Source organism: Ursus arctos, unplaced genomic scaffold (assembly GCF_023065955.2).
Source record: "Ursus arctos isolate Adak ecotype North America unplaced genomic scaffold, UrsArc2.0 scaffold_11, whole genome shotgun sequence".
Lineage (NCBI taxonomy): Eukaryota > Metazoa > Chordata > Mammalia > Carnivora > Ursidae > Ursus > Ursus arctos.
Genome location: NW_026622775.1, coordinates 19,045,146 through 19,189,324, shown reverse-complemented (window position 1 = coordinate 19,189,324; position 144,179 = coordinate 19,045,146).

The following is a 144,179-nucleotide window of genomic DNA, read 5'->3' as shown; positions in this document are numbered from 1 at the left end:
CTTGAGGAACTGAAAATTCTAGATACCATGTTAAAAAATGACACTGAGTAAATTTGAAAGGGTGGACAGGAGCAAATCATTTGGGAATTTGACACATATTTGGAAATACATAGGTCTTTTGTAAGAGTCACTGCAGGATATTAAGCTGTTGAAATGTCCTAACAAGCATGCATCTTTGATATATTGTTTTAATAAAATATGGCAAATATCGATGGTATTTTGATAGGAATTGCATTGAATGTGTAGATTGCTCTGGGAAGCACAGACATTTTAACAATGTTTATTCTTCCAATCCATGAGCATGGAATGCTTTTCCATCTCTTTGTGTCTTCCTTAATTTTTTTCATAAGTGTTCTGTAGTTTATAGCAGTTTATTCCTAGGCATCTTATGGTTTTTGGTGCAGTTGTAAATGGGATCAATTCCTTAATTTCTCTTTCTTCAGACACATTGTTAGTGTATAGAAATGCAACTGATTTCTGTGTGTTGATTCTGTATCCTGCCACATTGTGAATCACTATATGAGTTCTAGCAATTTTGGGGTGGAGTCTTTTGGGTTTTCCACATAGAGTATCATGTCATCTGCAAAGAGAGAGAGTTTGACTTCTTTGCTAATTTGAATGCCTTTTATTTCTTTTTGTTGTCTGATTGCTGAGGCTAGGACTTCCAGTACTATGTTGAACAATAGTGCAAATAAAATGAGAGGAGAGTCTATTTAGAGAGATTAATTAGAAATTTATTAGTGAAGAATTATAGTGGCCTAGACTTGACAGTATGGATGGAAGTGATTTCCTAACTGAGATATTTATAAAATCTATGAGAAGTATTTAGGCCTCGTAATAGATTAAATATGGAGAGTGATAAAGTAGAAGAATGTGGGATACACTGAAGTATTTGGGCTTAGTGTGAATACTGAAAGATGCTAGTACACTGCTTATCATAAGTAATGGCACATAAGAGGTACTCAAACTAAGTTAACACTCCTTTGCTTCTTCTGTTTCCTTTCTACATTTTACCTGAACGTGCTTTATTTCCCCAAGATGAGGGTGAATTAAAGATTAAAAAATATAGTGAGTACAGAATACAGTATTGTAAACTATAGGCACTATGCTGTACGGTTGGTATGTAGGACTTACTTATCTGGTATAACTTCACCTTTATACTCTTTAATAACTCCCTGATTTGCTAATGGCGTAAAATCTTAAGTGTTTTTATCGTACATACATACATATACACACATAAAATAATAATAGGTATAATAAAGAGGGCAGGAGAAAACTTTCAGAGGGGATTGGTATGTTTATGGCATAGGTTGCAGTGATGGTTTCTCAGGTGTATACTTACCTTCAAACTCATTAAGTTATATAAATTAAATATGTACAGCGTTTCGTGTGTCAACTATTCCCCAGTGAAGTGGTTAATAAAGAAAATAGAATGAGAAAGAAACAAAAAGACAGTAAGAAATAAAAAGCAGTCAAGGAAGAACCATTTGGTAAGAGGCTGAAAAGAAATTCACTTTGTGATAACCACATAATAGACCATTAGGAAGGGAGAGGATGAACACAATAATTGCTTGTGTAAATTTTTCCACTGTTTCTAACCTGTACTTTCTATTTGTTTTTTACATGTTGCCATTTGGGGTTTCAACATCTCTAACTTTTTTCCTTTACAGGAGACCAGAGAATCCATAAAGCTAATACATATTAATTTTTCTGTAGTACAAATATGAGTTTTATATGCCTAAGTGTAAAGGAATAGTTGAACATAGCTGATTACCCAGTTATGTTGATATTTAAATAAGGTACATATATAGTAAAAACTTTGTACAAAATTATGTACTTTACTTGTTCTAAATTCTCAGATTTATTTAGATGATTCAAATAGTATTTGGTAGAAATTAAAAATACGAAACATTCACAGGCTTGTCTTTTCACCATACTTTATCAAATTTAATAAGGAAAGTTAAGATTAGGGTGATATTAGTAAATTTGGAGATTATATAAATTATGAGAAAACATGAATATTGGGGGTTTAATACATTGATACAGTTCCTGAGAAAATACTATCCTTCACAGTATAAATTCAGATTTGACATTCTCTTGAAAATATATAGGGACATTGGGTTTCCCAAGTTTCTTTCTGAAAATTTTATGTTGAACAAAGTACAGCTGGAAGGAATTGCTCAGAATGCTTCAGTGTATGTTAAGGCAAAAATATATTTCATAGGATATATTTTAAGGTAATTTAAGTGTAATTATTTTTCAATGAAATGTTTAAAAAATTTTAGCTGTCTGTTGGACTTAGATCACAGTAGTCATGATTGGAAAAATACCTGTTAGATTATCGTGTTCATCCTTCTGCTTGGGCAGAATATGCCTCAATCCCAGGAGAGAGGAGTTAGCACTTCATTTTTGCCAAGAAAGTATAATACCTTGTAGGGTGCATAAGAGAAGACTTACTAGAGCCAAGTCAATATAGGGTTGACTTCTATCCAATAAACCCCTCAAAAAAAAAATGTGCTTCTGTCATTCCAACTACACGGATCCTGGCAACCACATTCTTTTCTAGTTGGAGCATTTGTAAAATCTTATCAAGAAACTATCCAATAAGAATATATTGCTGTGCTATTTAAGGAAAGAAAAATAGAAGAAAATATCTTGAAGTCAAAAGAATTAGAATGAATGCATTCCTGAAATAATATTTGGAAGTACAAGAAATGTTAAACCGCAATTACAGATATTTCTGAAAAAGATGAACTATTTATTCCACTTACCAGTAGGACAACTGGCAGTACAATTCATGCACATGGGAGCGCAGTCAGTCCTATGTGATGAAGATGAACAGTAGGAAATGGAAGACTTTAAGGCAAAGTTATGAATAATATCAAAACAAGCTGTTTAATATTTGAAGTCCTTTCCAAGCACGAGGATCTAGTATCCCACAGCTTATCACCACTTGATTGTGGATAAGGAAATCTATTAACTCTTTAAGATCACTGCATTTTTACTCCTCTGTTCATACATTCTCAGTCTTCTCTGTTGGTTCTCTTTTTTTTCCATCTCATTCCTTAAACAGGTTGGGATGGTCCTATGTAGAATCTGGTCTATACACCGTTATGTTTTGTTTGTACTCACAATGTTTTTGCTTTTTAAAAAATAAAAATAGTTGTCAATATTTAATAATCATACTAATACCAGAGTTTGAGTTTTCTTTGGTAAATTTTATTTATTTTTATTTATTTATTTGAGAGAGAGAGAGAGCACACACAGGGGGAAGGGGCAGAGGAAGAGGTAGGGAGAGTCTCAAGCAAACTCGGTGCTGAGCATGGAGTCTGATGCAGGGCTGGATCTCATGACCCTGAGATCACAACCTGAGCCAAAAGCCTAGGTAAATTTTATCATAAGAAAAATTGATTGAAACTAACAGCACTCTCTTGAAGGCATTTGTTTCAGAGCCCACCACTGACTCCACCACTTTCTTTGAACCTTGACTCAGAGTCACAATGTCAGTGGCCACTTATCATCAGTTTATGCCATTATTTTATTTTATTTTTTTTACATTGACTGTTTTATTAATTTATACCACCTGGCCCCAGAATAAAACTAGAGTTTGAAATTTTTCATCTCCAAGATTAAATTCCTTCATGATTCTATTAAAAAATCTTTTGTCTTTTTATTTTATGGCACCTCTCTGGATGAGATGAATGACTTCTAGGTCCCCAGTTACCAGCTATATGCTGAAAGCCCACAATATCCTATACCTAGAGTTCACTGTTGAGTTCCAGATATTTTATCTATTTGCCTTTATTTTATAACATATAGGAAGGTCAGGTTCAATGTGTATAAGCTTAATCTCATCATTTTTCTTCTCAATGTTCTGGTTCGTTTTTTCATGATCAAGTAACACAGGTGGCACAATGAAACATGGGGAGTTGTGCTTAGAATGTTTAGAGATGTCCATGGATTTTCTTACTTCTCCAATCTGTCCATACATAACCCACCACAAAGGCCTCAAAATTATTTATCCAAAATCTCTTTCAAATCCATTTACTTATTTCTGTTTTTACTCTCTTCCCTATGAACCAAGCTGTTATTATGTCATCAGTCTATGCTAATATTTGGTATTCTTTGAATACAAAATAGGCTTCAAATTTGTATTCTCAGGTTGCATTTTTCTTTAATGCATGCTTAATGTTTGCTAGAGTGTTTTTCCAAATAAACATATCTGTTCACATGTCCTATGTAAAACATTATAACGTTTTCCCAATTCTCTTGAAATAAATTCAAAACTCCTAAACGTGTCTTAGCCAGGTCCAGATGACCCAGGCATGGCTAACCTTCTCTTGCATTCTTCTTCCCTGAACACCCCTTACTCAAGGATTACATCCACATTTAAGTTCCTACAATGTACTGAACTTTATCACCTCTAGGCATTAATCCCTAATATTCCCAGTTTGAAATCCTGTCCTCTTAAGACATAGATAATTCCTACTTCTCACTAGGTCTTAAATATTATTTTTTGGTGAAGTCTTCATTGATCATTGTAGGCTATTTTATAAGCTCTTGTCACTTCCAGATACTTCATTGCTTGGGTGCAGCACTCTGTTTGTATTCAAATATCCGTGATTCCTAGTAGACTACATGTATTGAAAAAGCAAGTGCGATGTCTGTTTTATTGACCATTTATATTCAGCGTCTACCAAAATGCCTGACATGTATTAGTCATTCAGTAAATATTTGTTGTATAAATGAGGTTATGAATAAGAAGATATTCATGTATTGCAGCAGTAAGGTCTCTACTTGAAACCATATGCATTCATTCTTTTTGAGGTTTGTTGTTTGCAAAACTAAGCTTTAATTATTTTCATCCTATAACCCTAGTTTTTATTATAGAGAAAAACAATTGCTTTATTGAGTGACCACAGTCAAAATTACTGTATATTTTAAATTTAAAGCAAGATGTTGGAATTAATTTTAGTAAGAATAATAAAAATAATAAATTGATGCTAGAGAATCATAACCCTGAAAGTTTCTTGTTTATTATCTTTATTGAACTTCAGCAATTTACTGCTTATATTCTATTTACATCTTTTACTTCTTTCTCACAGATCTGCTAGATTGGTGAACTTGCCTGCTGGTAACTCCTAAAAACAATTTTCTGCCAAAATATGTGTGAAAAACTCTTTGGCTAACTGAGAAAAGTTAAACCATGATGTAGAATAGTCTGTGACCATTAGCCGTTATGAGCATGTGCCTCTCCCCCAGGATTGTCATGAAATCACAGAACCTAGATTACAGAACAGACAAAACAATCTAGGACACAAAAGAGATAAAGATTGTAATCATTACTAAAATGTATTACAATTACAGCCCTAGTGGTTGCTAAGGACACTTGAGAAGTATGAAATCAACAGTAGACTCCCAACAGGTGGGATCATAAGTGCACAAACATGAAGAAACATTCAGAGGCTTATTTGGAGTGCTGCTGGTCACTGGAGTTGTAGAAAAGCTGCGGGTTATGAGAGTCAGTCCATGTGGTACGGAAGATGGGAAAATGGACAATTGTCTGAGAGACTACAGAGTTAAAGCATTACATTGCAAATGTCCTAATAAAAAATTAAGATACCTTTGAAGTTGATAAAGATTAAATGGTATGACAATATATTCAGTGTTAAGAAAATGATATTTGCATTTATACCTTTGCATAAATCTGCATGGTTATCTAGGAATCTTTTAGGGATACAATGGAACTTAGTAAATGTTAAAATCTTTCTGACCTCTCAGTAACTACAGTAATAGTTTTTAGTCAATTATATTTTGAATTAATTGACAATATGGCTTCACACATGATACTGATATACTCCAGGATGGTATAGAATATTTTATCAATCAGGTTGTCAGTTGAGAGCAAGAAAAAATTTTGTATCTTTAAATGGAAAAGGAATTTACTGGAGAATATTTGAGTAGTTTACAAAATTGTCAAACTTACAGAGAACAGATTTAAAACTAAACTCTCAGGTGTTTAGTGCCATGAACACTGCTGCAGATCTAGCCTGATGAAAATACTATCCTGCTGCTGCTATTCATCTGTCCAGCTGTAGAGGAAATTGCAGCCATGGCCTCCCCATGAATACCAGCTCTCGTGAAAGACATGAGACTTCGCAAACTCCAGGAGCAGTTACTGCTGTATGCTTCTGCTGTCACCGTAACTAGGCAGAGGGATTAAGTGCAGTGCTTAATTCCCTCAGTTACTCATTTAAGAATTTAAAGCCCTAACAGGTAAATCTATTGTGTGTAAACATACCTACCTGTATAGTAGCTGTAAAGGAGGCTGATAAATTTTTGTTTACCTAGAGCAAGTGGGATCATGAATTTTTCAAACAAGGTTAAGGTTTTCTAGCATGTTGGGCAGCCAAAAAGCATGATAACTTACTTTCTAAAATATTAATATTTTCAACTAGTATTTATTTTGGTAAGATGGATTTTAAGCAGGTATCTGATTAGTTGAGGTGCACCTTACAGTAGCAGTTTTCATTTTTGTTATTAAAGTTTATCAATTCAGAGTGTTTTGATGACTGATGTATCAAGAAGGCCAATAAATACATATTTTATCACTTGAAATTGAACATACAGCTGATGGTATATCAAGAATTAAAATAATAAGGTGAATAAATCAAGAATTAAATATTATTCATTAGAACCACTGGATAAATATTAACAGTATATTTATTAAGTTTGAATTCCAGTATAATTAACATATAGTGTTATATTCATTTTATGCATACAATATAGTGATCCAGCAATTCTGTACAGTATTCTCAGTGCTCATTATAATGCGTGTACTCTTAATCCCCTTTACCCATTTCACCCATCTTCCCACCACCTCCCCTCTGGTAATCAGCAGTTGGTTCTCTATCATTAAGAGGGTTTTTTTTGTTTGTTTGTTTGTCTTCAACAGTGCATTTACTTAAGATTAAAATAATAAGGTCTAGTTGAAAAGTTACTACTTGAGATTGTAAAACAAAGTAAAGGATATACAATTGACTTTCCACAAGTATGCCAAGACAATTCAATGGAGAAAGAATAATAGATCTTTTCATGAATGATTCTAGGACAACTGGATATTCAGACACAGTAGAATGAAGTGAGATCTCTCTCTTATGCCATACATAAAAATTAACTCCAAATTGATCATAGACCAAAATGTGAGAGCTACAGTTATAAAACAGTTAAAAGAAAAAATGAGTAAATCTTTGTGAACTTCAGTTAGGTGCAGTTTTGTTCGATATAACAGCTAAAGTATAAGCAAAAAAACAAAAATAGGGAAATCAGAATTCAATAAAATTTAAAACTTTCATGCTTTAAATAAAGGACACTAGCAAGAAAGTGAAAAAAACAAACCTCGGATTGGAAGAGAATACTCTAAAAATGTTTATAATATTTAAAGGTCTCTTAAAATACAATAAGAAGAAAAGTAACCCAATTTTCAAAAGTACAAAGGAAAGGAATAGACATTTCTTCAAAGAATATGTACAAATGCCTAATAAGGACATGAAAGGAATCACAAATTCTTTACTCGACTTGAGAAATGCAGCTCATACCCACTATGAGACATTATTTTATACTCACTATGTTGGCTATACCAAAATGACATATAATAGCAAGTGTTGGTGAGAATTGTAGAAATTGGAGCTGTCATACTTTGCAGCTGTGAAGGTGGAATGGTGCAGCCACTCTAGAGCAGTTCAGCAGTTTCTCAGAAAGTTAAACATAGAGTTATCTTGTGATGCAGCAATTCCACATCTAGGTGTGTACACCCAAAGAAATGAAAAGATGAGTTCCCACAAAAACTTGTACACCAGTATTCTCAGCAGCATTATTCCTAAAAATAGCCTAGTGGTGACCACCCAAATGTTGATCAACTGAAGAGTAGATGAATAAAATGTGATATATACATATAATGAAATACTATTCACTAATTAAAGTAAATGCAGTGCTTACATACCCTGCAACATGAATGAAGCTTGAAAACATCGTGTTAAGTCAAATAAACCAGTTACTTATGACTACATATTATATGATTACATTTACATGAAATACCTAGAATAGGAGACAAAGTAGAAGAGTGATTTACGAGGGTTGGGCTCTTATGGGGGAAATGAGGAATGATTGTTAATAGGCATGGAGTTTATGTTTGGAGTTATGAAATGTTCTAAAATCATGGTGATAAAATTCTGTGAAAATAATAAAAACCATTGAATCGTACGTTTTAGGGAGTGAATTAAAAATAAGTGGTATACTTATTTTTTTGTAAAAGTGTAAAAAGTTGGATTTCAGTCTGGGTATGTTTCTTAAATATTCTATTAGTCAAAATATTTAAGGAAAAATGCCAGAGAAAATCATGTTATTTATTCAGACATTCCTCATTTCAAGTACATAAAATGTCAGCACGTACAAATACACAGCAACAGCATTATACCTGAAGCTAAGTTTTAATTTCCAAGGAGTAGCAAACACCAAGGGGATTACTGTAGTCAATTGCTGTCAACAAATTAAAGTACTCTTAGCAAAGACTTTACTAGAAAATAACCAAAATAATAAAAGCTAAAAAAGTTCTACAAATGGTGCTGTTCCCATAAAAAACAAAACAAAACAAAACAAGAACAACAACAATAACAACAACCTATGGCATTTAAACAAAAAGAAAAATTTTATTGTTAATTTATGCTAGAGGCTTTAGTGTTAATTTATGCTAGAACCTTGGCTTTCACACATCATTAAAGAAGTAACACTGAAATGGTTCCTCAGTATTTTAATCATTTGTGTTATAAGAGAAAGAAAATCATTGACTCTATAAAAATGTATCTACAATTAGAACCAATCTTCCCAAGGATTTTTTACAATTAAATTTTTACAATTAAAACAGGGCATTTTATATACCTACTATTTTTATGACACAGTGGTAAGGACAGGATTAATGCTCCCAGAGATAGAAGAATATTAGTACTCCATGAGTTGGGTTAAGAAAACATAACTAATTCATGTTATATATAGTGACTCACATATAGTACAATGTTTTACATTCTATTCAGTCAGGGGAATTCTATCGGAAGATAGATTTATATCACTCATACACAAAGATACTCAATGTATTTATTAAAAGGACAAATCTATACTGTGAGAACATAATCTACAACTAACAACTGAAAGATAGCACACATGGAACATTCTTTAGTTTAGACCACAAACTAACCTTTAAAATGAGTCTCAGTAAGTTTGAAAAACAAGCAAATCATGCAAACAATATATGTTTTCCTACTGTAAATCAAATTAGGAATCAGCAACAGAAAGAAATCTGGGAAATCCCCAATATTTGAAAATTAAATAGCTTACTACTAAGCAACTCATGAGTTATCTGCAGAGAAATTCAATATTTTAAATAAGTGAAAATGGAAACACCACATTTTAAAAAAGCATGGGATACAGCTAGAGCAACATTTACAGGAAAAATGTATCTTTAAATGCCTATATTATAAGAGAAGTATTTCAGATAAATAATCTAAACATCATGGTAAATTACAAAAGAGTAAACTAAACCTAAAAGCAGAAAAAAGGTTGTAAAGGTTAGAGCAGTAATTACTGCAAGAGAAAATACCAAAAAAAAAGAAAAAGAAAATCAATGAAACCAAAGTGAGCTTTTTGAGAAAATGAACAAAACTGACAAATCTTTAGTCTGACCAAGAAAAAAGGATATGTGACATGAATTACAAAAATCAGGAATGAGAGAGCGGTCACTACTGACCCTACAGAAATGCAAAGGTTTACATGGATGACTTTATGCCAACAAATTAGCCAATTTAATAAAATGGAAAAATTCCTAGAAAGACATAAACTACAAACCTGACTCAAGAAGAACATGAGAATTCGAATAGGCCATTAATGAGTAAAGAAGCTGAATTTATAATTAAATCTATATCCATAAGGAAAATCCAAATGGCTTTAGTAGTGAATTCTCCCAAATATTTAAAGAAAAAATATCAATACTTCAGAAAATCTTTCAGAAGATAGAGCACTTTTAAACTTATTATATGAGGTCATGATTATCCATATATCAAAGCAAGATAAAGACATTGCAAGGAAACTAAAGGCTAATCTCATTCATGAACATGAAAATATTTTGTTAATTTTTTTTGAGGGTTTCAAAAACATTTTACAAGGGTTATACATGATGATCCAGTGGATTTAACATATTAAAACCAACTACTGTAAGTGCCATAATAACAAAGGAAAAAAAAAACCAAAACACCACAGAGGCATCTCAATGGTTGCAGAAAAATCACTTGACAAAACCCAAAACTGTGTAAAAACCCTCAATAAACTATGAATAAAATGGAACTTCCTCAATCTGATAAAGGGCATCTATGAAAAAAAATATCTAAAACCATATTTTTTGGTGAAAAAGAAAAGACTGTTAATCACTTAGGAATAAAACAAGGATGTCCATCTAGTCAGTTCTGTTGAATACAGTGCTGGAAGTTGTAGATGCTGTAATAAGATGATAAGCCTATCTAAGAGGTAGGAAAGGAGAGAGAGAGTTTAAAGGGATCTGGATTAAACAGAAGATGATCTTTTTTCTTTTTTTTTTTTTTAAACAGATGTGACAAACCACATTCAGCCTACCTGTGCTTTAGTTTCCTCATTATACAATTGTGAATAGCAATATTTTTTCTACTCCCTTTAAAAAAAAGAGACAATATGAAAGCACTCAGTAGATTGCAAATTTCTTAGAAACTGAAGTTGTATTTAATTTTATTTAACTTGAAAATAAATAAATGTATTCTTCCTAGAAAATACATAATAACTTCTAAATATATATTTCAATATTTCTAGAAAAACCTTTAAATATGTACTATAGAAATCCTGCTTTAAAAAAAAGTATTTTGCTATAGAATGAGAAAAAAAAAAAAAAAAACCTTCCTGAGAATCCCACTGAGTGTGGAGGTATGTCTATAAGCTGCCTGTTAAACAGATTTCTTAAAGTTTTTATTTTAAAAATACTGATAAAATATTTTTATTCAAAGTTTCTTTAATCAAAAGGTATTTTAATCAAAAATATTAAAGATATTAGAGTTCCCATATACCACACACCCAGTCTTCCCTCTTATTAACATTTTATATTGGTATGATACATTTGCCACAATCGATGAATCAATATTAGTTCAGCATTATCAATTAATGTTCATACTTTAGTCACATCTCCATAGCTTTTACTTAATATTCCTTTTCTGTTCCATGATCCTATCCAGGGATCTTTTCTGATCCCATCCATGTTACCGTATTACATTTAGTTATCCTGTCGTCTTATTTTTGATACTTTGGCAGTTTTTTTTTTTTTTTTAAGATTTTATTTATTTATTTGAGAGAGTGAGTGAGAGAATGAGCGCAAGCAGGGTGGAGGGGCATGGGGAGAGAGAGAAGCAGGCTTCCCGCTAAGCAGGGAGCCCAATAACCTGAGACTAGACCCCAGGGCCCTGGGATCATGACCTGAGCCTAAGGCCAAAGTTTAACTGACTGAACCACCCAGATGCCTGATACCTTGGCAGTGTTAAGGAACACTGATAAGGTATTTTGTAGAATGTCTGTGAATTGTGATTTGTCTCTTGTTTTTCTCATGATTACACTGGGATTCTGAGTTTGGGGAAGGAAGGAAACGAATTAACATGCCATCTCATCACATCATATCAAGTGTACATACTATCAACATGGCTTATCACTATTGATAGCAATCTTGATAATTTGGTTGAGGTAGAGTTCGTCAGCTTTCTCCATTTTATAGCTATGCTTCTACACTTCTTTCTATGCCATAATCTTTGGAAATAAGTCACTGTGCAACTCATGCTTAAGGAATGGGAATTACGGGTGCCTTGGTGGCTCAGTTGCTTAAGGATCTGCCTTCAGCTCAAGTCATGATCCAACGGTCCTGGGAAGGAGCCCCATGTTGGGCTCTCTGCTCAGCGGGGAGTTTGCCTCTCCCTCTACCCTTCCCCTCTGCTCCTGATCTCCCTTTCTCTCTTTAAAATAAATAAATAAAACCTTAAAAAAAAGAAAAAAAGGAATGGGAATTATGCTTCACTTCCTTGAGGGTGAAATAACTCTAAATTATTTGGAATTCTTTGGCATGAGAGATTGGTCTCTTATCCTCCATACATTTATTTAGTTAGCCATTTATATCAGTATTGAATATAAATGTTGATTTTATACTTTGAGCTATAATCCAACTATTACTTTACTTACTTTCTCAGATTATTACAGCTTTGACCATTTGGAAGCTGTTTAAGTGGCTCTGTGTCCCTTTGACATACCTCCACCATTGTATGGTTTGCTAGTTTGTTTTGAATGTTTCCTTACTTTCTGATAGTACCACATGCTTCAGGCTCATCTTGTGTTTTTCCTGCTCTAGTCTTAGAATAATCACCTCTCCAAGAAGTGCTCATTGTTTTTATTGGAGAATGGTGTTAAAAGCCAAGATCAGGTGCTAGGTGTGCTCTTTGCTGCTGTTCTTGCTTTAGGCCTTCTCAGTTGACAAAAGAAGGAAATGTATGTGTGTATACTCACCCATGTATGTGTACATCTCTACAAATGTTCTATATTTAACCAACTGTGTGTGTGTGTGTGTGTGTGTGTGTGTGTGTGTATTCAGCTGAACATTGAGTTCCTACTGGTAACTACACTGCTAATCCCACTCCAATGATAAGAAATATGAATCCAATCATTTCTATACATTTACTTGATTGTTCAGTCCCACTGTAGAAATACGTCTATCCTAGGATCCCCTAACCTCCTAAGTGACTTTAAAAAAAAAAAACTACATTAAGAAGTTTCACTGTTTGTTGTTAGCTCTATGGGTCTTGAAAGATTGTGTTTTAAAAAAAAACTTCTGATCACTATCAAAAACAAAAACAAAACAAAACAACAACAAACAAAGAGAAAAACAAACAAACCCTAGAGGTGATTTGGAATTGTGAGAATCTTCTCTGATCTGACATATTTCTATTGGTCAGTACTTTGTTCTCCATGATGTTCCTTATTCCAGCTGTACATGACTAATACCCTTGGTAAAGAACATAGCAAGTGCTATGACCAAGAAATATAATGACCAGGAGATTTCACCTTTCCTCTTTGACTAGGGCATTGATCTAAGCCTTGTAAAATTAATTTAATAAAAGAATTAGGCAGCTAGAGAATAACAGAATTAAGGAGACATCTGGGGAAGGAGAAGGGGCACTGAGAATCAGCACACAGAGAGGAGGTGGGAACACAGATATAAATGTCAATTTTTGTATGGGACACACTTCAACATTTAACTAAAGTTGAAGCTTATTAAGACAAGGTAGAAAAAGCCCAAAGCAAAAGTAATTTACCAAGTGGAGTTTTAATTTGTTTTGAATTTTTTAATGTTGATCCTGGAATTTTTGTATTTTTAACTTTTTAATTTTTAAGTATCTATTTTAATAACATGGAGTATTATATTAGTTTAGGTGTATGATATAGTGTTTTAAAAATTCCATATATCACCTGGTGCTCATCACAAGTGAACTTTTTAATCCTCATAACCCATACCCCCACCACCTCCCCTCTGGCAACTATCAGTTTGTTCCCTATAAGTCTGTTTTTGCTTTCTCTCTCTCTCTCTCTTTCCTTTTTGCTCACTTTTGTTGTTTCTTAAATTCCACATATGAGTGTTTGTCTTTGTCAGACTGTTATTTTACTTAACATTATGCTCTAGCTTCATCCATGTCATTGCAAATGGCAAGGCTTCATTCTTTTTTATGGCTGAGTAATAATCCATTGTGTATATATTATATATTATATATATATACACACCACATCTTCTTTATCCATTCATCAATCGATGGGCACTTGGGCTGCTTTCATATCTTGGCTATTGTAAATAATGCTGCTATACACGTGGGTGTCCATTTATCCCTTCCCGTCAGTATTTTTGTATTCTTTGGGTAAATACCCAATAGTGTGATTGCTGTATAGTAGTGTAGTTCTATTTTTAGCTTTTTGAGGAACTTCCATACTGTTTTCCAGAGCAGCTGCTCTAGTTTGCATTCCCATAACAATGCAAGAGGGTTCCTTTTTCTCCACATCCTCACTAGTACCTTTTGTTTCTTGTGTTGCTGATTTTAGCCATTCTGATAGGTGCAAGGTGATAGCCCATTGTAGCTCTGATTTGCGTTTCCTTGACCATCAGTGATATTGAGCATCTTTTCATGTTTCCGTTAGCCATCTATATGTCTTCTTTGGAGAAATGTTTGTTCATGTGTTCTGCCCATTTTTATTTGGATAATTTATTCTTTGGGTGTTGAATTTTATAAGTTCTTTATATATTTTGTATACTAACCCTTTATCAGATATATTTTCAACATCTTCTCCCATTGTGAAGGTTATTTTTTTTATCATTTCCTTTGCTATGCAGAAGCTTTTTATTTCAATACAGTCCCAATAGTTAATTTTTGCTTTTGTTTCTCTTGCTTCAAGAGTCATATCTAGAAAAAAGTTGCTATGATCAGTATCAAAGATGTTACTAGGATTTTTATGGTTTTATGTCTCATATCCATTTTGAATTTATTTTTGTGTATGGTGTAAGAAAGTAGTCCAGTTTCATTTTCTGTGTGTTGCTGTCCAGTTTTCCCAACACCATTTGTTGAAGAGACTGTCATTTTCCCATTGGATATTCTTTCCTGCTTTGTCAAAGATTAATTGACCATATAATTGTTGGTTTATTTCTGGGTTTTCTAGTCTGTTCCATTGATCTATTAAATATGAGTAGGACTAAGCTTCTACTATCCCCCAGATCAACATTAGACAGGAAACTACGGATATATAAATTATAAATCCAATTCTGCTTACAATGTCCTGGGTAATTTTTTTTTATCATCTATATGGGAGTACTATGGCATGCATGCATTTTATGTACTTCTATATAAAGTAAATAAATTCATCTTTAGACTGTAATTGTTGAGTTAATCTAAAAAACATGAGAATCTTGAATTAGAGGCTTATAGAAATCATTAAACTATTAATTGAAATCTGTTCATCATAAATCCTTGCTATGTATCCAGTCAACACATGACATTATAAAAGGTTAAATTTCATGGAGAGGTAAATTATAAATTGTGCACTCAATTAGAGCAGCCAAAACAAGCAAACCATACTTATAGCTGAGTAACATGTTTTTATATGAAGAAACACTGAGTAAACTCTAAGCTAAGAAACTCTGAGTAAACTCAGAGCTGGTTGCCTAAAATACTAACAGAACTAATTTGTTGGCAAAACTAAATGAATTATGATAAAGCTAAAGACAAATCTCAAGTTTGAGTAACAGTGAAATGAGAAAGAGAAGGAAAAAAGAGATGACGGGAAAAAGAATATGAGTCAGTTTGAAAATATGTTTTTACTAATGCAGCATTAAAAAACCAGTCTCTGCTCAGAAATGTTATTCTCCTTAGATGTAAAGTTTTGTTAATATTTGTTTTCTTATTTATAATTTATAATGATAATACTACTAATAGTTTATCAATCACTTACTATGAGTCAGGCATGGTGTTAATCTCTTTCTAGACATTACTTCATTAAGTCCTCCCAAGGATCTTGTGAGGCTGGTATAATTATCTTAAGACATTTCCAGACACAGGCATCAAGGCTTAAAAAGTTTCTATGTTGATGATTCATGAGAACACAGCTTGAAAATTCAGATTCAGTATTTAAACCAAAGTTTTAGTACAAAACCCATTTCTAAATACTGTTTTCATGGCAGCTGATTTTGAATATGAGAAAAACGATTTCACAGTCTCCTAGGTTTCATAGATTTGTTTACCTACCCCACAAAGAACACACAATTTAAAAAAGATCAGGAAGCATAGGTATTACGGGCTTACCCTTGGAAGTTTCCAAGTAATCTGAACAGTATTTGCCATGTAAAGAAAGAATGTTGAGCACATGCATATGGTAGACATTGATCCATATGGGTAGTGTGCATATACATGTGTGTGTGTGGGGGGGTGGTGGTGTGTGCTTGGTGATGTTGGCAAGGGTTTCCCCTCATTATCAGTGTTTTGACTCTGGGGATCAATATCTTTCAGGCAGATTTCCTGAAACATAAGTCTTGGAAAACACTTCGCAATCATGTTGTATCTTACAGTATATTAGTAATGATGCACAGGTACCGTATGAGTGAAGAGGTGGATATAGTTTGAGCGAACTTTCTTCCACATGGAAAACTTTTGGACAGCCATAAATAATACAGAATAAATGGTATGACACTATATACATGTGTGATAATTTTTATGGTATATAATATGAAGTTATCTGCATTCCGAACAATCATCACCTGTAACATGTTTTAAAAAATGTTTCAGGGGTGCCTGGGTGGCTCAGCCGTTGGATGTCTGCCTTCAGCTCAGGTCATGATCCCGGGGTCCTGGGATCGAGCCCCACATCAGGCTCCCTACTGCTCAGTGGGAAGCCTGCTTCTTCCTCTCCCACTCCCCCTGCTTGTGTTCCCTCTCTCGATGGCTGTCTCTCTCTGTCAAATAAATAAATAAAATCTTTAAAAAAAAAAAAGTTTCACCATGTTAAGACCTATGGTACACAAAATTTTCATTCTGTTAGTTTCAAGGAATTTAGTAAGAAAGAAAAAATACATTTGTCTTATATTTCCTATGACAAAATAACTATACTTCAATTTATATTCTATTAAACATAGTAAATTAATAACAGCTGTTTGCAATGACCTTTTATAATCCATAGAGAGACAGAATTTCAGTGGAACTTGGAATCACAGAATTGGAATATTTCTTTGGCTTTGACTCCATTTGATACTATGAGACCTCCCAGCACTCTAATATTCCGCACACGTCTGAATTTGCTGACATAGTTTCACACATGGCTGCATGTGGAGTTAGCCATTCTTTTTTTCTTTCTTTTCACACTCCCTGATGTCTGTTGTTGCAAAGAAAAATGGGAATGATGATTTCTAAGCACTGCAAATAAATTGTAGCTATTGACTCTACAGTGGTTCCAGACTAATACGCCGTATTTAGGCACTGATACTGATATTCCAGTTCTAAGCTGCTGTAGCCATTTTCATATAATTCTGTATTTCAAAAGTGCCTTTACACTTCACTACCAGCCCCTGCAACATTTGTGTCTTGTGCTTCTAATGCTTTGTAAATATTTTAATGAAAGTTTGTTTCAGCTACCCACTCTGCTCTATCCTCACACACGAGTCTGTGGTTCAGCAGCTGAGGTCAATCTGAATCACCAGCAGTGAACTTAGAATCACCCACATGTGGCCAGAGCCTGTTTTCTTGGAGAGATCTATTTCAATTGAGGCTTCTCTGTTCCTCTTGCTCATTGACACTTGACAGTCTTGTTGGCAGACTTTCCATGCAAACACAACCCTTCTTCTCATCATCATCCTAAACATATCAGAGGAATACCAATGGCACCGTGGATGAAATATTCCCATAGTACTGAAGCAGCTAATCCTTCTGTGAGTAAGAATGAATTTCTCCTGATTGACTGCCTTTGGGCTTTGACATAGTTTTTCCCTGCCTTTGGACTGGAACCATACCATCAACTCTCCTTCATCCCCACATTGCTAATTTTAAATCTTAAAATGTAGTCTCTATAATCATCTTGTGAACCAGTTACTTATAGTAAATTAATTAGTATTTACATTCTTTATGTATTCTCTCTCTAGAGAGAGAGGGAGATAAAACTAAAAGAACCCTTTGTCTTTATTTGTAGATACCCAAAATAAAAGCATATATTTGAGTTATATAACCTATATAAAATATCATTTCAAAATGTATTTCAAATAAGATATTTGAACTGATACAAGAACTCTAACGTTCTAATCTCATTAACTCTTTGAATTGTATTCTCTATGTTATACCAAGAAAACCTTGGAATCTCATTTTTATTTAATGTAGGTCACAGTTTTCTTCCTGTTTTGGAAAATCAAGGTAGCAAATAGAGCCATTTCCAACTATTTACTCTAACACACTAAATTCAAAAATTATAGTCTGATAGATGCACCCAGAGTGATAAATTTGTTCCACTCTCCTACTTTGTTTTTTCCCAATGTGGCTTAACAGATTTGTAATTCATTCTAAAACGTACTCTGCCAATCTCTGTCAATGTAAACAAAACAAAACAAAACAACCTCTCATCCTTTTGATATGTAATTCACCTCATAGTTGGTCAGACTTTATACTTGTTTCCGGAGTCTGCTGCAAGCCCATTATAGGTCCAAAGGAAATGAGGGTTGGTAAGAGTAGACGCTGAGTTAAAATTTTCATCTCCCTAAAAGATAAATGATCAAAGCTGGCGTTCTATGATCTTCATACAAAGCAGGATTAGACTCATTAGATGGGGTAAGAAGTTGCCTCTACTCAAGAGAAGATCAGCAGCAATAAGGGATTCGTCCAAATCCACGATAGCTTCCTATGTCAATCTGCAGATTCCCACTCTTTTCCGATCAATTTGCCAAATTGAGTATCAGAAATCTGCTGAGACTGTGATGTTAACTTCCTTCTTAATACTCTAAGCCATTGAATCAAATTCAGTGTTTTGTTTTCTACTTCATTGATCCAGCATGACAATTTTACAGATGTCATAGAAGATTTATGATGCTCTCACTGTGCCTTGAATGAATAATTTAAAATCATCAGCTTGTTATTTTCTGTGTTGAAGCTCCCCATTGCAGTCAAAAGGCCAGTCTAGAGCTGGTTAAAAGTATGAATCAGAATAAAATGCACATTTTAGAATATAGGAAATAATATTCGTATGAGTATGTATGAAATATATTCTAAACATACAGCCATTTTGAATCACTGGGGGAAGATGAACAATTTAATAAACAAATGATTTTAGGATAATCTGCATTTTCAACAAGATAGTGATAAAACTAAATTTATGTTATATACCACAAAAATGAAATCTGGACAGATTAAAGAGCTAAGTGCAAAAAATGCATGTAGAAAATTCAGAATAGTTTAACTTTATAATTCTGGAATGAGGGAACTCTTTCAAAAGAAGAGGAAAAATTCAAAAGTTTTTGATAAACTGACATTGATTACATGAATGTAAATTTCTGTATGACAAAATGTACAATAGAAAATATTAAGACAAGTTTCAAGCTGATATTAAAGCAAAATATGTATTACAAAAGATTTGTACTTATATAATATGAGCTTATAGAAGTCATTTAGAAAAAGATAACCAATTTAATGGGAAAATGGGCAAAAAGTGTAAATAGCAGAGAAAACTAATGCAAATGGACAAATAACTCATGGAAGGAAACCCAGTTTCATTAGTAATTAGCAAAATTCAAATTAAATAAAAATGGAATACTGTTTTTGTTTTACTGAGCATATTGGTAAACATTTAAGAATTTGATAATAATCATGTATTCTTGCCAGAAGTATAAATTGGTACAATTTAGGGGAAAGCAAAGTGTATATGTAATCTCAGCAAATCTGTTTTCCATATGTTTCTTACAGAAAATTTTGCTCACACGCACATGGGTAGGTATGTGTGTCTGGTAAGGAATATTTTGAGAAAAAGAAAAATATAAAAAAAAAATCCATGCCCACACATATAATACATCATTTGTGTGTGTGTGTGTGTGTGTGTGTGTGTGTGTGTGTGTGTGTGTACGTGGGGGGAGAGAGAGGATGAAAAAAGAATCCTTCAAATGAAAGTATTTTGCCCTGTGTTAGCCTATAATGCAGTTGGGAAGTTTGGAGCTCCAGTACCTGTCTTTGACCAGGAATTGATCTTGAGAATGGAATCTAATAGTACGATACTTGAGTTGAAATGCAGAGACAGTCTATGCCCAGTGATAGAGGAGCTATTTTAACTATTTTGAAATCACCAAGTCTTTTGTATTTACGCTGAAACGTCACAAAGGGGGTCCTTGGATTGTAGCTTTTGTGTAGCATCTGCTCTCCACAAAGAGGGTGAACACATCCTGCTTTGCTCAGGATAGTACCAGTTCACAGCTTGTGTTCTGTGTTCTCTCATATAAAGTTATTATTTTTCTAATATCTGGGGACACCATAGGTTGACAGCTGACTTCCATCAACTTCCATAGTTTGGGAAGCTTGAAAGTAGGCCAGCCCTCCTCCCCCCTGCCCCGGACCCCCATGCTCCAACACACACACTTAAGAGTTCCAAGTTGCTACTCATGGAAGAAGCGCATCACCCAGCCATAGAAGAAACTCAAGCCAACTAATTAATACTGTTAATTATTCTCAAATATGAATAGACAACCAAATATTGACAGACATACTCAGAAAGCCATCAATTACAGAGAAAAGGACCCAAAAGACAAAAAGAAAGTCTATCCCTATAGGAAACAATACTTAATGAAAAGAATTTAAAAATCAAAAAGAAAACTCTCTGAGTCTACTCAGAGAAATCAGAGTTGTTACATTTGCCAAATTGTATCTATTAAGATTTGAGAACTTTAAGGAAAGTCCAGGGAGAAGCTTAAATTGATGAGACTTCTTTACACAAGCAGATTTTCAAGTTATCTTTTCACTCTTTCCAGTATGAACTGAGAGCTAAGGGTCATCAGGCATTTGACCTGTGACCATCAGGGATGTTAGTGCCAGATTGCTGTACCGAATGTGGAATCTTAGATTCAATGGGCAGACTTGCACTTAACTCCTCACACCTCCCTTCCACAAGTGGATGCAAATCATTTTCTTCAGACTACTTGCTGGTAAATATGGACACTTTAACTTGGATTTGCAGATCTCTTGTAAAGCACTTCATATCCAGGCCTCCTTTTCCACCCTAACATATTAAAATAAGTAGAAAATGAATAGAATCTAGTTAATGTTTTTCTTATATTCTGCATGCAAATTTTGTATTTAGTCTTTTTTTCTCTCTCCTCAAGGTTCACTTTAATGCCCTTGTCAGGAAATATCATAGTGAAGTATAGAGTAGTATCTAAGAATGATTGATTTTTTTGGTTTCTAATTAAACCCACATTGGATTGATACTGTTGGTTGCGTAGTATAGACTGGAAAAAGAACACATTTCAAAGGAAAGGCAGTTCTTAAAAATGTTGGCTTGCGTCCTTTGATTTTAAACTTATAACACTGTCAGTATCTTTATTCTCCCGTTAGTACTTACCAAGATATTTTTAAATGTTTTAATATCTATCATTTCAATCTAAAATAGTGTCATATTTTGAGTTACATATACTTAAAGTCTATTTTATGTCATTCCAAAAATATATACTTTGCACATGTACTTTAAGTGATTTAGAAAAGGCTGACTTTTTCCATGTCATTTTGTGCTTTTAATTCTATTTTATGAATGTTTACTTTTAATATTCTCTCTTTTTCCCCCTTAGGCCCATGTTGCTGAGTTTATTGCTGAATATGATTTCCTCTATTTATATAAATTCCCAATTCACATATCTACATTTTTATTATTCTTCCTCCCTCTTCTGTCCTGCATGCACCCACCCTTTCCCTACCTTCCCTGCTTTCATTTCTTCACCAAAATTTCAAGCCAATATATGACACAGCAGTGAAACTGTACCCATTTACTATTTTTATAATTAATAATAAATTTGAGAACAAAAATGTATTTGGATGAAACACGCTTCATACAGAGCTCACGCAAGCATGATGTGCAATGTCAAGCTGCAGATAATTGCAAACAAGGCTTGAGAAATCACCTTGAACATAGGTTAGTTTCCTGTAGAGTTTTCTCTCCTTCAGCAAACATAGTAAATAAAATCCCCAATGGGAAAATAGGTGGCTATTATTTTTAGTTAAAAAATAAAATAAAAGGTTTACATAATGGTCTGGTTTTATAAGAACAGGAAAGAACATTTTTGAAATGAAAATCACCCTAGGGAAATTTCTACTCCTATTTTTAGAGAGTGTAATTTTTATTTTTATTTTTATTTATTTATTTATTTATTTATTTATTTATTTATTTATTTTTTGCTGTTGAGTGAAAAGACTACTGGAATGACATCTAAAGTAGGATATAAAAAACAAGTATGATATATAAAACAGGATTTCAGTCGTTAGTTAATTGCTTGGTTCTCACCAACAATTTGTTCGTATGTTAGAAATTTCCACATGTATTTTTTTAGATTTAACCCTAACTTTGATTTTGTTTTCCTTGACCATCATAATCCATAGTTCTGTGGTACCTACAGGCTGGTAAGATTTCTTTTGCTGAGAATCAATGACCTCTGGTTCTATGCTTATTTCCTGTCCGTACTTACTTTTCAGTTCTTCTTGACACACTGTTTACCAAGCATGCCTTTGATAATGTCATTTGTCACATTTATTTTCCATCTGACAGTTTACATAATCTCCTTTAGTCAAACTTCAGCCATACTTATCTCCATGACAGAGCTTCCCTTATCATGCTGCATTTATTATTCTCCTTTGAAGTATGATTATTTATTCACTAATTTATAGATAACTGGCATTTTCGATGTTCCAGAATAATATGGTACATTTCAATGCATATTGTAAATGTTTCTTAACATTTATTTCTTAATTGCTTAAATAATTTTCAGTAAATATTCTTGAATGAGAGTCAATGGATCTATTACATTCACCTAAAAATTGAATGCATATACCGGCACACAAGGTCAATTCTCTATGGTCATCTAGTTCTAGATAAACATAACACAACCATAATTGTCTTTGTATTTACTATGCTAAGGAAACACAGAAGATTTAGTAGAATCATATTTCTATTAGTTCCACAATCTTACCAAATATGCATCGTAAGTCAGTATGAAGGTTATAGTTCTTTGTTTTGATTCTAATAACAGGAAAACTCTTTGTGAACTGATTCTATAAAACTCCTGAGATTTTTTCAGATATAAGATAAAATTTTTTTAAATGAGAAGTCATATTAAATGTGAAGACGTCGAGCCCCACATCAGGCTCCTCCGCTATGAGCCTGCTTCTTCCTCTCCCACTCCCCCTGCTTGTGTTCCCTCTCTCGCTGGCTGTCTCTATCTCTGTTGAATAAATAAATGTGAAGATGGCAATAGAGCTTAATATTAGAACATGCTTGGATAACTTTGTTGATTAGGTAGATTTTTATGGGAAACATTGTAAGTTTATAGTATGTATGACTAGAATGTTGCAAGAGTAACTATAGAGGGCCCCATTCACATAGATTGTGATGAGTGTGGATCACTTAATGTTGTGTAGTATCTAGCCACGACACCTATACACAAAATTCCTGTATATATAACACCTCAGTACATTACATATCAACGTTCTTTTTTTTTTTAAGTTGATGCAAGTTGGCCTATTTCATACACTAAAATCTGATACAATATCAAATATTTTCTTTCTACATATATGAACAGCTTATGCATATCAAACCAAATAACATGAAAAATTTGGGAGCAAAATGTTATTTATCTAAAAGATATATGCACAAATATTTATAGAAGTCATATAATAAATTTAGAACATTCTTAATCTTTTTATTTTTTCTTCCAACACTTTATTTTTTTATAATAATATTTTTTTTATTATATTATGTTAGTCACCATACAGTACATCCCTACTTTTTGATGTAAAGTTCCATGATTCATTACTTGCGTATAACACCCAGTGCACCATGCAATACGTGCCCTCCTTAATACCCATCACCAGCCTATCCCATTCCCCCACCCCCCTCCCCTCTGAAGCCCTCAGTTTGTTTCCCCGTGTTCATAGTCTCTCATGCTTCATTCGCCCTTCTGTTTACTCCCCCTTTCTTCTCCTACCGATCTTCCTACTTTTTATGTTCCATAAATGAGTGAAACCATATGATAATTGTCTTTCTTAATCTTTTTAAAAATTGGTTTTGGATAGTTAGCCACTTTTTAAAAATCTTATTAGGAAAATGTTTTAATGTATTCCCTCTCCACTGAATTTAAAATGAATTAATCCAATATGGTTAATATTTAGTATGTGGCAAGTACTTTTAAAATATTTTTTTATTGAGGATAACATAAAATAAGATACATTAGTCTTAAAAGTACCGTGTGATCAGAAATAAAACATTTCTGATCCTCAAGGAGTATCCATCAGTCCTATCCCAGTTACTGTTTACCTGAGCCCTGACTCCTCCCAACACACCCCAGCAGAGATAACTATGCTGACTTGATCACCATCAAGTTGTTTTTTCTCTTTTTTAAGTATCAAGTATGTATAATGATCATAATAATGTATAATTAGTAATAAGTATCTTAAAATACTTATTAAATAGTATTTAACTTTAAGTAAATAATTTAACTTTAAGTAAATAAACTTAAAATACTTAAAAATAAGTATCAAGTATGTATAATGATCATTATAATGTATAATTATCAAGTATGTATAATGAATATGCTTTTGTGCCTGAGTTTTTCACAAAACATAACTGCTGTGAGATTCATCCTTGTGTTCACTTGCGTGATTCATTCCTCGTTACTTCTGTGTAATATCCCATTTTGAGTATACATAATTTATTCTTTTTTTCCTTTTTAAAGTGAATATGAAAATTAGAACTAGTAGAAAAAAGTATAAGCATCAAAATGATACACTCTTTCAGTTGCACTAAGAATAAATATGATTTATTATTTATAATGTAATACAAGATTCAGTATAATTATCTTCATTCTTCAGTTTGATGACTAAAATTTTACATGTCTTTAAAACTCTAGACCTGAGAAATTATTCTGTTCTATAGTGCCTTTCAGTAAAGCCTAATGATGACAAAATTAATCCATTCCATGTATACGAAGTATAGAAGAGTGTGTGTGTGTGTGTGTGTGTGTGTGTGTGTGTGTGTGTGGATGACCTCTGAAGTAAAAACCTAATAAAAATGAAATCAGGTATATATTTCATAGTTTGTAGGTATTAAGCATATGGAACATATTAAGCTAAGGTTTGGTAATCTTCACTGGCTCTTTTCTACTCATGGGTGAAATTATTGCTATGACTTTTAATCTAAACTCTACAGCATGTCTATACTAACACTTGACTAACACACCATTTTTCTTATGTTATTCTAATCATTTTTATTTTATTTGAACACATTGTTCATGTGAAATTAACATAGCAAGATCACCAATGTTGTAAGAAGGAACTATGAACCCACCATCCTCTTGCTTACAATCTAAAAGCCTTGGATTATCTTTAAGTTTTATCAACAAAGCCTAAGAAATCACATTATTTTCTTAAAAATTATTATCAAACAGATGGCCCCAACTTTGTGGACAGAAGGCAAACTTGTTTTTCACTACAGCACTCACTTCATTGTGAATGCATATTCTCTTAATTTGCATTCCCTATCTCTAGTTAACATTTCATTTCACTAATCTGCTACAGACCCAATGACTTTTTTTTAATATGTCAGAAACATGTTTCTGAATAAACTTTAAAAATTGGAATGCTTCCTTTTTCAGCAATTAATTTTTATTTAATGAAGTGACTATTTATTGAGGGCTGACTGTGGCAGAAATTAGGCAATACAAACCTGAATATATTACGGTCCCTACCATTAAGGGGCTCATTAGCTCACACATTGGTATGATTTCAGCATACAGACTGTTGTTGAAAAAGTTCATATGCAAATTTCAAGTGATGGCCTCTATTTTTGTTGAAAAAAAAGATGATATAATTACACTTGTATGTAAATTTACCTTGTCAGTGCATGCTACTTGTCAAAGTATCAAACTAAGAAAATAAAACAAACAACTATGTAGTAACAATATGAAATAATATTTTCTCTTTTTAAAAAATTTTGGTCTGTTCCACTTTCTGTAGTTTTAAAGGATTAATTACCTTACTATTAAAATTGTAGGAAAACAGGTAATGCATATTAACAAAGTTTATTTAATTGATATTATTCTCTTATTCTCTATTCATTTTTATTTAATGGTATGAAGAGTATGGAATATTGGAGGAATGAGGAGAATATTGGTCAGAATAGAGGTGCTTACAAGAGATGAAGAGAAAAAGATAAACTTTCCATTGTGAATCAGATGACTCCTTTATTTTCTCTTTTCTGTGTTCATCAGTCATGCAAAGTTGTATATTAAAACTTATAAGCACACTAAGTTATTAATGTTGACTAGGTGTATACAATAATTAATTTCTTTACTGAACCTATTTTTAATCCCACTGAATATACAGGAGTGAATACTTTATAACTCACCGATTCTTATAAATCCTTATAAACTCGGTGATGCTTCATAAGTGAATCAAAGCAAATATGCATGATGCTATATTATTTATCATTCTATGTATGTACAGTTGATCTTCATTATTCATGGATTCTATATTTACAGATTTGCTTACTCAGTGACATTTATTTGTAACCCCCAAATCAGTATTTCTGGATCATTCACAGATATGCACAGAGCAGTGAAAAATTTGAGTCATCCAATGTGCACATTCCCAGAGGTCAAACAAAGTGACACCCTGCCTTATTATTTTAGCTCTTCTACTTAGACAAATGTTCTTCTCATGGCCTATTTAGCACACTTTTTTTTTTTTATTTACTTATTGAGAGAGCACGTGAGCAGGGGGAGGGACAGAGGGAGAGAAAGAGAGGACCCTGGACCAGATTCCCCTATGGGATTTAGGATTGATTTGTTTTACAAAAATGTTGACAGACAAATCTATGTAACACACAAGGTCTCTAAAACATCTTGACTTTAAATCATTCCAATACTATGCAAATAATGATATATAAGAAATATGTATTAAATAAGATGCTCTTAAACAGAAACATACATAAAACCAGCTTATCTATTGATCAATTGACAAAAATGTTATGGCTAAAAGGAACCTAAACCTGTTATTTCCCTAGGATCAATGATTGTGTATTTGCTAACTCAGAATCGATTTATAGAACGTAACCCCTGTGAATAATAAGAATCAAGTATATTCTTTTTCATGGCCACCTAATAGTCCACTTTGTAAGTGTAGTATAAACACTACTGTAGACTGAATGTTTGTGTCTCCTTAAAATTCATATGGTGAAACCTAATCCTCAATGTGATAATATTTGGAAATAGAGCATTTAGGAGGTAATTAGGTCATGAGGGTGGCGCCCTCATGGATGGGATTAGTGCCCATATGAAAGAGACTCCAGAGAGCTCCCCTGCACCTCCCTCCATGTGAAAAAAATAGAAGACAGCCATCTGTGAAACAGGAAGCTGGTTCTCATTAGACATTTAATCTTCCAGCACCTTGATCTTGGACTTCACAGCCTCCAGCACTGTTAGAAATGTCTTTTCTTTGTAAGTCTCCCAGATATTGTTTATATATTTTGTCATAGCAGCCTCAGCAGACTAAGACAAAAATTGGTACCAAGAAGTGCGGTCCAACTATACATACCTAAAAATGTTGAAGTGTCTTTGTAACTGGGTAGCAGGTAGAAGCTGGAAGAGTTTTAGGTGCATGCTAGAAATGTAGACATTAAGGATGATTCTGGTGGGAGATCAGAAAGAAAGCTAGAGAGAAAGCCTCAAACTTCTCAAAGGATAAATAGATAATTATGAACAGAATGTTGGTAGAAATATTGATGGTAAGAGTCATTCTTATGAGGTCTCAGATGGAAAGGAAGAACAAGTTATTGGAAACTGGAGAAAAGACAGTCCTTGCTATAAAGTAGTAAAGAACTTGGCTGATTTGTGTTCATGTTCTAGTGTTTTAGGGAAGGTAGGCCTTGTAAGCAGTGAAATTGGGTATTTAGCAGAGGAGAATTCTCAGTGAAGTGTTATATGAATGTCCTGAGTCCTCCTAACTGCTTGTTATAATAGAAAGAAGAGAGAAAGAATTTGAAGATAGAATTGTTAAGCAAAAAGGAACCAGAATTTACAGCTTTGAAAAATTCTTAGCGTATCCATATTGCAAAAAATGAGAAAGCATGTTTGGAAGAGAATACTAACAGTGTGGCCAAATGACCTATGATAAGGAGATTAATGTGGGTGTAAACCACGGACTTAAACAGCCATCTTAACAGAAAACAGGAGTTATTCCTCAGGACAAGGGAAGAAAGACCCCCTGAACATGATTCAGAGGTCATAAGGGCTACCACACCCACCATAAGCTCAGAGACAGAGCTATTTCAGTGGATGAGGCCATCTCTCTGGTATAGGTGAGTCAGGAAGTTCTTGCCTAGTATCTCAAAGAGTGGGGTGGGGACCCCCTAAGAGAACTACAACATAGGTTACAGTCAGCAGAGCCAAGAACTGAATGAGGCTCTGGCAGAGAGTCACAGTGTGGGTAGCACCCCATCAAGCTATGGGGATATATTGATATCCCAGTGGGTCCAGAATACAGAGCATTGAGCCAAACAGGATTATTACTGAGTATTCAGGTCTAATGGAATTTGCCCAGTTAGGTTTGGGACTTTACTGAGACCTGTCACTCCTTTCTTCTTTTCTATTTTTTTCCTTTTGGGAATGGAAATATCTATCCTATGCCTGTCCCACAATTGCATTTTGGAAGCACATAACTCATTTGGTTTCACAGTTCACAGCTGGGGAGGATTTTGCCTCAGGATAAATCATAACTCATATCATCTATATATGGTTTAGATGATGTTTAGATGAGACTTGGGAATTTAGACTTTTAAAACTGATGCTGTAAACAGTTAAGATTTGGGGGACTGTTGGGATAAAATTAATATATTTTGCATGAGAGCAGGGCATGGAATGTTATAGAATGAATATTTGAGTCTCCCCAAAACTCACATGTTGAAACTTAATTCCCAGTGAGGTGTAATTAGGAAGTGGGATCTTTGGGAGTTAATTAGGTCCTGAGGGTGGAACCCTCATGAATGGAATTAGTGCCCTTATGGAAGAGTACCACGGGGAGCACCTGGGTGGCTCAATTGGTTAAGCATATGCCTTCAGCTCATGTTATGATCTTGGGGTCCTGCGATCAAGCCCTACGTTGGGCTCCTTGCTCAATGGGGAGTCTGTTTCTCCCTCTGCCTCCCACTACCACTTGTGCGCTCTCTCTCTCAAATAAATAAATATAAATTAAAAAAAAAAAAAAGAGGACCTAGAGAACTTTTTTGCCTCTTATTCAGAGAGAAGAAGGCTGTCTAGGAAGAAGGTCCTCACCAGACACTAAATCTGCTAGCACCTTGATTTTGGCCTTCCCTGCCCCCAGAGCTGTGAGCAATAAATTCATTGTTTATAAATCACCCTGCCTATGGTATTCCATTATGTAGCCCATATGGACTAAGACAACAGCTGATATAATCTTCCTTCTGCATTTCTGGCACTTTGTCCATACTTGCTGCTTCAAGATAATCTTCTCTGGGATCTTCCTTTTCAGACCTATTCTGTTCTGTTCTCATCCACCTTTAAAAATGTCATTTCTGGTCTTGTCTTTTTATGATCAGGGAGTATAATTGAATCCTGTTTGCTAATTTTGGTACTGAATACACACCATTTCTGAACAGTATTGCATAAGATTGGGAGTGGCAATAATATATGCTAAAGTAACTTACATACTAAAAGGAGAGGTGTATTTTATTTCTTTTATAGCAAATGCTATACGTGTGACAAGGGGTCAGGCAACTATGGCTCATAGACCAAATGTAGTCTACCACCTGTTTTTTTAATAAAGTTTTATTAGAACAAAGCTATACCATTTATTTATGTATTATTTATGTCTGCTTTTGTAATACTAATGTGTAGTTATAACAGCCTTAAAACCTAAAATATTTACAGCCTGACACTTTATAGAAAAAGTTTGCTGATCTCTGACAAGACTAAATCAAATAATAAGACATTTCACATCCCCCCTTTAATCTAGTATGTGTGTGTATTTATATATATATATTATATATAAATACATATTTATTAAAAATTATATAAAAATATATTTATAAAAATATATAAATATATATAATATAATATAATATAATATAATATAATATAATATAATATATATCATTAATTTCTTATTCTAATCTGTTCATTTAGGTATTTTTACCTAAAAATTTTAGTAGTTGTAGCAGTAGTGCCATCTTGAATCTAGGATATTTATAAAATTGTGTTAAAAGGAATTTCAAGTATCACTATATCTAATCAGTATTCCTGTAGGTAGACAGAATAAATATAAAATAGTATTAAAGTATTAGTACCAAATCTCTACTTCCCCTTAATTTAATCAGTTTTATAGCCTTAAATTAAGCTTAGCATTCTTCACTTTCTCCACCTGAGTAGCATGGTGGCTTTGAACAAGGAACATAACCTATCTAAGCCTGAGTGAAATAAAATGTTATCTACTGATTGGTACTATTGTAAGTGCAAGAAGAGTTTTTAGTACATGGCAGAGTATAATAAATGATTGCCATTATTACCACCATTCTATATTCTGAGCCTGAGCTCTGAAGTCAAAATTCGTGGGTTTAATTCTTAAGTGCTCCTCTTAGACAAATCAATTAACATATGTATTTATTGCTGTGTAGGGTTTCTCACAAGGTTGCAGTTAAGGTATCAGTTAAGATTGTGCTTATCTGAAGGCTTCACTGGGGCCAGAGGATTCAATTCCATTAATGTTCCACTCATGGATGTCCGAAGGAGGACTCAATTCTTGGTTCTCTGTTAGCTAGAGGCCTCAGTTACTCACCAGTGGCCTCTTCTCAGGACTGCTTGAGAGTTTACACAACACGGTAGCTGTCTTCCTTCAGAGCAAGTGATCTGACAGCTCAAAGGGGAAGAGACATGTTTTATATGAAGGAATCTCATAACTGAACACTGCAAGTTAATCACATTCTCTTTATATTGAGAGTCTGGCCCACACTCTGGGCTCTCCCTCTTGAAGGAAGGAGTACCAAAGAGCGTGTGGACATATACTAAAATTGCCATGCTCAATTTGCCTTAGTTTCTCCATCTGTAAAAATGAAGATAAATAATAGCAAAATGATTAAGTATTGTTTTGATATTAAATACATGGAAGTCACTTTAAAAAGGGCCTCACACATGGTAAGCAGTCTATAAATACTAGCTAATGTTTGCTTTATATGTAACTATACTCTTTTACGGAATTTTGAGAATCACTGATATCTATCATTTTCAGTTTATTCTTATTTCATTGTATAACTTATCTGAAGTCTAGATTTTATTTTCTTCCTTTGGGAGAAAATTTGCCTCTTAACGTTCAATTATTGATATTGTGAAGACAAAGTTCTCTTGCTTTTGTTTCGTCATGTAAGACCTGATGCGCCTTCCCCTTACCAAAATGCTGCTCAGTTTGGTTCTTTGTTAGTGACTAGATACGCATCCTGTGTTGCGCGTGGTATAAGTAGATTGCTTATCAAGAAGCAATCATAGCCATATTTCTGTATTTATAACTAAGATAAACAGAAACTGTTATGCAGGAATACAGAATTGCCTGTTTCTTTCTTTCTTTCTTTGAAACTAGAAGGTGACTTTTAAAATTTTTTTTTCAATTTTTGAGGTACAGTTGACACATAACATTAATACTAGATTCAGGTGTACAACATAATGGTTAGGTGCATCCATCTTTTATGTTATATAATTCATATTTCTCTGTTTTGTAATTATTTTTGATTTTCTGAAGTTTTATTGTATCTCCTGAGGTTCAGAGTATCACAAACTACAGTATTTGTAGTGTAGTCTCATTCTATGAAATATTAAACAAGAAGCCATAGGTTATGTCATCAGATGTAAAGCTTCTTTGGGCTGATTGTGAAATTATGCACACACTCATACACAAGGCAGGCAAGTCACATTGTCTAGTTCCATCCTCTGTGAGGCATAAGAACAGTTGAAGATTATCCATTTACAATGCAGTTTTGGGGAGATGCCACATCCGCTCTTTCCATAACTTATTTAATCGCTTAACACTATTTGTTGCATTTGGTTTGGGCCCAAAAGTCCAAATACAAGAATATAATCAATGTCTATAAAATTTATATCAAGTATGATTTGGTGAGTAGAAAGGCTTTTTATTATGATTGAGAAAAATTGAAACCAGAGATCACAGTTCATAATTTGTAATAGTTCTCAGCTTTAACCTCATTTTCTCTGGGGAAATTCTCTGACTCTCTCAGAATGGGCAAGGTTTCCTTGCGTTTGATCTCATGGCACTCTATTCTTTTCTTATCAGTGCACTTACCACACACTATTGTACTTGAAACTTACATTGTCTGAATTTTAGTAAAGGCTCTCCGTGATACACTGGGAGGCACAGGAGATCCTTTGCGTACTACTGTATCTTCAGTGTTTTGCACAATATTTGTGACAAAGTCAAGAAAAGTTAGGATGATATTTATAATATGGCTAGGAAGAATTTGATCTCCTAGGATCTCCCATCCTTCCACCCACACCCTGACCACCCAAAAATGTTTAGTAGGCTCTGGCTAGGATTCTGGAAGAATTTAAACGCATTAATAGATCATGAAAACATAATTAACAAATAATGGGATTTAAGATTATTACCATAAGTAAATTCCGGTCTGTTGAGGTTGGCAGTAAGAAACTGAGTACTAAACTCTACGGCAACTCTTGTCACTATCAAAAACAGGGTATTGGAATATGTGCAACAGAGGTGCAGCTAATTATACTCTTTCTCTTTGTATGTTACAGTCATAAGTGTCTTCCTGTAGGATTATAATCAGCCTATAAGTTGGAGTTGAAGCAGACATTAGATAGGCAATGTCATTTAATGCTAAACTGCTCGGAACCTTCCAAAGAGTAAGCACTAATTGTTAATAAAGCTAAAAAACTATAGCTAGTATTCAATATCTACTATATGTCAAGCACTATATTTGGTATTTTACAAATGTTTCCACAGGTAATCTGCACAGCTGTGCCGTAATGCAGTGGAGATACTACTATGAAATTAGGTTTGGATCCAAATCTTTAGTTTGCTACTTACACATACCTGTGTGGTCATGAGCTAGTTATATACTGTTTGTCCATCTGCTAAAACAGAGTAAATACTGTTTTCCTGTATCTGTTCATCATGTACTAATAATTGGTGGTAGGTTTATTATATTTGTACATATATACAGCTAGCAAGCAGTAGAGATTGTGCTGTATTTTTCCGTAGCTTGTGTATGTACTAGTGTTTCCTCTCTTATGGATGTCTGTATATATGTATTTACCGAGGTATCATTGACATACCTTTATTAACTCAGGTGTACAACATAATGATTCCTTATTTGTATATATTGCCAAGTGATCACCATAGTAGGTCTACTTAACGTTGTCGCCATATGTAGTTACAGCATGTGCCAGTTTTAAACATATTTTATTTTCTCCCTTTCGTTTTAAATCATCCATGGTATAACACACATTCTTTGTTTCATTTCAGTTTCAGTGGCATATCTCTGCTTCCCAATCTTGGGGAAACATACCAACTTTGTATGCCTCTGTGTTTGCCTTTATGGGTGTATGTACTCTTTGTGTTGGAAAGCACCTTTTGTTTTTTAAAGAAAAATCCAGTAGAAGACTATAAATAGTTTGTAAGCACTTGCCCCTGCCTAGGTTATCCAATGAATAATAAATACTCTAAAGACTTTAATGTAGATACATGTGGTCCCCTGAAGTAGTTTAGTCTCTACCCTTCAGGTCAGACTTTTTTAAAGAATCGCTTATATGACCTGTCATAAATAAAATCCAGATCTTTATGGTTCTCACAGAAATCAGTTTTAAGTTTTTTTCATTGAAGCCAAGTATCAATTTTTTTTCTCTTTTCATTTCTGACATATGCTTATGTTTGGTACTAAATACATCTTCCGAGGAGCGCCTGGGTGGCTCAGCCGTTAAGCGTCTGCCTTCAGCTCAGGTCATGATCCCAGGGTCCTGGAATTGAGCCCCGCATCAGGCTCCCTGCTCGGGCCGGAAGCCTGCTTCTCCTCCTCACACTCCCCTTGCTTGTGTTCCCTCTCTCGCTGTCTCTCTCTGTCAAATAGATAAATAAAATCTTTAAAAATCAATCAATCAGTCAGTCTTCTGAGAGAGTTACTTATCAATAGCACCTAGAATTTAAATCATTTAAGCACAAAAATGCAGAGTCTGGACTTGTCAGGTTAGATACTACTTTCGAAGAAACTCAGTGCACATCATGATTTCTAAGCATTTAAATAAAAAAAAAACAATATTACCTCATAACTTAGAATTTTGAAACTCTACAAGAATTTTAAGGATTGCAATTCATATTCTCAAAGAACTAGCCTATATTTAGTACATCTATGCATAATAAATAATAAACTTACTCTGTTAATACATTTTAGAGTTGATGAAGCATCTCTTACGGATGAAATCACATGTCGTACGTCTTTAATGTACTTCATATATTTCTCTAAATACCTTCTATAAATTACATTCTCAGATTAAACTGGACGTAACAGAATATTCCAAATAATCTACTTAAACTGATCAGAAATTAATATGAAGATCAGAAGTGTTGTAAATCTTTGAACATACTTTCTTTATAATATATAACTCACCTATTTTAAACTATTTAGTAACTTCATTTTAAGATTCTCCCATTATCTCTAATTTACCTACAAAATTTCATCATGAAAAACTATTAACTAAAATTGATTCAAGAAACAATGTAAGCTGGTTTTCCAATAAAGTTAAGTTATGCAACTCAGTAGATTTCTGTGAAGAGAATGAGCTCCAACATCTTATTAGACTTATAAATGTAAATTTTAAATGGAAACATTCTTTTGAATATGAGAGCAGTTTATAGCCTTATCCTGGCACAAAGTAACATAATAAACTGCTAGAATTTTAATTTAAAGCAAAGTTTAAAGGTTATTGTGGTTTGCCAAGATTATCCTTCATAAAAATTTCTTGAATGTTTATTTGTCAACAACTTATGTGATTATCCCAAATTAATATGAAACCAAAAGTGAACCCAAATACTTTGGAAAGCAAAAAACTTTTTTTTTTTGGTCATGCTTTAATGGCTATGCCAATAAAATAAAGGAATCTGAATTAAATAAGGAGATTGGGGGAGGGTAATGAGGAGAAAGCAAGTCAGCTTTTGCGGTAAGAACTATTAGAAATTTAAAGACATTATTTTCTCTCTAGGTTTTCAAAAAAACTTTGAGAGTCAAACAAGTGGTGCTTTTTTGCTTTCAAGATTTTATCACTGATAATAATTTTGCTTTGGAGAAAATGTTACACATTTTGATATTTATCATTTAGGAAGAAGACTTGTGTTAGAGACCACATTTTTCAAGTGCACTTTTATTATGTATCAGCCAGGGTTTGAGTCAAGTGAGAGAGGATAACTCAAATATCCCCTTTTCTAAGCACAACCTAAAGTCAGTAGCATGTGTCTTCTTTCTAAAACTCAGATTTTCAGAAGTCAGCATCGCTCATTTGTGTGCGTGTTGATGTGCGTGTACGTGGTAGACAGACAGACAGATGGCCTACGGTGTTCTGAAAACTGTACTAAGTTTTGTGAGGCCTTCAGAGACATCAGATATAATATTCTGTGTGCTGTACGATCAAGAATTGCAGAATATTACGTGTGACTAGCTATAACATCAGCCAAAATGTGAAACGTATCCTGTTGCTGCTTCAGCCTGATGGAAGAAGCATCAGCGTGTACCACCTGTACTTCAGGCCCAGACCTAAGGGGACACAGGGAACACAGTAACAGAAAACAAAACAACTGTGTATGACTCTCTTTCTGTGAATAGGGAAGAGGGAATTAAGCAATCATCCAATGGTCGTCATGCTTTTATATATAGTAATACAGTCAAAATCTGACTCCAAAGGCAACTTGGATTACTTGGAGAAGTAATAAGACTGGAGACAAAAGATTTGAGTTTATACTTTGGAAGGCAGTTGTCAAGCTGAATCACCCTCTCTCTCCCTCCCACCCCCGGTCTGTGAAAATTAGGAAAGAAACATTGTTCTGTCTAACATAGGATTATTATTTATGTGGCTAAATTGCTTCAACATTAAAGAGATCCACCTGAGATAATTAACAATAACTACAGTCATTGTCTAATTTTAAATAGATTTTTATGAGGAATTGGTTTAATAACAGCTTTTCAGGGAAAAGCATGCAGCCAGACTTCAGAGTATTTCAATTTTGCAAAAGTCACATTGTATTATCATGATGTGTAGGGTGTTGTGCACACTTTGGGGGTCAATACAGATTGAATGGGAAAAACAAAATGAAAACAAATTCTGAAGCTGAAACTCTGAAAACTAATGAATGTGTTTCTGATTATTAAGGAACTACTGTTATGTTTATATGAGTTTTGCATTGAGTGATAAGGGTGACTTAAAATTAATACAATGGAGTACAAAAGCCTTTATGGATTATAATTTTTTTTTTAACCTTGCAGTCTGTGTTGAGAATGCATACAAAGGCCATGACAGCAAATTCCTTATATGAGCTCTAATATTCTATCAGTAAAAATAATTAGGACACATACAATTTATTCTTCTGTTCACATATGTACATTTGAGGTCTGGATCTTTTAATTTACACCGGAATACCCTTTGAGGTGAAGAAGTGGTTAAGTGGGAGAAATTGCCAGTATGTAAAGCAGGTAAAGCAAACCTGCTCTGCTTAAAGTCTATTTTGAACACTCAGGACATTACTTACTTGACTCTCCAGAAACCCCCCCTTACCACTATAACCAGGGTTCTGTATCTCTTGAACCCTTTTAATTTACGACCTAGAGGGATTCTTGGGTGACTCATTCGGTACAGCGTCCGACTCTTGATCTCAGGTCTTGATCCTAAGATTGTGAGTTCGACCCCCCTGTTGGGCATGGAGCCTGCTTAAAAAAAAATTCTACCTAGAAAAATAACATGCATTTCTTTCTCTTTTCACCGATCCAAGTGATCTGGCATGGCAGAAGAATCTGTTGGAACACATGAACAAAATCTTTCAGTAATGTCAATGGCATTTGATACGTATATAAGAAACCTGCAGCTGCTAGACCTTTGTGCCTGTTTGGCATAGGCTTCAAATTCTGGAATACTTAAAATTTTATGAAGTGCAGGGGGAAAAAATGGAATTAACTATGGGATAGCATCTAGGTCTTTTCCTAGATTATCATTCTTAGAGAGTTTTGCATAGATGTCTTTAAGCCACTTTGTGAATTTTGCCCTCCAGAAGGATAATATACTGTAAATTTTTCATCCAACTTCAGCTTTCGTTAACTCTTTAAATATGAGAGCACGCTTTGGTAAAGGTGTGTTTGGGGGCTATGACTTAAAATGTGGATACTCACTGGTAAAAGTACCTTCTCGTTGTTCTACACATGGTCATAATCATGACATTCAAACGTTGCCCACCTGAACGTCACTCGTGAAGAATTTAAAGAAAGTCTGTATTCTATAAATGCTATGTAGATGATGTTATGATCTGCTCTGGCTCCCCTAGTGGATTGTTTACTATATTCCCTCTTGTTGTATCAAACACATTGGAGACTGTTTGAAACAGTCAAGTCTTGGCAAAATCCAGGGTCATTACAAATTGTCCTCGTTAATGGTATGCAGGCCTCTGTCTTCTCCTACTCACTCCACCCCCCACTTCATTGTACAACTTCCAGGATTCATGAGCTCACACATATTTCCCTGAATTAGTGATGAACTACAGATTACTCCTTGAAATCAGTGACTAAACGGGAGGAGGCAAATTAGAATTAACAAATCCTGAAGGGAAGAAAACTGGAGTCTTTAAAAGTCAGAAAACAGAGGGAAAGCCAGGGGCACTCTTGAATATGAAGTTAAATGTGTCTGAGTTAGGAAAGCAGGGCAGGGAAAGTAAAGCCAGTTCTTTGGCTAAAGTGAAATTAGTCAAGAACTCAGACACTCAATAAATCCTTTTGTTGTATTACTTAGAGCTTTTTCTCTTGTCGTGGATGATTTGCTGCCAGAAGCATTTCTATTATATAATTTGTACTTTCACAGATTCCCCTCCACTCTAGTCTCTCTAAGTGTCCCTTACAGATTAATGCTGAAACCTAACAGGATCTGTTGCAAATTCCTTTTACACTTTGCCCTGAGAATATGGAATGTGCTTTCCCTTCACTTCTCTGCCATGGGAATTAATTACCTGCAGTTTTCAGCACAGTGTGAAAGTCTTATCTGCTTTCTTTGGCAGTAAAATATTACTGCAAAGCTTTAAACTAGTTTTGAAGTTTTATTGTCTTTTTTCCCCCTAGGTTTTAATTATGGATGTTTAAAATATTTTATGACAGTAGGTAATCTCATAGTTATTATGGTAAAAAACAATGAAAATAATCAGACTGAATTAAACTATGAAAATAAAACTTTATATACACGGCTGGGCAAGCTTTTAAAGACCATTGTTTTACTGGGTGTTACAGAATTCTAGTGATTTGTGTAAAGAAGAATCAATATTATTTACTAATAGGCAAAAAAGTGGGTTATTTTCCAAAAATGCGTATCCATTACATTTAATCGGATCCAGATGATAATACTAATATTTATGATGGATCCCAACCTCAAAACATAACATGAGAAGGGGAAGAAATGATGATTCAAACCTTACAGTTCCATGGAATAGTATGTGTTCCTGGTTTCAGGGGGAAATTAAACTTATAATGTTGGAAAGAGTGAGAAAACAAACGGCTATTTTATGTTCTGAGAGTATACTTTGCTTCTTTATTCATGGTGGTTTAACTAATGTAATGATTTTCTTTTTCTGAATTTAAAGCAAATAAACAAATCAAAATGAATAAATTAAAATAATTAATATGCTTCCAAATAAACTAGATATTCAAATGCATCAAACTTTATGACAACTTATTTTCAGTTTATGAAAAAGGCAATGGTAAAAGCTAAAATGTGTCAGTCTTATATTTGACCTGCAGAATTTTAAATATTTTTATTAACTCTTTATACATTTTACCTCTCTTTTTTTTGTGGTCTACTGACCTCATATTCAATTGTGCATGTACTGTTTGACTGGATATTTCAAACAAAATATATTCTAATTTTTTTTCTGTAGTCAATCTATACAGTACATAAATTCAATCCAACCTAGAAAGTGAGATACAGTATTATGTATGGTAGCAATAAAATATGCCCAAACATATATCTGTTTAATGAATTATATAACAAATGAAAATCCAATTTGGAGAGAAAATTGTAAGATTGCCATACCTTGTTAGTGTATGGAAACTGTATGTAATTATTGCTTTCTTTGAAAATGACTTAAGTCTTGCTTAGTATGCATGGTTGATGTTTGCCTTATTCATTCCCAAATATTTCTATTCATAAAGAACATCAATATATGAGAACAAATTTTGCCAGTTCCCATATTTTAAAATAATATACCTTTGAAAAAGTGTCTACTTATTTGATTTTTATTACTCAACACATATAATTTAAAAAATCAATGAAGATAAGTAAATATATCTGGTAGGTAATAGCAACAGAACATGCCTGAAATTAACAGTTTTCTCATTTTTGTCTTATTATTTAAAAACTCAGACCTTTTCTTGTCTTTCCAATTCTATTATTAGCAATACAGACAGGATTAATTTCTTTTTTTTTTTTTTTAAAGATTTTATTTATTTATTTGGCAGAGATAGAGACAGCCAGCGAGAGAGGGAATACAGGCAGGGGGAGTGGGAGAGGAAGAAGCAGGCTCCCAGCAGAGGAGCCCGATGTGGGACTCGATCCCGGAACGCCAGGATCACGCCCTGAGCCGAAGCAGACGCTTCAACGACTGCGCCACCCAGGCGCCCCAGACAGGATTAATTTCTGTTCCATTCCCTATCTTTTTTTTTTCTCCATTCACTTTCATATTTAAGTTTATCATGTTTTATTTTCATCCTTAGAAAATATATATTATTAAATATTTTATTTTAAGATGCTTTAGTAATCATGCTATTATACACGCCTGGGGGGCTCGGTGAGTCGTGCAGCAGATTCTTGGTTTCAGCTCACGTCATGATCTCAGGGTCATGAGATGGAGCCTCATGTTGGGTTCCGCACTCAGCAGGGAATCTGCTTCCCTCCTCTCTATCTCCCTCTGCCCCTCCCCCCACTCACGCTTGCTCTCCTTCTCTCTCCCTAATAAATAAATAAATCTTTAAAAAAATTTGGCCTGAAACATATCAAGATATACAGATACACTTAAGAACAGATAGTGATAAATGATTATATAAATATTTGGAATTCCATTAGAAAAATATTGGCATAAAAAGGATTATAGATCTAAACTGAGAGATAAGGATTCATAGATCTTCACTTGTCTGTGGAATTGTGTCAGATAATCTTGTTGATTTGCATTTTACAACTGTTCTCATAACAGTTATGCTACATCATCTGGGGGAATTGATTTAAATACTAATTTCATGTGTATTTGGAATATATTATTTTAATATACAATATTTGAAGGATTACAATGAGAAAATTTTCAAACAAATTGGAAATCTGTGTTCCACAGAAGTCAAAGCAAGATGGTTAAAGCCAATCTGTGTCTAGACACATCATAGTGAAAGTGCAGAAAATCAAATACAAAAAGAATGTTCTAAAGGAAGCCAGGGAAAATTGACAGATTATCTAGCCCCTACCTCCCTACAGTTAATAATAATAATAATAATAATAATAATAATAATAATAACAACAATAACAGCAGCAGTAGGAGCAGCAATTATAATAATAATAAAAGAAAAAATCTCAACTGCAAAACTATGGAATAATTTCTTCAAAGTACTGATAGACAGTAACTTCAAATGTAGAATTTTGATCTCAAAAATGTATCTTTCAAGGACAGGAAGGAGGAAGAGAAATTATTAAAAATAAGCACAAACTGAAGGTTTATTCCCTAGAAATGTATACTAAAGGAATTTTTAGAGAATATACTTCAGGACAGATGGAAAGGGTCTTGGGAGATTATGTGAAATGCTTAAGGAATATTGAGCAAATAAAATTCTAAACCTATGTATGCAGCATAGATTAATAGCCATGATGATTATGATGAAGATGATGAGGATAGTGGTGGTGATGCCATACAAATCAAGCAGAGTCCAGTTAGTAATCCTGTACTGGTCAGGAGAGTAAAATATTTCTTTGGTAATTTAAATATTTATAATAAAGTTTCAAAGGTAATTAAATAATGGAAATAGAGTGTGTAACTTTCAAAGCAAATACAGAGAAATAAATGGAAAAAAGTTTAAACAGTTAAAACATATATGTGTGTGTATATATATATATTTGTATATGTATTTTGTATTATATATATGTGTGTGTATATATACCATCTGTCTTTTTTGAAGAAATATCTGCTCATATGTTCTGTTCATTTTTATTTGGACTATTTGGGTTTCTTGGGGTAATAAGTTATATAAGTTCTTACACATTTTGGACACTAACCTTTTATCAGGTATATCACTTGCAAATAGTTTCTCATTCTGTAGGTTGTCTTTTAGTTTTGTTGATTGTTACCTTTGCTGTGCAGAAGCTTTTTAGTTTGATACAGTCTCATAGTTTATTTTTGCATTTGTTTTCCTTCCCTCAGGAAATAAATCTAGAAAAATGTTACTGTGGCCAATGTCAGAGAAATTACTGCCTGTACTCTCAATCAGATGTTTTTATGGTTTCAGATCTCATGATTAAGTCTTTAATCCATTTCGAGTTTATTTTTGTGTGTGGTGTAAGAAAGTGGTCCAGTTTCATTCTTTTGCCTGTAGCTATCCACTTTCCCCAGCCCCATTTGTTGAAGAAACTGTCTTTTTGCTATTTTATATTCTTGCTACCTTTGTTGATGATTAAAGAACATATAATTGTGGATTTATTACTAGACTCTGTTCTGTTCCATTGATCTATGAATATGTTTTCCGTGCCAGTACCATACTGTTATGATTACTGCAGCTTCGTAGTATATCTTGACTCCGGGATTGTGACACCTCCAGTTTTGTTGTTCTTTTTCTAGATTGCTTTGGCTATTTGGAGTCTTTTGTGGTTCCATATAAATTTTAGGATTCTTTGTCACAGTCCTGTGAAAAGCACTCTTGGTGTTTTGATAGGTATTACATTTAATCTGTAGACTGTTTTGGCTAGCATGGGCATTTTAACATTATTTGTTCTCCCAATCCATGAGCATGGAGTATATTTCCATTTATTTGTGCCATCTTCACTTTCTTTCATCAATGTTTTCAGAGTACAGGTTTTTCACCTCCTTGGTCAAGTTTATCCCTAGGTATATTTTATTGTTTTTGGTTTAATTATAAATGCGATTGTTTTCTTAATTTCTTTTTCTGCTTCTTCATTATAGTGTATAGACATGCAGTGGATTTCTGTATATTGATTTTGTATCCTGTGAACTTATTGAATTCTTTATCAGTTCTAGTAGTTTTTTGGTGAAGTCTTCAGGGTTTTCTATGTATAGTGTCATGTCATCAGCACGCAGTGAAAGTTTTACTTCTTCCTTACCAATCTGGATGTGTTTTATTTCTTTTTCTTTTTTGATTGCTGTGGCTACGACTTCCACTACTATGTTGAATAAAAGTGGTGAGAGTGGACATCCTTGTCTTTTTCCTGATCTTAGGTAAAAAGCTCTCAGTTTTTCACCATTGAGTGTGATGTTAGCTGTGGATTTTTCATATATGATCTGTATTATGTTGAGATATGTTCCCTCTAACCCTACTTTGTTGAAGATTTTTATAATTAATAGATGTTGTACTTTGTCAGATGCTTTTTTCTGAATCTATTGAGATGATCATGGTTTTTTTATCCTTTCTCTTTTTTTATCCTTTCTCTTATTGATGTGATGTATCACATTAATTGACTTATGAATATTGAACTGCATTTGCACTCCAGGAATAAATCCCACTTGATTGTGGCAAATTATTTTTTTAAAGGTATTATTGGATTTGGTTTGCTAATATGTTGCTGAGGATTTTGCATCTGTGTTCATCAGAGATATTGGTTGTAGTGCTTTTTTTTTTTTTTTTTTTTTTTGTCCTGTCTTTATCTGGTTTTGGTATCATGGTAATGTTGGCCTCATAAAATGAATTTGTAAGCTTTCCCTCCTCTTCTGTTTTTTTTTTTAAATTGTTTGAGAACAATAGGTATTAACTCTTCTTTAAATGTTTGGTAGAATTCATCTGTGAAGCCAGCTAGTCCTGGACTTTTGTTTGTTGGGAGTTTTTGATTACTGATTCAATGTCATTGCTGGCCGCTGGTCTGTCAAATTTTCTATTTCTTCCTGATTCAGTTTTGGGAGGTTATCAGTTTCTAGAAATTTATTCATTTCTTCTAGGTTGTCCCATTTATTGGCATATAACTTTACATAATAATCTCTTGTAATTCTCAATATTTCTGTGTGTTGTTATTTCTCCTCTTTCATTTCTGATCTTGTTTATTCAAGGTCCCCCCCACTTTTTTAAATGTGTCTGGCTAAGGGTTTATCAGTTTTATTGATCTTTTCAAAGAAATAGCTCCTGGTTTTTATTTTATTGTTTTTATTTAGTTTGTTCATTTTTTTAGTTTTTCGTCTATTTCTGGTCTAATCTTTATTATTTCCTTCCTTCTACTGGTTTGGGGTTTTGTTATTCTTTTTTTAGCTCCTTTAGGTGTAAGTTGGGTTATTTTAGATTTTTCTTGCTTCCTGACTTAGGCCTGAATTGCTATAAACTTCCTTCTTGGAAAGCTTCGCTGCATCCCAAAGATTTGGGACCATTGTATTTTCATTTTCATTTGTCTCCCTGTATTTTTTTATTTCATTTTTGATTTCTTAGTTGACCCATTCATTGTTTAATACCATGTAATTTAACCTCCATGTGTTCTTTCTAGATTTTGTCCTTGTGATTGATTTCTAGTTTCATAACATTGTGATCTGAAAAGATGCGTGATAGGACTACAATCTTTTTGAATTTGTTGAAAGTTGTTTTTTGAACTAACGCAGTCTATTCTTCACAATGTTCTATGTGCACTTGAAAAGAAGGTATATTCTGTTGTTTTTGGGTAGAATCTTCTGAATATGTCTTGTTAGATCTACCTGGTCCAATGTATGATTCAAGGCCACTCTTTGGTTTTCTGTTTGGATGATATTTCCACTGATGTAAGTGGGGTCTTAAAGTCCCCTCCTGGGGACAGTCCCGTGGGCCAGTTTGGCTCCTGACTGCATTTCTGCCATTCCTACTGTCTTTGGTGTGGTCTCTTCTCTCTTCTCTACATTTAGCTGTGGAGAATCTGTTCTGCCAGTCTTTGGGTCATTTTCTAGGGCATTTACGCTAACAGGGGTATTATCTCAGTGTATCCCTGGGATGAGGTGAGTTTAGGATCCTCCTACTCTGCCATCTTCCCTGAAAGTCCCTACACTTCCTAAGTTTTAACAAACATGTGGAAGTTTCTATTATAATCAAATTAATGTGGATAAAATTTATATGGAATGACTATTTCTTAAAGATATTACTGTTCCTGCTTGGTGTTCAATTTAAGGACAATATGTTTAAGAAAAAATTTAATAGAATATCATAACACTAACCTTTAAAATGTTAAATATGCTACGCTTCATTCAGTTATGCTACATCAGAGAAAAGTCAGTTAAAAGGTAGAAATTTAAATGAGTGAGAATACAGCCTAAGTGATACATAAAAATGGAAAAAAAAATGTAATGTTTTTCTTAATAGTTTAGTATCCGGCATACAGAGTTTTGTTTTGTTTGCTCAAAAAATGCTTAAGGATGTGAGAAAACTAGTTGTAGACATTATATGGCTGATATTTATTATATAACAGAGATTACAGAGAATGACATAATGTTACACAACATGGAAAAAATATGATATTTGTTGGGGAAACATAATTAGACAGAATTATTAAGAGAAGGCATGGAAGTCCCAAATTCTCATCATCACCGAAAAACACACAGGTGATTTCATAAAAAGTCAGCAGGTTTAAGTTCTAGGGAAGAGGACCCACCACCAAAAACAACCTTGATCACCCCCTAATATAGTGAAACTTAAAATAGCCTTATTTATGGATGATCAGTGAGATGCCAGGCAGATTCGAGATTTTGACAGGCATGGTATGAAAAGTCAATTTGCCATTATTTGGGGACTTAGGTGCCCCATAAAGAAGAAGGGTCCAGTACAATTCCACCAGCTGAGAAAGGACACCAAAAATTTAAGTAAAGATAATTTCAAATGCAAATCCTTCCATTAAGAGAAGGGAGGGAGACTCTTGTTCTAGATAGCACATTGTGTAGGTTACCTAAAATAAAGCCCCTGGATCAATTTCAGAGAATTGTTCTTGTTGCCTCACAAGAAGAAAATTTAGGAAGTCAACACTACTATATAACTTCTTTATTTTTATTCTTTTTCCTTTTTTATTTATTTACTTTTTTATTTATCTATAACTTCTTTAAAACTGTAATTTTTGTTACATGCTTCATTCCTTTTTATTATCCCATAATGATTACAGTGAAAAAAGAACATGTGTGCTTGACTTAGTGCATAGGAAGAAAAGGAGTGGCAAATGAGGATGAGTTCCATTCTGCAGACATTTTTGTTTGAAGAATTCTGTAGATGATAATAGATGGTAACATGATTAAAAAAAGGAGGTTATCAGATTGAAATTTTCAGCAATGTAGAAAAGAGGTTGAAAGATTGAAATGAGAATCTTGAGATTTAGAAATCTCTTATAATATGAATGAGTTATAAAATAGCATTGAACATATATTACATGTCATATTCTATTATTATCCATAGTTAATGAAATATAATGAAAAATGTTATGAGAGAAAACTGAGAAAATTTGTGGAGTTTCTTTCATTATTTAGGACTCAGAGATACAAAGTGAACTGGATCTAATTAATAGCTATATTTTGATAAATATATGCTTGATTTTTCTGTTGAACAACAAAAGAAATGCAAAATAAATATGACAGAGTCATTTCTTTAGAGGAGAAAGATGAGACATGTACCCATTTGGGAATTATTTTTACAAAAATGCATTTCTTCAAATTTAGTATATTCATGTCATGAAAAGTACCAAAACTCAGAACTGCAGGAAAGAGAAATATGGTACATATGTTTTTGTGTATAAAAAAAAATTAATCCTGCTCTCAGAATAGAAAATAAACATAAAGGAAAGCAAGACCATAGATTTATTATTTATATAGAAGCTTTCATGTTAGTGTCTTAAGGTTTCTAAAATGTTAACTTGAACCTTTGAAAAGAAGGATTTTATTAATACCACCCTTTTTTCATAAATGAGGAAATTTTATTGTAGACAGTTTGATATAAGGCTTTAGAACAGAAACTCTGGCTTAAAATAGTTCAGAATTTTCACAGCTCAGTAATTGGAGAGATATTTCAATCTACCACATAATACTAATGGCAGTGGTTGAACAAAAGGCACAAGGAAAGACTAGTTCTGCAATCAATATTACCATCTGGAGTTATTCATTTCAAAATTACCTATTGGCTATCTATTATTTCTGTCAGGAAGACATGTATAAGCACAAATATCTCATATAAAATATCATATCAAAACTTCGAACAAAAAATTATGAAATTATAGATATGATAGTAGCTAAATTTATTAGACGATTGAAATCTTTTGAGAGTAATTGGTCCTTGAAGGATAACAACTTGATTTTCAAAAGCCAATGACTGAGTCTACCTCAGATCTGCTGGCCACAGTGGGGCAATCTGGTTGTGCCCTTGCCACCAACAGATCCCAATTAGGAAACCCATCTCTCACCACACGCCAACCAACAGTGTGGCCCGATTTATCTACAGCAGTGGCAACAATAAACCTAGAGTGGCTGATTCATGCCCCACTTCATACCTGCTGGTAGTGCTGGATCTGATCAGTTCCTAGAGGTTATATCAGTAAAGCCAGAGAGGGTGCCAGGAGGGACATGCTAAATCTAAACATGGCAACTGCCAGCTAAAATGAAAACTTTAAATAGGACCAAACATCTTGTAACATAATCTTTGAGTTGTACATGATACAATTAAAAATATCTTGCCATACCAAGAACCAAGAAAATCACAAAATGACAAAAGACAAGTGACACCAATACCTCATTGAATCAAATATTGAACTATCTGACAAAGATTTTAAAGCTGCGATCTTAAATAGATTCAGTAAGTAATTATGAATTTATTACCAGTAGAAAAATAGAATTTACAAAAATAAACCAAATGAAAATATTGAACCAAAAAACACAATAACTAAATTAAAAACTCATTGGAAGAGATCAGTAGTACAGTGAAATCCGTAAAGGTGAGGAGTGATCAATAAAATGTATTCAATTCAAAAATAGAGAAGACACAAAAAACAGACTTAGGGACCAGTGGGAAAATAAAGAAAGATGTAGTATTTGTGTCTTTGGAGTTCCAAAAGGTAGAGAACAAGAATGTAGGGTTGAAAGCTATTCAAAGTAATAATGGCTGAAGATTTCCCAAATTTGGTAAAAGATAGAAACATATATTCCAGAAGTGAACTTCAAGTAGAATAAATACAAACAACTTCACACCAAAGCATATTATAATTAGATTTCTGAAAACTAAAGACAAAATCTCAAAAGTAGTTAAGGAGAAACAATGTATTACTACAAAAAGAGCACAGCAAATGAAAATGAATTTCTCATTAAAAATCATGGAGGTCAGAAGGAAGTGGAAAAATATTTTTTCAAGTCCTGAAAAGTAATTTTCCACTGTGAATTCTATATTCAATGAAAAGTCGTTTACGACTGAAGGTAAAATGAGGATATCTCAAATTAAGGAATTAAGAAATTCACCACTTACAGACCTACTATTAAATAATAGTTAACTGAAGCTCACCAAAAAAATAAGAGTATAACGGAAGAAATACCAGAACTTTAGAAAAGAATGAAGAGAAAGAGAATGGGTGAAAATATGGGTAATATAATAGCACATACCTCTTGTGAGTCTCTTGTTTTTGGTGATTATAGCAAAAATTACAACTTCCATTCTGTCATTCATTATATGTAGAGGAAATTGAGACAATTATATTTAAAGTGGGAAGAGTAAATGGACCCTATAATAAGCAGTCTGACTCATAACATCTCTCAACAGCCCTCACAGCCTATACAACTACCTCCCTTGTGAGGCAGGCAGGAGCCCTGCCTTTACAAACTGTCTTTGCAGTCAGTTCCTTAACCACATCCAACTGTATCCAGAACACACGTATGATATTTCATTGAATATATCCTCCTCCAAGGAGCTTTATTTGATCTACTCATTCAGTATATACAAACACTAGCAAGAAGCTCACAAAAAGGGATGGGCCATTACCCCACACATAATAGAAGCCTCACCAGCTTTGTTTGTATCTGAATTTCTTGGTATGCCAAGGGCTGCTGTATCTCTGACACTGTCAAGAAATGGCTATTTACCCTTTCAGCATCCACAATGTTCAGACAAACTCTATATTTTTAATGTCTTTTTGGATTCTGGTAGCAACATATTTTTCATTTAACAAATGTACTTAAGAAATGCGTGAGTGGCTCAGTCGGTTAAACGTCTGCCTTAGGCTTAGGTCATGATCCCGCGGTCCTGAGATCGAGTTCCGCATCAGGCTTCTTGCTCAGCAGGCAGCCTGCTGCTGCTTCTGCTTGCAGCTCACCCTTCCTGTGATTGCTCACTCTCTCTCTGACAAGTAAAGAAGTAAAAAAAATCTTTTAAAAAAATGTACTTTAGCTCATTTAGGCCTTTACAGATCAGACCACATTGAATAAGATTTCCTACAACAAAAATCTCTAGAATCTGTCCAAATTATAATAAAAATGGCAATCCCATTAGTGTCCACTGGAGAGTCCTTTACTATAGAGGCTTTTGCAACTTCCTCTCATGCCTCCTAGAGTTTCAGTACCCATGATGGCCATGAGTTGCTCAGGGAATTCTGGTGCAAGACACTGCTCTCTTTAGTCCCATTTATCATAGCATTTATGAGACAAATGCTGCGTGCATACTGACTGGACTCACCCGGAAACATAGGCTCTGGCATACTCTAAACCCATTACACTATGTATCAAATGGTTCATTCTGTCCTATGCAATGAATGATGCACTCTGCAAGCTTTGCATAGCCATCAATGCCTACTTGCTAAAATAAAAATAGTATCTACAGAATAGACTTAAATATGAGCCCTCTCGTGTACCTTACCTTAGGAGTGGGTGGTCTCCATTGTCTTCAGTGCCTTATCAGATGCTACTCTACTAGAATAGGTCATCCCTGTCCCAGAGCTCTTGGATACCTTAAGAACTGTTTGGGATCAAGTGGGTGAATAGAAAAAGGAGTTAGTAGACCATAGATGATATCCATAACATATGATGGAGCTTGCTGGAGAGCTCCTAGTTTTCATCCCTTAATCAGGATGTCCCTAATCAAGGACAAGACCCAATAGTAAGGACAGTTGGTCTAAATTTAGGAAGCATTCTTAATACTGGATGCCCTGGCAAACAATTAGCCCCGCTGGCACATTCTTAAAGGCTTTTAGGAGATTTCCACTGATCTTACCATCTGGTCCAGTCAGTGACATCAAAAACAATTTCGTATCCAAGATTGTTTCCTTTGGGATAGAGAACTATGGACACTTGTCTCACAGAAACCCAAAATATAAGTCTAGGTCGTGCATCTCTCTGCACATACTAAAGTCAAAATACAGGGCTCCACCAAGACACTACATGCTCCCTTCAGAGTTCCAGACATTATTGATACTGACCAAGCACATATTTTACTTCACAAAATACATAAACCTGGGCTCTTGAGCAAGACATTCTACAGAAAATTCATCTTCCATATTTCCTTCCTTCTTTCACATTCCTCACCAGCCTTGGGATACAAATATGTGCTAAAATGGCTTAATGAAGTAACTTCAAAAAAAGTGGTACATTTCAGTCATCAAATGTTAGGGGTGAATGTAATAAAGAATCTGAATCTATTTTTGATGTTTGTTAGCTAACAATGTTTAAACCCCAGCCCTCTCCTTCTGCACATCTGGGGAAGCTAATCAAAGCACAGGTGCTACATTCTTTGGGAATTTCAAACTAGAAGCCTGAACCACAGATAGAAACCTTCATCCCAAAGCCAGTCCTTAATCACAATAAAAGCCAGTCAGTATCTTTCCCTGTTTTCTCAAGCTACCAAGTAATCACTTAAAAACTATACAAAGTGGTACACTCAAAAAGTCTAAGAATAAAGCAATATAGAATTTAAAAAAAAAGAATATTGAAGTAATCCATATGAAGACAAGAAAAGAGAAGCAGTGGGATGAGAAACAGGAAACACACAGACAATAAATAATAAAATGGCGGAGATATAAGCTTTAACATATCAGTGAGTACTTTAAATTATCTAAATACATCACCTATAAAACAGAAATGTACACAATGCATTTTTTTAAAAAAACTCAACTATATGCTAATTACAAGAAACTCAATTTAAACACAATGACACAACTAATGTAAAAAGATAGAAAAATGTATAACATGCTAACATCAATCAAAAAATAAGCAGGAATGGTTTTAAATATCACTTAAAGTAGACTACAGATCAAAGATAATTACTAGGGACAGAGGAATATTAAATAATGATAATAGGCTCAGTTCACCAAAATACCACAGTGATTCCATATGTGTATGTACAAAAAAGAGCTTCAAAATGCATGAATAATAATTTTAAAATGTGATAGAATTAAAAGGGGAAATAGATAAATCAACAATAATACTGGGGATCTCAGTACCCCATATTTAATTATCCTATTAGAAAGAAAACTAGCAAAGATATTGAATAACTGAGTAAAACATCAACTGAAAGAATTGAATTAACATTTATAGAACTCTTCACCCCCCCAATGCAAAATACATAATGGTTCATAATACATATTTCAACACATTTGGAAAAATCGAAATGTTGACTGTGTTCTCTGACTAAAATGGAACCAAACTAGAAATCAATAATAGAAAGAAAACAAGAAAATATAACAGTAAAAATAAATAACATAAAAATTCTAAACACCTGAGATTTAAACAACATGCTTCTAAATAACCTATAAATCAAAGAATAAGTCCCACTAGGATATATAGATATCGATATCTGTATCTGTATATCTATATATATGAAATGAAATAAAAATATTGTCTATCAAAATTTGTGGATGCAACTAAAGCAGTACTAAGAGGAAAATTTATGGCACTGAGTGTTTATATTAGAAAAGAAGAAAACTTTCTAATTGATCATCTAAATTCCTGTGACACAAAATTAGAAAAACAAAACCAAAATGAACCCAAAGTAAGCAGAAGGAAGGATAATAATAATATAAATAAGAACAGAAATCAATAAAATTGAAAACAGGAAAACAATAAATAAAAATATGTAGAACCAGAAATTAGTTCTTTGAAAAAAAAAATCAGTAAAATTTGTATACGTCTATCCAAACTGTTAAGATAAAAAGAAAGATGACACAAATCACCAGTATGAGGAATGAAATGGATTTCACAACATTAAAAGAACTATAAGGTAACAGTATGAATAATTACATGCTTACAAATTTGTCAACTACCTAAAACAACACAAACTACTAAGGCTCAGCCAAGAGCCAAGATGATATAAATAATGCAATTCACCATATCAACAAGATGAAGAAAATAATATAATCATATCAATTGATACCGAAGTGGCATTTAACAAAATTTAACATTTCATTTCATAAGAAAATAAAAAACTCTCAGCAAGTTAAAGAACAGAGGAACTACTTCAATTTGACTTAAATCATCTATAACAACCCTACAGTTAACATCGGATTAATGGTGAAAAACTAATTTCCCAAAGATCAGCAACAAGGCACTGAAGTCTGTTCTCACCATTCTATTTAATATGATACTGGAAGTTGTAGTAATGCCGTTAAGGCAAGAAAAAGAAAGGAAAACTCCTATGGATTAAAAAGAAAGAAACAAAATTTTCCCTATTTGCAGATGATATGATATATACATAGAAAATCTTAGGGATTTAGGACAAAACCACAAAAAACAATAAATGAATTCAACAAGTTGACAAATAGAAGATCAATGCAAAAAAACCAACCAACCAAACAAACAAACAAAAAACCCACCAAAATTGCATATGCTAACAACGAACCTGTGGAAATAAAAACACAGCATCACTTAAAATTGCTACTAAGAAAAAGACATAAAGTTAACAAAACATGTACAGATCTATATGTTGATAAGTATGAAATACTAATGATGGAAATCAAGATCTAAATACATAGATATACTGTGTTCATGTATTGGAAGACTAAATATACTAAAGATATCAATTCTGTTCAAATTGATATAATGGGTGAATGTAATTTCTGTTAACATCTGAGCAAATATTCTTGTAGACAAAGACAAGCTTCTTCCAGTATGTACATAGAAATGCATAAGTACTAGGATAGGTAAAACAATCTTGAAGAAGAAGAATAAGGTAGGAATCACTCTGACACTAAATCTGAACTATATAACTAGGTTAATCAAGTTTGTTTGTTACTGGTAGGACAGACACAGAGATTAACAGTAGAGAACATATAACCTAGAAACAGGTCCACACAAATATTTTCAACTGAATCTCACAGAGATTCAAAAGAAATTCAATGGAAGAAAGGGAGCCTTTTTAGCATATGGTGCTGTTGCAATTAGATATCCATAGACCAAAAACAAAACAAAACCAAAAACAAAAAATGACCTTGAACTAAATCTCACATATTACATAAAAATTAACTCAAAATGGACTAGAGACTTAAAAATACAACACAAAACTATAAATGTTTTAGAAAAAAATGTGAGAAAAATTTCAAGATATAAAGTTGGGTGAAGAGTTCTTACACATTATACAAAAAGCATAATGCATAAAAGGAAATTTTGATAAATTGGGCTTGGTCAGAATTAAACATTTTTGCTTTGCAAGAGACCCTTTTAAAAGCATCATAAGACAAGTTACTGGGAGAAAATATTTTCAAACCTCACAAACTTTTCGTTTCACTAAGGAGCATATAGAGATGACAAATAATACAAAAAATTATATTCAACTTCATTATCCATTTGTCAAATGCAAATTAAAGCCACAGTGAGATATATCTCTACACACCTACCACAAAGAGTAAAATAAGAAGTAGTGACAACACCAAATGTTGGTGACATTGCAGAGAAACTGGATCATTCATACATTGCTGGCAGAAAGTATATATATATATATACTGAACATGCAATTACCGTATTATCATGCAATTACTGTATTATCTGGCAATTTCACTGTTCACATTTATCCCAAAGTATTGAAAACTTATGTTTACACAAACACCTGGACATGAATGTCATAGAGCTTTATTTGTAATAGTCAAAAAGTGAAAACAATCCAGATGGCATATAATAGGAGCAGAAATGACCACTCCTTTCAACTGGGAGATTCCAAACTTGAAATTTTCAGTGAGAATAAAACACATAGTTACAAAAGGCATAAAAATAAAGGAATGGTGAAAGATTGCCGTTTTCAAGGGACTTAGGGTTTGGAATCACTGAGCAATGTAATTTTTTCTTATAAATAATGAAAAGAGATTAAACCATCTCTTTAATTGTCAATAACTTCATTGGGATCTGCACATTAAGGGAAAAAATTCACTTTATTTTTAAGATTATGTCAGTAAGGTTAACTAAACTTTGATTTCTCTGCTAGAAAATTCTCAATGAGATTACAGCAGACAAGAATGCCCAGAGTGTAAATTCCCTTCTAAGATTAAAGGGAGTATCACGATGGGCCAGTGTTGATGGGTAAAAATTTTGTGCCTTTCCACAATGGAATTTGTTGATTGAAGCATTCTTACCCCCCAATTTGCCCCATCAGTGTTCACTCACATTCATTTTTTTAACCCATTTATTTATGATAAATTGTTAGGAAAAAGCCCTGCATTCATGGAGCTTATGCCCCAGTGTAGGAGACAGACAATATGTAAAATAAGTATAGTAGATAGTATGATAGAAGGTTGTAATGTTATAGAGAAAAAAAATAAAGCAAGGAAAAGGAATAGTGCGTGTGATGTTTAAACAGATGTTGAGGGAAGACCTCACCTTCTCTAGAAAGTGCCATTTGAAAATAGGACTGCACTGCACTGAAGATAGGCTCTGTGGGTCCGCAGGAAGTTTTATATTTGACTTACCAGAAGCTGTGACAGGAAAGGGAGGCCTTCTCTCAGTCTGCTAAGTATTGGAAACTGTCCCAGAGCCAGCTGGGGCAACCAATGAAAGTCAAGATCAGGAGTCCAACTGGAAGGACCTCGAAGACAGTGAATGTCTGGCAGGCACAGACCCAAACCCAGGAGGTTAGAAAGCACAGATATTGTAACTCCAGAGAGAGATGACGTGCTTTAAGTCTAATGACTTCGTGGCAACAGGAAAGGAGCAAACAGGGCGTAAAATCCAAGTTCACTGTCTGAGGTCATCTGCAAGATTTCCAAATAGAGTGGGAAGAAATACAAAACAAAGACCAAACAGAGCAATTTAAGTGCCAAGGATTCAAACCAAGTTGAAAGTGAGTGGCAAGAGGTCAAGTCAAAAAAAAAGTAGGCATATGTGAGCCCACAGTTATGGAGAGAAAGCGAGTGTCTATAAAATCAGGCAGGTCCACCAGAGAAGCGCAATAGGGTTCTGACAAAGGTCTGAGATAGAGATCAGCTGCCCCACCCCTCGTACTCAGTATGGTAATTGTAGTCTGTGTGTGTGTGCCTGTGTGTTGGGCTGGATTAGAGAAAAGCACAAATCAAATGTCTATCTCCATGGGAGAACTGTAGATGCTTCTTTTTATAATAAAATTGACTTGCCACTGTGAGTCAGGAAATAGTGCATTAACTTTTGATTTATTGCTGTTACTTTAGGTATGTCAATTTCTTATTTTTTATGTTTAAAAAGTGTTTTATATCCACTGTCTAATCACAAAAAAACATGACATTTAAGATATATATGGGGAGCAAAATACTATGTAGAGGATTTCCATATATTTGCTACTATTATATTCAAATCCAATATTTCATAGTAAACATTATATTGGCGCCCTAGTCCCAATGAATATTAAAGAAAAGTTATATAAAAATGAGTCTAGCAGTAAAATACACTTGGGAAATATTGAGTTAAGTAATTTGTTGGGTTTTAACAGTAGGACTATAAGATAAATATGCATGATTTAAATGTGTATTTTAATGAATATAATTTCGTTAACAATAGAGTTCCTGTTTAGAACAGTTTTAGGTTTACAACAAAAGTAAGTGTACAGAATAGAGAATTCTCCATGTAGAAACAATCTCCTGTTTGGTCAACAGAACACACTAGAATGCTGTATTTATTACAAACAAAGTCCATATTACAATAAGGTTTATTCTGGGTATTGCACATTCTATGGGTTTTGACAAATATATAATGGTACATGTATCCATCATTATGGTATCCTATAGGTTAGTTTCAGTGCCCAAAAAAGTTTTCTGTGCTCTGTCTTTCCTTGCTGGCCCCCACCTCTGGCAGTCATTGATCTTTTTTACTATCTTCATAGTTTTGCCTGTTCGAGAATGTCATAATCTTGCAATCGTACAGCGTATGGCTTCTCTCACTTAGCAATAAGACATTTGAGGTTCCTGCATGTCTTTAGATAGCATAATAGTTCCTTTGTTTTTAGCACTGAAAAATATTACATTTATTCATCCATTCACCTTTTATGAGTAAAGCTGTTATAAATTTTCATGTGTAGGTTTTGTGTTATAAAATACTTTATCTTCAGGGGTAGCTTTGTTAAGAAGAAGAAAATGCTCTGATGAATAAAATGTTCTGATGTATTTCAAAATGGTTATTCTTCTCCCTCTGCCTCTCAGCCTGAGGGAATTTTTCTCTGATCACCAGTGTGAGAACTTGAGATTAGAGTAATGTTGGGTACAGAATGAGGTAGAAAGTATCCTCTCTGCTTCTTTTTTTTTTTTTTTAAGATTTTTATTTATTTATTTGACAGAGAGAGACAGCCAGCGAGAGAGGGAACACAAGCAGGGGGAGTGGGAGAGGAAGAAACAGGCTCCCAGCAGAGGAGCCCGATGTGGGGCTCAATCCCAGAACACCAGGATCACACCCTGAGCCGAAGGCAGATGCTTAATGACTGAGCCACCCAGGCACTCCGTATCCTCTCTCCTTCTGTAAGAGCCTGTAGAGAATTGGTAAAATTTCTTTCCTAAATGGTAGAATTCACCAGTGAACCCTTTGAGGACGGGCTTTCTGCTTTAAAAGTTTACTTTGGGACGCCTGGGTGGCTCAGTCAGTTAAGCATCTGCCTTCATTGGGCTCAGGTCATGAGCTCAGGGTCCTGGGATAGAGTCCTGTGTGGGGCTCCTTGTTCAGCGGAAGAACCTGCTTCTCCTTCTGCCTGCTGCTCCCCCTGCTTGTGCGCACTCACACGTGCTCTCTCTCTCTGACAAATAAATAAATAAAATTTAAAATCAGTCAATCAATCAATAAAAGGTTACTTTACTAATTATTGATTTAATTTCATTAATAGGACTATTCAGGTAGTCTCTTCATTCTTATATACGTTTTGGCAGGTTGTGTCTTTCAAGGAATTGGTCAATTTCATGTACGTTACATTTGTGGGCACAGAGCTATTAGCCATATTCTTTTTTTTTTAATGTCCATGCAATATGCAGTGATGTCCTGCCTTTCACTTCTGTTATTGGTAATTCTCACTTTTTTCTTAGCTTGACTCCAGTGATTTCCTGTTTTCAATTTCATTGATTTCTGCTCTAATTTTTATTACTTCTTTATTTTTTTCTCCATTTTTATTTCTTTGCTTCCTTTGGATTTGATTTGCTCACCTTTTTGTAGTGTCCTAAGAGAGAATCTTAGATTACTGATGTTTCTTCTATGGGTGCCTGGGTGGCTCAGTCAGTTCAGCACTGACTCCTAATTTTGGCTCAACCCATGATCTCAGGGTTATGAGATTGAGCCCTGTGTCGGACTCTGGTCTCAGTGCAGAATCTGCTAGAAATTCTCTCTTCCTCTCCTTCCGCCCCTCCTCCCACTCTCTCTCTCTCAAATAAAAATAAATAAATAAGTCTTTCCTCTTTTCTAATATATGCACTCAGTCCTATAAATTCCCCTCTGAGGCTCACTTTGATATTATATTAATCCAGTTGCCATAAAATATGCTCGTTTGAAAAAATCTCCATCTTTGCAACTTCAAAAATTAACATCCCTAACAATTATGGTTCAGCACATTTTAAATAAAATTATTTAAAGCAACTGCAAAAAATAGAAAACCCAACCTGTATTATTTTGGACTGTTTATTCACAGAGATAAAAAACATATTTATAATACATGAAGTGAATACAAAAATGACGTACTTGAGGTTCACATTTAATAGCCAGAAGTCTAAAACTATAAATCTTGTCTTATATGGTCAAACCAGTACCTGGCTCTCATAACACTTTGGTTTATATCATTATCTTCTATGATTTCATTTTCTATATTGTGGTATTTTTGTCAGATGTGACTTGGAGTAGACTTTCCCTCAGACTCTATATTTCATTTTACTTTTTCAATGATGATTAAATGTAAGGTAGGTTTATTAAAAAACAAAGCAGAGGTCATCAGTGACTTCTACATTTCTAACTTAATGGCATTTTAGGTTCTCACTTGATCAACCTTTCATAATATGAACTTCTCATTTTTTTTTTTTCTCACCGTCTTTCAGGGCATAATGTTCTCCTTATTTTATCTCTACGTTTATGGACCTCCCTCTATGCCTGTCTTGCTGGCTCAAGCTTGTCTGGGTCCTTAAAATTGGAAGTTCTATAAGGCTCTTTTAATATTTATTTTACCTAGGTGATTTTATTTACATTAATCGTCTTTTGTACAGTGTCATTACTGACAAAGACATATCCCCTGACCAGACTCTAGTGGCATCTCCAATTACATAAAACAAACCACTTCTTTGTTATCTCTACTTGCATGTTTCTAAAATCTCTCCAGATGTAACATGAACAAGACTAACTTGAGTTACCCCAACACGAATATCGACCTGGTGTCTTTATTCTCACATAATGATGCCACCAATCATACAGTTCCACAAATCCTTGATGTCTCTTTCCCCCCATACCCCATACTGATGAAATTCCTACCTATCTACCCCTCAAATATTCTCAAATTCCTGTACTTCTCTCCGTGAGTGTTGAAACCACCCAAATCCATTTGTTAGATGGATGATCTTGATCACCTCATTGGCTCCAAGTGGTTTCCCTATATTGAAAGTTGATCCACTTATTCTTCATATAGCAGCCGGAGTATGTTTTTTAAAACTCAAATGACCATCACTTTCTTACTTATAGCATATCAATGGTTTCACATTGCTTTTAGGATAAAGGCTAATAATTCTTTAACTTGATCTACAAAATCTTGCATGGTATAAAAAGACCCAAATAGCCAAAGCAATCTTGAGAAAGAAGAATAAACCTGGAGGTATCACAATTCCACATTTCAAGATATACTACAAAGCTATAGTAATCAAGACTGTATGGTAATTGTGCACACACACACACACACACACACACACACACACACACACACCAGACTCATAGATCAGTTGAACAGAATAGAGGGCCCAGAAATCAATCCATGCTAATGCAGTCAATTATTCTATGACAAAGGATACAAAAATATCTAATGAGATAAAGACAGTCTCTTCAATAAGGCGCTGGGAAAACTGGACAGCTACATACAAAAGAATGAAATTGGACCACTTTCTTACACCATACCCAAAATTAGACTCAAAATGGATGAAAGAAGTAAACGTGAGACCTGTTTGAAACCATAAAATTAGTAGAAGAGAACATAGGCAGTAATTTCTTTGACATAGGCCTTAGCAACATTTTTCTACATATCTCTCCTGAGGCAAGGGAAACAAAGCAAAAATAAATTATTGGAACCACATAAAAATAAAAAGCTTTTACACAGTAAAGGAAACCATCAACAAAATACAAAGGTAACTTTGAGAACGGAAGAGGTATTTCCAAATGATAAGTCCAATGAGGACTTAATATCCAAGCATATAAAGAACTTATACAACTTAACACACACACACACACACACACACACACACACACACACACACACACACACAATCCAATTATAAATAGGCAGGGACCTGCATAGAAATTTTCCAAAGAAGACAGAGATGGCCAACAGACACATGGAAAGATACTCAGCATCACTTACCATCAGGGAAATGCAGATCAAAACCACATTGAGATATCATATTACACCTGTCGGAATGGCCAGAATCAAAAGACAAGAAATAACAAATATTGGTGAAAACGTGGAGACAAAGGAGGGTGGAAGGATGGGGGGAATGGGTGAAAGGGAGTGGGAGATACAGGCTTGATGGAATGAATGAATCATGGGAATAAAAGGTACAGCATAGGGAATACAGTCAATGGTATTTTAACAGGTCCTATGGTGACAGATGGCAGCTACACTTGTGGCGAGCATAGCATAATGTGTAGAGTTGTTGAATACTATACTATGTTGTACACAGAAATTGTGTATCAACTTTACTCAAACAAGCAAAAACCAAAAGGAAAACCTTCTACCATTTGACCACGACCCAACCCACCTCTTTAACATCATTTAAAAATCACTCCCTTGCTCTCTATTTCCAGTAACAGTGGGTGTATGTGATCTGTCAAACATGCTATGATTCGACCTACAACAAAAGAACATATAATGTCCTTTTCCCTGCCATGTATTCTTCCCATTGCCTCAGTAATTTCCACTTTATATTTCAAATTGCAGCTCAAGTATTTCATTCTCTCAGGAAATCAGTCTCGAATATTCCCCACTCTCAATCAGATGTGCTCCAGTCCATTTGTTTGTCACACCCACACACCAAACTAGGGTCCCTATCTCCCTAACTTACTTAAGTAAATTTTACAATTCTTTCTAGCACACATTTTTTAAATTTGATGTTTATACCATTCACTTTGCAACTAGTAAATAAAATATCTTCTGTAAATTTCAGGTATTATGATTGTTTCACTTACTCAGCCAATTTTGAAATGAACACTTACCATATACCATACAAACTCTGTTTTCTGCATATTAAACTGTGAATAAGACAGTCGCATTCATAGAACCTAGTTACGAGGATTGGCATTTATTGAATGTACATAAAGAAAAGAACACAAAGAAAAATGAATAGACATTAAAATGGCCTTGGGAATATACATACTGAGAACTGAAACCAGCCTAGTATATTAATAATGGAACTGGATATAGCTTTGTCCATAGGTTAAATAATGCTGGCACCAATAAATAATTTAGTTGCTGTTTAAAAAATATTTGTTCCTGAAAACCAATATGGAAAACCAAGGATAAAGCTTATTTTCAAGACTATGAACTTGCTCATCAAGACTTCTTTCAAATTTCTTGCCTCACAGGGACCCCTAATTTGAAGCTATTGTGTTATAAACTCCACTTAATCCCAATGAGTTCCTTACCTCAAAAAACCTACCTTAAAAATCTTTTACACAAGGCCCTACAACCCTAATCCCTATAAATATTCTGCCCTAATTTCCCATTTTGAAACACTGTCAAGATAATAGTCTACCTTACTTTAGCAAGTCTAATAAACTTAGTTTTGCCTTAGCAATAGCATTTTTGTTTTTGTTTTCTCGATGTTTTTGGGAGAATCAACAGTCAACAATAGTATTGTTGGAAAATATACTTGAATATGGATGACAAGTGAAGTGGAGTGATTTTACTGCAGAGGTGCTTGGGAATTGATAAAATGGTTACCAGTATAGATTCTGCCTTCTAATTTGGGAGGAAGATACCAAGATGCAGATGGGGCCTGGCAAGAATACTATTGGGAGTATTATACTAGGTTTTGATGTGCACAGAGTTACCCAGGGAGAAACAAAAGCTACAAAGCTGTGTTAGGAGAGGGAGACTGGTAATGAACTTCTGTAGATACAGATCTGTTCCACTGAATATCCCATAACTGCCTAGAAAGGAGATGGGTGTGAGGTGACTAATATATATATAATAAGGAAATGAATACTTGGCATGCAAATCAAACAAATCCCTAAATATTCCCATTAGCTTTTGTCAATGATACAGAAAAGAAGTAAGCTAGATTTCAGGGTGTTTGCTGATACAAGATTTATATTCTATGAAGTAGTCATTGGAAGTTGCTATGGCAAAAATCAACTTCCTTGAGAAATCAGTTGTATCTGGGGCAGATGGGTGTAAATTGTACAGGTTTATAGGTAAACATGTTAAAAAGGACTGTGGTTTTAATTTAAGTACTAGAAAATTCCTAGCAAGAAAGAAACAGATGAGAGAAGTTTATCATCTTTAAAGGAAAAAAAATAATAACTCACTGTGATTTGAAAACAATTACAGATGATGACATTCTCTTTCTCTTTCTGTTAATCCTATGTGAAAAGAAGTATGGAAAAAATATTTCAGAGCAGAGAAAAATAAAGAAGATGCAGTAAGTTTATTTCCCTTGATAATGTTTTTCTACAAGTAGCTTTAGTGAAAGAGAAGGTAAGAGAGCAAAGAACAATTCTATGTCAGGAAACCACAAATAATATTCAACAGCAGCTTTAAAGCTCTATGAAAAAAGTTTTAGTTTTTCCACTAAAACAAGAACAATAATTTTCATTTGAAATTAAATGAAAAAGAATGAAGTCATGCATTTATATAACAATTTAAAATAGAGAGGAAAAAGAATTATATGTACGAATGTGTTTTCTTTAAAGATGATTTTCTTGTGCTTCTAAAACTATTGTGTTGTTTATTACTATGCTTGCCTTTCAAAAATGTGTTTTACTTGGGAAAAAGTTTTCAGATAGCAGTTTTTCAAAGACAATTTCTTAATTATTAGCATTTCTAGAAAACCTTGCAGAGATTTCAAAATTAAAGGAGAGGAATGGACAAGTAGACCTTCAAAATTATTATTATTATTATTATTTTAAAAGATTTATTTCTTTATCTGAGGGGCAGAGGGAGAAGGAGAGTTTTAAGCAGATACTGTGTGAGTATGCCAGCACAGGGCTTGATCCCATGACCCTGAGATCATGATGTGAGCTGGAACCCAGAGTCTGATGCTTAACTGACTCGACCACCTAGGTGACCCTAGACCTTCAAAATTATTAAGATAGTGTATGCCACACAACAGTAATCTTGATGTTTACCTTACCAATAATGAACTCTTAAAGATTGATTTTGCTAGGTACCACAAGAAGAAATGATGGGTATTAAGTACCAGCCCTCAATATGGATAGATTTAAAGTTACAGTGTATCAAGTGCAGGGCTAATGATATATCTGGACTTCTTTAAGACATTTATTAAGGTATTTAATAATAACACTGTTGATGGGCAGAATGGAGAAAATGCATCTGAAAGTGTTTGATAGCCTTGAGTAATGTAACAAATGTTACAAGATAAAACTGAATTTTGGTTTTAAAAAAAACCTTCTTAAGATTGGAGGAAATGAGAGATAAATTAGCAGTGGCGATTTAATTAAGTCATAGGGGTTTTAGTTTATAATAAATTTAATATGAATAAGCTGCATGCTATAATGGTATAGTTGTAATTTAGAAAATAAGAAAGATGATATTCTTGTTCTACTCTTCATTTGTCAGAACACATTAAAATACTGTATCCTGTTCTGGGCACCACACTTTAAGAGGGGGAGAAACACACTTGAGAATATTCCAGAGTGAGGAACCTAGATGGTAAAGAAAGCAGTTTGGACAAAATTGTAACATAGGAATCCATAGTTAGGAACTATAAGGTAGTAGCTTTCTGCTAAGTTATTATAAAAGATACTAAAAAATAACAATCTTTTGAAGAAGGAATTGAGTTGTCTGGGAAATATAGTCAAACATATGTTTGTGTGTGTATGGGTAAGTATTTTGTTTCTCATTTGAATTGACTTTGTAAAATTAACATCTTACCTCTCTTACTTTATAAACTACAACAACAATGCATTGTGTTTAAGAAATTGAGTTTACTTAAAGTGAATAACTACTCACCTCCTTGAAAACTACTACTCAATTACTAATTAAAAACTTAAAAACATAGGCAATCTGAACAAAGCATTCTTTTAAAAGTTTTGTAGAGATTTTATTTATGTATTTATTTGAGAGAGAGTGTGTGAGTACAGGAGTTGGGAGAGGAGCAGAAGGGGAGGGCAGAGGAAGGAGAAAGAATCTCAAGCAGAACACCACACTTAGTGCAAGCCTGATGTGGGGCTCGATCCTAGGACCCTGACATGACCTGAGCCAAAATCAAGGGTCAGATGCTTAACCAACTGAACCACTCAGGTGCTCCATGGACAGAGCATTGTTTTAAATTTTCTGATTGATTAATCAAATCTCCCAAATTTGAATTGCCCACCATAATATATTACATTGTTTCTAGCAACTTTCATTAATTGTTTTCAAAATATTTAACTTCATTGTATAACTAGACTGCATGCTACAAATGTGATGGATCTTTATAACCAACTGACTCTATTTTACTGAAATTCAGAAATATTCGCTCAAGTTGTTGACTAGAAGAATAATTGCTATAGTTACAAGGAAAATTGAAATTAACTTTTATTTGAATGTAAAATTCTTACTTATAGTGATGGCATATTATCTTTTTGGGTTTTTTTAATGGAAGTATTTAGTGTATATCAAACATTCAGCAATTCAGCATGAAAAATATTGAACAATTCCTGCTTTCTACCCTTCAATCCCTAATCATTTTCCTTCAGAGTAACTTTTTTTGTTTCATGTTTTTATTTAAATTCCAGTTAGTTAACACAAGGTGTAATATTAGTTTTAGGTGATTCATCACTTACATATAAAACCCAGTGCTCATCACAAGTGCCCTCCTTAATACCCATCACCCATTGGCCTATTCCCCTGCCCACCTCCTCTCCAGCAACCCTCGGTTTATTCCCTATAGTTGAGTCTGTTTTATGCTTTCTCTCTCTCTCCTTTTCCCCCTCTATGTTCATTTGTTTTGTTTCTTACAGTCTACATATGAGGGAGATCATGTGGTGTTTGTCTTTCTCTGACTTATTTTGCTTAGCATAATACTCTCTAACTCCATCCATGTCATTGCAAATGGCAAAATTTCATTCTTTGTGATGTAATTGTGATTGTAATATTTTTATATAAAATAAATTTGTGATTGTAATATTCCATTGTATGTGTGCGTGTGTGTATATATATATATATATACACACACGCACACATACACACACAATCAAATTAGTATTTTTGTATCCTTTGGGTAAATACCTAGTCATGCAATTGCTGGATCATAGGGTAATTCTATTTTTAACTTTTCGAGGAACCTCCCTACTGTTTTCCACAGTGGCTGCACCAGTTTGCATTCCCACCAGCAGTGTAAGAGGGTTTCCATTCTTTGCATCCTTGTCAATATCTGTTGTTTCCTGTGTTCTTAATTTTAGCCATTCTGACAAGTGTGAGGTGATATCTCACTGTAGTTTTGATTTGTATTTCCCTGATTCTGAGTGATCTTGAACATATTTTCATGACTCTGTTAGCCATCTGTATGTCTTCTTTGGAGAAATGTCTCTTCATGTCTTCTGCCCATTTTTTAACTGGATTATTTTTGGGGGGGGTGTTGAGCTTCAGAATAACTTATTTTTTAAAATTCCTTTTCTTTTGTGGATTTAATTCTAAACAATTTTTAGTAAATCAACTGTAAATTTAGTTTTATATTTGTGTTCCATAGAGGAAGAAGAAATGAACTAATACACACTACCGATCACTACCTCTGCCTCAATTCTCTTACCAACCTGAGTTTTTTCATTCATATCATTATTTTTTTTAAATTAATTACACTAATAAACTTTAGCATTATACCTAATTCTCAAGTTTGGGGTACATTCACTTCAGAAAATATCTTGTGGATCTCCACAATTGAAATTAGGAATTTAAAGTACTTCTACTTCAGGGGCACCTGGGTGGCTCAGTCATTAAGCATCTGCCTTCGGCTCAGGGCATGATCCCAGGGTCCTGGGATAGAGCCCCGCATCGGGCTCCCTGCTCTACTGGGAGCCTGCTTCTTCCTCTCCCCCTCCCCCTGCTTGTGTTCCCTCTCTCGCTGGCTGTTTCTCTCTCTGTCAAATAAATAAATAAAATCTTAAAAACAAAAAAAAAGTACTTCTACTTCAGGCCCTGAATTCTGTGTCCACTGTCATTACTTTTCCATTGTGGTCTTGTAATATTTACCCTCAGTTCAAAAAATATCTAAATCTTTCTGATAAATATAATCTAATCAATAAATATCTACTATCTAAAGTTTTGTCCATAGATTGATTCTAAAAAATTGAAGACTTACTTTTACCATATGACTATATAAGTAGAATTTATCGCTGATCCTAGTAATATGAAAGAACTCACAGGAAAAGACATATATTCTGCTACTCAGAGGAACATTTTCCAAGTGTTAAGTTCACATAGATCTCCTTTCTTAAACTTCATCAGTTGGTAAATAAATAGTACCAAAAAAGTATACTTCATTTTTGAACTATGAATTTCTTATATGCTTTATGTGTTCACTAAAGTTGCTAATCATGTGTCTTTCCACAGATCGATATCATTTCCTAACTTCCTGATCATGATCTCTATACATTCTCTATTTTCAACATCAAAATCTTAAATGATACAAATTGACAAGTTGGGGGTGGGGAAATGGGCCATAAGGTTTTGGTGAAGGATGAATATATTTTCTTTCAGTATATATTAGAATACCTTTTCTTTTTAGGAGATATTCTGTCCAATGCCCTTGGCTTCATATTCTGACTTAGACCAATATTTTTAAAACATTTGGATAACTATAATTGTAAATGGGTGCATGAGGGGCACCTGGGTAGCACAGTTAGTTAAGCGTCCAACTCTTGGTTTCTGCTCAGGGCATGTTCTCAGGGTCGTGAGATCAAGCCCCACCTCAGGCTCTGCACTCAGCACGGAGTCTGCATAAGTCTTTCTCTCCTTCTCCTTCTGCCCCTCCCCCCACTCGCGTGTTCTCTCTCTCTGAAATAAATAAATAAATCTTTTAAAAAATAATAAAAAATTAAAAAATAAATGGATATGTGATATCCTGTTGTACTGATAAATTCTATTATTTCTATCTTCCTAGTGATACACAACTAAGATGTTTTTAAGTTTTGGTATTGTTAATGATATATCTAAAATAATACAGGTATATTACATATATAAAAATACATCTTTTTACATAGTATATCTTACATGTAAAATATAAAATTTTATATCTATATATAATTTCCATTGGGATATTATTTTATTTTTAACCCCAGAAATACACACACTATTCTGAAAAATTAGCATAATGTCAAAAAAGTGAAAGTACTGAAGCAGTAACATTCCAAAGATAATCACTAAAAACAGATGGAGGTACATAATTCCAATTTTTTTGAAGATTTTATTTATTTGAGAGAGACAGAAAACAAGAGAGATCACAGAGGGAAAGGGAGGAGGAGAAGCAGACTCCAGGCTGAGCAGGGAGCCAGATGCAGGGCTCGATCCCAGGACCCTAGATCATGACCTGAGCCGAAGGCAGACACTTAAGTGACTGAGCCACCCAGAGCCCCTCCAAATGTATTTTTATGCATTTACAAACCATATACAAATAGGGATGCATAGCTTGTGTACACATTTGACATAAATTGTTTCTATAGCATGTAATACTTTGTTACTCCATTTTATTATAATAAACATACATTGGAAAAATTTCTCCATTTGGTGTCCCTCTTTTGTTTTAACTTCTACATAGTATTACATGGTATGAATGCACCAAGACTTATTCAAGTATTCTATTGATTTAACTTTAGCTGATCTCTTTATTTTCAGTTTTACTGATAAAGCTAGAGTAAACTTACTTTTAATACTTCTTTGTGAACATGAATAACTATTTACATAAGAGTGAAAGTAAGGGGGCACCTGGGTGGCTCAATCAGTTAGGCATCTGCCTTTGGCTCAGGCATGATCCCGGGGTCCTGGAATTGAGGCTCACATCGGGCTCCTTGCTCAGCAGAGAGCCTGTTTCTCCTTCTGCCTGCTGCTCCCCCTGCTTGTGCTCTTTCTCTCTCTCTCTGTCAAAGAAATAATTAAAATCTTTAAAAAAGAAAAAAAAAAAGAGTGAAAGTAAGAGCTAGATATGCTACTAGAAGGTAATTTAAGCCCTACTAGTTGCAAGAACTCACAAAATTTAGCTCCTCTTGTTTTCCAAGCAAGATTATCTACAATAAACCAAATTATGGAAACAGCCCAAGCGTCCATTGACTGATGAATGGATAAAGAAGGAATATGTATACACACAAACAGATATATATATACACACATAACTGTGATATCTATAGATAGATAGATGGATAGATAGATAGATAGATAGATAATAGATAATAGATGGATAGATATGTATGCACACACAAACGATGGAATATTTCTCAGCCATCAAAAAGAATGAAATTTGCTATTTGCAAGATGGAGGATATGAATGGAGCTAGAGAGTATTATGCTAAATGTAAAAGGTCAGTCAGAGAAAGACAAATACCACATTATTTCACTCATATGTAGAAATTAAGAAACAAAACAAATGAGCAAAGGGGAAAAAAAGAGGCAAACCATGAAAGATACTCTTAGCTGTAGATAACAAACTGAGGAGGGGAGGTCGGTGAGAGGATGGGTTAAATACATGATGGGGATTGAGGAGTGCGCTTGTTCTGATGAGCACTGGGTGATGTATGGAAGTGTTGGATCACCAGATTGTATACCTGCAACTAGTATTACACTGTATGCTAACTGATTGGAATTTATATAAAAAACTTAAAAATAAATAAATAGATATTTTTTAAAAGAAGGTAAATTATTTTTATTATGTAATGAATTATGTAAATGAATTAACCATATTCTGTGACAAAATACTTTTAAAACTTCCATTTTTCACCAATGGTGTATGACCCTTTTGCCAATCCCCCAACTTGCTAGTTCTTAATATTATATGCTTTTGATGTTGCTTAAAACACTAAGTAGAAAAAGAGCAGAAGTGCTTCACCTTTTAGCATGATTTGTCTGTTCAAGAAGAAAATAACTCTAGTGACTGAAAGAAAGATCTCCCCCTTTTCTTTGATGTAGAAAAGTTAAAGAAACTAAGTAGTATCTAGAGTTATTTGTTTGGTTTTATTTTATTATACCCAGAAAGTACAGTTAGGACAAGCTTCTGATAATGAAAAGGGACTGAACAAGTTTGAAAAATAAGAATAACTTATAATTAGCTTAATAAAAGCTAGAATTTATACATGAGATATAATCTATGTTTTATTTTAATATGATTATTTCCTGATTAGGTAGTAATTGTAAATGACAGATACTCATTTAGTATTTATAGTATATTTTATGTAGGGAGTTCCAGTTGTGAACAAGGGCAGTGGTAATTTCCCTGTGAGTTATAAATCTCTAACTTTGGGTAATTAAGCCTTGAGAATGTTAATTACTATGTTGTAATCTCCTCCCTCGGTCTGTGGATACAGGAACCACAGTCTTAGCAGCTAAGAAGTAAGTAATTACAGAAAAACAAATGTGTTTAAGAAGTAGCATATATTGATCAGAGAGTACTCAGTAGATGTTTTTGAAGAAGAAACTCTTAAGAAACAATAGCTGAAAAACTATGTGTACATAACTAGAGTATTAATTTTTTATTCGGCGCATTGGAAGTGTAATTCTGACATTGTATCTCCTGTCTTTATCTTTCATAAACTACCACTGTTTTATGCAGGTTAATTTCCTTAACTCTTATCCCATTCCAAGAGAAATGTCAAGAGACCAAATTTCTTCTCTGAGGCATTTCCGATTTAGGACTTTAATTAAAAAAAAAAAACTTTATTTATTTATTTTTTTTGACACAGAGAGAGAGAAGTGAAAGACAGCACAAGTAGGGGGAGCGGCAGGCAGAGAGAGAGGGAGACACAGGCTCCCCACTGAGCAGGGACCCCCCCTGCAGGGCTCTATCCCAGGACCTTGGGATCATGACCTGAGTCAAAAGCTGATGCTTAACTGACTGAGCCACCCAGGGGCCCTGAGGACTTTAATTTATTTTTTTTAATTTAAGATTGCCACTCTTAAGAACGGGACTTATTTTTTGTGTGTTTTCAGTTGTAAGTATAGTAACAATAAGCAAATACATCAACATTGGTAACACTAATAAAAATAATATATTGTTGGTTTTATTTATTTGTAATATATTACTTTGTAACAGTCACTCTTTTGCATTTTTTACTCTTTTATGATCTTTTCTTTTTGTGAATTAAAATGCATTTTTCTTTTTTTTATTTGAGTATAGGTGACATACAGTGTTACATTAGTTTCACATGTACAGCATGGTGATGCAGTAATTCATACATTATGCTGTGCTCACCACAATTGTAGCTACCATCTGTCACCATACAACACTGTTGCAATATCACCGACTATATTCCCTATTCTGTACCTTTTATTCTCATCACTTACTCATTCCATAACTGGAGGCCTTAATCTTCCATTCCCCTTTACCCATTTTTCCCATCCCTCCACCCTTTCCCTTCTGGCAACCATTACTTTGTTCTCTGTATTTATAGGTCTGATTCTGCTTTTGGTTTCTTTCTTACTCATTTTGTTTTCTTTTAGATTCTACATATGAGTGAAATTATATGGTATTTATCTTTCTCTATGACATTTTTCACTTCACATAATACCCTCTCATTCCATTCATGTTGTTGCAAATGGCAAGAACTCCTCCTTTCTTATGGCTGAGTAATAGTACACTACACACACACACACACACACACACACACACACCTTTATCCATTCATCTATCTATGGACACTTTGGTTGTTTCCATATCTTGGTTATTGCAAATAACACTGCAGTAAACATAGGGCTGCCTATCTCTTTGACTTGGGTTTTTGTTTTCCTTGGCTACATATCCAGTAGTGAAATTATTGGATCATATGGTATTTCTATTTTTAGTTTTTTGAGGAAACTCCATACTATTTTCAATAGTGGCTGTACCAGTCTGCATTCCCAACAGTAGTGTCCAGGGGTTCCTTTGTCTCCATATTTTCACCATCACTTGTTATTTCTTGTCTTCTTGATTCTAGCCATTCTGATAGGTATAATGTGATATCTTATCATGGTTTTGATTTGCATTTCTCTGCTGATGAGTGATATTGAGCATCTCATGTGTCCGTTGGACATCTCTATGTTTTCTTTGGAAAAATGTCCAGGTCTTTTCACTCTACATATGTATTATTTATAGTATTTTGAATATTTGAAGATGTAAGAAGGTGGAAATTCATATTATGAAAGGGAAATTTTCTACTTACACATTCTTATAGATGATATTAAGCCTAAATATCAGGTTTAATCACAATTGTTAGTCCTTTGAAAGTTATCAAGGACCATGAAGTTCAAGTGACTCAGTTTGCCAGATCCTTACTGGATGCGACTTAAGACACTTTTCTAATCAATAAATAATGGAAAATTTAACCAACTCTACTTACTGATGGACATATTTTATATTATCCAGAGGGTTAGTTTTCAATGCTGACTTAGCGTAAAGTATACTTAGCATAACTACTAGGAAACTCTCTTCCCCCTGGTAGTACTTAAAAACCTTTAATTGTTCCTTCTTAAAGAATTTCCTCGCTAGTCAGTGTTTCCCCGAATTCCAGGTTAACAGACTTAAGATAGATCAATGTATTATTTAGTCGTCTATTTATGTTCTTCTGTGACCTTCAATTTTTTATATTATATTAGAAATTTTTTATATTTAAATACTAAATAATATTTAAAATACCTTTAAAGTTTCATATTTTAAATTGTAATGATTTGTTTAGCCCTTTTCCCTCTTTCGCATTAAACTATGCACTATATTTCATATGCCCCAATGTAATCATCTGTTTTGAATTATGGAGAAAATGACTGAAGTTTACCTGGATTTGGAATAGTTCCAAGTATTTGAATTGTTGTGCAATATTCCACATTATTTTCTTTACAATTTTAGACTCTTTGGATAATAAACACTTAGTTGAAAATAGACGGATTATTTCAGTGTTCCCAGAAATTACAGCTCAGAGTAAATTGGAAGAAGCAAGTACTTTCACAGTGGGATACTTAGGTATAACTTGAAACATACAGATGATAAGTAACCCTTTTATTAAATGCATATCTGGACCAACTTAACTATGATTGCTTTTATAGAGGAGGAACAGTGTGTGATAATGGATAATAAGTTTTTCTAAAGTAGAGATTGACATACATATGATAAAGCAACAGAAGTCAAAATTGTAGGTGACAATCATATTTGTATATAAATGACATATGGTAACAGAATTCTTTTAAACTGTCTCAAGCTCAGTTAACTCATATAAAGGGAATGAATAAACTGTCTCTTACACTTAGCCAATAGGAAGTTAATGTTAAGTAAAATGTATATGCAGCACAGAAACAGTACCTGGCACATTTTAAGTTTTCAGTTATGCTTGTGTTTCCCTGGGTGTGTTTTTTTCCTCTCTTAAAATAGAGTGGGATTTGGGGCAGAGAGCAGTGCCCTTCTTTAAAATACTGTTTCTATGCTTCTCCTTGTATCTGTGAATATTGTAGATTCTATTTTAACAAAGATGAAAAAGAGAAGATACAGTCGATCTGAAAACTGAGAGGAGGCCCTAGGAAGAATAGAAGAGAAAAATGCCCTAAGTAGTTCTCGTATGAGACGGAAGCAGGCCCCCATCTGTTGACCAGATTCTGAGGCCTTGGATAGGTTCTGTTTACCAGGGCTGATCCCAGAAACATCAGCCAAAGTGGCTGACTATGAGAGCATAGAGAAGGTGGTGAGGGCTCAGAGGGCAGTGTGTGTATGTATGTGTGTGTGTGTGTGTGTGTGTGTGGTTAGGGTGGGAAGAATGTCTGTTTTTTGAATTCCAGGTCAATGAGAATGTCTGAAAAATGGATTCCATCTGGTTAGATGACTACATGAAGAAGGGAAGGCTGTCATTGTATACAGACTGGTGAATCAGACCTAAACAAAACCCAGAGTAAAGGGAAGTAAACCTAGGAGAGAAATTTCAGCTCCATAGTAAATGCCAACTAATGGGGTGAGCTTCCAATAGGAAGTAAGGGACAGCAAAAAGGGGGAACCTACCAGAAATGAATCCCAGCTGGAATATTTCAGAGTGACAGATGTGTGAGGCCCTGTGCCACAGCTGGTTTACTTTTCTAGTTATAATTAGGCAGTTGGACACTCTGGGTGAAACCACCCCTTGCATGGACTTCTTGAAGGTTCCGTTAAGGACCTGGACAAGGCTAGGTAATCCATTCACTTTCAGGCAAAATCACCTTGAATATTTTCAAATTAGTTAATTTGATTCTTTTTTGAAACAGTTATGAAATTACTACTTCAGAGTAAGTCTATCTAGTGAACAATATTTTTCAGAAAACTAAAAAAATCAGTGGAAGATCATTGAATTACATTTGTAGTTTCTTCAAAGTTAAAGCTCAAATTATTTTGTAGACATTTATTTATACACAGTTCACAGTGTCTAAACACTATACACTTAAAAACAAAACTGGACCAGTCTCGTCACAGACCAACTCTAACAAAACACAAACAAAAAACACCCTTAAATTTAGACTTTATGTTCCCCATAAAAAAGAAAGTTACTTAGCTTCCATCATAAAATCACAGAAAACAAGATACATTATTCATCAGTTCCACCAGAGTGAGCACAATGAGAGATAAAGACTTCCAGACTAGGATTGAGAAGACTGAGTTTGAGACAATGATTTAACACGTATTATGTGATTGGTCATGACAAAATTAGCTAACCACCCATGGACTCTGATTCTTCATCTGCAAATTATTATCTCTAGCCTACTTCCTGCCTGAGATTTTATTCTATGACATTGATCTTCATTTTAACGTACTTTGTTCAAACTGAATGTAGATCAATATTCCAGTGTGTATGTTACTGATAGTCTGAATGCTGGTTAATTTCCATAGCAGAGACATAAAACAAATAGCAGATTATTCCACTTCCTCAATAGTAACAGTTTGCCAATATGCTAGACTGGTTATTGTATAGTCCTTAACATTCAAATTGTTTTATTCATCATTAACTCCGATGAAGATAGACAATCTCACTTCTGAAATCCGTATTTGGACCAGAAAAGCATAGTGGAGTAAATTGTCACAGTGTGTCATTTGACAAAGTTCCATTTTAATCTCTGGTGATTTATATACATACACGCATGTGGAATGTATGCATATACTGATGTATAAGTTAAACGTTAAGTCATGGGCTGCAACAAATTGGACTAGCTAGGCCCAAATCTGGAAACCAGATTTACCAGGCAGGGTGTTAACAGATGCGGCTAAAAGTAGGACAACAAATCCCAATTAGCATTTTTGGGTAGACTAAGGAACTGTGGTCATACTCAGGAAGAAATCTAAGCTTGGGTCTTGGGTCTCAGATCAAATCAAAAAGGGAAGGAAAAATTGTATTGACATAAAATTAAACTGAAATGAGCACAAAAAGAAAGTTAGTTTGAAATCTCAGGCTGGAGACAGGATCAGAAGAAACAAACAGAATAATGACTGATCAAAGAGAGGGCATTAGTATCCCTGAATTCACTTCAGAGGGTCAAATTCTGATATATTTAATTTTTCCTTCTGTGAAACCTTAGAACTGGCAAGTATGCTTTGCTTCCGAGAGTGAAACAGTGCTCTTGGTGTTTATAACAGAAGACTATAGCTTAAATTGAACGTACTGTGTTCATGGAGAAACCTTTGAATATCTTCAAAATGTGTGTGCACGTATCTGTACATTTATGTGAACACCTTCAACTCACTCTTGGACATCGTGTAAAATAATAGAGTATTGAAATTATAAAAATTGCCAGGAATCATTGGATCTTTATTTGGTCACACACTAAAGACTTTCTTTTCTTTGTATATGATACCTGCTGAGTTCCCCACACTGATGATACAAATTAGCAAATTTGCTCTCACTGTCCAAAAGAAGAAACAGTTTTGAGGAGGATAGGCAGATTTCCCCAAGTTCACATAATTCAGGAAGCCATCGAATCAGGACTCAGATTCTAGTCTGACTCCAGAGCCCTTTGTTCCTGATCTCAATACTAATCTCTGTGTTACACTGGGCTAACATTATTTTACCCAAATGTTTCCAAATATTGTGTTAAATCATTTAATACAGCTGCTAACAAACTATCAGTTTAAGTGATTTGAATTTTACTTTGCTTTGCTTATATTCTGGTATAGAGACAAATAGGCAGCAAAGGGAGATAAACCAAGAATTCAATGGAAGAGCACAAAAGACGATAATGTACTGCCAATGCCTAGAGAATATGATAAAATATGCTGAAGCAAGAGGGATGCAGAGAAGAGAAAAAAATTCTCTTTTTTTGCCAAATTTCCTCTTTTCCCTCACTCCTGCTCTCCACTCAGAAACTCTAATTACTTCCTTCTTATGTAATAAAATTCAGCATTTGTATAGTTAAATTTTGAAAGGAAACGAAGTTCTACATGATAGATGAGACTTTAGGACTTAGATTCAGTTCTACCCTGCCTGGCTAAAATTGAGTTGCTTTGTGCATAGAACAGCATTCCCCCCCCCCACCTTTCTAATTTTAGGGGAAATGTATGATATATGCCGGTCTAGAAGCCAAGCAAAACCATATCTTTATGACATTTTCTTAAAATTATATACCTTACATGCAATTTTCTCTCTATCATTCTTATAACCTGACAGTTGGTTTTACTGACAATAAATGTTTTCAAATTCATAAAATGGGACTTCAGGTTTTAGAGGGAGATTATAATGGAACTAGGAAAATCAGGCAAAAGTTAGTTTATAAATCACTTCCCTTCATTTACTTACATTCAGACCTGGTAAATACTTGATATATAACCAAAGGCCATTGGTGAGAAACTTAGGTTTACATTTGAACTATACATATGTGGCAAATTCATACTTTGAGCTGCACAATCTGCAAGTTCTGAGGAACAGAGAAGGCCTCCACATACAGTGTGGACTAAGCTAGAAAGAGTTAACTGAAGTAATGCCTGATTTGACCTCCCTTGTCCTTCCTTTCATTCATTTAGTTAAATGTGCCAGGTAAGAATGTCTCTATTGGCCAAATACTCAAGGTCGCCATCATGACTAATGGTCATTGTCTGGATAAGGACACTATTGTTTTAAAAGGAATGCTAGTGTTCCTGAGTAAATAGGGAAACATATTATTAAATTGTGTAATTAAAAAGTTATCATACAAATTCCAAAGATGCATAATAAACCAATTTTTTGAATTTACTCCAAATTCGTTAGATTGTAGGCTTATTGAGCGCAGGAATCACAGCAGGCACGTCTCAGTGCCTTACAGAGACACCTATGTAATAAATGCTTTTGACAATAAGTGTTGTTAACAGCTTTTGTTTCTACTTATTTCTCCCTAATGAAAGTAAGCTTTGACGTAAGCTTTCATGTATCTGTAATCAGGTCAATTGATAATAAAGTAATTAGATTATCTGTTGCCGAAGGCAGAATTGTTCATGCGAAAATTGCAGGTTTCCTTGTTTTACGAGGCATTTGGAAAATGTAGGAACATTACTTTGGTAAATTATATCTCTGTGAGAGGTTTGCCTTTAAATTTTGTATTCTCCTTTTCCCTTTCCTTTCTGTTGTTGGTATAACATCTGATCTTTCTAATACATTTACAGGAAGCCTACTGTCTGAAAAACACTGTGCTAATTCTGAGAATGAAATGGACATAATGGACATACAGCTAAGGGCAAATCTAAGACAAGAGGCTTCAGGCTTGAAGGCTTAGGCAGTCTACACGAGCCCCAACTGTACCACTGAAATGTTCCTTTGAGATTAGAACTAAGGGAGCATATAATAACTACCTAATTTTAAGCTGTTAAAAATTAATCTTACTTAACAATTTACAAAAAGATTCTATAGATAAGAATCTGTATTCAAGGTTATGTCATAATCAGATATATTAAAAATAATATTTTCCTTCACCAGGTAAAATGTTGTTACGAAAAATGTCATATGAAGATATGAGAAGGAACAATTGAAGATGTTTCAGACTGCCTTTTCCCCTTAACTGTTTGTTACTTTAAAATATATTTAAGAAGATTTGGAAAAAGAATTAAGATTAAACAAAACCAAATGTGGATGAGAATAGAACTATGAGATCCTGGTACTACGAAAGACTTTGGATAGCCTTCACAACCTTAATTATTATTTTAAAATGACCCTAGAGATAATGATCTGAACATAAGTGCACCAACACTAATTTTCCTTTCTACTTACAAGCATAATAAATGATATAAAAGACCTTTTTAGAAAAGACTTGTCTAGAATAAATGAAAAAACTTTCTATCCATAAATAGTATGAATAATTCCGGAGAAGGAAAAAGAAACAGAGAGACAGGGAGAGGCAGAGAGAGAATATGATCTGCAGATCAATAAAACCGAGATAAGACCACAGTCAGTTACAAATAGTGAAGACTGTGGCACAGGTTGGAACAGGTAGGAGTGGTTCTTAGGAGCTCTAATTTCACCCTGAGAAGACACAAGAAGGGGACCCTGGGGTACTCCTCAGGTGACAGTTTGGGAGTGGCACTTGGACCAACCTGGGCTCTGTGCCATCCTTCTGCCCCTATCTCTGGAAAACTGGCTAAACAGACTCCTAGGCTAAAACTGAAAGTTCAAATTCTAATTTGTGTGCTACAGAAGCAAAGTGGTGTCCTAGGTAGCTACTTGGACCGGATGCAGTGGGACACTTTGGAACCACTGTTGAAAAAATCTTTTCTTCCCTCAGTAGGTATCAGAGCGGCGGGTAATAAACATGAGAGAAAGATAAATGGGATTTATGGACAAAAATGTGTCACAAAACATTTGAGGAAACCATTTCCTTTAAAGAGAGGCAGAAAGTCCCCCAAATAGAACAAGTGACACACAAAGAAAAGCACGTTACTGTCAATATTTTGTAAAGTATGCACTCAGACCCCTTTCTGGGAAAGAGTAGGAGATTGGCATTTTGCCTGTTCCCTCTTCAGCTACAATGATTTCGTATCTAACTCCAAGAACGGTTTTCATTTTTTTGTCTTTCATGTCCATTATGTAACTATCATTTACTTTTCTCCCATTCTAAGTGAATCTCTGCTAATGCATAAAACATACACATGCAATTAACTGTTAATATGTTTATTTATACCTAAAAAGTGTCTAAGCACAAGGAAAACATATTTCTTCAGAAATACTCACTTGTAATCACATTTTGTACATGTAGTTGCCAATTCTCCTCTACCTTTAAGACATCATCTTTGTTAAAACAAAACGAAAAGAAATGAAATAAATGTATGAGTAACTATGAAGGATTTATATTCTTTTATTACAAGATGACAAAGAATCTCTAGCAAAAATTATGAAATAGGCAAATTCTTATTAACATTACTTCAGAGATCTTTATCTGTTATTTCTTTACTTTTACTGTAATAAGTTCTAAATACTCTTTCTACCTCTTTATGAAATCACTCATTACCGGTGCAGTCTGTACTCAACTCTTTCAAATGGGAGAATTTTAACATAGTTAAGTTATATTTGAATATAAATATCTTAATATCCAAAGATTGTTTTTAGAGATAAAAGTTAAATTACAATGAAGAAAAAGAATGAAAATTAAGCATTGAAGTTTCAGTTAGCAGGAGATAGGTAAAGGCCCCTGAAAGGTATGAGGTCCTCAAAATTCGTCATAACTTGCCAATATATGATGCTTTGAGTAATTTAAGATTCACTATGAAACCTCTGATTCTAACTTTCTCTTCTGTTTTAAAAAAAAAGTTGAAATTATAGTTACTAATTTTCAAAACTTGTTATCCCTTTAAAGGCCAATTAAATGTCATATTTTAATGAGATGTGATAATAAGAATGTTTCTATACCTAGCCACCATAATGACAGACAGTGATTTTTGATGACCTTTTCTAATGAAGCTGGTTGATAAATAGGCAAGATTGATTAAGTAGTCAAATCAGTCCGTACCGATGACTGTGACAGCTGCAGTGATTTGAACAAAGAGCTATGGAAACATCTACGCTTACTATCTCAAAGATCCCACTTCATAACTTGTCATTCTCAAGAGGTAAATAACACAGGCTGTTTCTTCCATATTTTTATTAAAGACAGGAGTCCAAGTAGGAAATTAAATTTAGGTTCTTTAAGTGATGAATTGTGTAAACATTTATTACATTTTCATCTGAGTAAGACAGCTAAGCTGACCTGTTTTTACAGGGATCATATAAAAGAACATAAGGCAGTAATCGTGCCTGGATCCGAAGGCTCCATCTGTCTTCAGGATCTCTTTTTCCATTGGCTTCATGTGGAACTCACTGGTTGCTAGGGTCGGTAGTGCATATTGAAACTTGATTAAAGTTTTAGATGAAATAGCAAGACCTTTTTATTCTTCACAAACTTGATCCATTTAAGACTTCACAAGCTCTTCTACAGATGATTAATGCCGCTCGCTCTGCCTGGATGGCCGTGTGTTTCCACAGCTTCTCTTTCTACTGTAACAGACAGACTTAGATTTAAATGCATTTCCTAGCTATGTGACCTTGGGCAACTAACCCCATTTCACTAAGCTGGATTGTTTTCTGGTCTATAAAATAATGGTAGTATTTACCCTCGCAGTGCTTTTGTGAGGATAAAAGAGATAATGAATAGAAAGCACAAACACGGGCCTGGCACATAGTAGGAATTCAACAAAGGTCAGTGTCTGGCCTCCCCTCCACATTATTGCAAAAGCTGCTAATATTGAGTCTAGCTATTAATTTTATTAGGAGCGGTTTGATTTGTATTTGCATTGATTCATGGAGCACAAACATTACTATCCTTAGCTTAATAGAAAAGTAAAGTCTTGACTTAAAAACATGGACTTCTACCTATATTTCATTCATGACAGTCCACTTTTAGCTGGGAACAAAACATTTATGCAGAATTATTCTAGGGAAAAAGAAATCGATACTAAAGAGCTGAACTGCTATTAATTAATTAATTTATTTATTATCTGTCTATTTCTCTAGACAACAATTTTGCTCACTCAGTATCTGGTTGTATTTATAATATGTTTCCAGGAGAGAGGATACTGCAATCAATACATGAATGTATTTATTTCCCTAAACTTAAATTCCTTTTAAAATTTGTTACTTTAAATCTCCTCAATTTTGTTTCCATTGCACTCTTCTAAGCCAACCCCATTATCTTTTATCTAGGTTATTGAGTATGCAAGCCTAATTGGTCTAACTCGTTCCATTTCTCCTTTAATCTGTTTTCAGTAGTAGTTGAGAGATACAGTCCTGAGTGTTACTGGATCATGACATTTCTTCAAACGACCAAGGGCTTATGCTACAGCAGCACTTCTCCACTTCATTCTGTGGTGCCATTGGCTGTATTTTAATGAAAGACCGTTTCCTTGTGAAGAAAATAATATCCCAGATACTCAGCTAACTATTTTAAATTCCACTCCCATCCAGGCATTTGATCTTTTCTAAATGTACCAGTCTCCACATACCCCTACCTCGTATTCTGAGCTAGTAATCCATCTTGAAGTCATAAGAAAAAAGGAAATACCTAAGTCAGAACAGGTACAATTATGTAAATATGACCAGGCTTTCTCTGGTTGATGAACATCATATCTGCACATCATTCTGTTGCTCGTTTTACTTGGTCTGGAAATTCTGTTCTGTTCTCTTCCTGTAGTATCTCCTTAATCCTATCATTGGCAGCTCTAATGCTACGGACCCACATAATCTGTGTGATTCCCTTGTTTGTAAGCAGTTACCCCTGTATCATGTTCTTGTATCACCAAACTAACAAGTATTTCATTCTGCTTTGCAAGTATCGCTAGATATTTTCCTGCCTGTTTCTCACTAGAAGATTTTCTTTTTAGCACCAGGACAATGCCTTAGATGTCACTTTGTTTTTATAGTGGTTTTCCCTGTGTTATCAATATATTCAAATAATATGAACAGAAAATACATGTCTCTGATGTAAAGAAGACAGTAGTGATTTACTCCAATTCAAGGATCTACATCCAAGTAAAGTATTTTGTCTAGGGCCATTTATATTTTGTAAAAATAAATGAACACACCACAGAACATGCACAGATTCCGGATAGTTAATCAGTAACTTAAATCCCCTTATGAACCTGTTTGCTCATCTCTGTGGCCATTTTTCTTCTAAAGAAGATCTTTTTTTCCTTAACCATAGGAGAGTATCTGTGATTTAAAATATATGACAATCAGCTCTGCTCCTTTTAAAACTTCTTTTCTTCAATTGAGTGCTTGTGTGAGTTATAGAATAGCAGAACTTCCCCTAAATGGTTGGTTGAACATGATAGAAGTTTATTTCTCATTCTGGGAAATCTGGATGTGAACAGCTCATGGCTGGTTTATAATTCTTGGCAGTCATATGGAACCCAGCCTGCTTCCAGCTTTCCTTCTGCCACTGCTAGTGTTTGGCCCCCAATCTCATGGACTGAGAATGATTTCTACCATCACCTCCATGCAGAGTCAGCTATATAATTTCTGGGGCACAGTGCAAAATGAAAATATGGGGCTCCTTAAAAAAAAAAAACAGGAAAATGATGGAATAAAAGGTACTAAAATATAAAGCCCCTTCTTTCCCCTGTCTTTCTTCTGCAGCATGTCTCTCAGCTTGTTAGGATGGGTTTCCATTTGCTGTTAATGTTCTTCTAAATAAAGACAAGTAAAAAATTTAAATTATTAGCACAAATTTTACCAGTCACCTTTATGTTATGCAGTGCTAGTTTTAGATGAAAGATAAAAGCATTTAACTCATATGTGTAGTCACCAAAAGACGCAATTCATATTTCACACCTCATACATCCAGAGTGGTGGAAGTAGTACACAAAACCAACTCAGATGTTTTTGCTTCATTTTTAATATGTGCATAACCCATGAGAACCCTGTACCTTCCTGTACCTTGCTGATAGCTGAGGGAAGACTGAAAGGAGGAAGAAGTAAAGGTTGCCTTACTTTCCCCTTTCCTTCCAAATCATTGCTTTCAGCCTGAGTGTTTGGGTAACAGTGTTACCCAGACTAAGAAAGGATAGGAAAAGGTTCTCTGCTTCTTCATGCATCTTAGAATGCTGCTGTCTTCTTTCTAAATTTGAAGGGAGTTCTTCTTCAAATACAAATATAGTCTTTCAGAACTGACAGCATTCTCTACTAGTTCACTCAAACATGTAACATGTTTACCTTGTACTCAACTTGCATCTCACTGAACTTCTCCACATTGTCCCCCGAAGTTCTCACCTCATGGGTCATTGAGAATGCTATGTATGAAGAAACAGTGAGCATCTGAAACACACATTGCATGTGCGTCCTCTGCTCAAACACATCCTTCGTTGTCCCACAGGACTCACTCACAGAACATAAGCTCAAAGATACAATTAAAGATTTTATGAGAGCTACAGCAGGGCAATTATTCAAGTGTGGGGACCTTCTGAGTATTAGATCCTATGCAATCACACTGTTTAAATGGCCACGGAGCTGGTCATGTCTCCATACTCCACTTTGAAGGAGGTTGGACAAAGGAGAAGACAAGGATGAAGAACTCACATCAGCTTTCACTCGCTTTTCCTTTCCTTTCGCTCTCCTCTTCCCCTTCCTTTCTTCCTTTCTCCTTCCTTTCCTCCCTCCCTCCCTCCCTCACTTCTTTCTTCTTTCTTTCTTTCTTTCTTTCTTTCTTTCTTTCTTTCTTTCTTTCTCTCTCTCTCTCTCTCTCTCTCTTTCTTTCTCTCTCTCTCTTTCTTTCTTTCTTTCTTTCTTTCTTTCTTTCTTTCTTTCTTTCTTTCTTTCTTTCTTTCTTCTTATCTTTGAGAAGATACCACATAACACTTCTGTTCAAACCCAGTGGCCAGAATTTTAATAATAAGGCTACAACTAGCTGCAAAGGAGGCTGGGAAACATGATCTTTATTGCAGGTAGCCATGTACTTAGCTAAAGATGACAGGTTTGGAGACAGGTAAGTAATAGTCTGTGCTGTAAGATTTTTTATGTCAAGCCCCACAATAGAGGGGAATTGGTCAGACATGATTTTAGATTTTTACTAGAAGGTTGTTTTCTTAATACTGTCTAAAAATTAGAAAAAAAAAGTGAGTAAATATTAACTTTCTAGTTGAAGGCAGCTTGTTAAAAACAAAGAAGAATAACTATATATTAAAATTTAATATTTTGTCCCATAATACCTATTTCTTTATGAGAAAATCTTGCAAATTCTGATAATCTTGCAAGTTGAGTTGCAAGATTTTAAAGTCTGTTCAAATCCAACATTGTTCCTGGGTTGTTACATTTTTTTAAACAGAGTCATATATAGCAGATTAATTAATCTCAGACTTTCGCCATTACTATTTAGAAATGTGGATTAAATTATAAAATCATCCTTTTATTTGGCCCTCACAATAATAACCTTTCAGGGTAGATGCTGTGTATTCATCTTTATGAGAATAAACAGGACACTTTTAGAAAAGAAACCACTACTACAGACAGCTTTCCCTCAAATATTAGCTCTTGCATTTTAATGTCCTTTCTCTCTTTATTCAATTTTGACTTCAGATGTCACTTTCTTGAAGAGAGACAGGAATACAGAGAAATAGAATCTGTATAATTCTGTGAAAAGTTCAGTACTCTGAAAGAACCAGCGTATCTGAGTTCTAGATATATTTATCTCCTGGAAGAGCTGTATTACTTTAGAACATTGCTTTAATCTTTGTGGATATAAAGTTCTCATTTTAAATTAAGGGCTTTGTTTAAGACAATCAATTTTCAGTTTCCAATCTATGGAATTCTTATTTCAAAGGTCTATGAATTTTAATTTATAGTTCATTTTTAATATCTAGTCAATTATCATTCATGTTAGTTTTGTTCTAGAAAGTTGTCAAGAATATTGAATTAGCAAATATTTAAATGATTAAATCATAACAAATCATCAACTCATTCTGGTAGATACTATTTTCTTTCTTTGACAAAAGAGAAAAGTAGATTCAATAGTGTTAAGTTACTTGTCTGAGGCCACCCAACTCACAAGTCCCAGGGTTGGGATTCAAACCTTCCAGCGGGTCCCAGAGCAAGAGCTCCTTGCACTATACTGCACTGCCTCCTACTGTCTCCTTCCTCTGGTCACTTCTGAATGGGGACTGAAACAAGCAGGCAGAGAGTCGTCTTGTCTGACTTCAGGCGGGAATGGGCATGTTAGGAGACTTTTTTTTTTTTTTTTTCAGCTTTGCACATGTTCTGAAATGACATGAGAGTGCAGCGAGTATTGATTTGGGGGTTACAAATAAGTTTTAGCAAGTAGATGAATTTGCAAATACAGAATCTGAAAATAATGAGGATCAACTGTATGAACTTTTAAAACAAATATGAAACAATATGAATAATCGTTGTGTTATATCTCATGTTAATACAATGGTAAACACCATCTGCATTTCAGTGCAAACATGAATATGTATTTTGTGTTCTTGGAAATGTGTCATCAACTAGAAAGGTGTCAGTTCTGCATTTTTCTTTCTCTCCATCTCTCTTTCCCTGTCCCTCTAAATGTCTGCCTGTGCATGTCCACTCGTATAAAAATGTACCAGGAAGATATTACCTCCAGCACATGCATGCCTTCCTCAATTAAATGTCCAGCAAGACTCAGATTCATCTGTTTGTTGCATGTTCTTGTCATGGTGTGATGGGCAGTAGTGGGAAGTTGAGTGGAAGTAGAGGTACGAGTTCAGAGTGTCTCATAGGAAATCTGACCTGACGCTGAGAGGGAGGAAGTAGAGCAGGAAATGCTCCCTTAAAGGATATATGTAAGAGTTAGCCAAGGACAAAGAGGGAAGAAAAGAGGGCTCCAAACAATGGGAACAACATGAAAAAAACCCTCTGGTTTTTAGGTGTGAGCCTAAAGTGTAGGGAGAGTGAAGAAGCTGGTAATACTGAGCACAGATAGTTGGAGAAATGGGCCATGGGGAGAGCATGCAGAGCCCTGTAGATCTTTATTAGAAGAGTGATGGAAAGACAATGTATGTTCTAAGCAGATGGCACTAAGTTCAAATATGTTTTTTGAAAAGGTCAGTCTGTATGCTGAGTGGGTAAGTGATAAAAGAAGGGCAAGAGTGGTTTTGGAAAGATTACTTAGAAGGCTATATCAGTAAATCAGAGAAGAGTGATGGTAGCTAGGACTAAGGACAGGTAGGACAGATGAAAGTAAAATTTGATATAGTGCATGTAACTGATTTGTATATAATTTTATTATATTACCACTTGAGTGAAATGTATCTTTCAGAGGAGAAAATATTTTTGGATGAATACTTACATGTATTAGACAAGAAGTAATTTCTGTATTTTTTACAATTCCCACTTTATTATTTTTAAATATAGTTGACATACAATGTCACATTGTGTTTCAGGTATACAACTTAGTGATTTGACAAATTTATACATGACACTATGTTCACCACAAGTGTAGCTATCATTTTTTCCATTGCATTGCTATTATAGTATTATTGACTGTATTCCTAATGCTGTGCCTGTTATTCCTGTGATTTATTCATTCCATAACTGGAAGCCTGTAGGCTACCAGAAAATAATCAGAGAATTAAAAGTATAAATGATGGGGGTGCCTGGGTAGCTCAGTGGGTTAAGCATCTGCCTTCAGCTCAGGTCATGATCCCAAGGGTCCTGGGATTGAGTCCCACCTCAGGCTCCCTTCTCAGTGGGGAGCTTGCTTCTCTCTCTCTCCCCCTGCTGCTTCTTCTGCCTTTGTGTGCATGCTCTCTGTCTCTCAAATAAATGAGTAAAATCTTTAAAAAAAAAAAAAAAGTATAAATGATGATTATTGGGGTATCTGCTTCTTGGATTCTGCTCAGGTCATGATCTCAGGGTTATGAGATTGAGCTCTGTGTCATGCTCACAGTAAGTGCAGAGCCTGCTTGGGATTTTCCCTCCCCCTCTTTTGCTCCTCCCCACATGATTGCATGCTCACTCGCTCTCTCTCTGAAGTAAAATACATGATGATTATTGTCATCGATAGAGTATCTTTAATGCCGGGAGGTATTTGGCTATTTGTGGTACTGATACATGATGAGGGTAGGGGGAAGAAGTCTATAGAAGTAATGGTAGTTACCAAGAGCTAAGTTCAATCAAGATCTGTTTTTTATTTTGTAAAATAAGAATAAACGTGTCTATCTCTTATTTTGGCAGAAGTTAGTGATAGCCATTTATCAGTAATATACTATAATCAAAAAGAGTGGAAATCATTATCTTAGCTGCTAATGGGTGTACTGTTTTTCAAAGAATGACCTTAAAATGGCAACAGTTTTATGGTCAGATTTCTCTCCAGCTTGTTTAGGACTATTTTTCTTAAAAGTATCACTAAGCCTGCTTGGCATAAGACTGCCATGTGAACCTTGACAGTTCCGGTCAGATTATTAATATTTCCTGTGTTTTCTTAGCAGGAGATAACCTAAGAAAGGACATAGCAGGCATGGGCTCAGCTCGCTTTGCTCCATACTTTTTGTTCAGTGACTAAGCATTCCATTCAAGACCTTAAAATAGAACATAATTCTGCCATGGTGTCTTAGCAAATTGTTACTTACAGGTTTGGTTTTTTTTGTTGTTGTTTTTTTAATGCACCATTGCAACATTTTCTTTTTAGAATGGAAATACAGGAAGATTTCTGATTCAATCCGAAGACAAAAGCACACTCCATCTCAGCATATCTAGCAGATGTTCTCTTCATAGGCAGAGAAAAAACATGGCAAGTTACTGTATCCAGCTGGTTCCTAAATCATTCTGAAATTTTCCCTGTCTACTCCCAAAAGATGTAAATTGGCCCATAAAGAGAACAGCAGGCAACATGACTATAAATAAAGGCCACAAAGAACTCATGCTGCAGGAAGAAACTAATGGAAGCTAGGAAAAAATGACCATTGTTTGAGTAAAGTAGGTAAATTAAGACCTCTCTGAATTTACTACTATATACAGAGGGTTTTATATTCAATCAGCCAGGAAGTATTTATCTTTTGCTTCTTTCTTAATCTTACATTGCTTTATTTTCCAATTTTCCAGATCCTTATTTTGACTTTGTCAAAGAGTCTGCAACAACAAAGTGCAGTGAGTAGTTGTGGTGGGCAAAGAATGTGAAATTAAGATGCGATCCTGAAGCTTTAGTTTTTAGTACAACTTGGACAGAATTTAAAAGTCATTGCTCCCATCCTCACACCTAGAAAAAAATGTAAACAAACTGAGAATTAACAGCTCTTCTTAGATCAGAGATTTGAGCTTATAGGTTAAATGTCTGTCCTGAAAACTAGAGAGACAGACAGATGCAGAGAATCACAGCTTATTGGGGAAAAAAGCCCAGGAGCAGAAGACCAAAGCCAAAGATGATACAATATCAGCAGCAACACATTACGTTGTAATTGACAAATTGCTGGAGGCTTACTGTGGACTAGATCCAGAGGAGCCTAATTTGGGGGGCCTCCACACTTTCCTGAGTTGTTCTTCCAGGAGTCCTACTGTTTCTCACCATGAAGATCTGAAAAAAATCCCTTTGTGCTTAAAGCAAGGAGAGGGGAAAAGAAACCATTTCAAAATAAGGCTAGAGCTCTCTGTCCTCATTAGTAAGTCCTCAAGAGAAACTATTCTATCAGTGCCTAAACAACATGGGAAAGGAGAATTCCAGCCTGCCCTAGCCTTTGATGTGAAGGAAGAAAATTTTTAACTCAAGTCACTACAACACTAAGACCTAATCATTAGAATATAGAATGCTTCCCCCACACTTGCTCTTCACATCAGTAAGGCTCCTATATAATAACAGGAAATTACAGCTAAAATTACTGTAACCTTTAGGCCTTATTTTAGGAGTCTGTAGGAAAAGCAAAAGACAACAGGGGGACAAAAAAGAATACTAGAGGGAATTTTAGCCTCTGACCCTATAGCTACAACAAACACTAAACACGGTGTAACCCTTAGCCAGATGAACACAAAACCTCATACTACAGGCAGAGTTACCTCAGTTCCTTATTCCCAATACATCATGTCTGGCTTTCGACAAAAAGATACGAGGCAAGGTAAAACAAAACAAACAAACAACAAGCAAGTAAACAAACGAAAAAATAGTCCACAGAGACAATGTAACCATCAGAACCAGACTCATCTACAGCAATGATATTAGGATGATCAGATCAGAAATTTAAAATATCTGTGTAATAATGCTAAGAACTCTCATGGAAAAAGTGGGTGACATGCAAGAACAGATGAGTCATAAAAGCCACGGGATGGACATTCCAAGAAAAAATAAAAAGGAAATACTCCTGAGCATCAGACTGTGGGTCTCCTTGATGCAGCCTGTGGCAGCTTGAGAGCAGAGAACCAGCTTTGGCAAGCTGGAGTCATGCAGGACAGGCATTTAGAAAAGTTTTCTTCCTTTCTTTGCCTGAGTTTTAGTTGAAAGGGCACAGCTGAGGGGCTGCTGGGTGGCTCAATCAGTTAAGTGTCTGTCTTCGGCTCAGGTCATGATCCCAGCGTCTGGGGATCGAGCCCCACATTGGGCTCCCTGCTTAGTGGGGAGCCTGCTTCTCGCTCTCCATCTGCCTCCCCCTTTGACGTGTGTTCTGACTCACTCTGCCCCTTCCTCTCTCTCAAATAAATAAATAAATAAATAAATCTTAAAAAAAGAAAGAAAGAAGGGGCACATCTGAAACTGTAACCATAGGAAGCATTATGCTTCCAGAAAACTCTCAAGGAAAAATATTGCAAGCAACAGTAGTAGTGTTGGATCAGGCTCTGAAGGAAAGGGTGGAGAGAGCCAACCAGTTAGTGTGAAAGTTGGAGATAAAGTTCTTCTCTCAGAACATGGAGACACCAAAGTAGTTCTAGATGATAAGGATTATTTCTTATTTAGAGATGGTGACATTCACAGAAAGTATGTAGACTGAAATAAATCATTATTGAAATGGCATCAAGTGAAGCTGCCCATTCCAGTGAAGTTGTGAAATCTTTCATCATGTAAATAAATTTTTTAAAGATTTTTTTTATTGATTTGAGAGAGACTGAGAGCGAGAGAGATCACAGAGGGAGGGGGAGAAGCAGACTCCAGGCTGAGCAAGGAGCTAGATGTAGTGCTCGATCCCTAACCCTAAGATGATGATGACCTGGGCTGAAGGCAGATGCCCAACCGACTGAGCCACCCAGGCGCCCCTCGTCATGTAAATAACTTCTATGTCTCTCTTTTATAATAAACTAATGGTATCCAAACAAACAAACAAAAGGAAATGCTAAAAATCAAAAACATCTTTGATGGTTCATCAGTAGACTGGGCATAGCTAAGAAAGAATCACCGAGCTTGCCACAGATAAATCAGTAGAAACTTCCAAAATGAAAATGTAAAGAAAAAAACACAGAATATCCATAGACTGTGGGCAATTATGAAAAGTGTAACTATACACAGTGGAAAGACCAGAAAGAGGGTATCAGAAAGAGAAAAAGGAATAGAAGAAATGCTTGAATTAATAATGCCTGAGAATTTTCAAAAATTAGTAAGAGCCGTTAACTACGGTTCAGGAAGCTCAGAGTACACCAGCCAGGATAAATACAAAACCAAAACCAAAACAAGACAAAACCCACACCGAGGTATATCATGTTTGGATTGTGGAAAATCAAAGCCAAAGAGAAAGTCTTGAAAGAAGTGGTAGAGGGGCAGGGAGTAGGGGGTGAACCTTAACTATAAAACAACAGGGAAAATAAATTCTTCAGAATTCAGAAACCATGCAAGCAAACAGAATGGGGTGAGAGAATTCAAGTATTAAATATGAAGTGTTAATAAAGAAAAAGGTCACCAACCTAGTATTCTGAATCTAGCAAGTTATCCTTCAAAAGTGAAGGCCAAATAAAGACTTCCTCAGACAGACAAAACTGAGTGAACTTGTCACCAGTAAAACTGCCTTGCGAAAAACGTTGCATTCTTCCTAGAGAAAGAAAACTATAGGTCAGAAACGTGGACCTATTTAAGTAAAGGAAAGAGTGTTAGAAAAGGAATAAATGAAGGCAAATCAAAATCTTTTTTCTTATTCTTAATGTAATAAATACTAATTCAAGATGATAATATATTTGATGATTACAGCTTATGGATATGTGAAATGAATGACAGCAACATTATATGGGTTGGGATAGAGGAATTGAGATTTTATAAGGTACTTGCAGTATCTGTGAGGTGGAATAGTGTTATTCAAAAGTGGATTTGAAATAGTTGTAAATGTCTGTTGCATACCATAGGGCAAACAGTTTTTTTTTTTTTTAAATATAAAGGTATAATAACACGCTCTGCATATTTATTTCGTTTTGGTATAGACCCAATAGTTTAATTTGCTACTGTTTCCCTTGCTGAAGAGACATATCTAGAAAAATGCTTCCACAACTGGTGTCAAAGGAGTTACTGCTTACGTTTTCTTTAGGAGTTTTATGATTTCAGGTCTCACATCTAGGTTTTTAATCCACTTTGAGTTTATTTTTGTGTATGGTGTAAGAAAGTGGTCCAGCTTCATTCTTCTGCATGTACACAGGGAAGGAGACCATCAATTAAAAAAACAAGGCAGTCTAGTGAAGTGGAGAAAATATGTGTAAATGTTATATCTGATAAGGGGTTAATATCCAAAATATATAGAGAACCTATATAACTCAACATAAAAAAAAAAATCCAAATGATCTGATTAAAAATGGGCAGAGACATTTTTCTAAAGAGGACATCAAATAGTCAACAGACACATGAAAAGAACCTTAACATCATTAATCATCAGGGAAAAAAGAACTCTCCCATGCACTCTTGGTGGGAATGCAAATTAGTGCAGCCACTGTGAAAAATAGCATGGAAGTTTCTCAAAAAATTAAAAATAAAATTAGCGTACTATCCAGTAATAGAATTACTGGGTATTTACCCAAAGAAAACAAAAACACTGATTCAAAAAGATACATATACCCCATGTTTATTGCAGCATTATTTATGACAGCCAAGATATGGAAGCAGACCAAGAAGCCCTTGTGGATGAATGGATAAAAAAGATGTGGTGTGTGTGTTTGTGTGTGTGTGTGTGTGTGTGTGTACATAATGGAATATTACTCAGCTATTAAAAATGAGAAATTGCCATTTGTTTCAGTGTGGATAGACGTAGAGTGTATTATGCTAAGTGAAATAAGTCATAGAGAAAAACAAAGACCATATGATTTCACCCACATGTGGAATTTAGGAAACAAAACAAATGAACAAATAAAGAAAAAAGGGAAACAAACAGAAAAACAGACTCTTAAATACAGAGAACAAGCTGGTAGTTGCCAGAGGGGAGGTAGGTGAGGCGATGGATGAAATAGATAAAGGGGATTGAGTGACAAAATGATGAGCACTGAGTAATGTACGGAACTGTTGAATCACTACATTGTACATCTGAAACTAATACAGCACTGTGTGGTAATTATACTTAACTTTAAATTTTAAAAAAGCATCCTATTCAGTAACTACTTGAGGATTTTTTCCCTTCTCTTTCCAGAATTATATATTTCTTCTGGTGTCAAATTTTTTCCTATTGTTTTTCTCATGGGTAATCAGTTTGTTTGTTTGTTTGTTTGTTTTTCAAATACCTGGTAATGTCTGGGTTCCTATTCATATTTAAGAACAAGAGAGGAAAACTACAGGAGATACTGTATGAAGATAGGACTGTTGGAATAGCCTGTAGCATTTCTAAATGAGAAGGCTTTATTCTGAGGTAATATTACCCTCAGAATCTGCTGTTGTTATCCCAAGATGATTTATTCAATCTCTTTATAAAAGAACATTCCAAGATACTTCCTGGATAAGTAGCAAGAAGCTAGAAATTATGGTGAGAAAGATGATTAGGTTAGAATTTTTCATTTACAGACATTTTCAGTTCTACTTCTCTTTCGATGTGCAAATTATAGCCCTACCATCTTTGAGTTATCAGATTCTTGACAGATAACATCACAGTTGACTATTTTCTCCTTTGTCTTGATTATGGACAAAGAAGAAAGTAATCTTTTTCTACTTTCTTTTTCCTGCTGCTGCAGTTGTTTTTCACCCATTAACCATCCCTCCATTAATACATGCTTTCCAGAAATATATGCAAGTCTCACATTTTTTGATGTTGTTCCTCCTGTTCTCTATATAATTAGGCTTTTGTATTTCTTTACTATCTTTTCAGTTGGTTATCAGAAAGAAGGAGATAAATGGAGTATTTTATCGTGCTTACCATCTTAAAATGGAGATATCGTATTTTATTCAAGAAGAAAAACATTTGTAAATAAACTATGCAACTAAAAGTTAACAGTGTAATTTAATTTGAAAAAACATTCTGCTTGAACAACCTAATTTCTTCTTTTAAATAATTCTGTCAAGTAGATCATTCCTTTTGCCCTATTTTATATAAGGGAATGAATGGATGAATGAATGAAAAAATAAATGGATGATTAAATAAAAGGAAGGACTGCAGCCCATGGTTTCTAATTCTAAATCCTATGCTGTTTCTTTAAGTTGGTGGTATTTAATGTTTTATTCAAAGCAAACAAAATAGCTTTCTGTTCTACCATCTTGCTAAGCCCCTAAGAAGGGAAAATAAATAATGGCTAAATTAAATTAAATTAGATGCAAAGATTCCGTATTGATTCCTTGAAGCTAATTAATGAGAGAAGAACTTATGAAGATCTCTGTACTAGAAACTGTTTAAGTGTAAAGATTCGCAAAGAAGTGCCTGCTTGGTCGCAGAAGACCAAAGTAATAGAAATCAATAAAATAATTGAAAACACATACGCACATTCAGTTATTGCAAGTATTTTTTTGCAAGACCTTCTAAATCTGGATAATCTTTGTTCCCACAACATGGTGTATATGTAATGCATTCTCTGAGATGGAAATTATTAGATAAGGCAACTTCATACTCCTTCCACTCCCCAAAGTTGCTCTTCATGGGATTAACAAAAAAATGTAGGGGTAGTAAGTCTTGAGGAGTTGTAAAGGTCATGGATTGATGGATGGCCTGAAATTAATTATTTACATTTTATTTAAAGAGGAAAGATAGGGAATATATAAAATTTTGAAAATTTACAGGGTAAATTGTCACAAAGTACTGGGGATAGAAAAAAGGAAAATGAATAGGGAATGTAAATGTAGATAATAGTCAACTGTGCTATTTTATCAAATATTTTAAAGGCATTTCAGAGAAATCTGAAGAAAGTAGATAATGTGGGTGCCAGTTTTAGTGAAACAGAAAGCAAACAAACTTGTACTTAACATCTGAAGATACATGTTAGATTTCCAGTGCTCCTGTTTGCTATTTGATTCAGAGTAAGTCATAATTTTTCTGAGTTTGACGTCCACTCCTGTATTACAGCAGAAAGCATAGTACCTTCCTCTTATCAGTGTGAAATTTAAATGTGCCAGTGTATAGAAGAATTTTATAAAATATTATGCATGTTCCAAGTTCTATTCTCACTTGCAGAGTGTGTGTGTCAGCTGGCCTGGATTGATTGCATGCTTGACTCTTGGCCAAACCATGAAACTATGGAACAAATGATTTCTAGTCTGTCAACATTGTTTAGTAGTAATAGTAAAATTTATGATTAGGATCTGGTTTTTATGGAGTCGAGGGGTTGGGGGTGTTCAACAGTTAGGGCCGGTGACATAGACAGAATAGCCAAACATGTCTACATAAGCAGCTCACCACAGAGATCTTTAGCACAAGCAAAATGTGGGCTTCCTGGTACCAAGGTCTTTGGCTGATGGTTCAAGGCCAGATGACAATAAACATATTTTTTGACCTGGCCCATTTGGGGAAGACCACCTGCACTGGAGATCTCTGGAGCCTTTTCAGTGCATATATTTCCTTTGTTGTTTATGTTTGTACCCTTGACAAAGGAGATCAGGGAGTGAAAACTGTTTGAGTCTTTTGTATCTGCTGAGCAATCTAGTACTTAAAGTGCTTATTGTATAATTAACACAAACCTGATAGATGTCACAGTTTTAAAAATGTTTTTCTGGGTCACACCTACAGTATAATTTGCAATGCTGTCCTGAATACACATGGAGATTAAACATAAAGAAGAAAAAAAATCTTTTTTCTACCAATCAGCAATATATAAAGAAAAAAAACAAAAAATGATTTTCAACAATTTCTAAACAATGTTCTATGATTTATAATCTTATAGTGTTTTATGAAGTGATAGGGAAATTGATGTGCTTGTACATGTAAATGGTCATAATATCAGCTCATTATTCCACAAGTAATTACTGGTCTCCTACAATGTTTAAAGCACTGTTCAAAGTTCTGATACAGAAGAAGACGTCCATTTTGTTTTTGAGTCCTAAGCCTAGTAGAAGTCTGGCATTAAACAAATAAATACACAGAGAGTCATATTACAATGACTTATATGAAGTAAAATAGTTTTCTGAGGGGAAATAATGGTGGACAGTAGCATTTATTTTCCATGATCACTGTCTCGAATCTGTCCGTGAGGAAACAGTGTCTTAATGGCAATGTGAAGAATGAAGAGAAGTAAGCAAAGAAAAGATTGGAGGAAGAACATTCAAGGAAGGAAGGAAAAATGGCTTGTGCAAAAAGCATATTCAAAATTTCTGAATGAAAAGAGTTTGGAATACCCTATGAACCGATACAAGCCCTATGTAATGTATATTCAGTGAGCAAGCAGAAGAATGGTCCTGGGTGAATGAACTAATATTACTGCAGATGTAAAGAGATGTCAAGAAACTAAAAGATTTTTAGACAGAAGGGTGACAACATTTATCATTTTAAAATTTCATTTTTGTTGCCATGAGAAAGATGGGTGGGTGGGTAAAATTTGCATGAAAGAGGAAGCTTGGAGATCAGTGGGAAGCTCTTTTACATAGTCCCAATGAGAAATGGTGGTGATTTAGATTTGACAGATGCCAATGCAAATGGGAAGAAATGGAAGAATTCCAGGTGTGTTTTGAAGGTCAAGTATTAAAAATTTGGAAGTGATTTAGATGAGGGAGATGAAAAAGTATGATTGTGACTGGAGGTGGAAGGGAGAGAGAAAAGATTGAGTCAACAAAATTTAAGGCTGAGGTTCCTATGAAATTTGCAAGTAGAGAGATCAAGTATTTAGTTCACATACAAATCTCAATATCAAAGGAAAGTATAGAGTGAACAAGGATAAGGTCCTTTGGCCAAATACCGTAGCATGAGAAAAGAGTCCAGGAGATTACAAAAAGGAATTTCACTAATTCTGGAAGACAAGAATCTTTAAGAAAAAGAGAGGGCTCAGTTATCGTGAGTGTTGTGATCACCAGTACTTTAAATGTGGAAACCTCTGCATCATCAAGCTTGAAATTATAGCCCAAAACTTAAATCAGGGCCAGATCATACAGTACAAACATATCAACTTACTACTAAAATAGTAGAACAGGAAAGTTGTTCCCAGATGAGCATCAACAGAAAGGTGAGAGTAGAGAATACATTTGACCCCCAAGATACCCATACCACTCTCCTGTCTGCCAAAGGAAAGATTGAAAATAAACTGAAAACAACTGGTCATTCGCCAGCTCTAAAACCATGTCAGGCTTGTTTTCTTGTTTAGCACTTCTGCCTTTAATTTCTTTTGTATCTTTAACCTGTTGTTACTTGTATGTCGCTGTGCAGTTCTACCAACCTGAGCACTGCATACTTCGCTTCAGGTCACGGTAAGAGCTGCACCATCCCTGTTTGCGCTGCTCTGGTACAGGTTGCTGCCTGGTTAGCACATTGCCTGCCTTCCCTTCTTCCTATCACTCCCACCTAGAGAACAATATTGGACACCCACAGTGCAATGATACAGGTCAACCAAATGAAGGAGGATAAGGGGTTACCACACAGTGAAACACATAATGCTCTCACTTATGTTTCCCACATGTGAAATCTGTCCTTTAAAGACCTGACTTAATGCACATGCTTGTATTGTTTAAGTCATAACATTCTCCACTTCTTATTTTTTTATTTTCTTAGTTTTTGAAACTAGCATAAGGATGTTATGACACACCATATGCACATTATTACCCTCACCGTAGGTGTCTATTGATAGTATGCATTCTTCTATGATTCTAGAATGGAGCAGAAATATTGTGGTTCGTATATAATCTCGTTGTAACTGAGGAAAATATTGTAAAAAGATTTTATACTATTCATCTGCAGATTAATGTTTCCTGTGTTTTAAAAGGCATGTTACCCAGCAGCAGATGAATGGTATAAAATGTTTAATTAAAGTCAGTCATAGCCTGCTGGCAAGAAATGACCTTACCTTCAACTCAGCACTGGGACCAAAAACATCTATTGTTTTCATTGTAAAGGAATTCAATGAAGAATATTATTTTTTGGCTTAATTCAAAAGCCATTTATTGAGTGCTTATTATATGCAAGTATTTGAGGGGCCTAGGCATTGGGGAGTTTCAAACATGAAAATGAGGGCATTATGTCTAGAAGAAGCTCACAGGCTGGTTGTCCAGATGAGCATGTGGCCACGAGCTGTGGGGTATGTCACACCAGGCAAGTGACATGATAAAGACAGGAGTCACATTGAGGATGTGGTGGGAAGATTTCAGCAGTGCTTTCACTAACATGGTATATATCAGATGATATGTAAAGAAATGATTTTACTCTGAGAAAATAGAGAGGAAGCGTTCAGTCAAGCCAGTAAATCTGCCCGGTTCATTGTGGTGCTGAGTGCATGGCAGATCTTTGATGACTTACCAAACCTCTTCCTCTTGGATAGCCTGATCTCATGAATGAGAGCACCCCTGAGGAATTTTCTCGAGTCAGAAATTTAGCAAGCCCTCTTGATTCCTCATTTTGAGTTACTTCCACACAAAATCTTCTGTCACTAAATCCCACAATATTACCTTTAAATATCTCTCAAAATTCTCCCTTCCTTTTTAACCTCACTGTCGACACTACCTAGCTTCAGACTGTTCTAATTCCTCATCCATGCTACTCAAAACAGCCTCTTAATCATTCTCTCTGTCTTTAATCTATTCCTAGCCACAATTTAACTTCTTCATTTGAGCCAGAATGAACCTTAAATTGCAAATATAACTGTGTCATTATCCTACTCAAAATCCTTTAATGACTTTCTAATGCCTTCAAGGCTCTATTTCAAACTCTTTGATCTGATAGAAAAGGCCCTTTGTGATTTGGCCCCAACTTCCCCACTTCGTGTTTCTTACTCACTACTTTTTGCTGTCTAGGGTCCAGTGCTCTTCAATCTTCAAATCAGTCTCTGTCTCTTTCCTTCCTTTTCTTCTCTCAACACACACACACACACACACACACACACACACACACACACACACACACGCACGTACACCTTTATATCCAGGGTTCATTTACCCAGAACACTGTCTCTCTTGCCATTTCACTTAGCCAACTCATACTTTCAGACTCCCTTGTTCCTGTCAGACAGCACATTTTCTGGCAGGTGAAAGCTCTATTTGACCTCTGGAACTTACCTCTAAGTTATATGCTCCTCCTATATGTCTCCATAGCACATTTTTTCATACCTCTTCCATAACACTTATCACAGTCTAAAATAATTTGTTTGATTTTTACTCAGCTCTTGTGATTAATTTGAGAGTATTGTCATATTCAGATTTCTCTGTTTTAGTTTTTATCTCTAGCACTTCATCCATTATCTGCACATAGTAAATGGGAAGCTTCTTAAGTATTAACGAAAGAATAAGCGTGCATAAAGGGATGAAAGCGGTTACCTGTTTTTGTTTGCCCTGAACCCTTTCTTTGGGACCTAACTTTGCCCTGTTGTTGGAACTATATATCCCAGTCCTTCATTTTCTGGATTTAGAGAGAAGCATGAAGTCCAAGCTGTTTCGTATAGGAGATGTCAATAGGTCCTCGATGATACTTCTTAGAATATTTTAGGTAGTAGGCAAGCATCGGAGGTGTCAGATTAAAATTTAGATTATATGATTTAATAAAGGGTAGTGAGGGAGAAATTTAACTTGCTTGTTGTGGTAGGGACTGGCTATGGCCTATCCAGGAGCCCTTCACCACATCATCCATGTTTGGCTCGCTTCCGTTTTATTTTGGTGCCTACCTCTCCCCCATGATTTAAACTTAAATTCCTATCAGTCTAAGCCAATCGTACAGTTCCAGGTTCCACGTCAGTGATTTGTTTAGAGGTCAAGGTAATAGGAGGTAATGTCTCTTGGGGAGTTTCTGAGAAAGATTGTCTGCTCTTAATTAGGAAGAAGGAGTCCTTTTACATGAGGTAGAGGGTTTTGCCTCTTTCATGTTACTGCTGGAATGGTGACAGTCACCCTGAGATGAGGTACACCAGCCTGAGGCCAAAGCCACACATTTGGAACTGCAGAGTGAATAGATTGACAAAAAACTGCATTTTTGATGATGATATTAAGTTGCTGACTTAGCCGCCCTGGGTCACCCGATGCCGAGAATTCTTGGTATGTGAGATGATAAATTGTCCTTATTGTTTACTCTGGATGAAATGTGATTTGATGTTACTTGCAGCTATAATTATCTTAATTGATAATGATGATACTAAATTATTCGAAGTAATGAAATTAATACATTTAATTTGGGTTTTAAATTTTCTTCTTTGTTCAAATCACAAATTGAACTGTTCGAATATTTTGATAACCTTCCCTTTTCTCAAAATTCAGTCCAATTACTTGAATGTTAAATAAAACAAACAAAAGTTAATATAGATGAAATGGCAGGGTATGAGGTGTTGAGAACTAAACTTAGTTACCTGATAAATGTGTGATACATTAAGATTTGACAGAAGTTTCAGATAAATATTTGAGGAAACATGATCTTAATCCAAGCTTCTCATATGATATTCACTTTGAGCTATCCTGCATAAACTCACCTCACTAAAATATGAGTTTAAGATGAAGTATCACGAGCAATCAAAAGTAGTATGACTTAAGGAAATATAATTTTCCAAACACTAAGAAATTATTGACTATGTCATTTCTTTTGTATTTTAAATATGTAATAAATATCACATATATATTTCCATATTATTAATTAATCAGGGCAAATTAAGAAACAATATTTCATGATGAATAATAATTACTTAATTTAAATTTACTTTATAACTCAATCAGTGATTATATATAATACTGAATATAAACATTAAATTAATTTATAGAACACAAATACATTAATTTAGGTAATTGTCAATTGGGCATATATTATTTTGCAGGAAATAAGAAAACTAATAATCATTGCAACAAAAATATCCACCTTTGAAATACTAATGATTTTCCATTTGTACACTGAATGAGTTCAGAACAATTAAGGAAAGTGTTGATTTTGATGACAAGTACCCAAAAGATGATACAGGTTTGCCGACCTCCAAAACTTATATAGTTTCAGGCTATACTCTACCATATAGTATCAGGTGGGACACCTACTGTTTAGTAAAATCAGTAAGAACTGATTTTATCCTCTCTTGATGGACACTTTCTTTGCTCATTTTGTAGTAAGAGTACCAATCATCATGGAAAGCACAGAGTTCATTTTGGAATAAATACCCATGTGTCCTGGAGAAAGACAAAAATGATTAAATGTTGACCAGAAAGATGGTTAAGACATGGAAAATTATTATGAAATGTTACGCAGCATTTTAATGATTTTAATAGTCATCCTTATTCCATGTATGCAAGAATAAAGATAGCTGGTATATTTATCCTATGAAATATTTCACTTTCTGTTCCCTAAAATATTCCCCCATGCCAAGATGGTGAACTTTATACCAAAATGGCAATTAAAAAAACATGATTTGTCATAAAGAAACTTTTCTACAACACAGATTTTCCATAAAACCATAAAATGAGGAAGACTGCACATGTTGAATTTTTAACTGAAGTTAGATTATACTTTGGCTGTGCTTGAATGGTTGGAAAACAGAGCATGATTATACAAACTTCTGTTTCAAGATGGCAGATTGAGACCATATATTTATCTTGACTTATATGTAGTAAAGAAGGGATTCTTTCAACAAATCTGATTTTTTTTGTGTGAATTTATAGAAGATAAAAAGTGTGTGGCATTGGAAGTAGACTATAGTAAACCTGCAGAATTCTAGCTTAGATTCTTTAGGTTCTAGAGTGACTATTAGGGTAATTAATGAGATTCCTGTGGAATGTTTCTTCTTCTTCACCTATGAAAATCAGTCCCCCCATAATCATGATTCACCATTGATTATTTGCTAATTTACCATGATAGTAAATATAGAAGGAAAAGTAAGTTCCAGCAAAATAAAATGAAGAGTTCACTTATGAATATATTGTGATTGATACAGATGTGAAGTATCTTTGAGGAGAGACATCCAGGCAGAACCTACAGTGGATGTTTTTGGGGCCTCAATGCCAATTTTAGACCCTACAGGTTCCTAGTTCCATTTCTTCAGTCCTAAAATAAAATGCATTATATTTAACTTGGTCTGGTGAAAAGCTTAAACCATGCTTCGAGATTATTGCTTTTAAAATCTGTCCATGGGGGGGCACCTGGGTGGCGCAGTCGTTAAGAGTCTGCCTTCGGCTCAGGGCGTGATCCCGGTGTTCCAGGATCGAGTCCCACATCGGGCTTCTCCGCTGGGGGCCTGCTTCTTCCTCTCCCACTCCCCCTGCTGTGTTCCCTCTCTCGCTGGCTGTCTCTCTGTCACATAAATAAAAAATCTTTTAAAAAAATAAAATAAAATAAAATCTGTCCATGGGGACGCTTGGATGGCGCAGTCATTTAAGTGTCCAGGTCTTGGTTTTGGCTCGGGCCCTGATCTCAGGGTCCTGTGATTGAGCCCCTCCTCAGGCTCCAGGCTCCGCGGAGTCTGCTTAAGACTCTCCCTCTGCCCCTCCACCTCCCTATCCCTCTCTGTCTCTCTCTCTCAAATAAATAAGTCTTTTAAAAAACTAAAATTAAATCTGTCCATGAATCACAGTTAACTGGAATTTAATTCTAGAATTTAATCCTGGATCTTGCTCCAGAAATTCTAATTTGGTTAAGTCTGATAAATAGTAACCATTCAATAAACATTAATGAATAGATGGAATGGAATATAACAGATGAATGGAAGAACAAATTAGTGAATGGAATGACATAATAATCTGTACACGTGTATTTGTACTCTTAGGGAGAGTAGTTTAATATAGGTATATATACTAGGAGTTATTTTTTCCACACAGAATTTAGCTTTTTATTTAATAGAAATGAAGGTTGTTACTGCCTTCTTTGATGTCTGCGTTATGAGTTGAACCAGAGCATCTTCCAGCATAACCAAGTGTTGAAATTACCAACACTATTTACATCCAGAGAGAGCATCGTTACAGCTTGTAACCTGAAGATACTAGCAATCTGATTGGCAACATTTTGTGAAGCGGGCTCTAACTCAATTAATTTCTCTTCAATCACCATAATTGATGAGTTCTCACATAAATTCTCCCTTTTTTCTTCCAAAATTACCTTGTCAACAATAAAGGCAAGGGACATATGAAAGAACAAAGCACTTTTATAAGTTCCAAAGATTCTGAAATGATTCTTATCCCCTCTTGGTAGACACTTTCTTTGCGCAGCACTTCTTTTTAGTAGCACATCTGACACTGGACGTCTGACCTCTGCTACTCTAATAGTTGTTAATGGAAACCTCACCTCATGCAAAGATAAAATGGATTTTTGGCAGCTGTGAGAGATTATGAAGAGTAAGACCAATCTTAGTTGGAATAAGAAGAAAAGAAGGCATCTGTACCTTAAACTCCTCAGCTGGTTTTCATTATACATCAAGCCTACATTTATTACAAAGAGGGTAGCCAAGAGACAGACATTGATAGGTCTTTGCACTTAGAATAAGAAGGCCAGTACTTGATAAATTCTACTTTTCATCTTGACTTGAGTTCAAATGACTCTTAAATCTGTTTGAATTATATAGCATGTATCTGGGAAACAAACTCAAGAAGACCTCTAATTTTGTCCTTATCTGATTGGTTTGCCCCTTATTTTTATCTTGAGTATAGTGAAATCCTAGTTCTTCCAACTCATTAAAAGAAATAAGTGGTTCTATAAATCCCTAAAGTTTTATAAATAAAACTCATTTAAAATTGGTTTTATGATATGCTTTATATATTTATGTTTAATATGGTTTTGTTTGATGTCTTGAGAATTTACAATATGACCAAACAAAGAAGAGGGTATATGCATAGTCCTGAAATAGGAACAGCTTTATATGAGCCTAATTTCCATAAGTAGAGAACAATTGCATTAGAATTCCTAGGGTCATTTTTTTGTTGTGTTTTGTAATGTTTGTATATTTAAATGTAAGAGAAATAAAATGCTGGCTCTTAAACATTTTCTAAAGCATTAATAAAGCTGTAAGTCTGGAATACATAATATTTTAGAAGTCTAGAAGAGGGAGGACAGAGGGCTTATACCTATATATGTAAATCAAGGGAATAAAATAATGCAACCTACAGATTTATTCGTATCACATATTTGAGTTCAAAGGAAGAATGGTAGTTTCAGAGGTAACATACTTGGAGAAATTTTGAGTTACTTTGAGAGAACAGTAAGAGAAAATGAGGACACAGAGCATTAGGAAAAGTCTATTTATGAAGAAAACCAGTTCCATTTAATTCAATAAAATTTAACAGTTTAAATATATATGAAGCTTATTATATGCCAGGCATTGTATTGCATAAATATTGAGCTGGATAATAGGACATGACCCTATAATCAGTGAGCTTATAAACAAATGAAAGGCTAGAAGGGTACAAATGATTTTCCTTCCTGAGAATCAGGGTGGTGAGACAATGGCTAAGCTTCTAGAATTTAGTTTGTTGTTTTTTTTTTTTTAATTTATTGGCAGATCATGTATTCATGTGACTCACATGAAAAAGATATAAGTAGGTATTTAGTGAAAAATACTCTTTTTGTCTCTGTTCCCCTTAATTGCAATAAACTCTTAGTTACTTCTTATTTATCTTCTAGAGAATTTTATTTATATATGGAAGCCAAGATAGATATATACTGTTTTCCCCCATTTTTACAAAAATTGTAGCATACCATATATATTTTGGTTGTTTGTTCTACAAAAGATGTTGAAGATATTTCCATACTAAGGATAAAGAGCTTCTGTTTTTGCTTTGTTTTGTTTTCCATATGTGTATTATTCCACTATATGTTTATGTCATAGTGTATTTAATCACTATTGAGGTATATTTAAAAAACAACAGGGGAGGGGCACCTGGTCTGCCTTCCGCTCAGGGCGTGATCCTGGCGTTGTGGGATCGAGCCCCACATCAGGCTCCTCTGCTATGAGCCTGCTTCTTCCTCTCCCACTCCCCCTGCTTGTGTTCCCTCTCTGCTGTCTCTACCTCTGTCAAATAAATAAATAAAATCTTAAAAAAAAAAAAAAACAGGGGTGCCTGAGTGGCTCAGTCAGTTAAGTGTCCTACTCCTGATTTTGGCTCAAGTCATGATCTCCAGGTTGTGAGATTGAGCCCCAAGTGGGGCTCCACAATCAGTGGGGAGTTGTCTTCTCTCCCTCTCCTGCCCTCCCCCCACTCACAGACATGCACTCTTTCTCGCTCGCTCTCAAATAAAGTAAATCTTAAAAGCAACAATAACATTACTGCAATATATAACTTTTTCAACGTTTTATCACATACCTGCTGATATATTTGTATGGTGAATTTTTATATGAAATTGCTCAAAGGGCGTGTATGGACGTAACTTCAATAGTGTTAGAGTGACTAGGGTTGCTCGTCAGTGTTACTGTTGTTCCTCTGAGTAACAAGTGAGTATGCACTTCTTTATCCCTTGAGTGACATCTAGAGTGACCTGCCATTTCCTGAGATAATTATGTAGCATAAAGGATTAATAAATAATCTTTATTATTTTAGACACTGAGCCTATTATGTTTCATGTAGATAAATATTTCCAAATTGCCCTTTATAGGGAATATACCAATGTACATGCCTACCAAAACCATAGTCTTTAAAACATTGTTGATCTTTTTATGTCAGTCAGGTTTTTAAAAGTTGAATTACAATGGAGTTTTCATTCTCATTTTCATTAATTATGTGAGAGAAATTTATCTTTTCTTATATTTCAAAATGACTTGTATGTCTTCTTGTATGAGTTATCTGTTCATTCTTTCCTATATTCAAATGAATAATTTTGAACACCTATTATGTAGCAGCCATTATTCTAGGTGCTAGAGAAATTGGAAATGAACAAAGTAATAAAACTCTTGCGTATTTAAATTTATCATTCTAGTGCATGTAGGAAAATAAGAAACGATTTAAAAAATGCAAGTATTTGAGGCAGGGATTACTGCCATAGAGAAAAATAAGGCAGGAGAGAGAAAGAGGCAACTAGTAGGATGAAGCGGTTTGCAATTATAAAATGTAATCTGGAAGCATAGAACAGAAGGAAGTGAGGTGGCAAGTCACGTGGATATTCAGAGAGAACATTCCAGAAAAGAGGAACAGCAACTACAAAGCACCTGATCTAGAGTACACATGGTGCTAAAGGAGCTGCAAAGAATAGTGTGTCTAGGAAAAAAAAAATGAGTGAAGCAAAGGTTCTAGATGAGGGCACAGAAGGAACCGTTCTAATTATACAAAGTCCTATAGGTCATCGTAAGCATTTTAAAGACTTTGGTTTTTATGCTACTGGCAATGATAGACCAAAAAGGTAATACGATTTATGCCTAAAAGGATCATTTGAATGTTATATTCACATTCCATGGATTAATATTATTGATGGTTTTAATATTTTATTTCTTATGAATTTGTAGCAAGTCTGTATATATCAGGGAAATAGGCCTTTTGTCACATGAATGGCATATGCATTTTTGTCTCACTTTGTCATTTGTTTTTGTCTTTTTAGAAGTTTCTCACTGTCGTCTGTTACTTTGTGATGCAAGAACTGTTTTTTTTTTTTAAAGATTTTTTTTTTATTTATTTAGTTGACAGAGATAGAGACAGCCAGCGAGAGAGGGAACACAAGCAGGGGAAGTGGGAGAGGAAGAAGCAGGCTCATAGCAGAGGAGCCTGATGTGGGGCTCGATCCCGTAACGCCGGGATCACGCCCTGAGCCGAAGGCAGATGCTTAACCGCTGTGCCACCCAGGCGCCCCAAGAACTGTTTTTTAATACAGTCAATATTATCGGAATTGTCTTTTCTGATTGCTGGATTTTAGTTAGACTTAACTTCTCTACTCCAAAGTTATAAAATATTCTTCTTGGTTCATTCTTATTTATCTGTGATTTCTCCCTCACCCACCTTTTCCTTTAAATATAAAAATCTTTGGTCCCCTTGGAATTCATTGTTGTATGAAGTATGGAGCTATCTAACTACCTTCTCCCAGGTTGTTTTTCAGTTGTCTTAACAATTTTTATTTAATTTTATTGAATGGGCAATATTTTTCTGACTAGAATTTAGACAAAAGTAATATATTTCAAATTTAACCTTTGTAATGTAATATACTCTATTAATCTATACTATACTTTGTAATATTATTTGTCCAAGCTTTTATATCCTTTTCCGTGTATGATTTTTGTCATTTTTGTCATTCTACATTGTTATTATAAGTTATTTTTACATTGTTTTCTGTGACTCATCATCCCAGTTGATGGTCTATTAGTAATTATATTCAAAGCTCACTACCAGTGTACTGTGATTTCCCAGTTATTCTTTCATTGGCTGAAGTTTTTTCTTGAACTTTTTCCTTAAATAAAGTTCATGGAAATAGCATTCCCTGATATCTTATATGTTTAAATTTTTCTTCAGTTTTGATACCTAAAAAGCATTTTTTCTGAATTAAAATGTTCCACTTTTGCTTTCTTTGAATATCTTTAAGATGTTTATTCTTTTTTTTTTTTTCAGACATTGGATTTCACTAGACAAATTTAAGGCCATCGTCATTTTATTTTCTTATTTATGTTATTTTTAACCTACCCGCCTAGAAGGAGTAATTTGTTTAGTTCTAAAATCTAGTACTTTATCAATATTTTTCTTAATGTTGATAATAATGGATTAAATTTTATGGCATATAGTACCCTTTTATGTATAAACTCGTTCTTTTATTTTTAGAATGTTTTTAGTATTTAAATAATTAAATATTTGTTCTGCAAAATTATTTTGTTTTTCATTTTCAAGATTACAAATATGCATATGCTGGAACATCTTGCCTGCCTTGGATATCTACTTTTTTTCCCTCTAATTAATTTATGAACTGCTTTTTACAAAAATTTATTTCAGTTGCCCTTATTTTCCTTAGTTGTGACTTCTGTATCCTTTACTTTTTTTCTGAAGTGTCTCTATTTATATCTATGATTAAAAAAAAAATCTTAGAGTTCTACTAGGTTGTGTTTCATCACCTTCTCATATCTCATTATTATTTCCCTGAGTTTTTCTATTTTTGTCTTAAGGATTTTCTCCTTATAGGATTTCACATAGTTATTTTAATACATTTTTTCCCTCTGTGTTCATCTATTTAACGGTATTATTGTTCTAGTTAGTGTTCTTCATTTGATAATACATTTTTCTCTTAATTTCTTCTCTTTGTCTTATTGCATGTATTTCTAGGCACTGTGCTGCTTTGTGATTTCTAGTTAAAGCATATTTTAGCGTCTTAAAACCAGCTATCTAAAAATATTTCTCTTGTAGGGAGTGGTCAGGGTAGTATTACAAGATAATTGTTTTCCTTAATTTAAAACATATCTTTGTGAAGAAACTTCCTTGCAAATACTGTTGTGTGAATGATTTTTTCTTTTTGATACCTCTGACTCTTGTGTTTCTCCAAAACTAAGTCAAGGAGTTTCTTGACATTACCCATTTGCCTCAGTTTTCATCCGTTTTGCTTCCTTGAGGTGTGATGCACAGCTTCAGAAATAGATTAATTTTAACACTGTCCCCTATTCGTCTCTGCTTTCCTTCACTTAACATCTTACCAGTTGGTGTTTGTATGAACTAACTTGCTTTTACCAGCCCTTACAAATAGTATAGACATATTTTATAGTTTTGCTGAAAATGGAGTTCAAGTTTTGCCTTCTTCTATTTAGAGATTTCTATGAAAAGAGAGAATGTGTTAGCTTACACAGTCATATTCATACTGGGAGTCTCATTCATATTTACTTATCATCTAAGGCTTATATGGAAATGTAGAAAGTTTACATTCCAATTTTTCTTTTCCTCTCTAAGAAAAAAGACAGGAATCTTTTTAGGAACAAAAATACAGAACTAGTAAAATTTCCAGCAGTTAAGAACTAGCAAATTATTTAGGTTTTCAATACATAAGGTTTTAGATTGTTTGACAACCAGTTACAAATCAGTCTCGAAACATGGGTCTAAGTTACTAAGCCTGAACACTTAAGAATAAATTTATAATAAATTTAAAGTTAAAAAATAATAAAATAAAGTTGTAATGTGATAAAATGCTGATGGATAAGTTTCATTTAAAAATTCTTGTCTAAAAATATAAAAAAGGATTAAATGAGACCTGACCAACTAATTTAATCTACGTTAAAGCCACCTCATCTTCCACTCTGAGTCACAACATCTGGCCATTGGCAATGAAAGTTATCAAATAAGTACAAACTACCAAATAAGCTAAGCTGAGGTTATATACTTACTAATTTATTAATTCACTTATTAGTCATTCATCACATATATACTCATTCACCAAATAATTTCATACCACCCATTGCATGTAGCTGATTAAGCTACTTATGGCCGTGCCTTTGAAGAACATACAATCTATTGGAGAAACAAACACTAAGGAGATAATTGAAAATGGTTGAGCTTTATTTTCCTAGGAGAGGATTAATAGGCCTCTGTTTTTTTTTGTTTGTTTTGTTTTGTTTTGTTTTTGTTTTTGTTTTTCAAAAGCTGGTTTCAAATTAGCAGATGGTTTGTCCAACAGGGGGAAGGTAAGTGTCCGAAGGAAAAGGGAAGTCCTAGATAATTCTATTTTTTGAGACCCAGGGGATAGTGGGTTTCAGGTGCGTGGACACCTGTGTTCTGCCACAAGGGCACTGAGAACCTGATTGACCCCAAAATGCAGTATTGCCTCACAATAGGAAACTAAACTACAGAGGGGAAAACAAAAAACAAAAAACAAAACAAACAAAAAAAACAAAACAAGAGCTGTAGAGATTCTGGCAAAGAGGAAATAGATGCCAAGGATGCAAAATGTGCTTCAAATAAACCGTGCATTTTGGAAAGTAAGCATTTCCAAGGTAACTGCAGTGGGCTGAAGTCCTGATGACTTATCCCAACATTTTTAATGTTCTCTTTTTTTTGAAAGAGAGAGAGAGGGGCTCTCTACAATGACTCAGAATTGACTTCCAGCCAACCCCGGTAAGTATAGGCTCAGCCAGTCTTGATTTGATGTAGAAAAACCTATTCCTGCAACTCAAATGTCATGCAAAAAATATTTATTGGTCACCATAGAGTGACATTTAATGTGTCTGTTTCTACTTAGTAATGGATTCTTTTGTAATTGGCTTTCTAAGAAATCTCTTCTCCTTGTAACAAGTTGGGTATAAAACCCACCCCCCTATTATAATAGGCACAGAGGTCTGACGCAACGAACACATGGCAAAATGCAGTGCTTCCACTGGCATTTTACTGATAAACCAAAGTAACAGATTCACAAGTTTCAATGAGCAGAATATACGTCTCAGTTTTTGGAGAGACAAAGCACTGAGCAAATGGAAAATGTTGCTCTTAACATGTAATAAGTACCTGGGGCAAGATATACTGCAAAGCATATTGGAGAAAAACTTTAAAATGCTGTTTAGGAAAACATGGTGATTTAATGAAAGTTTAAGCAAATGTGGATGGAGAGATAGTGAAATCTCTCTCAGTAAAATGAAACTAGTGTCACCTAGAAGTTTACCTGCTCCCAGCAATTGAGGAAAACTTGCATCAGGCTCCGTATGTCATAGCACTCTTCGTTTCACTATTTGTCACCCCTGCTTTCATCTTCTGTCTCTGCTCTGGTATTCATGTGAGATGTTTAGAGATCAACTTCCACCTGAAAGTAGAATTTTAGTCCTGAATGCTGCACATTGTGTCTCCATGTCTTATTTATTTATAACTGGAAATTAGTACCTTTGAATTCCTTCCCCTACTTTACCCTTACCCCCAACTCCTCCCTTCTGGCAACTACCAGGTTGTTCTCTGTATTTATGAGTCTGTTTCTGTTTTATTGTTTGTTCATTTGTTTTGTTTTTCAGATTCTATGTATAAGTGAAATCATATGGTGTTTGTCTTTCTTTGACCAATTTCACTTGACATAATAGCCTCTAGGCCCATCCATGTTGGTGCAAATGACAAAATCTCATTCTTTTTTATGGATAAGTGACATTCCATTATATATGTCATATATATATCACATCTTTATCCATTTATCTGTTGATAGACACTTAGGTTGCTTCCATGTCTTGGCTATTGTAAATAATGCTGCAAAAAACATAAAGGTGCATATATTTTTTCAAACTTACATTTTCTTTTTTAGTATGTTTGTTTGTGTGTTTGTTTGTTTTGTTACTTTGGGTAAATACCCGATAGTGGAATTACTGGATCATATGGCATTTCTATTTCTAACTTTCTGAGGAACCTCCATACTCTTTTCCACAGTGGTTATACCAGTGTACATTCCCACCAAGAGTGCACAAGGGTTTCCTCTTCTCCACATCCTAACCAATGCTTGTTATTTCTTGTCTTTTTGATACTAGCCATTCTGGCTGGTGTGAGGCGATACTTTATTACTATTTTGATTTGTATTTCCCTGATGACTAGTGATGTGGAGCATCTTTTCAGGTGTCATTAGCCATCTGGATGTCTTCTTTGGAAAAATGTCTATTCAAGTCCTTTACCCATGTTAATGGGTCAATTTTTCTTGGTATTTAGTTGTATGTGTTCTTTGTATAGTTTGGATATTAACCCTTTCTCAGGTATATCATTTGCTGATATCTTCTCCCATAAGTAGGTTGCCTTTTTGTGGTGTTCATGTTTCCTTTGCTGTACAAAAGCTTTTTATTTTGGTGTAGTCCCAATAGTTTATTTTCGCTTTGTTGAGGAGACATATCCAGATACACGTTGCTAAGGCCAGTGTCCAAGAGATTACTGCCTGTGTTCTCTTCTAGCAGTTTCATGGTTTCAGGTCTCACATTTGTGTCTTTAATCCATTTTGAGTTTATTTTTGTGTATGGTATAAAAAAATGCTCCAGTTTTATTCGTTTGCTTGTAGCTGCCCAGTTTTCCCTACACCATTTATTGAAGAGACTATCTTTACATTGTATATTCTTGCCTCCTTTGTCATAGATTTACTGACCTTGGGCTTATTTCTGGGTTTTCTATCTTATTCCTTTGGCTTATGTCTGTTTTTGTGCCAGTCCTGCATTGTGTTTTGCCGACTACAGCTTTGTAGTCCATCTTGAAATCTGGGATTGTAGTACCTCCAGCTTTGTTCTTCTTTCCAAGACTGCTGTGGCTATTTGGGATCTTCCGTGGTTCCATACAAATTTTAGGATTATTTGTTCTAGTTCTGAGAAGAATACTATTGCTATTTTGATATTTTGTTGTGGATTGTGTTGAATCTATAAATTGCTTTGGGTTGTATGGTCATTTTAACAATATTATTCTTCTAATCCATGAGTGTGAAATATTTTTGTGTCATCCTTTATTTCGTTCATTAGTGTCCCATTTATTCCTAGGTATAGTTTTATGTTGTCTTTTGTAATATTTTTGATGGTTCCATTTTTCCCATATTCTATTTAATAGGAAAAAGAGAGAGAGAGAGAGAAACATTATTCTTTTTATTTGTCCCTTTGCATTTCTAATTTTGCAAGCGCTTTCTTCCTGCTTGTTTTTTAATGGCAGCTTCATTGTTTATTGTTTATTGGCTGTTCACGTGAGGCTTTGAACCTACATCACTCCCTTCTGAAAGTCTTGTTCCTGAAATCTCTTTTCCTTTACATTCAGAGAGACTTACATAAGTAACGGGCATACTAAGTGTTCTTTAAAGAACATTCTCATTTTCTTCGGCAGTGTTTCAGAATATCTGAAAATTCAGTAGTGGAGATAAATTTCTCTTTCTTTGAATTTAAAAATAACCTCCTGCAAGCCTCTTATGGTTTATCGTAACCACTCTTTGTTTTAAACATTAATCAGGATAAGTGCTACTCAGTATCATAGTAGATTATTTAATATCAACCCCCCCCTTATATTCTTGAATTTAAATATAAATCTGGAAATGGCATTCTATGTGCAGGGGAAATTCCTTCCAGAAGAAAAAGTAAAAGTTCTGAAATTACTATTTGTTCCTAAGAACATGAATCCTAGATTTTTCCTAAAATTTTCTCTTTGGGTAGTGGTATTTTGCATTGTGAAATAAGCTTTTTAAAAATTTTGACAGAGTTTCCAGATTTCATTTTAAAATTCATATTAAATATAGATAAATTGCTATTTTTATGTACCTGGGAATATTTATAATTAAATTAAAATTTTAAAATAAATGCATTAAAATGTGTTTTCCTCATACTAAAATTATTTTGCTTTGGAAGTATGACCCTGGGGACTGTCTGATTATTACCTAGTATTTAGAAGACAGTTTCGGGACACCTGGATGGCTCAGGTGGTTGAGCGTCTGCCCTCGGCTCAGGTCATGATCCCATCACCTATTTCACACATCCTCCACCCACCTCCCCTCTGGTAACCATCAGTTTGTTCTCTTTAAGTTCAGAATCTGTTTCTTGGTTTGCCTCTCTCTCTTTTTTCCTTTGCTCTGTTTATTTTATTTTATTTATTTATTTATTTATTTATTTATTTATTTTGCCTTTTAAGTTTTTATTTTAATTCCAGTTAGTTAACATACAGTGTTATATTATCAACTATCATTATTATGCACGCATACAAAGGAAATTATAAACAGAATATTTGGGTGAATATACATAAGACACCTCTTCACATTCAGAAGTGGCTGTTCAGAGTGATGTTTTACTCTGAATCATTGATATCTCTGTTTTTTCACACATTGTTTCCTTCCGGGCCTGCAGTTCTACAGAGAGTGCTACACTATTGTCTGTTATTTTCTTCCAGCTCTCTGACAACCGTTTTGCAATTCGATAATTAATTTGATTCCCACACCTTCTGGATCTCCTGGCAGGTGTCTGTGGAAGGTTTTCAAACAAAAACTTGGGTCCATGGTCCTTTCTCAAATGTTCTTTCAGTAGTTTTATCTAAGTGTGGAGGGATTACGCTCCTCTGGTAATGCCTTCAGGAAAATATCCAAGTCACTACATTATTCTGTGAGGTTATTTTTTGACTGATGAATTTCTTTAACCCTCAGGCAGTATAAACTACTCATGAGTCTGCCTAGCCAATAGCAATTTTAAGCTGTAGCCCAATTTTGGATAAAATATAATACCATATGTATCTGAGACTCAGTGAAATATAACAATAGCCTTTTGCCAACAGCAATGTCATGTAGAAAACAGTCTTCTGCATGGTAACCAGCAGTCAGTGATACTAGATATTCAAACCCATTGTTTGTAGCAGCAACCACAAGAGCAAAAAACTGCCCTTTGCTGGCAGTTCGGAAACCCATATGGAACAAAAGGAATGCTCTGGAATGAGCTGAGAGTCTGTGATTTGATTGATGGACATAAACCAAGAAGTTCATGCTTAGCTGGTGTTACAGCTAAGCTTTTGAGTCCTTCTGGGTGCAGCACTTTGGAAAAATACTATAACATTTCATTAAAACACACCTAATTTTTATTGCAGTTCCATATTTACATATCACAGCAGTGTGACATTTTAATTCCATTAAATCATACTACTTCTTGAACAATTTGCAATAATATTTTCTACTACACTTCAGATTTTTATTTCTTTTATTCTTCCTGTGACCAAAAAAAAATCTAGACAAAGCCATAAATACTTACTTTCAATTATATTATTTTACTATTTCACTTATTTTTTTTTCTTTTGGGTTCTTTGGGGAAATTTGTTGAGTCTTAAAACAGTAGAGCTCTTAATACATCATACAATAAATTATGAAAGTATAAGTACCGAAAGTTAGAAGTAATCTTTATAAAGAAACATTTTATAATGCAACTCTTCTCAGGGGAGGTGATGGGGCTGAGTATCAGATGAGAAATAGAAGTCACTTGGGAAACTTTAAAAAATGCCTACCCTGCTTTCCATCCTTCGAGATTAATAATTAGCATATCTTCGAGATTAGTAATTAGTATGTCATTAGCATGTCTAGAAAGAGGGGCAAGCATGTCTAGAAAGAGGGGCATAAAATCAATTAAGAGATCCAGATTTATAGCTTAACTTTTCCCCTCTGATGAGATCCTCTCTTGTGTTCTTTTGCTTTATTGTGCCTCACAGAGGCACCAGAATCATGACTAACATTGTCGGGCAACATCCATCTGAACCACCCAGAACCCAGGCATGAAACTAAATGGGTTTCTTTAACTTGGGATCATTCCCAACACTTCTGGATTCAAATTAAATTAGTTTAAGAATAAAAAGAAAATTTAGGGGCGCCTGGGTGGCGCAGTCGTTAAGCGTCTGCCTTCGGCTCAGGGCGTGATCCCAGCGTTCTGGGATCGAGTCCCACATCAGGCTCCTCCGATAGGAGCCTGCTTCTTCCTCTCCCACTCCCCCTGCTTGTGTTCCCTCTCTCGCTGTCTGTCTCTCTCTGTCAAATTAATAAAATAAAAAAATCTTTAAAAAAGAAAAAAAAAAGAAAATTTATTGGACAACTATTGAGAGTTTATTGGGCAGAGAAAGAACTGTAGGATAAGGGGCAACTTTGGGACTTTAGAAAGAGGGAACTTGCGTTGCCAGAATCTCTCTCTCTCTCCCTGTGTCTCTGTGTGTCTTTCTGTCTTTTTGTTACTCATCTATTTGTTGCTCAGTTCTGTTTTTCTTTGCCTAGATGAATTCCCTCCTTCTGTACTCACGTTCTCACACAGGTTTTATCACAAATGGGGCAGCTTTATATTCATATCCTCACTCTGTGACTTAAGAAGCAATGGCGTTTACTTCACTGGGTTAAGTGGAGAACAATCTTGGAAATAATACTAGTTGGCCAGATAATGTTGCATGCCCTCCCTGTGTGAAATCTGGTGGACAGGGATACTAACTGACCTTGCCTGAATCACATTCCCTCCTCTGTGATCAGGGGTATGTGACCAACCTGTTACTGAGGAAATGGCGAAGGGAAGCATGTCAAGAAGACTAAAGTAGTAGTAAACCCAGGGAGTTTAGGAAGATACTTGAAAGATTTGTTGAGAATAGTATAGCCCACAATTTAGAATTAAAAAAAAGTATCCATTTTATTAGAATTAACATAATTGGATAACACTTGTTAAGCTAAGACATGAGATTCCGGTAAAAAGTCCCAGTTTCTTCTTCCCTCTCCTTACGAGTCTTATCTGGACTCTTTAGCTTCTTTTTAGGATGTTCCTTGAGGCATAGTTCACTGCGGGATATATTCTGTCATTCTATGTGGTCCCACAACTTTGATTTCTGTATAGTGAGTGGCATCTAGTAACTAATTTTTGACCAGCATCCAGTGACTTTTTCTCTATACCGTGGTCCCATGAACGTAGAGTTTTATCAGTCTCGTTATTTAAGAAAACACTTCACCTAGTTTTCTGTCCTAAAATAAAGTCTGTCATCATGAAAAAATATGGGTACTGTGGCAATGCCTGCATGTCAACAAACAGGATCATTTTTCTTGCTTGCCCGTGGTCTGTGCCTTCAATAATGGCAGCTGAATGCAAAGTATGCTTATTTACTCAACTTAAAACCCCAGCCAGATTTAGACTCGGTTTGAACATACCTCCTATTTAGAAAGTGCGTGTTGATCCTTTATCCTTTATCTTTTGATATTTTGTTTGCTTTCTCATTACGTTAACAGAGTCTTTCTTTCCTTATATCTCCTTACCTGAAACTCCTTCACCTTTTTAAATGTATAATTTGTTGTATTATATGTTTATTTGTAGTGTTACTTTTAGTTAGAATCAGGTTACAAAGTTGTGTCTATTTTAAGCGGTTTGTCCATAACTCTGCACCATGCTGTGTTATTTTAATTGACAACTGTACAATAGTACCAAATGTTCAGGAATATATATATATCGTATTACAGAAGAAAGGGCTGTTACATACACTTAAATGACAGATATTATTTAATAGTATACAGATTAAGTAAACATCACAATATATTAACAAAGGTAGAAATGGTAGCACTGTGTTAGCAACTTGGCATATAAAGATGAGCAAAGAGCATCATGACTTCCACTCTAATGAAGACTGTGTTCCATTATTTGAGTATATATCAGTTAGTCAAACAAATAAGCATAAAGTTTCAATGGTGAGAAAGGTTTTGGAGTGTATGAGTTACAGTTGTTATTTTAAAAATTAGGGAGTTATTGGCAATGCAGGAGACAAGGAATTATATAGCAAATGGTGTCCTTAAATCATGTACTATCTTCAAACCTATTAATTTTTAGGTCCTGCCATCTATTGGTATGGCTAGTCAAATACTGGTCCTCTACTTATTCCTGTTAAATTTAGGGACTTCTTAATACATAACAATATTACAAGTATGGGATATGGTGTCGTGCAGTATATTAGCTTTTGAAACTCCGTCACTTATTTTCATTTTATTTTTGTTGTTTCTTATTTGTATCCTACTTTTGATTTGTAATACCAAATATTACATATCTCTGAAAGCCACTTTAAATCACGTTAATTCCTTTAAAACAAGGCAGAAAGTTTTAAAAAATACAGTAAAAAGCATCAAAAGATGGGTAATTACCTTATGACAAACTTGTGAAACTCTTCTGCAGTTTCCTAGCACATTTCTGTATGTAGAGACTTGTAGAGCCTCCAAGTTTTCAATAGAGCCTTGGAATAAATCAAGAACAGAAAAAAATTATTTCCAAGACAGTCCGTTGTATGAATGTCTTAGATTCCTTGCATATACCTCAACCTGAATTTTGTATGGTAAAGACAGTTCCCATATGCTTCCGCATGGTGTTCCCTGAGTTACTCTTAATGAATGTTATCTTGTTGCCCAACATTTGGAATGGTTCATGTGTGATACTGATGGAGCTTCTCAAGATGCCAGATGTGCCATCTGTGTTAGTTCAGGTTGTGAAAATCAATTTATTTAATTTTGACATGGTTAGTGGTTTGGAGAACTTTCATGTGGGCTTTAATTTAATGCCAGTTTGGTCTGAGTTTCTGTCTGCCAGTCTCTGAAAGAACATGGTGGCCTTTCTTTGTTTATAGAATTTAACACATCAAACATCACTGAATGGAGTGCCTTAAAGAATAAGAATATGTAGAAAACTTTCAGTTATATGCTACCTTTCCTTATCAATTGACTTATTTTAAATCTGCATATTTTTAGTAATTAACCAAATTGATTCATGTTTGACTTTTTCATATATTTCAATATTTCAGTGATAATTAAGTTATTAAAATTCACAATGAAACATATCTAGGCCCTTTTGATGCATAAGAATATAACCAGGGGCACCTGGGTGGCTCAGTTGGTTAAGCATCTGACTCTTGATTTCCACTCCAGTCATGATCTCAGGGTCCTGAGATCAAGGTCTGCATTGTGGAGTCTGCTTGAGATTCTCTCTCTCCCTCTCCCTCTCCCCCTCCTCCTGCTCTCTCCCTCTCTTTCCAGATAAATGGATAAGATTGCAGCATCTCTGTCTTTTCTCTGTCTCTTTCTCTTTTTCATTCTGAAAACAGAAGCTAACCTACCCCTTTAAATAGGCATGGAGAAAATGTTGCATGGCTTAAAACTGTTCTTGATTTTTATGTGGAAAAAGGAAGATGAGCAAAATATCTTTACCTAATTTTTTTCCCCTGAAACCAGTCAAAAAGAAGAAATAACATTTTACAGTGCAAGCCACAAACTACAAAGAAGAGCTGCCAAATACATGACAAGTAGACCCAATGAAGGGACAGTTTGGAGAACATATGTATCTCAGTAGATCTTTGGCAGCACGAAGAGTTTCCCAAAAGTATGTTTCGTGACCCCAGTGTTGTCAAATATGTGACTTGGAACCATAACCTAGGAGTAAGTATCAGCAACAGAATTACCCCTAGGTTTCATGCCATGATACAGTATAGTAGAGGAGGAGAGACTGAACAACTATGGAGGCAGCAGAATGCCAATGGGCACAGAGGTAGAGTGTAGGTAGAGTAGATAGTAACTAGCTTTTGAGCTGCTAATCACAGGTAGCTGAAGGGGAATACCTAATTGTTATATTATTTCACAGACACACACACACACGCACGCACACACAGGTGCACAAAATGGCTTACTGACTTCAATTGTGATTTAAGCTAATTTCCTGCTCACTCAAAAGCATGGGGGCTATGGAGAAAAGCTTATTGGGATGACTGCATAGAAGAGATGATTAAGACCTTATAAGAGATGATTAGGACTCCATACATGATTTGAAGATTCCTGTATTCCCAACTAACTTCTGTGGCCAGTCTACATATTATTCGTCAAAAACAAAAAACAAACAAACAAAAAAAACCCTCCAAAAGTCTCTTATTTTAAAAAATAGCAATCAGAAAGAGACCGAAAGGAAGCTATTGTTGGCTACATAGTAAAATGGAAATTTTCATCCACTCACCTGAGTAAAAAGAACCTGAGTAAAATATTGTTTCAATATTTTAAATGCATCATTGTGTTGGCAAAAATAGAAAGATACCAGATATAAACCAGTAATTATCAGTAACTACATTAAATATAAACAGAACCAATGGTCATTCAAAGACAAAAATTGTCCGTTTTAAACCAAGTGATAACGAATTACAAATACCACAACCGAATACTGCATTCCGAATTCTTCACTAAATATTAGGTCAATGGAAGTTTGAAATGTAAGGAAGGTTAAAGATTTTTTTGTGCAGGGATGCCTGGGTGGCTCAGTTGGTTAAGCGTCTGTCTTCAGCTCAGGTCATGATCTGAGGGTCCTGGAATCAAGTCCAACATTGGGCTCCTTGCTCAGTGGGGAGACTGCTTCTCCCTCTGCCTGCTGCCTCCCCCTGCTTGTGCTCTCTCTCTCTGGCAAATAAATAAATAAAATCTTAAAAAAAAAAAAGGTTTTTTTTAAGCAAGCATTAAAATTTAAAAAACAAAAGTAACACATCAGACATAATTGACATAACCCTACACCCAACTCTGACAAACTTCATACCTTCTCAATTACACGTGAAACCCGTATCAAAATTGATTATATGCTTTGACTTAAGGAAACTCTCAACAAATTTCATAGGATTGAAATCATTCAAATCTTTTTTTCTGATTATGGTAGAACTGAGCTAGAAATTTAAAAAAATAAAAAGTAAAAACAAAAGTGTAACTATGAAATGCCCAAGTATTTGGACATTTATAAACTTCTAAGTAAATGATAGAAAAAAAGAATAAAAGAATAAGTATGAAAATATTTTAAAGTGAGTGATAACAAAAGTAAAGCATATCACATGTTGTAGTATGAGGCTAAAACTGCTTACAGAGAAATACATAGCCTCACTTGTATATTAGCTGATAATCCATTATATCGAATTAAGAAAAAATAAAAGGACAGTATTGAACCCAATGACATTACATGAAAAGCAATGAAGAAGTGTATACTTCAAAAACATTGATAAATAAAAATGACAGAGAAGAAATAAGCAAAATCAAAAATCGATTGTTTACAAAGACAAAATTTATAGACATTTGGCCAGTTTAACAGATCAAGGAAAAAAACACATTGTTACAACAAATCTTATGAAGGAATTGTTAAGGATATTAACGGTATTAAGCCAGGAAATATTAAAGTAGGTTAAAGTGATGAATCTTATAAGTTTGCATCTTTAAAAAACAAACATAAGAAATAGAAAATCTGCATATTGCTATATCATTTAAAAATTAAATCACTGGCTTTGTTGAGTTCTCTGGGAAGCATACGCTAAAGCATTGTTGGGTTTTTAAAAAGTTTGTTGGAAAAGGGGCACCTGGGTGTCTTAGTCAGTTAAGCATCTGCCTTCAGCTCAGGTCATGATCCCAGGGTCCTGCAGTTGGGCCCCCCATTGAGCTCTGCATGGGGCTCCCTGCTCAGCAGAGAACCTGCCTCTCCCTCTCCCTCTGCTCCCCCTGCTTGTGCTCACTAGCTCTCTCTGTGTCAAATAAATACATAAAATCTTTAAGAAAAGTTTATTGGGAAATAATAATTGGGAAAACATAAGAAAGAAAGCATAAATGGTCTTATATTGTTTTACTGTTGAATTCTACCAAATATTTAATGAAAAAAAAAACAACAACAACAACAGGAATCTTAAACACTTCCAGAAAATAGAAGAGAGAGTATTTTCCAACTCATTTTATGAAGCCAATGAAACCATTGCCTTCAAATGTGACAAAAACATTACAGAAAAAGAAAACTTAGACCAATATTTTTTTCATGAAAATATGCATAAAATTCCTTAACAAAGTGTTAATAGAGATAATCTAGCAATAGAAGAAAAGTTAATACATCATGGCCAAGTGGGTTTCATTTTATAAATGCTAGGTGAGTTTACCATTCAGAAATTGACCTCTTGAATTTTTCATATTAATTGATTATAAGAGAAAAATTATATAATTATTTCAATAGATACAGATAAAACATTTTATAAAACCCCTATTTATTTTTTAAATTTTTTAAAAGATTTTATTTATTTATTTATTTATTTATTTATTTATTTGACAGAGAGACAGCCAGCGAGAGAGGGAACACAAGCAGGGGGAGTGGAAGAGGAAGAAGCAGGCTCTCGGTAGAGGAGCCTGATGTGGGGCTCGATCCCAGGACTCCAGGATCACACCCTGAGCCGAAGGCAGACTCGAAACGACTGAGCCACCCAGGCGTCCAAATATAAAACCCCTATTTAGTGTCCATTAATGTTAAAACTTCTCATCAAACTAATGAAATGAAAGTTTTTTATTTATAAAGGGCATTTACAAAATGTCTCTGAATGTTCTGTAGAAACAATGAAGCACCTCAATCACTATTCAACATCATTACCAAAAAATAATTTGGTACAACAGGCCTAAACATAGTAGTTAAAACTACACATTTTCTAAAAGAAAGTGTAAGTGAATATCTGATTGACTTGTTAGTAGATAAAATTTTCTAAGACAGGAAACATTAAGCAATTACCGCAAAAATAATAAAGTAGACATCATACTTAAAAGACAGATTGACCAAGAAAGAATTTTTGAGACATCTTTGGTGCAAAATGGTGTTTTTATTAAAGCACAGGGACAGGACCTGTGGGTAGAAAGAGCTGCAATGAGGAGTGGCCTATTGTATACTTTCAAGTTGGGAGGGGGTTAGGGATAGCAGAAGTCTCTAAGGAATTTTGGAATCAAGGTTTTCAGGACCTTGAGGGGACTAGCTGTTGTTGGGAAAAGGTCATTTATCACTGTCTAAAAAAATCTTAGTCATGAGACCCTTCAGATGAATATCGGTGGGTCATATGCTTGGGAGATGATTGCCAACATGTATCTTGGAGGGTGTAGAGATAAAGCAAGTTTCCAAAAGAATTTGTATTTATTAAAGTAGGCTTACAGGATTCTGAGGTGGGAGGCGGGGGGGTCTGGCTAGGATTGCCTTTTGCCCTTAGCAAAGTGTCAACATCCAGGCAGTTGAGTCCCTGGAGGACTGTCACTCTCCGTTTCAAGGATGTGTCAGTGGGCTGTAGGTAGTAAGGAAATTTAATAATTTTTCTTCTGCCTTTGCTTCCTACATCAGATATCACACCAGTGGTGGGGAGTGGGGACACAAAAACTTCTAGTCATAAAAAAACCACTTTAAAAATAAATTAATAGGCATGATACAAGTGAAACATTCACAAAACATATATCTGACAAAGGACCGCTATCCAGGGTAAATAAAAAACTCTAACAGTAAAAATACAAGCAGCCTAATAAAAAATGAGTAAAGACTTAAATGGGCACTTTACAAAGGATGTTATTTTACATAGGATAAAAACTATATGTGTTTAATTTCATTAATCATCAGAGAAATGCACTTTAAAAACATAGTAAAATGCCACTATATACTCCCCAGAACAACTAAAACTAAAAGATCAACAATATTATATATTGTCGAGAATGGGGAGCAACTGGAACTGTCAGAACATTTTTCATGGGAGTGTAAAATCATACATTTATTCTATAAAAAAGTTCTGCATACATTAGTATACATGTACCTATTAGTCCAGTAATTCCAGTCCTACTTATTTGCCAAACAGAAATAAAATACATGTCCATAAAATGACTTGCACAACAATATTCATAAAAACTTTCTTCATAATAACCAAACATAGAACCACATCAAGTGTTCACCAACAGCAAAATGGGTAAAGTTTTGTATATTTATACAATGGAATACTACTCATTAATAAAAAGCTTCGAAGTTTTCAAATACACGCCATCATATAGTAATCCCAAATCGTATGGTGAGTGAAAGAAGACAGAGGGTACATACTATTTATTTTATTTATATAAACTTGTAGGAAGGGCAAAACCAATCTCTGGTAAAGAAAATCAGAGTACTTGCCTGTGAAGGAGTGGAAGTGAGGGCAGTAACTGACAGGAGAGGGGTGTGAGGAAATTTTCTGAGATGTTGGTATTGATTTATATTTTGATGGGAATTTGTGTTACACAGATGTATGCACTTCTCAACACTTAAACCTAGTGGTAAACTTACACTTGTGCATTTCCATGTACAAGTAAATTTTACCTCAAAACAATGTGTAAAACATTTAATTCTGCTTAATGACATGTATGCTGACATGTTGAGGGTTAAAGTTCTGCAACCTAGTTTCAAATGCAATACAAATAAGATGAATCAGATGAAGAGAGAGATGCAGAGTTGTATAAATTATAAACAAATATAATATTGTATGGTTTATGTGGTACAATATAGGCTTTTATATACAGTTCTTTCAATTCTTTGTGTATTTGGAAACGTTTGTAATAAAACATTAAAAAAAGATTTTAACCTGAGACTGAGAACAAGCAAGGAGATATACCATTATCAATTTTTTTACTGAAGGTTCAAATCAGGAAAATAACGGGCAGAAAACAACATAATGAATATAGTTGTAAAGGATGAAATATTTCTCCTATTTTTCATAACAACATGATTGCATTCCTGGAAGAATTTAGTGAGATATACTGATAAAAAATACAAGAGTTGATAAGTAAATTTAATGAGTTGCTATAATTCAGATTAAACTAAAAAATTCAGTTATATTTGCATAAATGTAGAAAATGAAAAAATATATTGTAACAACATATATGTGGGTATGTTTATATATACAAACATCAAATACCTAAGAAAAGTATATTTACTCTAAGTAAATGTGGATTCAAAGTAATCCCAATCAAAATCAGAGCGTGTTTATTGTGAACATTGACAAGCTTATTCTAAAATTTATGTGGAAATAGAGAATGCTATGATTTCCTAGGGCAACTTTGAAAAAGAACAAAGCTAAAAGACTTTATACTAATTTTAAGATTTATTTCAAATCTACAATAATACTCAACTGATGAATCATTGAACATTATATCAAAAACTAATGATGTACTATACCTTAGCTAATTGAATTTAAATAAAAAAATTAATCTATAATAATCAAATGTGTATGATAATGCAGAAGTTTTGACCATTTGACCAATAGTCAATGACAACATAACTTTCAGAAACAAACCTACAGTCATATGATTTATGGACAAAGTCATCATTTTAAGGAAATTGGACAAAATATAGTCTTTTCAATGAAAGAAGTTCCTGTGAGGAAAAAAAAAAAAACTTTGAAGATGATTAGCACCATAAACAAAATATTAAATACCAAATAGACTGCATTGCTAAATGAGATGGTAATACAATAAATTTTCTAGGAGAAAAAAAATATTGTCATTGTTTTTGGGATTGCTCAGCTCTCTTAGGACACCACACACTACAAACAATAAAAACATTGATATCTGTCTACATTGATATAAAGAACTCCTCTTCCCCAAGGGAGACCTTTATGTAGTGAAATTATGTAGGGTGAATAAATTTGGAGATCTAATGTACAGTATGATGACTATAGCTAATAATACTTTACTGAAAACTGGAAATCGCTAAAGAGAGTAGATTTCTAGTTCTGCATCATGCACAAATTGTACTGATGTCAGGAGAAGATACGTTAATTAGTATGACTACAGTAATCATTTCACAATATATATGTATATCAAATCATCATGCTATACACTGTAAATATATGCATTTTTTATTTAAAAATAAAGACTCAAAGTTAAGATGCAGAGTGAAAGACATCATTGGTCATAGATAGAATCAGCAAAATTTTCTTAACTAAAATTACGTAATTAACTCCTGAAATTAAGAGAGTGAGAGAGAAAGAGAGAAACATAAGGAAAAGAGAAAGATGGAAAATAGCAATCATGAAAACAAAGAGAACTAATATATACCAATTTCTCACTGATAAATTTGAACAGCTAATAGAAATTAATCATTTTCTAGAAAAAGCATAAAATGTCTTACTATAAAAAGATAAAAATTTAGGTTATCTCAGAAAGTTTTGAAAGAGAAATTATGTCATAAACCATGAAAATTTCTGGCAGGAACAATGGTTGTTGGTTTTTTTGTACCTTCTTGAGTAGTTAATGAAGTGTTCTGTATGTAGTTAATTTATCCAATAATATTTTTTCAGCACTTATTAAAAACAAGGTACTTTAAAAACTAGGAATGAAGTGATGAACAGATTTTATATGAGCCCTCTTTTTGTGAAGCTTTACGCTCTAGTAGTTTAAAGGGATAAGAATTAACTCATCACTTTTAAATCGAATTAATTAATTTAATTAATCATAATCAAATGAATACATGCATATGAATAAAATTAAATAGTACAGGCAAGACTTAGATGAATACTGTCTCTGTCCCTTTCATCTGTCCTCATTCCCTCTAATAGTCCTTGTGGGATTTACTTTTAATTTTTTTATCTTCGTGGTGGGTGGTAACAACTGCAATACCTTCCCAACTTTTTCTGAAGATATCAATTAGCATTATTTTTAGGGGTTTTTTTTTTTTCTGCTTTCTTAATTACTTCTGTTTCCTCTGAAGTAATATGTTGGCAACTGTTCAACATAATCTTTAAGCTTGTACAAAAGTTTGGTAGCCACTGTTAGGCCTTTATATTTAAAATAATGCAACATAAAGGCTGACTGTGAACTACTTCTGTGGGTTAGGTGTCTTGATTGGTAAGTCTTCATTTGAGAGTAAATGAAAAGAAAGCTGATATTTGCATATTTAACTCAAAGTAGCAAGCATAGATACTTCGGTGTAGCGCATCAGGTCTGCATTAGAAGCCCTAGTTCTCCCGGAAAATCTGTGATTTTTTTTGAGGGGAGTGGTTTTGGGAAGTTGATACTTGTTGCTGGTTAAGACTGATGGTTAAGTTTGAGTGGGTAATGAGCAGTGTCAACTGTTCCATTTACAAACCTTGAATTAATCCCTGTTCCTTGATACCCATTAGTTTACTTCTACCATCCAGTACATTTAACTTTTCTGAGTCAAGGTCCATTCAAGGAAAAAATTCATCTAGAGCTTTTCTGGGCAGATTTTTTTTACTTCTAGGTTATGATCTCTTCTCCCTCTTTGTAATCATGGTTTCCTCAAAACTTTCCTTTAATTGCCACACCTCCTTTCTCCTTCTAAATGTCTCTGTCATTTTTTCTGTGTTATTAAAAAAAATGTCAGCTGATGATTCACATTCATATTCTTTCTGGTTGTGTGTTTAATTTATATAGTTACTGTTTTTATTCATTTCTATCATTTTAATTGAGTTTTATATGAGAGAAGAGATAGTATGTATACTGTTTCGAATCAGACACATTTATATTCTTTGACATAGATTACTTTTGATTTTTCATTGTTTTGTAAGGAATAAGTAATTTATAATAAAATTACTACAGCTCAGAAAACAAAGTTATAACTTATATATGCAAAATTTCTCAAATTATGTAACACAAAGTAGTCTATAATCAGAACAATTTAGGAATCTTGTATCATTAGCTATATAATTCCAATTCCTTATCATTTGCTTAATAGATAGCAGGCACTCACTACATACTTATTGGATAAATAAAAATAATACGGAAGCATTATTTTGAGACATGTTTTAAAAAAATCCTTCATGTCACAATGTAGTCTTTTCTTAATTAAATTTGCGCAGTCTGAGAAGTCTGGAGCTATTTAATAGAAGTAATTCTAGTAATGTACCTTAATAAGGTGGAAGCCTTAAGGTCAAACGTGAGTTTTCATTTTTTAAAATTCTTCCATCAACTCTAAATACAGAGAAACTGACATAACAAAGTTTTACAAAAGATATTTCCAATAAAGAAAAGCTGTGTAATTATGCAAAGAGATTTTCCACTAAATGGGATCAGGAGAAGCTTAAAATTAAACTTTCCATTTAACAAGAGCAATGTAACTGAAGACATGGTTTTAAAAATCCATTAAGTCACTTTGGAAAAAGGCAGTAAACACAACTTCTGGAGACTAGTGAACTCCATTTGGCAATCTATATCATTAGTGATAGCATTTCCATTAAATTACATACATTCATACCCTGTTCTACATCCTTTCTTACAAAACACAATTTACACAAAGTTGTTTTTGCTTTATTCCTAAGCATATGCTTGAAAGGATTTGCAACAAAAATGAATACTCTTATCTATAGCAATTTACATTGGAAGAAGTCATTTATGTCAGGACCATTTAAAATGCAATTTATTTTTCATTGTTTCATTAAAGTGAGGTTCATTACAGTAATGTTACTATATTAGGATTTTCAAAAAATCAGAAAGAAAATAGTGGGGAAGTGTTTTGTTAACAAATTTCATACTAAATTATAGAAATGGCAAGCTATGCTATTAATGTGTTCCTATTTGTTTTCCTTTTTTTAATGGTGAGAAGAATTGGTGATTCATATGCTGTAAGAAGTTAGCACGCCGTATATAACATTTCAGGTTAGATCGTGTGGGTTATGGGCATTTTTTTTTCCATAAAGCAGAAGCTGATTGTCTTAGCAATACATTTTCCCTAGAGCTTTTGTGTAAATGACTTATCAACTCACAGTGAGATGACCCTCTATAACATTAATGATATTTACACGTCTCTTAATTTGATCATAAAATATTACATGGTATTTTAAATTCTTGTTGTCACCAGTAGTTGCCTGTGGTCTGAGAGAAACATCTCCAATATGCCATTTTATGTATGTTACTTACTATAAAACTTATTTTCACACGGTTAAAATCCAAAAGCTTCACTTCTTACTCATACTCTGCAAATGCAAATGTACTTTCCAAAGTTCCGTATCTGGCACTCCAGTGTCACTTCTGTGTGATCTAAAAAATAGTCCACTATACTGACTTTGCAAAAGATTAGAAGTTAATGGTTGGGGCTTCATAATAGAGCTTTGAAATTTTATTAAGGCCAGTATATGGGGACATATTTTCATTCATGACTTGAGCAGTGTATGGATATTAACTATAAAAATAGTTATTGTATTTAGTGCTAGATCACCTTTTTCCCTGCAGGAAGCCCCAGGAAGGGAAAATAAATCACAAAAGGTAAGCGTTAGCTCTTACACACAAATAAGAACTCAGTGCAATAAACTATAGTTGATGGTAGTTAAACAATTTATGGATTGGGAAACAATGCTGGAGAATGAAATAATTACCCTACAGCTTAATGAAAGTTTCTTATTTTTCCTATTTCCAATTAAAGTGCACATTTATTCTATAACATCCCTAAATAATGTATATCTAATTTAAGAACAAAGTTACTGTCTGCTTCTGATGTCCTTTGAAATAATAGTCATTTTAGTTATGCATTTGACAACACATAAGAATAATAAGTGTATATATTAGAAGGTTATTTTCTTTTTGATGAGATCATAATATGTTATCTGTACTTTTATGTAGTTTTATTAGTAGTTATAGAAACTACAATCTTCACTGTTGTACATACAATTCCTTTCTATATTTTGCATTCAGTTCAAATGTAAGTACACGATTCAAGTAACTGGTTTGTTGATTAATAATGAACCAATGATACTTGATTTCTTACACTACATGATTCACTTATACCATTCTACATTTATTATTTAAAGAGTAGAAGAGTGAAAGAATTGGCTTTCCCATAAATGTCACTACACTGAAGACACAAATACAGACAGTATTACTCATCACCATTTTACCTTATAGGTTAATTTTCTGACAAGGACTCAGAGGTTTTTCCTGTGGTAAATATAGCCTTTATAGAGTTTTAGTTACTTTGGTATTATCCAAGAAAAGCAATGAAATACTGAGATCTTTTATATATTGAGCCAAAGATAAGAAATGCACATGTATGTGGTATGAAGTTTATACCCTATTAAGTCTCTGACTTCATTACCAATGCTCTATCAATCATATGGGGAGTTGAGTTAAAATACCAAGTGATATGTATTTAATATAAATACATATTACTGCCAATAAAAGGGAAATTAGTGTGAGCTGAGGTAATCTAGGAAGGCCTCTTGGACAGTATAGACAGACAATGGAAAACAAATAGAATGGCTACCATTTATGAACATTAATATATAGTTTATTTTCATAGCAACTACATAAGTTGATATTATTATTATCCCTATTTAAAGATGGAAAAAATGAGGCACAGAGAGATTAAGTAATTTGTCCAAAATCACATAGGTAGTGTTTGTCTTCATTCAGGCTGTTCTAAGAAACTACCATAGACTGAGTGGTTTATAAACACTAGAGATTGAATTCTCAGCTTTGGAGATTGGGAAATTCAAGATCAAGGCACCAAAAGATTTGGTGAGGGCCTGCATCCTGGTTCATAGACAGCTGTCTTCCTGTGCCCTCATATGGTACGAAGGGGCAAGGAAGCTCTCTGAGGTCTTCTCTTTAAGAACCCTAATCTCATTCATGAGGGCTCCACCCTCATGACCTAATCCTTGCCCCAAAGACAGAACTTCTAATACCATCACATGGGGGTTAAGGATGCAACATATGAATTTGGCATGGGTGGGGGGACGCAAACATTTAGTCCATAACAGTGTTGAACTTGGAATATTAATCCCAGGCACTGTAGTTCTAATCTGGACTGTCTTGCAAGCATGTAAAGTTTGAGTAAACATGGCTCATAGCTCACCATTATTTCAATCCTGTATGATACACTCCACGAGTAAGAGAGTTATTCATGATCCTTCTCAGGATACTTTTTCCTTATGTGTGTCTGGGGTGTGTGTGTGGTTAGAAATTATTCCTAAAATTTATGGATTATAATTTCCTTTTACATAAATTTTAATAAAACTTTTTGCTGAGGTTGCATTAGTTAATATAAAACTACACAAATTATGTCTTTCCTTGTAGAAATAAATTTTATATTTTCAAAGAGTCTTGATTACATTTTTTAAAAGATTTTATTTATTTATTTTAGCGAGAATGAGAGAGAGAGAGAGAGGGAGCATGGCTGGGGGGTGGTCAGAGGGAGAAGCTGACTCCCTGCTGAGCAGGGAGCCAGATGCGGTACTCAGTGCTGGGACTCCAAGGATCGGAGCAGAAGGCAGTCACTTAACCAACTGAGCCACCCAAACACCCTACATTTTTGAAATTGGAAGTTTGTTATATTTTATTCAGGATGAATGAAATTTCTTGAAAGTAATATGTACATAATAATGGAATTTGCATTGAAAATTGTTTTGTTAAAGAAAAATAGCTTCAATACAAACAGCACTCTTATTCTCTATAATATAAAATAATAATCTTTTAAAAATGTTCTAAAAGAACAGTCCTTTTGTTAGTACAGAGCTTCAAAATATTTTTATCAATGACTATAAATTAAGGTATTGTAATATCAAACTTTATAAATCAGGGAGGTATAAATTAGCAATATGGAAACATTCCCTAGTCAGGTAATAAATATCTGTAAGTGAAATGAAATGCACTTCTTATCTATACCCATTATTTTTATTATTCCATCTGTCAAAGTATTTTTCTGGCAGAGAATTTTAAAGAATAGTAGGATAAATGAAAATACCTACAAATAATTTAAATGTTAAGATGATGTATTGATAGAATTGTATTTACCATTCCAGGGTTTGCATCCTACAAGAGCGAGAGAGCAGAGGAACATTTGGGATTTCTTTTTTTTTTTTTTTTTTTTAAGATTTTATTTATTTATTTATTTGACAGAGAAAGACAGCCAGCATGAGAGGGAACACAAGCAGGGGGAGTGGGCGAGGAAGATGCAGGCTCCTAGCAGAGAAGCCTGATGTGGGGCTCGATCTCAGAACGCCGGGATCACTCCCTGAGCCGAAGGCAGACGCTTAACGACTGCGCCACGCAGGCGCCCCACATTTGGGATTTCTAATAACTAATAACTATATCCTTTTAGAATGCAGCTGGGGTATACATATTAGCCCATCAGTTTCATTGCAGAAAACAGAAATATTCAAAAAAGAATAAGCAGAACAGGAATTAGTACAGGGATTTACATACTATCAAATTATTTGGAGGCCTGCTGGAGGATAATTTATATGGCTGTTACTTGGCTATTAAATCCAAACTGTAGGGCAATGCAGAGGTGAGATACAAAATTATACCCCCAAAAATGGCATACATTTTTTAGTCAGTTTTGGCTAATGTTATTGACTGAAACTGCTAAATAACCCAACCAGTAGAAATTTATTTAACATCATTATAACAAGATATTTTCCAAAGTGATCAAGGGATAAGATGATGATTGATGATGAGGATACAAAGGGATTGCTATGTGAAAGGTACCATTCTTTATGTAGAACATTTAATTTAATCCTCACACCAACCCTGTGAAATAGGGAGGCTAGGATTTTTCTTATTTTATAGAAATAAAACTTAAACAGAGAAATTAACTGAGTTGCCCATGACCACAGGCTAGTAAGTGGTGAAGGTTAGATTTGAACTCAAACAGTTCATGGTTTTGATTACTGTTTTCTACTAGATCCTAAGTGAAAAGACCAGACAGAAATACATGAATTAAGTAAAAATACAGAGGTTATTTAATTCTTAAAGGACAGAAACTGTAGATATTACTGATAATTGTGTCAGAACCATAAGACAATCTGTGGGCATGTGTCACTTTATCTCCTGGGGGCAGTGTGTGATATATGAAACTCCAGAGACAAGAGAAGGGCATAGCACGTTCCTACCTTTGAAAGGCATGACTGAAATTTGAATGGATGCTTTCTGACTTCTCTTCAAATTCCATTGCCCAGAAATTATTCCATGATAGCAACTACCTTCAAGAGAGGTGGCAAATGAAGTCTTTATTCTGGGAGACCATGTGCCAATTTTAAAATCACATTTTGCTTGAAATATAGGAAATGCATATGGTATGATATTAACAATATCCACCATACTATCTGAATATACATACTACCAGTCATCAAATTCTTCATTTATAAAAAGAAGATTATTTTAAAAATCAAATATCACTCTTAAAATAGGAGAAATTATTTGGTATATGTACTATAGTTGATTTAGTTCATTTATTACAATTTGAGCTTTCTAAACTGACTGGTCACTGTGTCCATTAGAATGAATATCCAAGAACAAACTGAGTAGGATTTACTAGTATTTATAATTTTTACTTGAAAAACTGGCCACAGGGATGCTGAATACTTCTGCAACTTCACGTAGTAAGGAACTATAAAATTATATTTAGATCTGAATGACTCCAGAGTTTTGCCAGTAAACATTACTCCTCTCAATAATATGGCAATAATAAAGACATAAATGAGAAATTGCTTTGAGGGACCCATGGATTATTTGTTAGGCTATAATAAAATTGTCATGGAAATTTTCTGTTTTCAAAAAATATTACAAAACTACACTAATTGAAATAGTATGATGTTAGTGTAATGAGTCATTTAGACTCATGGAATGGAATACAAAGTCAAAAAATAAAACCACACATAAAGTGTCAACTGATCTTCAACAAAAATTCCAAGAATATACAATGGGGAAAGGATAGTCTCTTTAACAAATGGTGCTGGAAAAACTGGATAGCCTCATGGAAAAGGATGAAACTAGATCCATTATCATGCACCATACAACAAAATCAATTTAAAAGGTATTGATAACTTAAACATAAAATGTGAAACTATAGAATTCCTAGAGGATAACATTGAAGAAAAACTTCTTGACATTGGCCTTGGCAATGATTTCTTGACTATGACACCAAAAGCACAGTCAACAGAATCAAAAATAGACAAATGTGACTACATCAAACTAGGAAGCTTCTGCAAAGCAAAGAAAATAACCAACAAAATAAAAAGGCAGTTTCTGGAATGGGAGAAAATATTTGCAAACCATCAATCTGTTAAGGGGTTAATGTACAAATATATAAAGAACTTCTACAATTCAATACCAAAAAGCAAACAAACAAAAATCGAGTGGGCTAAGGGCTTGAATAAATATTTCTCGAAAGATATACAAATGGCCAATAGGTGTATGAAAAGATGCTCAACATCACTAATAATCAAATTCGAAAACCATATGAGATACACCTTTCATCAAACTGAAACAAGAGGTGCCTGGGTGGCTCAGTCGGTTAAGCATCTAACTGCGGCTCAGGTGGTGATCCCAGGGTTCTGGGATTGAGTCCCACATTGGGCTCCCTGCTCAGTGGGGAGTTTGCTTCTTCCTCTGCCTCTGTTGTTCCCTTTGCTTGTGCTCTCTCTCTCTCTGTCAAATAAAAAAATAAAATCTTAAAAAAAAATGTGATGAGATACCGACTCACACCAGTTAGGATGGCTATTGAAAAAAAAAAAAAAGACAAATGTTGGTGAGGATGTGAAAAAACTGGAATACTTACATACTGTTGGTGAGAATGTAAAATGGTGCAGCTGCTATAGACAACAGTATGGAGAATTCTAAAAGAAATAAAAATAAAAGTATCATATGATCCAGCATGCCCATTTCTGGGTAAATATCCAAAAGAATTTAAATAAGGTCTTGAAGAGATATCTGCACTCCATGTTCATTGCAGCATTTTTCACAATTGCCAAATACGGAGAAAACCTAATGTCCATTGTCTGATGACTAGATAAAAATGGAGCATTATTCACCCTTTAAAAAGAAGGAATTCCTGTCATTTGCAACAACTTGGATGAATCTAGAAAACATATTAACTGAAAAAAGCTAGTCATAGAAGGATAAATCCCTCACAATTCCATTCATATGAGATACCTGAAATAGTTAAATTCATAGAAACATAGAATAAAATGGTGGTTTCCAGTTGGGAGGGGGAAATTGGGAGTTGTTTAGTGGGTTTAGGTCCAGTGGGTATAAAGTTTCAGTTACACAAGATGAACAAGTTCTAGGACTCCATGGTAAAACAGTGCCTGTTGTACACTTAAAAAATTTTAAGAAGGTAGAGCTCATGTTAAGTGTTCTTACCACACACAAAACAAAAATGAGTAAATAAGAAGGGGCAAGAGAAAACTTCTGGAAGTGATAGGTATGTTTATTACATTGTTTGTAGTTACGTTTTCATGGATATATACCTATCTCCACACTCACCAAATTGAGTACATTAAATATGTCCAGGTTTTCTGTATATCAAGTATACCTCAATAAACAAAAGAATATAGGGAGCCTTCTTAGAAAAGAAGAAGAAATCTTATATTTTATAATATAACCTCACTTATGGCACTATCTGGATTTAGAATTTATTGTGGCTACAGGTAACAAAAGATTAAACCCAGACTTCTCAGCATACCAGTCAATAATCTTCCTTCAATTAGTCTTGTCTTACTACTACTAAACCAAACTAAGTGTTTTATTTCTTCTTCAATATATTAAGCTCACATTTTTCACATGTTTATAATCGCTACCCATATGGATCCTTTCTCTTCTGTTTATTGCGGTTTAGGAACCATAATATACTAATCTCTGACAATTTAACAAAATTCCTGTTATAAAGTAGACATCCATTAATCATTTGTTTAAAAAAATTACAAGATCAATTTATTCCATTCCCCATGAATTTCAACATCAGAGTGACCTACTATTTATGAAGAATTTTCTTCAAATTTATGTTTATTGTCTTAACCACATACAAGGCCTTAGAATTTACCGTAATATTAGAGATTGAAATAGGGAGACATCAGAGCAGCTAGTGCAGAACCTGACAGATACTAGTATCTAAAGAAGTTGGCAGCCTTGTGTAAGACTTCTTGACTATGCATCTGTAATAATTAATTGGCTATAGAAAACTACCAATATTATTGTGGAGTATGATTTTACAAACAATCCAAAAAAGACTTTCTAGAAGAATTTTTTTTAAATGCCAGTGGTTTTTAGTTTTTAGTCTCAGACCTTCTATACAATTTCTGAGGACGAGGCCCATGAGACTCTCAATACTGGCTGATTAATGAGTGTTTGTTTTATTTTGTGATTCTGGGATTATTCAGTGTTGTCATATCTCCTACTAAACTAACTATTTTAGTGGCAGGATTTGTATTTTTTTTCTTTATTCGTATTTTTCATAGTCTTTCTATAGAACTAATACATTTATTTTGACAGCGTAGCCTATAGGTATAAGCAAATAACGTTTTCTGAATAATTTTTAGCCAGAAGGGAAGTCCCTTTTTACACAAAGCACAAATAGATATTACCAGTTAAATGAGAAACCATCTGAATGAAAGGAGGTAAAATATTTAAAAATTGATTCCCCCATCATTCAACAAGACTGAATACAAAGGAGGGTAACTTCAGATGCTATCTACTGTTCAGAACATGTAGTTCATTTCACTTCAAAGTGAGGAAAGACACAGTGATAGAGAGCAGAGGGCTTGGGGTCTATAAGAACAAAAACTTGCACTTGTGATTAATCCATGTTAATTAGTCTCTTTTCCAAAAATTGTGGCTTATTATTCTTGCTCTGTTTTACTATTTGATAGGTGGCTTTAGAAATCTTTTTCCATTCTCAATAATCAATAAGTAAGACTTGACTCTACATTATGTTCTATAAGTGGGTTCCTAACCAGTTTATGAAAAATCCCTGGCTTAATATTTCATTAATTCCATACACCAGTGTGACTTGGCCTGGACTATCAAGTCTCATTTTTATTTCTTTTTTCTTAATAAAAGAGTTCCAGATAATGACATTGTCATGAAACATGTTCTTATGTCAATCAGGCCATCTACATTGTCCTTGATAATAGAATTCCTATCATTAGCTCTAATAAATCTAATAGAAGAATAAGACTTCTAAATAAAAATACTATAAAATGCTATTAAGGAATAGTTTTTTGAAATAATCTAAATAACTGAGGGATATGCCATGCATACAGAAGAATTTAATGATTCAATATTATAATGGTGATAGTTCTTCCCCAATTGATTTGCAGATTCAAGGTAATTACAATAAAAATATCAATAGGTCTCTTATGGAAATTGACAGAATATATCTAAATTCATATGGACATCCAAAGGTGTAATTAGCCCAGACACCGCTAAAAAAGAATTGTGAAGGGAAAGGATTTGCTGTGATAGATGACACAAAATATTATAAATTATGTTAAATTAGGCCAGTATAGTACTTCCAAAGAATATTCAAATATTTCAACAAACCATGCATACACGATGACAAAAATGTCACTGCAGAGCACCAGGGAAAAGAAGGTCCTTTCGATAAATGATGTTGAGTCAATCGGATATACATAAAACAAACTCACACCACACACACACACACACACACACACACACACACACACCCCAAACTCCAAGTTGATTGTGCATTTAAATATAGAAAGCAAAATTCTAAAGATTCTAGACATCAATGTAAGAATATATTCATGACCTCAGAATCAGGAAAAATTTCTTAAAAAGGACACAGAAAAAAAACTTACAGGAAAAGATTGATAACATTTACTACATCAAAAGACATTATTGAGAAACAGAAAAGGGAGCCTGAATGTGGAAATATTTGAGGAACTTAATGTACAACATTTCACCAAAAGCGTATCCAGTTGGCAACTAAACAGATGCAAATTTGCTCATCATCATCACTCACCATGAAAAGGCATATTAAAAACACAATAACATGTCCATAGCCCCACAGGGATAGAAAATTACAAAGACTAAAAATACCAGTGATGGTGTGAATGGGAGCAACAGGCATTTTTATACACTGCTTGTGGGACAATAAATTGGTATATTCCCTCCAGAAAAGTGTTCGGCATTTTCGGTTGTGCTGAAACATAGCCATAGTGTAAAACGAGAGACATCCCAGCAGTAAGTGTATACTAAGAGAAATGCATACATATGTAAAACCAAAGCACATGCAAAACGTAGCAGTATTACTTTTTTTTTTTTTTTTTACTTTTTTAAAAGACTTTATTTGAGAGAAAGAGAGAGAGAGCATGAGCGGGGGGGGGGGGGGGCGGAGAAGGGGCAGAAGAAGAGGGAGAAGCAGATTCCCCACTGAGCGGGGAGCCCTTCGTGGGGCTCAGTCCCAAGGCCCTGAGATCATGACTTGAGTTGAAGGCAGATACTTAACCAACTGAGCCACCCAGGTGCCCCCAGTATTACTTTAATAGCTGAAAATACTATCTATCTAGATACTCATACTAGAAAAATGGGAAAATAAATAAGAGACTATTTGTAAAATGTTGATACTATACAGCAATGAAAATGAATTCATTACAGCTATATGAATAGCATAGATTAATACTGTAATCATAATATTGAAGGAAAGCAGCCAGACACTAACATACACATTTTGAATGACTTCAGTTATATTAATTCCCCAAACAAGCTAATTATCCTACTACAGGTTAGGATAGCAATTCACTTTGGGAAAAAATTCGGTTATTGATTAGGAGGTGGCATAAATGGAACTTAGTTAATGAGGTCGATAGTCTTTTTTGACCTGGTTTTGGTTATAAAGGTGTTTGCTTTGTGATAATTCATTGAGTTGTACATTCATGATATACATAGTTTTTTTCAGTATGATAAACACTACAAAAATACGGTAAACAAACAAACAAACAAACATTTAAACATAATCATATTGACTGATTTTGCTATAAAATTCGGATCCTGAACTTTAAGCAGAACATGAGTTCTTTTAGGCAGTTACATTTTATGTTTTCCCCTCTGATGAGGAGAAATGATCATTTTCTTTGCTGGGTTTTGCATTTTCAATTGCCTTAATCTTAATAAATTACAAAACACTATATTCTGATGAAAGTACAGAGGTTAGGGCACCGGGCTGGCTCAGTCAGTTGAACCTCTGACTCTTAGTTTTGGCTCAAGTCGTGACTTCGGGATCCTGGGATGGAGCCCGGCATCAGGCTCCAGCCTCAGCAGGGAGTCTGCTTCTCCGCCTCTCTCCCTCTGCCCCTCCCCCGCTTGCTCTCTCTCTCTCAAATAAATAAATCAATCTTAAAAAAAAAAAAAAGAAAGAAAGAAAATACAGAGTTTAATATGAAACATAAACTTGGGGGAAAAGATTTAGAATCCTTCATACGGGGTTTGAAAAAGAATTTCATCTAGAGATAAATTGAATTAATGTCATTGCTATAGTATAGCATTACTTCCTGACTTCATTTCCAAGTGTCTGTGGGTGAAATTCTTGTGAGTATAGACAAACTAAACTTCTTAATGGAAAATGCAAATTCCTTCCTTCATCCTCTTCCCTCCTCATTCTGTTCGTCCCAGGGTAGGCACTATATTGCTCTTTCATTTACAGCCTAATTTGCAACAATCCAATAGTATATTAACATTTCTGGTGCTCTCTAAGCCTTCCCTTGGGGTTCATCAAGTTTTCTGCATCCTCTTTGGATTGACTGAAGTATATTCCTTCTTGAATGTTAAATCCAGTTCTTCCATTTAATAGAGGTCAGCTTTTTCACACTTATTTATTTTTTTTAGTTGTTTATGACAACACTTGTTTTCCTAGGAGACTTTCTTTTTTTTTTTTCTTAAGATTTTATTTATTTATTTGACAGAGATTGAGACAGCCAGCGAGAGAGGGAACACAAGCAGGGGGAGTGGGAGAGGAAGAAGCAGGCTCACAGCGGAAGAGCCTGATGTGGGGCTCGATCCCATAACGCCGGGATCACGCCCTGAGCCGAAGGCAGACGCCCAACCGCTGTGCCACCCAGGCGCCCCCCTAGGAGACTTTCTTAATTATGTAATCAGCACCCTTTCCCCTGGGCAGACATTGCTGTCTTCATTTAAAAAAGCCATCTAGGGGCACCTGGGTGGCTCAGTCAGTTAGATGTGTGCCCTCAACTCAGGGCATGATCCTGGGGTCCTGGGATGGACCCCTGAGTTGTGCTCCTGCTTTCCCTCTCCCCCTGCCTGCCACTCCCCCTGCTTGTGCTCTCTCTCCCCCTCTCTCAAATAGATAAATAAAATCTTTTAATAAAAACTAAATAAATAAAAAATTAAAAGCCATCTACAGGGATGCCTTGGAGGCTCAGTTGGCTAAGTGTCCTTGATTTCAGTTCAAGTCAATCTCAGGGTCCTGGGATCCAGCCCCTCCTGCAGCTCTGCACTCAGTGGGGAGTCAGCTTCAAGATTTTCTCTCTCTCCTTCTGCCCCTCCTCCTATTCTCTCTCTTTCTAAAACAAATAAATCTTTAAAAAACTAAAAATAGGTGTGCCTGGGTGGCTCAGTCAGTTGGGTGTCTCCCTTACACTTAGGTCATGATCTCAGGATTCTGGGATTGAGCCCCATATGTTGGGCTCCCTGCTTAGTGGGGAATGTGCTTCTCCTTCTGCCTCCCCCTGCCCCCGTTTGTGCTCTCTCTCTCTCTCAAATAAATAAAATATTTAAAAAATAATAGAAATAAAAATTAAAAGCCATCTATAAAAGCAAACACAATATAATGTCTTAAAAAAAAAGAAAAATCCTGGTTAAATTCAGTATAGTATCCTGTGCTGGATCCTGGGACAGCAAGATGACATTAGTGGAAAAATTAGTGAAGTTTAAGTGAGGTCTGTAGTTCAGTTCACACTATTGCATCATGTTAATCTCTTACTTTTAACAAACGTTCCATGGTTAGATAAGGTCCCAACAATAAAGGAAGGTGGATGAAGGATCTGCAAAACAGATTCTCTGTGCTATCTTTGGAACTGTTTTATATACCTAAATCGATCCAAATAATGTTTAAAAAAGAGGGCCTGGGAATCGAACTATCTGTACCTTGTAATAACAGTTTTTAAGAAAAAAATTAAAAATAAATAAAATTAAATTGGAAAGAAACATGTTACCAGATGAAGTAAAATGATTTTTGTGTGTTTATCTTTTCTATATTTTCCTTATGTTCTACAATGAGCATGTAACATTTACTAAATAAAAACATAAACAGTAACATGTGCAAATGCATAAACACACATTTCCAAAAATTCACATAACTTACTAGACTAATCTCAGAATTAATATTTCTGAGCTGAGGGGTTGTTTTCAGAGCAGAGATAATTGGCACAATGTTCTTCAGCCATACCACCCACTCAGTTTACTTCCCCCAGACTCTTGTTGACTCTCAAGCAAGTGTTCTTCTGAGGGCTAAATGTTTAATTTTAACACTATCCAAATCCCTGAAATTTGAATAACAATGGCAAACATACAGAAAAAGTAGAGTTGTGTTTTAACAGCACTGATTCTTAAATCAGTGATGTAACCATAAACTACAGGTAGTAGGCGCTCACGTTAATGTGTTAATACTTGCCATTTTCTAAAGATTATTTCCTGAAATTAGAATATAGTTACACCTCGCTTTCTTTACCAGGAATATAAGTGCCATAAATTACTCACAGCATTAGGACAAAAACTTTATCTTTCTCACCATTGTAGTCAAGGAATCAAGTATATTAATATTTCTATTTTAATCATTAAATATTTCACGATTGAAGATGGTGGGATTGATTATGACTGGAGTTTCTAGAAAAATATCACTTATTGGAGGTTAGTAATTACTAAGATGATGCAAGAATTTGTCTGCAGATACAAACATTGATATGTCTTTAATGAGAACATTTTTGAAACCAACTTTTCAATGATAAGTCAGAAATTCAGCTGAGAAAAATATGCATTTATCATTCTTCCAAAAAAAAAGATGATTAGAAAAGAGTTATAAACACTATTTTCTTATGTCTGTGACTCTGGAGTCTAACAAGGAGAAATGCAGTTTATTTATTTAAATTTCTGATTTTTTTAATGGAAAATAAAGAAATCCAAGTATTTTCTATGTCATAAGAAATAATTTCTTTTTGAAGAGAGTGTTCTCTGGCTCAGGCCATTTAACTTGGACTTAAATGTTACTTCACTTTGCACTTTCTAAATTAACTGTTTTTCTTTTTTTTAAAAAACGACATTAAGGATTCAGTTGTGCTTACTTTTTGTTTCTAGACACATCAGCGACATGCTCATCAAATAGAGACATTGCACAGTGTAATTATAGTGGTACTTTTTTTTCTCATTTTATTTTGTTTCATATCCACACTGATCTACAGGCTTTTGTTTCAAACATTTCTAGCTATAGTTCTCCAAAGATAAGTTTCTTTCAAGCTCTGAAAATGAAGAAATTCAAACTTTGTTTTAGAAATTAGATTAGGAAAGAAGAAACAACTAGAACCTAATTTACTGTTTGTTTTAATAACTAGCATAAAACATGAGCATATATTTCTTTGAAGTAGATTGTGTAGAGTGACATTAAATATTTTATCATGAAAGCAGTGTAACCACATATTGACCTCATTCTTTGGCTATGTTCATAGCTGTGTCTACATATCTCCAAAACACTTTGTTTGATTTCTTTCACTGATTTATGGTTTTAAACAGCCCCATTGTTTCAGAGTAGTATAGTAACTTACACCACAGTTACTATAAACATCCTTTTGGCAAAGACTAAATTGTTGCATATGGTTGTAGGTGGTAATGTCTAATAAAAGAATTGATCTTACTAGCAGAAACTTTTGATCAAATCTTTTACTTGGAGTGTTCTACTATACTCTGCTAAAGGAAATGTCTTGTCAAATAGTTCTTTGCTACCATTTATACAGCTAAGAAAGCTACTCAAGTACCTAACATTTAACCCAGAATTTTCTGTGCAAACTTCTCCAGATTCTCCATGTTACTGTGTGTAATATTCTTAAGTGTAAGTCAAAATACTCATGAGTTAAATGAAACAGTAAGTGTAAGAACACATTGTTAAACAAAAAGTTCATTTTTACAATAATACACCATTATAATAAAATTTATTGGCTCAAGTAGAAGCAAGTTAAAGTAAAACTTAAGAGCATGATCAATTTGGCTTAATAAGAGGTTGATGTAAATCTCATCAAATACATGGGTTGAATGATTGCTAATAATAATATGCAAACAGCAGATGAGAGTAGAGTTTATAGGATATTTTCAAATCTATCTATAGTCGGTGTCATGATATCTCTGCACAATTTATTCCACCAAAGGCAGCTTTAGCTACATATATAGACAAGTAGATTATACATATTCAAAATATTAGATATCATGTGGCCGACAAACAGTTTTGGCTCTAAGACTGCAATTGAATAATGTATAAGGCATCTCCAGTGTGACATTTCAAATCCTTTGAGCCCACTTATCTCTTGGGCCCTTTGTTTTCCCATTGTTTTTTCCTTCAACGTAGATACGCTGTAATGACTTTCTTGCAGATTATTAGCTCTGTCCTTTGCTAAATCCAATCTACTGTTAAACTCATTCCTTTAGTTAATAATTTTGTATCTTGCATATTTTAGTCCTAGAATGTCTATTTATTTTTCATGCCTTCACATTCTCTTTGAAATGATTTCATCTTTTCATCTATATTCTTCATTTCTTCTTCTGTTTTCTTCAACTTCTTAGTTAATAGTGCATTTTTAAAGTTCTAATATCCTAACTGCACTACTTGGATCAGTGTTGGCTGCAAGGTTAAAGAATGTTAGAATGTTAAAATATTTTGTATAAATAAAAAAAAATGTTGGTTATAAATAAAAAATCCTGGACTTAAAGAAACATTAAATAATGCATGACCAAAAAGTTATAGTCACTGAGAGTGACATTCTCTTCCTATCCTCAAACATTCTGATGTGTGTGTGGAACTTGTAGCCAATATAAACGTCTGTATATTGATCAGGGGAAACTTTAAAAATCAGCTTCAGGGTACCCGGGTGGGTGGCTCAGTTAAGCACCAACTCTTGATTTCACCTCAGGTCGTGATCTCAGCATTGTGAGATCGAGCCCCAATTCAGGCTCTGCACTCAGCGGGGGTTTGCTTGGGATTCTCTCTCTGCCTCTGCCCCTCCCCCTCCTAAAATAATAAATAAGTAAATACTTAAGTTAAAAAATCAGCTTCTACCATTAGTATGAGACTCATTTTGAAATCTGCTCTTCAGATTTCCAATATTTATATTCTTAGGTACATTCCAATGAAGGAATTCCTTTTTTTTTTTTAATTTACCCCTTCACTCTAAATATGTATTTCATATGATTATTATTTGATTCCTGCCAATATTACCTGCTCAGATCACAATGTCAGTATTTTCATAAATTTTCCTTCTAGATCTAATCTTTTAACAATTCCTTTGTTACTGATTTTCATCAGAATTTCCATTGTGCATCCCAGAATTCTCAAGAATTTTTGGTGGAAACCATCTTTAGTGATATACTAAATCATATCTGTGACATTAACACCAAATGCTGTGCTAAATACTTTGCTCTCCTAAAAATTTGCAAACCATGTGTAGAAAGGTGAGTTCTTAGATGTCCTTATCCAGGTAAAACCTACATCAAATACCTGTCCTTGCAAACTTCAGTAGGTAACCAGAACAAGAAAAAGCCCATCTTGCTGAAGGAGAAGTAAAATGGAGATGGAAACCACAGGCTGTGGTGTTGGCCTCTGAATCCTTTCAACAGCTATTATTCAGCACAGAGAATATTCAATAATATGATTCCCCCCATTCCTTCCTTCCTTCCTTCCTCCTCCCTTCCTTTCTCCCTCCCTCCCTCCTCCTTCTTCTTCCTTCCTTCATTTTCCTTCTTTCCTTCATTTTTCTTTTTCTTTCTTTCTTTCTTTCTTTCTTTCTTTCTTTCTTTCTTTCTTTCTTTCCTTCTTTTCTTTCTTTCTTTCTTTCTTTCTCTTTCTTTCTTTCTCTTTCTTTCTTTCTTTCTTTCTTCTCTTTCTTTCTCTTTCTTTCCTCTCTTTCTCTTCCTTTCTTTTATTTTCTTCATAAAGATACTGTAGGATGCAGCAGACAGTTACAGAAATACACAGGGACTTCAGTTCACATCTTTAATTTGGATTACGATCTTTAAAATCTTCAGTAAATTACTTAACAATCTGTGGCCTCATTTTTCTTGCCTCCATATGGGGCTAATAATTTATGGCCATTTCTTAATACATAGTGCTTAGGTGAATCAATATGAAAAATATTGAAAATGTATAGTGTTAAAAAAAAAATCTTAGAGTCTATCACCATCACTACTTCTGGGTTTCCCAGGACTTTTCCTATCTCCTTATGGAATTCCGTTGTCAAAATTCTGCTCTCCATCTTTCCATAGTTTTCATTTTCACACAGATCATTATGTTGAAATGGATAAGAGCATAGACTATGAAACACGATTCTCAGCCTCATCAGAAGGTATTATTAGTAGCCAAACTCCAGTGTTGGTTGGTTGCTGGAAGGTTTCCCCCTCCAACTAAGAGAGTAGCTCTGTCTCCTGTTGTGTGGGAATGCCTGTGTGTCAAAATATGTGTTCCTTGCTTACATTAAAAAAATTCATATCATCTGCCTGTTGTCTGCTGTTAATCCTAATATGTTATAAATATGTTCAAAAAGTTCACACATTACTCCATTATAAAGCATTACCTCTTCCATACTAATGTTTGTATCATGTGCTTCACATTCATCTTGAAAATAATAGAACACTGCTTTGTAGCCACGGGGAACTAGGCAGGCAAGTTGTGATGGAAAAAGAGGGGCATGTTAAGTTTCAATCATAAGACTATTTCTATAGAGAATAAAAAGTGTTCAAGAACTTCCAAGTTTCACTCCAACATGTAAGAATTTTGAAGTTCCTCTCCCATTCTCACAACAAAAGGTAAATAAATTGAAACATAATATTTCTTCTTAAAACCGTAAAAGAATTGATGTCACAGAGCGAAGTGCTTCTAAGAAAGCTGGAGAGAGAGACAGTTGCAAAGAATCAGCGCTGTAAGGAGCAGAGCCGAGAAGCAGAAGCTTGCCTCTGGAGTCAGTACCAAGAGGAACACCTAAACCATAATTGATGAATTGCTAGAGGTTCAATGTGGATTAACTTGAGAGTTAAAAAATCTCCAGAGGTGAGAGTGATTTTTAAGGCGCACCCTATGTGAAGATCTAAGATAAATTTACTCATGCTTCTGGCAGAGTGAGGTGAAAAGCAACCACTATGAAATGTAGACAGAGTGTTGCGTTCTCCAAAAAAGTACTAAAGTGCAGCCCATGACAGAAATTACTTTACCAAAGCTTTATATGACATGGGAAAGAGCAATTGGCCAACTCTAGTCCCTCTGGCCTTCCAGTCTCATAAAGGGAGGAGAAAAAGAAGATCAAGGCACTCTTCAGAAAAATCACAGCCCAGGGACTCTCATCTACCAAAATAATGAACAAACAAAAAATAAAAAAACAGAAACTTTATTATGAGATTATAGAACACTTCCTCTATCTGTTATCTTGCCACCGTGTCAAAAGATTCCAGGATAGGGGCGCCTGAGTGGCTCAACTATTAAGTGTCTGCCTTCAGCTCAGGTCATGATCCTAGGGTCCTGGGATAGAGCCCTGCATCGGGCTCCCTGCTTGGCGGGAAGCCTGCTTCTCCCTCTCACACTACCCTTGTTTGTGTTCCCTCTCTCACTGTCTCTCTGTCAAATAAATAAAATCTTAAAAAAAAAAAAAAGATTCCAGGATAATAGCAGTGTGTACAACTAAGGGTGTTGCAAGACAGACTTCATTTGAGAAAGAATTCCTAGGGAAACCCAAAGACAAATGGGAAGGGAAAAAACAAAAACAGAAACAAGGATCCTAGATGAAATTGAATTTTTTGGCACCTACAGATAAAGGAAATATTTAACAGAGTCTAACTTTTAGCAAGATGATATGGACTGAATTGTGTTCCCCCCAAAATTTATACGTTGCATCTCTAACACTCAATGTGACTGTATTTGGAGATAGGGACTTTAAAGGGGAAATTAAGGTAATGAGATGATAAGGGTGGACCCCTAATTCAATGTGACTGGTGTTTATCAGAAGAAGAGACACCAGGAATAGGCACACATAGAAGAGAGGCCATGCAAGGAACAGGGAGAGGGCAGCTTTTGCAAGCCACAGAGAGAGGCCTCAGGAGAAACCAAACCTTTTGAACACCCTGATCTAGGACTTCTGGCCTCCAGAACTGTATGAAAGGCTTAAAATGTTGTTTAAGCCTCTTAGTCTGTTGTATTTTGTTGGCTGCCATAGCAGACTAATATACTGATAAACATACATAAAAATCTCACACTAAAGGCTTACATATATTGGATTCTATTACCTGATACGTTATGCCCAGCTTCCAGCAAACAATTGCCAGGCATGCTAAAGGTGTGTGTGTGGGGGGGGGGCATAATCTGAAAAGACAAAAGTAAGCATTATAG